Source organism: Plecotus auritus, assembly GCF_963455305.1.
Source record: "Plecotus auritus genome assembly, chromosome: 2".
In the NCBI taxonomy this organism is placed as follows: Eukaryota; Metazoa; Chordata; class Mammalia; order Chiroptera; family Vespertilionidae; genus Plecotus; species Plecotus auritus.
In genome coordinates, this window is record NC_137771.1 from 91,612,719 (window position 1) to 91,756,897 (window position 144,179).

A 144,179-nucleotide genomic window follows, 5' to 3' on the forward strand; every position below is an offset into this window, starting at 1 on the left:
GTCCCACCCCAGACAAAATAAATCAGAATATCCAGGAGTATTGCATGACATCTGCATTTTTAAAACCCACAGGTGATTCATGCATATATCTATTAGCTTTGTGAATGTGGGCAAGTAATTTAATATCCCTGATACACAAAATGAAGTATGGTACATAGCTGCCATGGTCATGGCTGACCATCAACCTTGCAATTGTCCTTATAACTCTTTAAATGTATAGGTTCCACTTTACCCCTCTCTTTCTTTTTTCTTTGCAATTTATTTATTGAAATAGATTATTTGTCCTATAGAGTTTTCTGTGGTCTAGAATTTGTTGATTGGTTCTTCATGGTGTCACTTAATATGTTCCGGGTTCTCACTTTTATGTGTTGTAAATTGGTTCTTAGATCAAAAGGCTTGATCAGATTCAGGTTCAATGGCAAGATTTATTCAACCAGTCTCCTCAGCGGCGGTGTTGTGTACCTCTTTCAGAAGCACATTATGTATATTGGTCTCTACTTTTGTGATGTGAACAATTATTCATAACCATTGCCTAGATCCATTATTTCAGTGAAGGAAGCAAAGAAGTAATATTTTATTGTGTTATCTTCATTTGTCAGCTGGAGCACTTCTATACAGAGAAACCTTATCCTCAGCAGTGTGTGGTTTCCCTGAGATAGAGTATCAATAGGATAATCAAGAAAAAATGTCTCTTTATTTGTTCCCTTTATTTATCACTTTTCAAAATAATGAATTGGATCTCTAGAATCTTCCAAAGGGAACTGATGAAAGTTGTTTTAATATTGTTCTTGTTTTTTAAAAAACTCATAGATTTAAACATGTTTAAAGTGTTTCAATCCATTGCAATTATCATTGACCCTCACATGATTCTATCCTATGCTTTGACACTCCCATTACTCTTTGTTAACGTCTTTGCTTTCTGCAATGACAAGATGATCCAGGCTCATTTTTTGTACGTGTCCTATCCCAGATCTAGAATCAGCCAGTTCTCCAATGAACACTGATTCATGGAGTTGCCCTGGTTTCTAAGACTTTTAATTAAACAGAACTAGATAGGAAATACTTTTTATTTTCTTTAAGATAAAAATTATCAGGAGTTTATATTGATATTTTAATTCAAATTCAGAACTGAGGAGTTTTGATAAATTCATCTATCTTGCATCTGCTTCTCTTTTTCTGCCATACCCAAACCTGGGTTTCTAGCAACACCCTTTGCTTTGAGGCACTGTACACATGCCTTACTGCACAGCCCAAGTTTTCCAGTTTCCTTAGAGCCAGGGAAATAATACCATCACTAACACTGCTAATATGGCAACCAAACCAAAAAAATTTTTTTTCATAAATGTTTGCACTATATGATTTGTCACCAACTTGATGTACATTTTATTTTATTTTACTTTCAGTTCTTTAGGGGTTTCTTTTTTAATTTAATATAATTTTGTAAAAATATATATCTGATTTCAAAGTCAACGCTATATGAAAGGCAGAGTCACAAAAGTCTGGTTTCTGTTTCTCTCCCTTTCATACTGTCTCCTCCCTCACAGGTAATCTTTTTTTTTAAGTTTTTGTTTATAATTCCTTTATTTTTTACATTTAATCTCTAATGCATTTAGAATTTATCAGTGTGTATTTTGGAAACTATTGAACACCATTTATTAAAAAGTTCATCTCTCCCCCACCGTTAATTTGAGTTGCTGCCTTTATTGCATATTAACAACTGCAACTGGGTCTATATCTGAGTTTTCTATTCTGTTCCATTAATGTGTCTATTCATATGTCAATACCACTCTGTTTTGATTATAGGGGATTTATAATAATGTTTTAATATCTTAAAGGGCTCTCCCAACCCACACCTTCCATTGCTCTTTTTTAACCTAAAGAATTTTTATAGCATTTCTTGCTTGTCTGTTCTTCCAAATGAACCTTTTATTGTCTCCAGTCTCCATACACACACACACACACGACTTTTTATTAAAATTTGCTAATTTATAAATTAATTTAGAGAGGATTGACAGCCATATGGCATGCTCAAATATACTTTGCAGCCTTTTGTTTTTATATATTTATTCATGTAACTAACACCTTTTATAATATTTACATCTAGTTTTTTAAATATTTAATATAAATGGGGTCTTCTCTCTAATTATAACTTCTAACCATTTTTAATGTTAATATTATAATCTGCTGCTTTGATAAATTCTCTTATTGCTTTTAGTTTTTCCATTCATTCTTTTGAATTTTCAAGATATGAAATCATATTATCTACAAACAGAGATAACTGATCTCTCATTTCCATTTGCATGCCTCTAATTACTTTCTCTCATCTAAGTGCATTCGAACACAATGTTACAAAGTAGGGGAGATGGTGAGCATTCTTACCTTATTCCTTACTTTAACAGGAAAGCCTCTAATGTTTTCTCATTAAATAAAAAATAAACCACTACCTTTCAGACTTTGGAATTTACATACATATATTTATACTAGAGGATCGGTGAATGAAATCATGCACTGGGGAGGGTGTCCCTCAGCCCAGCCTGCAACCTCTCCAATGTGGGACCCCTTGGGGGATGTCCGACTGCCGGTTTAGGCCCAATTCCGGCAGTCGGACATCCCTCTCACAATCCGGGACTGCTGGCTCCCAACAGCTCGCCTGCCTGCCTGCCTGATTGCCCCTAACCCAGCCGTGGGCAAACTACAGCCCGTGGGCCGGATCCAGCCTGTTCGGCTGTTCTATCCGGCCTGCGGAGCCAAAAGAGCAGAGGGTTCTCTTGCTGTCCCCTCCGCTCCTTTACTTTGAATTTATATTAGTTCACACAAACACTCCATCCATGCTTTTGTTCCGGCCCTCCGGTCCAGTTTAAGAACCCATTGTGGCCCTCAAGTCAAAAAGTTTGCCCACCCCTGCCCTAACCGCATTTGCCTGTCAGCCTGATCACCCCTAATCACTCCCCAGCCAGCCTGATCAATGCCTAACTGCTCCCCTGCTGATTGTCCCCAACTCCCCTTCTCTGCCGGCCTGGTCACCCCTAACTGCCCTCTCCTGCTGGCCTGGTTGCCCCCAACTACTCTCCCCTGCAGGCCTGGTCACGCCTAGCTGTCCTCCCCTGCCAGCCTGGTCACCCCTAACTGCCCTTCCCTGCCAGTCCGGTCATCCCCAACTGCCCTCCCCTGCCAGCCATCTTGTGGTGGCCATCTTGTGAACAGGTCGGGGCGGTCATCTTGTGTGAGAGCATGACAGTCAATTTGCATAATACTTCTTTATTATATAGGACTAGAGGCCCAGTGCACAAAATTCGTGCATGGGGGGGTCCCTTCAGCCCAGCCTGCACCCTCTCCAATCCAGGACCCCTCAGGAGATGTCCAACTGATGGTTTAGGCCCGATCCCAGGGATTGGACCTAAACCAGCAGTTGGACATCTTTCTCACAATACAGGACCGCTGGCTCCTAACTGCTCACCTGCCTACCTGCCTGATCGCCCCTAACTGCCCCTCTGCCAGCCTGGTGGCCCCTCACTGCCCCCCCTCTGCCAGCCTGGTGGCCCCTCACTGCCCCCCCTGCCAGCCTGGTCACCCCTCACTGCTCCCCTCTGCCAGCATGATCACCCCTCACTGCCCCCCACCACCAGCCTGGTTGCCACTAACTGCCCCCCTCTGCCAGCCTGGTCACCCCTCACTGCCCCCTCTGCCAGCCTGGTTGCCCCATGCAGCCTGCTGTTCAATCATTTGGTTGCCCCTCACTGCCCCCCTGCCGGCCTGGTCACCCCTCACTGCCCCCCTCCGCCGGCCTGGTTGCCGCCAATTGTCCCCCCTGCTGGCCTGGTTGCCCCATGCAGCCTGCTGTTCAGTTGTTTGGTCGTCCCTCACTAACCCCCCTGCCGGCCTTGTCACACCACACAGCCTACTGTTTATTCATTACTGTGAGGGCATCCTGACCAATTTGCATATTACCCTTTTATTAGTATAGAAGATTGCTATTATATTGAGTGTTCTATACTGGTATGTGAATGAGTATTAAATAATGCCAAATGACTTTTCTGAGCCTGTGGAGATGATTACATAATTTTTCTCCTTAGCTGTATTAATATGATGGATTTTATAATAGATTTCTGAATGTTGAACCACCCTAGCATTATTGAAATAAATTAACTTACTCATTACCTATCATTTTTAATGTGCTATTGTGTTCTATTTACTAATATTTTATTTATGATTTTTACATTTATATTTATAATTGAGATTGTTCTGTAGTTTCCTTATTTGGAGAAATTGTTGACAGGGTTAAGGATCAATGTTTTACTCTCTGTAAAACAAATTTCCAAGTTTTAAACCTCCCTCCTCCTGCTGGGGTAGTAAAGCAAGCTTCTTCCTGATGAGGTCTGTGAACTAGGAGGAGGAGGAGGAGTGCATGAGAGCTCCCCTTCAGGTCTTCCCAACTCCATTTCAAATGAGGCTTCCTTCATTCGTTTTCACATTAAGTTGCATTTTTTAAAAATGTATCATTATTGTTGAAAGTATTACATATGTCCTGTTTTATTCCTCTTTGACACCCCTCTACGCAGCATCTGAATGCCCCCGTTTCCCCCTCCAGGCCTACTGCACTATTGTCTGTGTCCATGGGTTACAGTCCAGGGGTGGGCAAACTTTTTGACTCGAGGGCCACAATGGGTTCTTAAACTGGACCGGAGGGCCGGAACAAAAGCATGGATGGAGTGTTTGTGTGAACTAATATAAATTCAAAGTAAAGGAGCAGAGGGGAGAGCAAGAGAACCGGATAGAACAGCCGGATCCGGCCCACGGGCCGTAATTTGCCCATGGCTGGGTTACACACATCTATATATATAAAAGGCTAAGTGACCAGCCGACTAGCCAACCGGCTGACCAGCTGGTATGATGCACACTGACCACAAGGGGGCAGACACTCAATGCAGGAGCTGCCAAGCAGCAGCAACTTTACAGAGTGCCCTCTTGCACTCCGGGACCCCTCGAGGGATATCGGACTGCCGGTTTCAGCTGATCCCCACAGGCCAGGCTGAGGGACCCCACCTGCCAGAGGGACCCTGCTACTCTGCAGCCACCCACTCTTCAAGCCCCAGGTGCAGCCAGCTGGGAAGGGACCACAGGAGGTTGACTCCAAGGTATGTCTGGCCCATCTCGCCCAGTACCGCCCCCCCAGCCACCTTCTAATTAATTTCCTTTCAATGTGCATGAATCCCTGCACAGGGCCTCTAGTATACATATAACTCTTTGGCTAATCTCTTTCATTCCTCCTTCCCCGCTTCCCTCTGATATTGTTTCATGCTTCCATGTCTCTAGATCTATTTTGTTCGTCAGTTTATTTTGTTCATTATATTCCACAAATAAGTGAGGTCATGTTATACTTGTGTTGCTCTGAGTAGCTTATTTCACTTAAGAAAAAAAAATCAGAAATTTTTTTCTGGAAAACTTCACTTAAGTTTACACATTTGCAGAATCTTGTAAAATAAAATTCTCTTTGCTGTGGTAGATTTTTTTTCCCTCTTGCAACTTTCAATTTTTGTATTTATGTTTTCTCACTACATACAGTAGCTTGCAGTTTATCTAGCTAATTTTTCAATTTTTGTAATTTGAATGTAAATATAGTTCTACTCTTATTGTTATTGTTTTCTTACACATTGCTTTTATCTTTATTACTTATTTCCTTCTTCTTTCTTTTACTTATTTTTAACTTCTTTATGTAGATTATAGTTTTAAGTTATTTTTCATTTTTGTTAATGCTATAAGAATATCACAGTATGAAAAAAAAGAATATCACAGTATGAATTGTCCTCTGATAACTGTCTCTCAGATTTAAGTTATTCTGCAATTTCAGCCTATGTTTCCTCTTTGACCCAAGAGTTGTTTATGAGACTATTGTTACATTTCTCAAAAAGCCTTTTCAAATTTTTACTTTATTATTAGTTACTGATTTTATTTCATTGTGGTCAAAGAATCATGTTTTAGTTCTTTTTATTCTTTAGAATTTATTTACTTTTAAAATGTATTTTTCTTTGTAACCTAAGCTACAATCTATTTTCATGAAGTCATGTGCACTCAAAACGAAGGTATGGTAGGCTGACAATGGTCCCAAATGCACAGGTGCTAATCCCTAGAATCTGGAAGTATCACTTCATAAGGAAAAGGGTCTTCTCAGATATGATTAAGTTAAGAATTTGTAGATGGGAGATTACTCAGTTGGGCCCTAAATGCAATCACAGTGTCTTTCTAAGAGAGAGGCTGAGGGAGCTTTGGCACACAAAGGAAAAGGCTCTGCAAAGACAGAACAGAGATTTGAAGATGCTGCCCTTGAGCACTGGGAAGATGCAGCTCTGCTGTTCTTTGCTTTTGGCCCAATGAAACTGATTTGGGACTTCTAGCCTCCAGAACATGAGAAAATAAATTTCTGTTGTTTTAAGCCACCAAGATTGTGAGAATTTGTCAAAACAACCTTAGGAAACTAATACAGAAGGTAGAGAAATCTATTTATTAAGTTTCAGACATTCGTATGTAAGAACATGTTCTATACTATTGATTATCCTGTCTAGATTTTCTATATTCCTGTTCGTTTGTTATTTGTTCATTGGCTCTAAGATTGAGTGAGATATATTAAAGGTTCCTATTATTACTGGGTTTCTATTTCTCCTAGCATCTCCCTGTTGTATCTGCTTTAGTGAAAATTTTGTAATGTTATTGACAAATATTAATCACTATCTTATCTTCACCCTATATTGTAGCCTTTAGCATTATAAAAGGCCCTTTGTATTGTTTTGGCTGTGCTCCTGTAAACAACATAATATGAATTTTGCTTTGTGAGCTAATTCAAAATTATTTTATTTTTACAGGTCAGTTAAACCTATATATATATTTATTCATATAATCTGTAAAGTGTATTTCAATTCTTTCATATTGATTCATGCAATCCTATCTAATAAAAGAGTAATATGCAAATTGACCATCACTCCAAGACACAAGATGGCTGCCCCCATGTGGTCAAAGATCCTGCCCCCATGTGGACACAAGATGGCCACCACAAGATGGCCAGCAGGGGAGGGCAGTTGGGAGGGACCAGGCCTGCAGGGAAGGGGAGTTGGGGGGGACCCAGGCCTGCAGGGGAGGGCAGCTGGGGAAACCAGGCCTGCAGGGGAGGGCAATTGGGGGGTCCAAGCCAGAAGGGGAGGGCAGTTATGGGGGACCAGGCCTGCAGGGGAGGGAAGTTGCGGGGGGACCAGGCCTGCATGTGAGGGCAGTTGTGGGTAATCAGGCCAGCAGGGAGGGCAGTTAGGGGTAACTGGGCCAGCAGAGGAGGGCAGTTGGGGGGGACCAGGCCTGCAGGGGAGGACTGTTGGGGAGGACCAGGCCAGCAGGGGAGGGCAGTTGGGGGGGACCAGGCCTGCAGGGGAGGACTGTTGGGGGGGACCAGGACAGCAGGGGAGGGCAGTTGTGGGCGATCAGGCCAGCAGGGAGGGCAGTTAGGGGTGACTGGGTCAGCAGAGGAGGGCAGTTGGGGGAAACCAGGCCAGCAGGGGAGGGCAGTTGTGGGGGGGGACCAGGCCATCAGGAGAGGGCAGTTGGGGGGGAGACCAGGCCAGCAGGAGAGGGCAGTTGGGGAGGGCCAGGCCTGCAGGGAGGGCAGTTAGGGGTGACTGGGTCAGCAGAGGAGGGCAGTTAGGGGTGACCAGGCCTGCAGGGGAGGGGAGTTAAGGGTGACCTGGCCAGCAGGGGAGGGCAGTTAAGGGCAATCAGGCCAGCTGGGGAGCAGTTAGGGTCGATCAGGCTGGCAGGGGAGTGGTTAGGGGGTGATCAGGCTGGCAGACAGAAGTGGTTAGGGGCAATCAGGCAGTGACAGGTGAGCGGTTGGGAGCCAGCAGTCCTGGATTGTGAGCAGGATCCCAGATTGGAGAGGGTGCAGGCTGAGCTGAGGGACAACCCCCCACTGCATGAATTTCATGCACCAGGCCTCTAGTATAAATTATATATACTCATACAGACAAACATATAGTCATCCACTTATGTAGTCTGTTTTGTTTGCAATCTCTCTTTTGATGTTTAGGAAAGTTCATATTTTTGTTCTAAGGTTACCTTTCAAATAATGTTTTATGTAATAACCTTAATCCCCTCTTCTTTTGGTTACTGCCTACCAGTCACGTATTATAAACAATATTGGAATTAGCTAGAATTCTTTTTTTATCCTTCTCTCCTGCTCCTTCAGCATTTAATTTGAAATAATAGCTTTTTTCCTAATTAAAACCATCAGCAAGCTGTTTTCATTTCCATATGCTCACCCTGATATTTGATAGTTATACAAATAATTATAGTTTTTGATAGTTACACATTTTTGTATTGTTTCTACAATGCAGAGCAGACAAGCATTGCATAGTGTGCAGCTCCTTTATTGCAATCATTAGTCATGGTACTAGAGGTAAATACATAATCAAGGTCCTGCAAATATAGAAGTCAAAACTCAATTTCCCAGGTTACCTTACAGCCAGGACACAAACAAGCGACTAAAAGTTTGTCCAATCACACATTTTGATTCAGAGTTGCGCAATGTTGAGAAGCACACTGCATGGAGCTGCTATGTGTACTGGAATAGCTAGTACTCCAGGGCATCCAGCTTCCAAAGGCAACGGTGGGAGAGGAGCAGTTTCCCAATGAGTTAAAGGTCAAGTTCCTGCCCTGGCCGGTGGCTCGGTTTGTTGGAACCTAATTCTGCGCACCAAAAGGTTGTGGGTTCGATTTCAGGTCAGGGAACATACCTAGATTGTGGGTTCCAGCTCTGGTCAGGGATCATGCGGGAAGCAGCCAATCAATGTTTCTCTCTCATATCGCTGTTTCTCTCCCTTTTTTTCTCTCTCTCTTCCTCCCTCCCTGCCGCTATCTGTTTCTCTCCCTTCCTCTCTCTCTAAAAATCAATAAAAACATATCCTCAAATGGGGATTAAAAACATAATAATAAAGATCATGTTTCTGATGCCGAAATGGTATTCGTTGTAGTAGGAGTGGCAGTAAAATCTAATTTCTGGTGTTTGTACTTTGTAGCCATGACATCAGTGGTAGCAGTTTCCTAAGTAAATCAGTTCTCCAGCTTGGTTTGGGAACCTAGCTTTGAGATTGTTTCTCCAGTCTTCCTAACATTATTGTGAACTTACTAAAATTCTTTAATACTGAATATTCCTAATCTACTTAAATTAATCAAAGTAGATATTGTTGTTTGCATCCAAAGCCCTGAATGATACCTGGAGGCCATGCATCTCCCATTACTGCTATGAAGACAGAATGATACAACTTACGCTAAAAAAAATTTTTAATTGAATTTCTTGGGGTGGCATTGCTTAATAAAAGTATATGTTTCAGGTGTACAAATCTATAATACATCATCTATATACTGTATTCTGTGTCCATCACCCAAAGTCAAGTCTCCTTCTGTCTCCAATTACCCTCTTCTAACACACCCCACCCTCCTCTACCTCTTGTATTCACCATACTATTATCTGTATCTATGAGGGTTTTGGGTTTTAGGGTGTGTTTTTTTTCTTTATCCCTTCACTTTTTTCATTTGGCCCCCCAACCCCTCCCCTCTGATAGCTATCAGTTTGTTCTCTGTATCTATGAATATGTTTCTATTTTGTTTATTTTGTTCATTAGATTCCACATGTAAGTGAAATCATATAGTATTTGTCTTTTGCTGACTGGCTTATTTCACTTAGCATAATACTCTCCAGGTCCATCCATGCTGTCACAAAAGGTAAGATTTCCTTCTTACGGCTTAGTAGTATTCAATTGTGTAAATGCACCATAGCTTTTTTTATCCACTCATCTACTGATGGGCACTTAGGATGTTTCCAGATCTTGGCTATTGTAAATAACAGAGCAATGAACATATGGGTAAATATATTCTTTCAAATTGGGGTTTTGAGTTTCTTCAGATATATTCCCAGAAGTGGAATCACTGGATCTTGAGGCAATTCCATTTTTTAATTTTTTGAAGAATCTCTATACTGCTTTCCATAGTGGCTGCACCAATCTGTATTTCCACCAATAGTGCATGAGGGCTCCCTTTTCTGCACATCCTCACCAGCACTTGTTCATTGATTTATTGATGATACCCATTCTGACAGTAGTGAGATGATATATTATTGTGATTTTAATCTGCATTTCTCTGATAATTAGTGATGTTGAGCATCTTTTCATATCTATTGGTCATCTGTATGTACACCATGGAGAAGTGTCTATTCAGGTCTTTTGCCCATTTTTAAATTCGATTGCTTGATTTTTAGTGTTGAGGTTGTATAAGTTCTTTATAAATTTTAGATATTAACCCCTTATCAGATATATCATTGATGAACATGTTCTCCCATTCAGTGAATTGTCTTTTCATTTTGTTGATCATTTCCTTTGCCATGCAAAACCTTTTTATTTTGATGTAGTCCCATTTGTTTGTTGTTTCTTTTGTTTCCTTTGCCTGAGATGATCATATATATATATATATATATATATATATATATATATATATATATATTCTACAAGAAATGTCTGAGATTTTATTGACTATGTTTTCTTCTAGGATTTTTGTGGTTTCAAGTCTAACATTTAAGTCTTTGATCCATTTTGCGTTTATTCTTGTGTATGCTGTAAGAAGGTGGTCTATATTTTTGCAGATATCTGTCCAATTTTCTCAACACCATTTATTGAATAGACTATCTTTACCCCATTGTATGTTCTTGCCTATTTTGTCAAATATTAGCTGACCATGAAGGAGTGGGCTTATTTCTGGGCTCGCTATTCTGTTCCATTGATCTATATGTCTGTTTTTATGCCAATGCCATGTTGTTTTTATTACTGTGGCCTTTTATTATAATTTGATAACAGGTAGCATGATTCCTTGAATATTGTTCTTCTTTCTAAAGATTGCTGAGGCTATTCAGGGTCTTTTATGGTTCCATATAAATTTTTGAATATTTGTTCCAGTTCTATAAAATATGCTATTGGTATCATGATAGGAATTGTGTTAAATCTATAGATTGCCTTGGGTAGTGTGGACATTTTAATTATGTTAATTCTTCCTATCCATAAAGTATATGCTTCCACTGATTTGTATTTTCTTTAATTTCTTTCTTCAGTGTCTTAGTTTTCTATAAGTACAGGTCTTTTAAATCCTAGGTTAAATTTATTCTGAGGGAGTTATTTATGCAATTGTAAATGGGATTGTTTTCTTAGTTTCCTTTTATTATTGGTGTAAAAAAATACAACTGATTTCTGGGTATTTATTTTGTATCCTGCTACTTTATTGAATTCATTTATCAGTTCTAGTAGTTTTTAGGTGGAATCTTTGGGGTTCTCTATATACAGTATCATGTCATCTGCAAATAATGACAGTTTTATTTATTCTTTTCCATTTTGAGTGTCATTTATATCTTCTTCTTGTCTGACTGCCTTATCTAGGACTTCTAGTACTATGTTGAATTAGAGTGATGAAAGTAGGCATCCTGTCTTTTTCCTGATCTTAAAAGAAACACTTTTAGTTATTGTCCATTGAGTATGATGTTGGCAGTGGTTTTGTCATATATGGCCATATGAGGAATATTCTCTCTATCTCACTTTGCTGAGGGTTTTTATTATAAACTGGAGGTCTGGTGCACAAAATTCGTGCACGGGGGGGGGGGGTGTCCCTCAGCCCAGCCTGCACCCTCTCCAATCTGGGACATCCCTCTCACAATCCAGGACTGCTGGCTCCCAACTGCTCACCTGCCTTCCTGCCTGATTGCCCCTAACCGCTTCTGCCTGCCAGTCTGATCACCCCCTAACCCAGCCGTGGGCAAACTACGGCCCGTGGGCCGGATCCGGCTGTTCTATCTGGTTCTCTTGCTCTCCCCTCTGCTCCTTTACTTTGAATTTATATTAGTTCACACAAACACTCCATCCATGCTTTTGTTCCGGCCCTCCGGTCCAGTTTAAGAACCCATTGTGGCCCTCGAGTCAAAAAGTTTGCCCACCCCTGCCCTAACCACTCCCTTGCCAGCCTGATCAACCCTAACTGCTCCCCTGCCAGCCCAATTGCCCTTAACTGCCCTCCCCTGCTGGCCTGGTCACCCCCAACTGTCCTCCCCTGCAGGCCTGATCACCCCCAACTGCCCTCCCTTGCAGGCCTAGTCCCTCCCATCTGCCCTCCCCTGCTGACCTGATTGCCCACAACTGCCCTCCCCTGCCGGCCTTCTTGTGGTGGCCATCTTGTGTGTTGGAGTGGCAGTCAATTTGCATATTACCTCTTTATTATATAGGATTAGTGCTAGATTTTATCAAATGCTTTTTTTGCTTCTATTGATATAATCATGTAATTTTTATCCTTCATTTTGTCTATGTGGTATATCACATTTATTGATTTGTGGATAATATCACCTTGCATCCCTGAAATAAAATCCACTTGATCATGGTGTATGATCTTTTTAATGTATCACTGGATCCTGTTTGCTAGTATTTTGTTGAGGATTTTACCATTTATTTTCATCAGGGAAATTGCCTATACTTTTCTTTCTTTGCAGTGTCCTTATCTGGTTTGGGATTAGGATAATGCTGGCCTCATAAAATGAGCATGGGAGTCTTCCCTCCTCTTGAATTTTTTGGAATAGTTTGAGGATAGATACAGGTTCTTCTTTGAATGTTTGGGAAAATTCACCTGAAAAGCTATCTGGTCCAGGACTTTTGTTTACTGTCAGTTTTCTTATTACTGCTTCAATTTCATTAGTTTTAATTAGTTTATTCAGATTTTCTGATTCTTCCTGATTCAGTTTTGGAAGGTTGTATGTTTCTAGAAATGTATACATTTTGTCCAGATTGTCCAATTTATTGGCATATAGTTATTTGTAATACTTTTTTACAATCCCATGTATTCCTATGGAGTCAGTTGTTACTTCTCTTTTTCCATTTCTGATTTTATTTATTTGGGTCCTCTCCTTCTCTTTTTCCTTGATGAGTTTGGCTAAAAGTTTGTCAATCATGTTTATCTTTTCAAAGAACCAGCCCTTGGTTTCATTGATCTTTTGTATTGTTATTTTACAATCAATTGCATTTATACTCTGATCTTTATGATTCCCTTTCTTCTCAATGAGGTCTAGTGCAAAATGAAAATGCAGGCCCCATTTTAAAAACACTGTTAAGAATTTTAAGATGGCAAAAGCAGAGCATTAAAACAACTATAGGGCCCTTCTCAGCATCTGTACATGAAGCTCTTCTGATCCTCTTTCTCATCTATTGGTATTAGTATAGAGAGTATGACAGACACCTAGACACCTCTCTCTATGGTCATCCATAAATTCTGTTTAAAGCAGGCAAGCCACTATATATATATACACCACAGTTGTCCACAACAAAAGGCCCTTCCAGCCAACTATACAAAACTGAATTAGTAGTACAGTTACATTACAAGATTATAATTACAAAATTACATCAATAGTACAAAAATGTATGTCCACTTGAAGGCAAAAGTATACGAAAATACATGTTCACTTTAAATATTGAAAGACAGAATCTCAACACTAAAAGGAACAAGAGAGAACACCAAATCAAAGCCCACTGGGTTATTTTGGGGAAACTAAGTCCCAATGGGGTTAACTGCCCACCTAGAGTGACAAAATTAGCTACTGTTGAATAATCTCTGGCTCCTGAAATCCATTTTAAATTTACCTCTTTTCATGTGGTATCACCTCCATTCCTTTTCATCTCAAAAGTGTTGGAGTGGTCAACCAATTTTATTTTCCTAGTCATAAACATCCAAAACCAACGTATAAACACCAGAGAAGAAAAGGAAATTCCGGGTTAAAAAAACTTCAGGACTTGAAGGGAAGAAAGAAGCTTGAAAATACATTAAATCAAACAAAATTTCTTTTTAATTACAAAATCTATTTTCAATAACTCAATAAAAAAGCATAAATTAAAAGTGATATTCCACCCATTTACTCAATATTAATCCAAAAATGTTATCACTTTTAGGTAGTTTATCACTAAATGAGAAGTACAGAAGCTTACAGGAGAATATTGTATTGTGTGACATCTTTCCTAACCCAGAATACTGGCAGCAGGAGAAATATAAGGAAAAGAGAATTTCCATTTCTCTCGAACTAATACACATTTTGTTTATTCATTCTGTAATGTAGAATTTTTTTTCAGAAATCTTTTGTAAATATTCAAGCCTTCAACATATACTGCCCATTTTCTATTTTGAAATTAAAAATATAGCTACTTAAGGGAAAACATCATGTGCACTGCTTACTTACATAACAAAAGCTACATAAATCATATCACTATTTTTCTGATATCCTATCTAATAAAAGAGTAATATGCAAATTAACCATCACTCCACTACACCCACAAGCCATGCCCAAAAGCCACGCCCACCAGCCAATCAGGAGCGAATATGCAAATAAACCCAACCAAGATGACTATGGCCACAGAGAGCAGGAGGGAGGCTTGGGTTTCCCCGGCAATGGAGGAAGCCAAGCTTTCCACCTGCCCTTGCCAGCCTAGGCCTCCACTCAAGGCTACAAAGTTTCAATGATAGAAGATACATAAACCCAAACAGAAATGGCGGCAGCCACTGAGCTGGAAAGAGCAGGAGGCTAGGGTTGCCCATGGCGATGGAGGAAGCCCAGCTTTCCACACACCCTGGCCGGCCCAGGCCTCGCTTAAGACTACAAAGTTTCAATTATAGAAGATACATAAATCCCCCCCAAAATGGCTGCCGCCACGGAGCAAGCAGAAGGCTTGGCTCCACTCCAGGCTACAAAGTTTCAATTGTAGAAGATAAATAAACCCCAGATACCAGGGCCTCTGCTTGGGTCGCCAGGGGGTGTGGCCGGCCTGCAAACCACCACAGGCCCCTCGCCCAGGCCACCCCACGCCCCAAGGGAACCCCCACCCTGATCCGGGACACCCTTCAGGGCAAACCAGCTGGCCCCCACCCATGCACCAGGCCTCTATCCTATCTAATAAAAGAGTAATATACAGATTGACCATCACTCCAACACACAAGATGGCTGCCCCCATGTGGTCAAAGATCCTGCCCCCATGTGGACACAAGATGGCCACCACAAGATGGCCAGCAGGGGAGGGCAATTGGGAGGAACCAGGCCTGCAAGGGAGGGCAGTTGTGGGCAATCCAGACCAGCAGGGGAGGGCAGTTGGGAAGGACCAGGCCTGCAAGAGAGGGCAGTTAGGGGTGATCAAGCCTGCAGGGGAGGGCAGTCAGGGGTGACCCGGCCAGCAGGGGAGGGCAGTTAGGGGAAAACAGGCTGGCAGGGGAGCAGTTAGGCATCAATCAGGCTGGCAGGGGAGTGGTTAGGGGGTGATCAGGCTGGCAGGCAGAAGCAGTTAGGGGCAATCAGGAAGGCAGGCACGTGAGCAGTTGGGAGCCAGCAGTCCTGGATTGTGAGAGGGATGTCCGACTGCCCGTTTAGGCCCGATCCCACCAGGATCGGGCCTAAACGGGCAGTCGGACATCCCTCAAGGGGTTCCAGATTGGAGAGGGTGCAGGCTGGGCTGAGGGACACACACCCCCGTGCACTGATTTCGTGCACCGGGCCTCTAGTTGTTAATAAAGACCCTTAAAACTACTAATGGCTAATTTTTTGGGGGGAAGGGCTATAAGAATCACTTGATACTAACTACCCAGTGCTCTATAAATTATCTTTAAATTTATATTCTACTGCTACTATTGAGCTGTAGATTTACATAAGAAAAATTAAAATAATTTAATTTAAACAATTAAAATCCCCATAATTAACGCTTTATGTTGGAAACCCCTAACAGATTGTGAACTCTTTGCTCTTCAACTTGATCGTTTAAATTCAGATTCCTGAGCCAAACTAAGGTAAATTTCGGTTTCAACTATGTATAAAAAGTGTCAGTTAACCAGTTAACTCTGCAGTCAAACAGCCTGCCATTTAGAAGTTGGCAGATGCAGCCTCCTGTGGCAACCAGAGGCCAGCTCTCCCTATGCCCAGGGACACCGCCCCGCTCCACCTGTCTCACAACACGCCCATTTCCCCTCTCTTGGCCCCGCCTCCCGCGCGCAGGCGCGCCTTCCCCGCCCCCTGCGTTCAGCCAATAGCCGGAGTGTTTTGTGCAGCGCCTTCCCTCCCCGCCAACGCCAGAGATCTTGCTGTCCCGCCCCTGCCGGGAGCTCGCTGAAAGATGGCGGCGGCCGCGGAGTTGACGCTGCTGGAGAAGTCCCTGGGGCTGAGTAAAGGGAACAAGTACAGCGCTCAGGGCGAGCGCCAGGTGAGAAGGGGAGGCGGCGTGGAGGGCAAGAGCTGGCCTGGAGCGGGGCCTGCGGAGCCAGGGAGGACAGGCCGGCCGGCAGAGGCGGAGGAGGGAGGATGCGGCCCTCAGCTCCCACGTGTCCGCGTGCGGGCGGCTGGTGCCTGGGGTCTCTTCCTGCAGCCCTAGCTCCCGGAATGGGCGAGGGACCCGCCCCCTGTGGGCTCGGCCCGAACTCTTTCTTCTGGTAGATTGTTGTGACCCGGTTCTGGCAAAGCGAAGAGAATCCCCCGAGTCCGTAGATACACCAGCCTGGAGGCTCAGCGTTTGCGTTCAGTGACAGCAGCTGCTGTAAGCGTAGCTTTCATTCATCGTTAGGCAGCCACTGCGGAGAGCTGACCGCGTGCCGGGCGCTGAGTCCTGTGCGGGACCTGGGGGGTGCAGCGTGATAGGTAAAGCTGACACCCCCTCCCCAGAAAGCTGGCTTTGTTAGCTGAGTGCCAGCGTTGCCGCTGTTTTCATCGCGGTACTGAATAGTGCTACGTTAAAGCGGATACAGTGGGTCTTGGTTCAGTCTGGTTTCTTTCTTTTTTTAGCAGAAGACAGCTATTGAAAGTTTCTATTTATGTGTTTGGGGAAGGGATGAGGGTTGTGATAAGATTCAGTCTGGGGTTTGTTTTTAAGATAATTGACAGTGTAAGCCAACAAGTCGTTCTCTGAAACATAATAATTATCAATAATTAAAAACTGAATTAATAATTGAATACTGAAAACAATTCAGAGATCCAGCTTGGTTTTTAATCTGTAAAATGAGGACAAGATTACATACCTGTTTTGGGAGATGATGATTAGATGACAAGCTAACTGGGATTTTTTTGAGTTAGTATGCTGGGGTTGTGCATAATTTATTTTTACTAATAATTCTCTCTAAAATTGTCATCTGCCCCCCCCCCCCAACACACACTCAACATTTGCAAGTTCTTTGGTTTCTTTCCTTCCCCCCTTCCCCTCCCCCTCCCCTTCTCCTTCCCTCCCCTACTCTCCCCTCCCCTTCCCACCCCTCCTCTTCCCTCCCCTCCCCTCCCCTGCCCAACATACATTCAGAAAAAGTATACAATTCTCAGTGAGTTACCACACAGTGAACATACCCAAGTGACCACATTGTGAAATAATAGAACATTACCAACACCTTCAGAGGATTCCATATTTTCTTTTAATACATTTTTAAGGGAAGTTATGGGTTATCTTAGAGGTAGTAGTTTTATTTGAGTGTGAAGGCAAAAGTGAGAATTCAAGAAATAAGTAGTGAATGGGAAATACAGTTGACCTTTGAACAATATGGAGGTGTAGGGCACCAACCCCTCATGGAGTTGAAAATCCATGTATAACTTTTGATTCCCCAAAAACTTAACTAGTAGTGGGTGAGGAAGTGAAAAGTGGAGAATTACTTCCTTTAACAGGGGTAACCTTTGACTCTAGCTATGAAATGCTAATCTCCCCTTATACTTCACAGAGTCCTATTAACTTAATATAAGTATCAGAGTTCCCTGAAAAGTATAAATCACTAGATGGGTATAAGATACTATTTCATGGCTGAAAAGAGCAGCAGTCTTCCCAAGTATGTATTCATTTTTGGTTTGCATAGGTCTGTGGTCGGCAAACTGCGGCTCGCGAGCCACATGCGGCTCTTTGGCCCCTTGAGTGTGGCTCTTCCACAAAATACCACGGCCTGGGCGAGTCTATTTTGAAGAAGTGGCGTTAGAAGAAGTTTAAGTTTAAAAAATTTGGCTCTCAAAAGAAATTTCAATCGTTGTACTGTTGATATTTGGCTCTGTTGACTAATGAGTTTGCCGACCACCTGTAGGTCATTTAGATTGCATTATTTATAATGGTCTGTCTTCCCCTTGGATGAAATGTTCCATTTTAAGTTTTTTATAATGCTTTACTTAGTTGGGCATCAAGAACATTTAAACTAATTAGCAATTTCTTATGATCTGACCCTTAGTATTGCTGTTACAGGGGGAAAATGAAAAGTAGGATTATTTTCAGATGATTACCTGAAGCTGACTTTATTTTCAGTAGCCCCAATTATATTTTGCAATATTTTTTAAAATATGAAATACGGACCAACACTTAGAGTGACCTCACTTGAAATGACTCCAGAATTGATGAATATGCTGTCCATGAAAACCAAGTCACCATCACCCTCCGCACCTAGTTAATGAGATAGGTAAGTGTATTAGATCACATATCACTAAAACCAGCCTGGATCCCATTTGGTGGTTCTAATTATAGCAACATGAACTCAGTGTTACTATAACTTTCTTGTTTTTGTTATTACAGAAGTCAGGTTTATTTAAGCATTTTCACCTTGCTAAAATAAAATAGGGTATAGGTAAACTTAATTGAAATTAATGCAGTGTTATTAGGATTTTCACTTTCTTTTTTGTATATACACAGTTATAAACATTTTGTACATATATAGTTGTTACCAGTATCATTATCAAACATCTCTTATCAAATGTAAATTACATAACTGCTATTTTCCTGACTTTAATTTACATAATTTAGTACATAGTTTAGTATTTTAAAGTAAAACTTAAAAAAAAAAATTTATTGTTGGCAGTATTACAATTGTCCCCCATTTTCTCCTCCTTTGCCCCCTTCCACCCAGCCCCAACCCCACCCCAGGCCTTCCCCACACTATTGCCTGTGTCCATGGGCTATGCCTAAATGCATATATGTTCTCTGGTTAATCTTCCCATCGCTTCTACCCCTCTCCTCTCTGTGATCTGTCATTGTATTCCACACATCTCAACCTATTTTGTCAGATTATTTTGTGCATTAGATTCCACATATGAGTGAGATCATGTGATACTCGTCTTTCTCTGACTGGCTTATTTCACTTAGCATAATAATCTCCAGGTCCATCCATGCTGTCTCAAAGGGTAAGAGATCCTTCTTTTTTAAAGCTGCATAGTATTCCATTGTGTAAATGTACCACAGCTTTTTAATCCACTCATCTACTGGTGGGCACTTGGACTGTTTCCAGATCTTAATTATTGTAAATTGTGCTGCTATAAACATAGGGATGTATATATTCTTTCTGATTGGTGTTTTGGGATTCTTAAGATATACTCCCAGCTTTAGCCAATTTGGCTCAGTGGATAGAACGACAGCCTGCGGACCAAAGGGTCCCAGGTTCAGTTCTGGTCAAGGGCACACGCCTGGGTTGCGGGCTCAGTCCAACGTTGCAGGAGAAAGCCAATCAATGATTCCCTCTCATCATTGATGTTTCTATCCCTCTCTTCCTCTCTGAAATCAATAAAAAATATATTAAAATAGGATATACTCCCAGAAGTGGGATCACTGGGTCAATTTTTAACTTTTTTTATGAAATCCTATACTGTTTTCCACAGTGGCTGCACCAGTCTGCATTCCCACCAGCAGTGCCCTAGGGTTTCCTTTTCCTCACATCCTTGTCAGCACTTGCTGTTTATTGATTTATTGATGGTAGCCATCCTGGCAGGTGTGAGGTGATACTTTATTGTAGTTTTAATTTGCATTTCTCTGATGACTAGTGCCTTTGAGCATTTTTTCGTGTCTATGGGCCATTTGTATGTCCTCTTTGTAGAAGTGTCTATTCTGCTCCTTTGCACATTTTTTTAATTGGATTGTTTGTCTTCCTTTTGCTGAGTTGTATGAGTTCTTAATGTATTTTGGAAATTAACCCATTATCAAGTGTATAATCAGGTGTATAATTGGCAAATATGTTTTCCCATAGAGTGGGTTCCCTCTGCATTTTGAGGATGGTTTCCTTTGCCATGCAGAAGCTTTTTAGTTTGACATAGTCACATTTGTTTATTTTTTCTTTGTTGAAAATTCTGCTATCTGAAATGTCTGAGATTTTACTGCCTATGTTTTCTTCTAGGATTTTTATGGTTTTGCAACTTACATTTAAGTCTTTTATCTATTTTGAGTTTATTCTTGTGCATGGTATAAGTTGGTAGTCTAATTTCATTTTTTTGCATGTACCTGTCCAATTTTCCCAAACCATTTATTAAATACACTGTCTTTACTCTATTGTATGCGCTTGCCTCCTTTGTCAAATGTTGATTGACCATAAAGGCATGAGTCAGTTTCTGGGGCCTCTTGTTTTGTTCTGTTGATCTGTATGCCTGTTCTTGTGCCAGTATCAGGCTGTTTTGATTACATTGGCTTCATAATATAGTTTGATGTCCAGTATTGTGATTCCTCCAACTTTGTTCTTCTTTTAAGATTGCTGTGGCTGTTTGGGGTTATTTTCGGTTCCATATAAATTTGGTTCCATATAATATTTGTTCTAGATATGTGAAATATGCCATTAGTATTTTAATAAGGATTGTGTTGACACTGTAGATTGCATTTAGGATTTTCTATGTGCAATATCATGTCATCTGCAAATAATGACAGTTTTACTTCCTCCTTTCCAACTTGGATGTCTTTTATTTTTTCTTCTCATCTGATCACTGTGGCTAGGACTTCCAATACAATCCTATCTAATAAAGAGGGAATGTGCTAATTGACCATCACTCCATCACAAAGATGGCTGCACCCACAGCTGAGGCCAAGTTCCCTTAAGGAGCCTTAATGAGCAATCAGCAGGGACCTGAGGCTACTCCCTCCCCCACCCCCGTGGGGCTTGACAGGGGACCTCAGGCCACACCCCCCACCCAGCAGGGCTTGACAGGGGACCTCGGGCTGTGCCCCCCACCCAGCAGGACTTGACAGGGGACCTCAGGCCATGCCCCCCACCCTGGTGTCAGGCTGGGGGACCTCAGGCCACACCTGCCTTGGCACCAGGCTGGGGGACCTCAGGCCATGCCCCCCACCTGGCAGGGCTTGACGGAGACCTCAGGCCACGACCCCAGCGCCAAGCCAGGGGACCTTAGGTCATGCCCCCCACCAGGTGGGGCTTGACAGGGTACTTCAGGCTGCACCCCCCGCCCCCCAACACCGGGCCAGGGGACCTGAGGCTGCGCCCTCCTGCCTGGCGGGGATTGACAGGGGACCTCAGGCCATGCTCCCCACCCAGCGGGGCTTGACGGGGTACCTCAAGGTGCACCCCCAGTACTGGGTCGGGGGAACTCAGGCCGCACCCCCAGCCCAGCAGGACTTGACGGGGGACCTGAGGCTGTGCCCCCCTGCCAGTGGGGCTTGATGGGGGACCTCAGGCCATGCCCCCCACCCAGCAGGGCTTGACAGGGTATCTCAGGCCGTGTCCCCCACCTGGAGGGGCTTGACGAGGGTGGGACTGGCCGGGTCTGGATTTAGCCCAATGGAGGGGAGATGGCCGGGTCTGGGTCTCACAAGATTTTGAGATGCATGTGAGTGGGCGGGGACTTGACTCTGGGTCTGCCTTTTAATGTTCACGAATTTCGTGCACCGGGCCACTAGTGTTGAATAAGAGTGGTGAAAGCGACACCCTTGTCTTATTCCTGATCTTAAGGGAAACACTTTTAATTTTTGTCCATTGAATATGATATTGGCTCTCGGTTTGTCATATATGGCCTTTATTATGTTGTGGTATGATCCCTCTAGCGCCACTTTGCTAAGTTTTTCTCAAAAATGGGTGCTGGATTTTGTTGAATGCTTTTTCTATATCTATTACTATGATCATGTGATTTTTTTTTAACCTTCAATTTGTTTATGTGATACATCACATTTATTGGTTTGCGAATATTGTACCAGCCTTGCATCCCTGAGATAAATCCCACTTGGTAATGGTGTATGATCTTTTTAATGTACTGCTGGATCCAATTTTGTTGAGGATTTTAGCATCTATGTTCATCAAGGACATTGGCCCATAGTGTAATTTTCTTTCCTTGTATCTTTATCTAGTTTGAAATTAGGATAATGGTGACTTTGCAAAAAGGCCTTAAGTTTTTTGGAATAATTTGAGAAGGTAGGTGTTAGTTCTTCTTTGCAAGTTTGGTAGAACTCTCCTGTAAAGCTATCTGGTCCGGGACTTTTGTTTGCTGGGAGTTTTTTTACTGTTTTAATTTCATTATATTTTATTGGTCTATTCAGGTTTTCTGATTCTTCCTGATTGAATTTTGGAAGATTGTATGATTCTAGGAATTTGTCCATTTCTCCTAGGTTTTTCAATTTGTTGACATACAGTTCATAGTATTTTCTTACAATCCCTTTTATTTCTGTGATGTCAGTTGTTACTTCATCATTTTTGTTTCTGATTTTATTTATTTGGGTCCTCTTTGTTTCTTGATGAGTCTGGCTAATCGTTCATCAACCTTATTTATCTTTTCAAAGAACCAGCTCTTGGTTTCATTGATCTTTTGTATTACTATTTTTAGTCTCTATTTCATTATTTCTTCTCTGATCTTTATTATTTCTTTTCTACTTATGTGGGCTTTTCTTCTTGCTCTCTAATTCTTTTACTTGTTGGGTTATATTGTTCATTTCTTGTTTCTCGAGGTATGCCTGTAATGCTGTGAACTTCCCTCTCAGAACTGTTTCCATTATTTCCCATAGATTTTTGGTTGTTGTGTGTTTATTTTTGTTTGTTTCTAGGAAGTTTTTGATTTCTTCCTTTATCTCATTAGTAACCAATTCATTGTTTAATAACATGCTATTTAGCCTGCATGTGTTTGAATAATTTTTTTTTACTGTAGTTGATTTCTAGTTTCATGCCATTGTGATCCAAGAATATGCTTGATGTGATTTAAATCTTCTTGAATTTGTTAAGACTTGTTTCGTGTCCTAACTGGTGGTCTGTCTTTGAGTATTCTCTGTGCACTTGAGAAGAATGTATACTCTGCAGCTTTGGGATGAAATGTCTATCCCATCTAGTGTGTCATTTAAAGTTACTGTTTCCTTGTTGATTTTTTTGCCTGGAAGATCTATCCATTGATGTCAGTGGGGTGTTAAAGTACCCTACTATGACTGCATTGCTATCTATTTTCCCTTGAAGTTTACCAAGAGTGGTGTGTGTGTGTGTGTGTGTGTGTGTGTGTGTGTGTGTATATATATATATATATATATATATATATATATATATATGCTCCTATAGAGGGTGCATATATCTTTACAAGGGTTGTATTTTCTTGTTGGATCAATCCTTTTAATAATTCTTTATCTTTTTATGCCCTTTGTTTTGAAGTTTATTTCGTCAGATACGGGTATTGCTACCCAGCATTTTTTGTTTCCGTTTACATGGAGAATTTTTTTCCATCCCTTCACTTTCATCCTGTGTGAGTCTTTGTTCTGAGGCGGGTCTCTTGTAGACAGCATATATCTGTGTTATGTTTTCTTATCCATTCAGCTTCCTATGTCTTTTGGGGCATTTAATCCATTTACATTTAAGGTTATTGATATGTACTTATTTATTGCCATTGTTTTCTTTATACCAATGTTCCTCTCTCTCTCGGTTTTTTCTTCTTACAGCACTTCCTTTAACATTTCGTGCAATGCTGATTTGGTGGTAATGTACTCCTTTAAGCCCTTTATTTGTCTAGGAAAGTCTTTATTTCGCCTTCAATTTTAAATGATAGGTTTAATGCATAGAGTCTTTGATTCAGTCCTTGCTTCTCATTACTTTGAATACTTCATGCCAATCCCTCTGGCTTGAAATGTTTCTGTTGAGAAATCAGATGACAGTCTAATGGGTACTCCCTTGTAGTTAACTTTTTGTTCATGCTTGCTGTCTTTAAGATTCTCTTTATCTTTAACCTTTGCCATTTTAATTATGTTGTGTCTTAGTGTAGGTTCATATTGATTGGGACTCTGTGCTTCCTGAACTTGTGTGATTTTTTTCCTTCACCCAGTTAGGGAAGTTTTCTGTCATTATTTCTTCCAGCAGATTCTCTGTTCTTTGCTCACATTCTTCTCCTTCTAGGACCTCTGTGATGGTAATTTCATGTTGTCCCAAAGTTCCCTTAAATTATTCTCTCTTTTTTTAAATTATTTTTTATTTTTGCTGCTCTAAATGGGTGTGTTTTTTCTACCTTGTCTTTCTTTTTTTTTAAATTTCTTTATTGATTAAGGTATTACATATGTGTCCTTATCCTCCCTTTATCCCCCCAACCCCCCCACTCATGCCCTCACTCCTCTGTTGTCTGTGTCCATTGGTTAGGCTTATATGCTCTACCTTGTCTTTCAAATCGATGATATAGTCCTCTGCTGCATTCAGTCTACTATTAATTCCTCCCAGTATAGTCTTGATGTCAGATACGGTCTTCAATTCCTGACTGGTTCTCGTTCATGGTTTCTATTTCCTTTTTTGTGCTGTTGTATTTCACACTAAGTTCCTTGTAATTCTCACTTAAGTTCCTTGAGTATCTTTATAACCATTATTTTGAACAGTAGTTCTGATCTTTGCTTACCTCCATTTCATTTAGCACTTTATCTGGAGATGTCTCCTTTTCTTTCATATGCAGCTGTCTTTCATATGGAGACCATTTTAGCTGTCTCTTTGCGTTTGTTTCTATGTATTGGATAGAACTGCCATGACTCCCAGTCTTTGTGGGGTTTCTTTGTGTAGTAAGTGTCCTGTGGGACCCAGCAGTGCAGTTTCTTTGATCTCCTGAGCTGGATGCTCTAGGGATGTCCCTTGTGTGGGTTATGTAGGCTCTCCTGTTGCAATTGGTTCTTGATTATATCTGTCCCATTCATGGGTGGGATCTTCCCTCAGGCTGGCTGACTGTGAGGCTCACCGCCCCCCCACCACCACCACCATATTGTGTGAGCTGTTATGCAGGTGTTGATAGAACAAATGAGATAAAACTAGAAAATAAACAAAACATACAAAGGACCCCCACAACAACAACAAAAGCACCTTCAAAACAAAGGAGAATTAGAAAAGAGAGAAGAGAGCAAGAATAATAAAAGAAAGGGGAAAATTACAAAAGACGAAAAAAGTGGGAAGAAAAGAGAATATGAAAGGAAAGAAGGGAGAGCAATTATAAAAATAAAGAATAGGAAAAGGAAAACAGTATAAGTGAAAGAAGGTAAAAAATTATGAAAAGTGCCCTGGCTGGTTTGGTTCAGTGGATAGAGCATCAGCCTGGGGACTGAAGGGTCCCAGGTTCGATTCCAGTCAAGGGCATGTACCTGGGTTGCGGGCACATCCCCAGTGGGGGGTGTGCAGGAGGCAGCTGATTGATGTTTCTCTCTCATCGATGTTTCTAGCTCTCTCTCCCTCTCCCTTCCTCTCTGTAAAAAATCAATAAAATATATTTAAAAAATTATGAAAAGAAAAAAAGAAGGAAAAAAATAAAGGGGGTAAGAAGAGAAAGAAGGAGAAAGAGAAAATAGAATAAGAAAAGGAAAGAGAAAAGAGATATGGAAGAAAAAAGAGAGTCAAAAATAATTACAATGCAATAAAAAAATGCAAAAAAAACCTGAAGTGGATTTTGTCTCAGCAGAGTTAAATGCATTATGGGAGCTCCCTTTGGATCCTGCTTTATGTTGACTGAAGCTGACTGTTTTGTATGCCTTTTAAGGAGCTCTTGGGAGGTAATTTGGTGCTAATTGCTGTCCAAAGCCAACCATGTTTTGTTCTTCCACAACCTTTTCAAAGCTTCAAGCGATCCACAGTTTATGGCTGCCTCCGCAGAGCATGGCTGTGCTAGGGAGAGGCCAAGCTGTGCTCTAGGGCCGGCTTGTTAGCTTGACAGGGCCATGTCAGCAAATGTCCAAAGGCACCTTGGGCTCTGCCTCTGCTTGCTTCTGCCTGCCGGCCAGCTGTCAGACCTAGTCACTAAAAAGGCTCTTTCTGAAAGGGCTTTTGGCAGAATTGGAAGGATGAGACCTCTGAGTCTCCTGTGAGGGGGAGGTGCTGTTCTGATTTCACGGAAGATGGTGGGTGTGTTCCCCCATCCCAGAGCCACTCATTTGAGTCTATCCGGAATATTCCCCTGATCTCAGCAGAGTGGATCTCCTCATATTTAGTCTGGTGGGGTCTGCTAAAAATTGGTAGTTTTTATCAGTTCTCCTGCAAGGGAGAAGTATCAGTCACGTTATGATGTGGGGCGGGGGGGTGGGGGAGCGGTGGTCGCCCCATCCCAAAGCCAATCACTGACATTCCCTGAGACTACATAACTTGTAGGCTTGGCCTCTGCTTGTAGACTCCTCAGCAGAGGTTGATATGCAAGGTGGGGCAAGCAGGCTTCCTGAAGGTGGGATGAGGTGTATCCTCGGGGGCAGGTTATTTGCCTTTCCCCAGGTTGCTGATGCTGGGAAAGGCTTGTGCCTCTCAGGAAAAATGGCTACTGCCATATGGAGGGACTGGGCTCAGGTCTCCCACCTGCTGTTCCCACTTCTTCCTCCCAATACCTCCCACCCCAGAATCCCCTCAGGCGAATGCAGTTCACTGCCCTCCCTCCACCAAAGCCTCGGGTGAGTGGCTACAAACAAAAATCCTGTACATTGTTTTTTTTTAATGTTATTTTTTTTTTAAGTGGTTTTATCTCTGACAGGCTGCCTCTCTCTTTGGCTTTCACGGGCCACAGTTCTCCGACCTTGGGGAGCCCTGGGCCTTACTCCTCTTAAGGGCCCTCCTATCCCCCAACCCCCTCCCCTGCAGCCTGGTGCCTGACCCAGCTGCTCTCGTGACCCTGCCCTTCCTACAAGTCTCTGGTTTCTGCCCTTCCTTGTTAAAAGTCTCATTGGCTAGTTTTTATTTGGTAATTCAGGGTGAATGTTCCCCAATTTAGTTTTATTTTCAGTTTGGTTTTGGGAGGAGGTGCAAGAAAGATCCACTTACTCTGCTGCCATCTTGAAAAAAAAAACCTTAAAGTGAAATCTTAGAGTATTTGAAAAATAGTTGAGGGATTTAGCAATTACTTAGAATTGCAGTCCTGTTGGTATTTGTTTTAAAAATTTACATGGAGAACTCTTTTTTTTCTTTTTAAGATTCCAGTTCTTCAAACAAACAGTGGTCCGTGTCTAACAGGATTGGCTACTATAGCAGCTCATCTAGTCAAGGAAGCCAACAAAGAATATTTGCTTGGGAGCACTGCAGAAGAAAAAGCAATAGTTCAACAATGGTTAGAATACAGGGTAACTCGAGTAGATGGAAACTCCAATAAAGATGATGTCCGCATTCTGTTGAAGGTATTGTGACTTCTCTTTATAGGCTGAAATGAATGACCTATTAATAGCAAGAATCTTTCTTCCCTGAGTGTCAGTAGCTGAAACTGTGTCCTTATTTCCTTCTGCCTCAGGGTTTGTACCTGGTATTACTTTTACCTGAACTGACTCTGCCAGCCTTCCCTGTTCAGATCTCGGCTTAGATACCCCTTCCGCAGAAACATCTGCGTACTTCTCTCTCAAACAGATGCCATTCCTTGTCCTATATGCTTTTCCTTCATAATACCACACCCTGTACTTTTCCTCCATATCACTTATCATAGTTAGTAATTATAACTTTGTAAGATTTCTTTTTTTAATGTAATGGCTTAATGTTTATTTTTTCACTAGGAAATCATGATTCCTTAATCAGTAAAGTAACTTTTCAAAGACAAAGATAATTAGAATCCTTGGGGATTGTAGTTTTAAAAAAATTGTCAGATTGAAATGAGAAAGCCCATATTTCCCTCCTTTAAGACTTAAATACATTAGGATTTATATTTTCTTTCTGAAGAAGTCACATTAGAATAAAAGTATCTATTGAGATAAAATATTAACTAAATATGGCTTCAGAGTCACCAAGGATGAAAAACATTCCAGCTGAAATTATTTTTCTTAATTATGTTTGTAAAAATAAAGCAAATTGCTCAGCTTATATGTCTCGGCAGTTGAGCATCGACCCATGAATTAGGAGGTCAGGATTCTATTCTCGGTCAGGACACATGCCTGGGTTGTGGGCTCGATCCTCAGTAGGGAGCGTGCAGGAGGCAGCTGATCAATGATTCTCATCGATGTTTCTATCTCTCCCTCTCCCTTCCTCTCTCTGAAATCAATAAAAACATATTTAAGTAAATAAGTAAAAATAAAGCAAATTTTTAAAAAGTTGTGAAAGCTTAAAAGTTAAAGGAACCTAGAGATCATCCAGACCAGCGGTCACCAACCGGTGGTCCGCAGACCACTGGTGGTCCATGAGGTCCGAAAGGTTGGCAACCGCTGATCCAGACAATCATATATCATTGCAGGGACTCCTTCCTAATTTTGTTTCCATTATCATATAAATCGATCATATACTAGTAAGTTGTGCAAGAAGATGTTATGGTACTGAAAGTTTTTCATTTATCATTCTGAGGAAAATGGCTTAAACTATGTTTTTTGTTTGGTTGGTTGGTTGTTTTTTTGTTGTTAATCCTCACCTGAGGATATTTTCCCATTGATTTAGAGAGAGTGGAAGGGTGGGGGAGAGGCAGAGAGAGAAACTTTGATATGAGACAGTCACATTGATTGGTTGCCTGCTGCACATGCCCTGACCAAGGCTGGGGACCGAGCCTGCACAAGGTTTATGCCTTTGACCATGATCAAACCAGCTAGTGCTAAACTAGTTCTTGATAGATACCGTCAATAGAACTGGTAGAAAATAAATTTCAGGCCTTGTTCCTTTGTAGGTCTGTCCTGGTGATCTTTCATTCTTAATATCCACACTGACCCTTTCCTCTGCCCCCTGCCATGCTCGGCAGCATTTCCAGATGGGAGCAAGCCTATCTTCCCTAAGTGAATGTGATATTTCAGGCAAGTAAAAAAATAAAAAATAAATATAACTATCTCTTATAGTTTTCCAGAAAAGGGATAGTAATAAAAGTACTTGATTCTGAAAGATAGGAGCAGGATTTCATTCAATTGGGTTTTTAAGTTCAAAAAAATAGATTTGCTATTAGGAGCATAAAAAGTAATTCCACCAAAATATTGTATCTGAGATATGTAAGTTTCAATTGGGACAATCTGACTGCCATTTTCAAAATATATGAGGACCTGGGTGATTTGGGTTATGGTCCTTGCTCTGCCACAGTGTCTGTACCTACAGCGATATGTCAGATATGGTAATGACCCATCAGACACAGTCCCTGCCCTCATAGAAGTTGGACCAGTGAGGAGACAAATATACAGATAATGGACTGCAGTGTGGTTTTGGCATATGAGCACAGATGAGAAGGGTTATATTCTGTTTTGTTTTGCTTTGCTTTTTGCTATTTTATGATAGTGTTTTTATTTTAAAGGTAATAGATATGTATTATAGAAATTAGGAAATATAAATAAGCAAATAAAAGAAATTTCAAACATTTGTAGTTCCATGAAGAGAGAACTGTTAATAACATTTATGTTCAGTCATCAGATATTTATTGAACCCTTTTTGTGTTCCTTCCAAGCTTTTTCTTTGCATATAGGCGTGTGTTTTATTTTTTTACTGACAGTGTGTTGTAAATGTATTTACATGTTCATAAATATTCACTTAAATTATCTTTTTGATAACCTGTTAGTATTCCATCATATATTTGTACCAGAATTTAAATAGTCTATCCCCGTGGTCGGCAAACTGCGCCTTGCGAGCCACATGCGGCTCTTTGGCCCCTTGCGTGTGGCTCTTCCACAAAATACCACGGCCTGGGCGAGTCTATTTTGAAGAAGTGGCGTTAGAAGAAGTTTAAGTTATAAAAATTTGGCTCTCAAAAGAAATTTCAGTCATTGTACTGTTGATATTTGGCTCTGTTGACTAATGAGTTTGCCAACCACTGGTCTATCCCCATGCAGTTACTAGGTTATTGCTAAATATCTTACCATATTTTCATTAGTTTCCTTAAGCTAATTCTTACAGGGGAAATTGCTGAGCCAAAACTATGTACATTTTTAAGGCCATGTAGCTCATTTGCCTTCCAGAAAAGTGTATTATTGCAGTTTTGGCGGTAAGAGTAACCTCTTCCACAAAACCCTTGCTGACATGGATATTACCGTTTTTTCCTTCATCACCCCAATTTCATTACCAAAACAAGTAAACCAAAAAGTGATTTCTTTGTTTACTTTGTTTTTCTTCTTAAAAGTACTAATGCTATGGCATTTTTTTTTTCATAATGCTTATGAGCATTTTTATTATTTTAAAAAATGTGCTTATATGTATTCTTTGCCCATTTAGACTAGATATTTATCTTTCTGTTATTTCTAAAATTCTTGCTACTAGGGCATTATGAAAGGGTTTGATTCTTACTCTCTAAAGTTGCATTTCATTGCTAAAACCATGATTCTGAGTATAAATGACTCATAATTAAGATAAATATGTAATTTCAAAAAGCAGGCCTTATAGAACACTAACATTTGCTGAATCTAGATAGAGAATATATAGTTGCTTATTATACTGCTTTATCGGTGTTATTAATGGTTAGGAAGAAAAAGAAAAAATGAGGTGGAACTCTGTAGGGCGAAATATTTTTTTAAAGTTTGGCGATAGCATTGGAAAGACGTGTTAAAAAAAGGAAATAACAGCCCTGGCCTGTGTGGCTCAGTTGGTTGAATGTCATCCTGTGCACTGAAAGGTCGCTGGTTGGATTATTGGTCAGGGCACATGCCCAGGTTGCAGGCCTGATCCTTGGTCAGGGTGCTTGTGGGAGGCAACCAGTTGATGTTTCTCTCTCACGTCGATGTTTCTCTCCCTTTCCCTTCCTCTCTCTCTAAAAAAAAGTCAATAAAAACATTTTTAAAAAATCTTTTAAAAAGGAAATAAACATAAGACATTAATGTCACTAATCAGAAAAATATTACCTAATCATAGTTTTTTGTCCTTGGTTATAAGATTATAACCTTAAGAGTTTGTATAACTAAAACATAGATGTAGATTCTATTTTAAGAATATGTACACTATATTAAGGGATGTTAAATTAATGTTTCAGACCTTATTTTAAAATGCTTCTTAAAATTAAATGAAGATACATTTATTTTATTTTAATACTTTATCAACTTTTCATTTGAAGATGTTTGGAGAGAAACTATTTCCATTCAGCAGATTACTATAGAATTTAAGTGGTAGCTCCTAATATATTTTATCCTTCCTATCCAAATTTTACTTTGATTCTTCAGAATTTATTTTCTTATTTATGTCCACATTCCTTTATGCCCTCATCTTTATCACCCTTGGCAGTCCATATTCTTATACCATTTTGAAAATTACTATCTTTAAATGAAGGTGTGGGCAAATTTAAAGAGGTTAAATTTAATTCAGCAAACATTTACTGATTACTGAACTACTTATGTGCCAGGCATTTGGAATGTGATTTAAGAAAACAAAATGTTCTCTTTACAGCTTATGGAAATTTCCCAAAATAAATGCTATTGACTACTGGGCAGTGTTTTATAACTAGTCTTTAAAGGAGCCTGTGAGAATATCTGATAGTATTTCATATAATCTATTTGTAAACCTTTCTCTAAAGTTATATGAATGTTTTGTCTTATTTAATTTAAAGGTAATTTAGTGTAAATTTCTGTGCTGTTAAATTTGAGAAGGACTAAAGGTATTTATATAACTTTTTATCTAAATTGTTTTTCTTTTCTCAGGAAATTGATTTATTCATGCTGGTCTGTCAGACAATATTTCAAATTTAGATTAGGACCTTTTAAGATTTTTAAAAATCATTTTTTTAACATGTACTTAAAATATTTTTTCCTTCAAAAGTACCTATTGGCTATTTAGGGAGCTCAATGCTTATTAGTATTTGGGGGAGAAGAGTAGTGATTTTAAATGAACTATTTTTTTGTTTATACGTAACATAATCTTTTAAAAATTGATGGTAATTGTCTGGAGAACAAATGACAGATAACTTTTTTTGCTTTAAATGGTGTTTAAAACTGTAGTCTTTAAGATGTTAGAAAAACTAGATATCCAATTGCAAAAGAATGAAGTTGGACCCTTTATCTTACATGACATATAAAAATTAACTCAAAATGGAAAGTCCTAAATGTAGATCTAAAACTATAAAACTCTTAGAAGAAAACATCATTTGATTTAACAATGATTTCTGGGGTATGATACCAAAAGCACCGGCAACGAAAGTAAAAAGTTTGTTCATCAACAGACATAACCAACAGAGTACAAAGGCAACCCATGGAATGGGAGAAAGTATTTGCAAATTATATATCTTGTAAAGGGTTAATATCCAGAATATATAAAGAACTCCTATAACCCAACCAAGAAAAAACTAAGAACCCAAATAAAAAATGAAAAAGGACCTGAGAGACATTTCTTTAGAGAAGATACATAAAACTGATAAGCATATGAAAAGATGCTTAACAGTAATAATCTCTAGTGAAATGTAAATCAAAACCACAAGATGATATCCTCTCACCTTCATTAGGTTGGCTACTACCAAAGAAACAGAAAATATCAAGGTTATTGAGTGTGTACAGAAATTAGAAACGTTGTACACTATTAGGAATGTAAAATAGTACAAGAATAGTGATTCCTTAAAAGATTAAAATGGAATTACCCTAGGATCCAGTAATTCCACTTACAGATATATACCCAAACTGGGTCTCAAATATATGTACACCCATGTCATAGCAATATTATTCACAATAGCTGAGCGGTGGAAACAAACCATGTCCATTGATAGATAATAGATAAGCAAAGTGTGACATACATATATGTACACACACACACTGGAATATTCAACCTTTACAAGTAAGGGAATTCTGACGTATGCTACAACCTTGAATACATTATGCCAAATGAGAGAAGCCAGTTGCATATGACAAAAATTATATGAGTCCACGTATATGCAGTATCTAAAGTAGTCAAATTCATAGGAACAGCCTAATGGTAGTTGTCACGGCCTGAAGTGAGAGGGAAATGGGGAGTTGTTTAGTAGAGTTTTAGTTTGGCAAGGTGAAAAAATTCTGAAGATTGGTTGCACAACAGTGTGAATACCCTTAGCACTGAATTATACAGCTAAAAATGGTTAAGATGGCAAATCTTATGTTACATGCATTCTACCACATTTAAAATTTTAAAAATATATAAAAATGCAACACACCAACAAATTATAATTCTCTAAAGAGCTAGAAATTGAAGAGTTTTTTCTATTTTAATGAAAAAAATAAATCTAACATGAGTATGATTTACAAAATGTTCCTTTCCAAATCCACCCCCAACCCCCCCCCCCCCCCCAAAAAAAATGTAGGCATCTGAAATGATCAGTTTGAATATCATTTTTTACTGTTTTCTTATTTCTTTAAAATAAGACTAACAATGTTGGTCCCTTTTAAAAAAAATGAGGTGATTATGATTTGTGATTTTGAATAAATTTGACTCTATTAATGTCAAAGATAATTTATTAAACTAAAATGTCAGTACTGTGCTTTCTAATAGCCTTCTAAATGTTTTAAAATCAAATGATATAGTAGTTAACTTTAGTATTACTGTTTTTTAAACAAACATTTTGTTTTCTTTCTAGGATCTTAATTCATATCTTGAAGATAAAGTCTATCTTACAGGATATAACTTTACCTTAGCAGATATTGTTTTATACTATGGACTCCATCGCTTCATAGTGAGTATTTGAATAGATATTGGCTTTTTTCCTATAATGTTCAGATGATTATATTTATTTGTCTTGAATTGAGTCAAATTTCAATTTTCAGTTTATCAAATAAAAATGAAAGGAATAGCCCTGGCCGGTATTGCTCAGTGGATAGAGCATCAGCCTGTGGACTGAAGGGTCCCAGGTTCGATTCCAGTCAAGGGCACATGCCTAGGTTGCGGGCTTGATCCCCAATAGGGGGCGTGCAGGAGGCAGCCGATCAATGATTCTCTCTCATTGATGTTTCTCTCTCCCTCTTTCTTTCTGAAATCAATAAAAATATTTTTTTTTAAATGAAAGGAATAATTTTTATATAAGGTCCCTTATGCAAATACTCCTTCTGTGTGTCCATCAAACAGTTGTTTCCTGTTTCTGTTTCTTGATCTGCTTGTTTCTTGTACTTGCTTCTGCTCCTCTTTGCAACTACTTTTCTTGCTACCCTTTGGACTTGATCATCATCATCACCTGGACCCCACCTCTCCATCTTAATTCCAGTACCCCATGTTCTGTGCAAACTCCTATACTTGTCTCTTAATCTCTTACTCCCTAAATCCCATCATCAGAAGTCACCCCTTTCCTTTTTCTAACCTATATACTTTCTTCCCCATCCAAACTAGACCGCTTTTTGTGTAACTTCAACTACATCCGTCCTTTTATTATAATATCTTCAGCTTCTTTGTTCCACTGTACACTCACCACCCTTTACCTGTTAATCTCCAACTCTTGGTTAGTCTAAATCAGTGGTTCTCAACCTTTCTAATGCCACAACCCTTTAATACAGTTCCTCATGTTGTGGTGACCCCCAACCATAAAATTATTTTTGTTGCTACTTCATAACTATAATTTTGCTACTGTTAATGAATCGTAATGTAAATATTTAATCATAATGTAAATATTTGCAATTACTCAGATAGAAAATAGAGGCTAGCCTTTGACTACACTCACCTTTCAACCTTTTCTATGTGTACATCCTTATTCATCTTGTCTCCTCTTTCTGGACTAAGAAAGAATCATCTTGCTCTTTTCCTAGGCTAATCCATTCATCTGGCCTCTTACCTCAATTCCCTCTCTACCTTCTGCCCCTTTTCTGGATCTTGTCCCAAATTTTATATCCTTTCTTTCTCATATCTTCAATTTTTTCCTCCATCTGATCAGTCTCTTTACTTTAAATTGTTTCCCATCTTAAATTGTTTCCCATTTACAAACAATTACATATCATTAACTATATAGGGACTGGTTTTTTTTGTTGTTGTTTTTTTAAATATATTTTATTGATATTTCACAGAGAGGAGAGCTAGAAACATCGATGAGAGAGAAACATCGATCAGCTGCCTCCTGCACACCTCCCACTGAGGATGTGCCCGCAACCAAGGTACATGCCCTTGACCGGAATCGAACCCGGGACCTTTCAGTCCGCAGGCCTACGCTCTATCCACTGAACCAAACCGGTTTCGGCTATAGAGACTGTTTTGTATGCTTTATAGATGTTAACTCATTTAATCCATATAACAGCCCTGTGATATAGGTACTATTATCATTCCCATTTTACAGATGAAGTAACTGAGGCATAGAGAGGTCTAGTTTCTTCTTTGAGATCACCCAAGTGAATGGCAAAACCAGATGTGGAAACAAGGCAGTTAGGTTCAGAGTTTGTACTTTCTTACATCTCTCTATCTAAAACCTCCCATTATCTATCTTTCCCTTGTGGAAAAAAGAACTCATATGTTTTTCTGTATTTTTTACCTCATGCATTAAATCAGTGAGGTCTTGTTTCTACCTCACGGATGCCTCTCCCATGTGTCTATTTCTGTAATTCTAGATGACATTGCCCTAGTTCTAGAATTCATTATGTTCTGTCTGAACTATTGAAATGGCCTCCTGCAACCAATCACATCTCTTACAGTCCATCTTTATTGCTACTGGGGCATTTTTTTTTTTTTTTTCACGAATATACCTTTTTCTTCCTTCCTTTTTTGTTTTACATATATTTTTATTGATTTCAGAGAGGAAGGGAGAGGGAGAGAGAGATAGAAACATCAATGATGAGAGAGAATCATTGATCGGCTGCCGCCTGCATGCCCCCTACTGGGGATCAAGCCCACAACCCAGGCATGTGCCCTTGACCAGAATCGAACCTGGGACCTTTCAGTCCGCAGGCTGATGCTCTATCCACTGAGCCAAACCGGCTAGGGCCCTTTTTCTTTCTTTCACTCCCTAGGACAGGAGACCCTTCTTCATGTGGCCCTGCCTTCCTTGCTAACGTCATTGTCATCATTCTCCTCACATGCCTCTCTGAGCCATAATGTACTCCCTGGAGTCTCCTCAGTCTTTGCTCTTTCTGCTCAGTGTCCTTGCACTGCTCCTCTCTTTTGCTACTTGGCCTAGCCTTTATCTTCCTCCCACAATGATTTGTATTTCATCAAGAATCACTCAGTTCTAGCACTAATTTCCTGATGAAGTCTTCTTGGGCTCCTAAAGCATATTCAGGTTCTCTTACTGGGTATTGAGCCCACAACTGGGCTTGTGCCCTAAGAATTGAACCAATGACCTCTTGGTGCATGGGTTGATGCCCAACTACTGAGTCACACCAGCTGGGCAAGACTTTTTTACTTGAAAACAATCCTATCTAATAAAAGAGTAATATGCAAATTAACCATCACTCCACTATGCCCACAAGCCACGCCCACCAGCTAATCGGGAGTGAATATGCAAATAAACCCAACCAAGATGGCTACGGCCACAGAGAGCAGGAGGGAGGCTTGGGTTTCCCTGGCAATGGAGGAAGCCAAGCTTTCCGCCTGCCCTTGCCAGCCTAGGCCTCCACTCAAGGCTACAAAGTTTCAATGATAGAAGATACATAAACCCAAACAGAAATGGCGGCAGCCACGGAGCTGGAAAGAGCAGGAGGCTAGGGTTGCCCCCAGTGATGGAGGAAGCCAAGCTTTTCGCACACCCTGGCCGGCCCAGGCCTCTGCTTAAGGCTACAAAGTTTCAATTATAGAAGATACATAAATCCCAATAGAAATGGCTGCTGCCACCGAGCAAGCAGAAGGCTTGGCTCCGCTCCAGGCTACAAAGTTTCAATTGTAGAAGATAAATAAACCCCAGATACCAGGGCCTCTGCTTGGGTCGCCAGGGGGCATGGCCGGCCTGCAAACCACCACAGGCCCCTCGCCCAGGCCACCCCACGCCCCAAGGGAACCCCCACCCTGATCGGGGACACCCTTCAGGGCAAACCAGCTGGCCCCCACCCATGCACCAGGCCTCTATCCTATCTAATAAAAGAGTAATATGCAGATTGACCACCACTCCAACACACAAGATGGCTGCCCCCATGTGGTCAAAGATCCTGCCCCCATGTGGACATAAGATGGCCGCCACAAGATGGCCAGCAGGGGAGGGCAGTTGGGAGGGACCAGGCCTGCCGGGGAGGGCAGTTAGGGGAAAACAGAAAACAGGCCTGCAGGGGAGGGCAGTTAGGGGTGACCAGGCCTGCAGGGGAGGGCAGTTAGGGGAAAACAGGCTGGCAGGGGAGGGCAGTTAGGGGTGACCAGGCCTGCAGGGGAGCAGTTAGGCATCAATCAGACTGTCAAGGGAGTGGTTAGGGGGTGATCAGGCTGGCAGGCAGAAGCGGTTAGGGGCAATCAGGAAGGCAGGCAGGTGAGCAGTTGGGAGCCAGCAGTCCTGGATTGTGAGAGGGATGTCCCAGATTGGAGAGGGTGCAGGCTGGGCTGAGCGACACCCCCCTCCCCCATGCACAAATTTCGTGCACCGGGCCTCTAGTTAGTGAATAAGAGAAAATGGAATCTAGTGCTAATTTCTGATCAGAATATTAAGTGACCAATTAAAGAGACATTTAGAGAAAAGTAGAATGTAGAATCTTGAAATTATCAGAAAAATATGTTGACTTTGGATAGCTTTGGCTCTCTGAGGAAATATATATTGTTTTAGAAAGCTTACGATAAGTTTGACTAAATATTGCTTGTAAGTAGGATGACCATATGATTTATTATTCAAACCAACACTTTTGTCAGTGACTTTGGGGCTATTAGTAATTATACTGGTACAACAGGAATAAAGTGGATTGAATATTCCCCATACCTAAAAGGAGTAAGATTCATTTTAAAGCAAAATGAGATTGAAGAGAATTGTGTCATATTTCCCTTTGACATCTTCAGCTCTTAGCACAATGCCTTGTGTAGCTAAATGCTAGTTGAGATTAGCAGTATTTAGCAATCTCTTTATATTTCCTGATTTAGGTTGCATAACTTTGTAGTGAAAGTATAAGCTTTAATTGTATACTTCAATATAATTAAATCTAAAGTATTTAAATGTGAAGGCAGTTTAAGTAGAGATAAAATACTGTGATCATACCAGCCCCTTTCTATTCCATTCTGATTCAAAATATGTTAGTAGTTTTGTTTTGTTTTGTTTTTATCTCATTTTGAAGTGTAAAAAGCCTCCAGGTAAAGAGAGCTTGTTATTAAGGTATCTATCTCCTGGTGCAAACCCAGGAGTCTTTCAACCTAGGGAAGTCCAAAACTTGATTTGAATTAGACTGTGCTGCTGTGAGCAAAGCTACTTTATAGAAAGGAATAAGAACGATTTATATAAAACAATAACAACATACTGTCATTTTAAATACATATTTAAATGTGGCATTACTTAATTTTAAAGTTAATATTAGAGAGGTGCCATCTCTAATCCTATGTGATACTTCTCAGCAGGTTAACAAAGGCCTGTCAGGACACTTGTGAGGTCTGGCTTTGTTAGCATCAAGCTTTTGTTAAGGACAGTGTTTCTTAAACCATGTAATTTAAAAAAAAAAAAAAGATAATGAATTATAACTCTTGCAAACCAAGTGTATATTTACATTTTTCTCTCCTCTGGCTTACGCAGGTCATGCAATAGGGAAAGGAATACTCTGAGAAGGAGAGAGCTTGTGTGGAATTTCTTTGCCAGCAGAGTGAACAAGGTCATAATTCCATAATGCAAAATATTCATAGCACCAGCTGTAGAATTATTTATTTATGGATCTAGGTGCCTTCCAGAGCATTTGGTTTTCAAGCAGAGTAGTGTTTCATTCAATGCTGCATGTTAAAACTAGGATTACATTGACAATACTTAATGATCTGGACCTATTTATAGTTCCTATTTGAAATGTATATCCTCTTTATATGTAGTGACTAGCATATTACAATTAAGGATATTATGCTTATCTTTTTAAAAACATAATTGAGTGGAATAATATATAAGTTAACCATCCTTTTGTGTTCATAAAATGAGTTCATAACCAAACCATCTCTCCACCCTGGTCCAAGTACAGACAAAGTACATGGGAGAAATAAATACTTTCTCAAGGAACAGGCCTCGCAGACTAAAACCTGTTCTGTGACAGAATTGCACTGTGGTGTTAACTGACATCCTGTTGAGTTAGGTGTAAATATACCCAGATGAGGAAAAAAATGATTACTAGATATTAAATTCTGGCAGAGTAGATGTAAAATTCAGATTGTCTACCTGCTCAAATTCATCAGACAGTTTCCCGTGCTCTGTTTTAGCAGTATACTTAGTTTTGCCCTCGCTCTTTCATTTGTTTGTTCATGTTATTAAATACTTAAAATATAATCAGTGCTGTGTACAAAACAGCAGTCAGGAAACCTTCAAGTCTTCAAATAATCTTACTGTATTTTGTTTCACTGTGAGCCCAATTTTAGTTGTGGCCGACTTACTCTAATTCTAAGATCCGATCTATCTAAATTCCCTTTGAGGAATAATACGTTGTTCTTCCTTTGTTAAACTGCCAGTTAGTGTGGCTGTTTATTATCACACCAGTGACTCATTGCTTTCTTAAACTGATTTCACTAGTAGATAGCAGTCCCTAGGAGCAGACTGTTTCTCAAGATTATTATAATCCTTTGTAACATTATGTGCTGCTTGAGTATAAGATTATTATCTACTAAAATCCATTTGTTTTGAAGTTCGGAACACCGATGGAGATATGCTGTTCTTTTAGAAAGAAAGGAAAAGTAAATGAAATAGCTGCAGAGCAGTTCAGGACTGCTGGCCATAAAGCATGTCTCAAAGGCAGCAGGGTGCCAGTTGGAAAGGTAGCAAACCAGCATTTCTCCCTGATGTGGAATGGGTTCGTTCAAGTGTTTCTCACATGTCTTCATGGAAAATTAATGACTAAAGAATATTATCTGTTTGGCTTTAAAGTTCAAACTAGTTATAGAGTGCCAATAGAAATAAAAAAGGAATGGCTGAGAAGGGAGAGCCAAGCATCACTGTAGACACACTGGCATGTAGACCAATAAGATGCAGGAAAGTAGTAACTAGAATAATTGCATTGTGTTTCCTGTTGTACAAAGTGCGGTTGGGGACCCAAACTAGTCCACTAGGAAGGGATGAGGGAAAACCAGTGTTATAAGTAAAATAGTTGATGGGGATCCCATCCAAAATGTTCTAAGGAAACAGTTTCATGCAGAGAATCTGTTTATTTACAGTAAGTTCAAAAGTAGATAGTCCACTGAAAAAGTAGCAAAGGTAGCACATTGAGATCAGTCATAATTTTCTCAGACTCAAGGGACAAGCTCCAAAGTTTACACCAAAAGGAGGTTAGTGACTTGATCATTTTAGGAAAACTCTATTTCTAGCAAAGTTTTCTGAGGGAAAATGAACACATTTGCATTCTCTAAAATAGATCATCTGGTTTAAAATCATTAGAATAAAATGTTAGACTAAGTTTAAGGTCTTGGAATAAAAACAATTTTATACTGTGGGTCTGTTATAATCCTTACACTAGAGACTCTAAATATTGAAGTTTTAAGTTGAAGAATATTGATTTTGCTGTGTTATAGCTTTAAATAATGAGCCTGGTAGCAGCATATGCTAGTCCTCTGAGAGCAGACACTGCTGTTCTGAAATGTAAATAGTGAAAATACATTGCCCTCTTTACTGTTTCAAAGTCTGCATGAGCAACTTGAATATAGATCAACAAGCAGTTTTACTTAATTGTTTGGAATTGCTTTTTTCTTAGTGCAGTTTGATTCATTCTGAAAATTAACATCTCACAAAATGGCTGAGTGGAGACTTTTTAAAAGAAAGAGTTTTGGAGAGACTAAATTGCAAGAAAGTGGTCAGATTTGAATGATTATGAAACCAACCCGGAGTAAAATTTGTTTTACTGTTTACTTTAACTATCAGTAAAGAGGTTTGCTGGAGTTGATTTTGAATTTTATTTATTTATTTAAGAGAACTCACCCCTGTTTCCTATTAGATTTGCAGCTATGTTTACGAGTGATTGAGCTTCTAAAAAAAATCTTATATTTTCTTTCTAAATCAGTGGTGAAGTTCACATATGATAAAAAGTTAGAAAAAGAACCAAAAAGTTCTTTTATAAAATGTTTTACCTTTTGAAATATAGATATCCACAATGTGTGTTTAAGCACCTCCTGTGCACAGCACACCAGACAAGAATAACATAATTCCTACATGTGAAACCATGACATTTCGTTTAACAAAAAGTACCTTTAGCATAAAAAAGACATTCTTGACAAATTTTTTTGACAAATGTGTTAATTTTTTTTATCTCTGTGCCATGGATTAACTAAATTGTAGGTGAAACAGTTATAGTAGCATATGTCTGATAACTAGATGCAACCTTACACCCTCTGAAACAAGATGAGTATCCTATATAATAAGAGGCTAATATGCAAATTGACCGAATGGCAGAACGACTGGTCCCTATAACGCACACTGACCACCAGGGGGCAGACGCTCAACGCAGGAGCTGCTCCCTGGTGGTCAGTGCACTCCCACAGTGGGAGTGCCGCTCAGCAAAAAGCCAGGCTCATGGCTGGCAAGTGCAGCAATGGTGGCGGGAAGCCGGCAGTCAGACATCTCCCTAGGGCTTCCGGACTGCGAGAGGGCACAGGCTGGGCTGAGGGACCCACCCAGTGCACGAATTTCATGCATTGGGCCTCTAGTATTTTTATAATTTGCTATAGCTGCTTGTATGTGGGACTTAAACCCAAACTTAAATTCTTATGTAACAGAAGCAGTGAGACTCTCACTGCTAATAATTTAAGTAAACTGGGCCAACAGAGATAGTTGAGACCACCAAAGATAATGTTACTATAGTATCCTGATGTCATAATGGCAAAAAGGAAGGCAGGATAACTTGCATCAATTTTTCTTATTAAATTGCCTTGTAGTAAACATAAATTGGAAATAGGATTTCACTAAAACACTTATTGAGAAAATACTGTGTGTATGTCCTTTTATTGATAATATTACTTTGTATTCTGTATTAATGATTGCATACTAGAGTGATTTATCCTTCAGTTATTTTGACCCAGTAACTTAACAGAATATTTTCCTGTAAGCACAAGTATGTATATGCTAAATTCTGAGCAGACATAGGATGTCCATCTCACTTAAAGTACCTTCCAACAAACAGATTGCTAATGGGGTTGAACCACAGAAGGGTGACTAAGGTGTTTTTCTTTGTTTAAGCATGCATGTCAGTTTTACGGAGTCGTACAATATCTGTTAACCGAATGCTGAATTAACAACAGCAGATGCAACTGCACTACTTTTATATGGGTCATGGCTGTGAGTTATTGCCCTATTGTCTTTCTCTTTACCTGACTGACAACTCTTCATGATTCCAAACTAAGATTTGTCTTAGAGAAAAGTCTGTAAGTCCCCTACTTTGGATTTTGAGCCCAGTGAAATGATTGTCATGAGTCATTATTATTACATCTTTCTCCAGCCAAATCTCTGGGCATGCTTATAGCTTGATAGTAAATTCAGTGAACTGTTGTTTACATCCACTGAAGATAGCGTTCAGCTTTATTGCAAACACAGTTTAGAAGGTCTGTTGTCCATCTGAGGCACTTGCCACTGGAAATAGCTCTTCCTTCTCTGTAGTAAGCAGTGATCACTTAAAATCTTAAAATTAAATGGGTCATTGTCTTCTTTAGTGAATTTTTTCCCCCAGAGTTCAGTAAAAAGAACCAGTAGTCCACATATGTATACACCAACCATCTATAGCCAGCTATCTGTCTATCTATCTATCTATCTAATGAGTTTACTTAGTTCCCTTGTTAAGTTGTTAGATGCCAATAAACCTTTCTTTTTTTTTTTTTTTTGAGGTGCGCTGAAAAATATTAGAGAAAGAACCATATCTTAGTCTCTTGGAAACTATTCTCTTTTTTTCTCCTGTTTTCCTTTCTAATAAAGTAAAAAAAAAAAAAGAAAAAAAACTCTTTGGGCTTCCAGATCCTGAGTTAATGTAAAATTGGCATTTGTTGAAAACTGGAGATCTCTTAGAAAGCATATCTGGTTTTGAATTGAACATAAAAGCATTAAACGAAAGGATAGTTCTAAGTGGCTAAAATTTTTCACTCCTATCTGAACACGTTGGTTTGAGAACTGAGTTCCCCCCCAAGTTTCTATCTCCTACTCAGATGATATTAATAGTTGTGCTTATGTAATGCCTGTGTTGTATGTGTGTTTTTAATCTCTACTTAGGTTGACCTGACAGTTCAAGAAAAGGAGAAATATCTTAATGTGTCTCGCTGGTTTTGTCACATTCAGCATTATCCAGGCATCAGGCAACATCTGTCTAGTGTTGTCTTCATCAAGAACAGACTGTATACAAATTCCCACTAGAAGCTACCCATGTGCTGTGCAGAAGAGATATTAAAAATATTTTAAATGGAAAGTGTATTCTGGACCAGAGGGCTAATGTAAATTGATATGCAGTCATTTTTTATTTGCTGAAGTTGATAAAATTTTTAAAATATAAGCATGTCTGAATGTTTTATTTTTTTCTTTAGTTTAAATTTTGCAATTTTTTAATGTAAAAATTCAACTGCTATCAAAACTTGAGTTAAGATCAAGTTATAAATCAACTTGTTTTTATAGATGAAATTTATTTTAATAAAAGTTGTAAATCAGTGGCTTAATTTTAAAAAACATTAGTCCTTTTAATGATTGACCTATTTGGCTATTTATTGACTTATCATATTTTAAAATGCATTTTCCCCTTATGAATATTTACCGTTGTTTGTTTATTAAGATCTATAATAAATTGTGCCAAGGATAGAGAAAGGGAAGACAGATGTGTTTGTTTTCAAATATTTATGCGAACCAGTAAATGTGGTTGAAAAAGTCTTTTTTTGTTTCTTTCTTTCTTTTCTGTAGTCATTATTCATTGAAGTGAAACTAACTACTGAACTGCCCTGGAGGGAACTAGAATAAGATTCATTCTCTTGAGTTAATGGTTCTTTTGTTGTTGTTGAGCTTAGTGGAATATGCAGTAGATAAAAAGAGATGGGAAATTCCTGCTATCCCACTAATTTGGGGCTAGATAACTACTACACAGAAAGGCTGCTGTTGAAGCAATATGTAAAGAACAAAGAGACACTTTATTTAACAAATCTATACAATGTGTAACTCTTACTGGCTGACTAAATAAGTAATCATTTATTGAGAATTAAAGAACTTATATTTCCAAATAAGAAGAAAAATCGAGTCTTCTAGCACTTGAATGTTTAATGCTAGTTAATATTTTGGTTTTGATGCTGAATCTAAGTACTAGTATATGAATCAAAGGTCAGGTAGAAAGAGCAGGATAGGAAATAGACAGCATTCACATTATGCCTCACTGCTACGAATTATTCCTGTCCTCACACTGCTCTTCCCCCGCTGGACTGCAGGTCAGCAGGACAGACAGGGTAGACAAGAGATGGGCTACCCAGCCTTCCCATCCCAACCATTTCATGTTTTTTTTTCTTCAGTTTAGGTCTGCTGTGAGGAAAGGGTAGAAGGACACCTCATTTCTTTGCCAACTGTCCCTTCTTCCCGCTTCTACCTTGTGAGTCTTAACCCTCTGAATCCTTAATCTGTTAACCGGTTCTTTATTGAAGTGCACAGCATTGTTTCAACAGATATTACCCAGTGTTACTATGGGCCAAGACTTCCCTCTAGCGTAGGGGTGGGCAAACTTTTTGACTCAAGGGCCACAGTGGGTTCTTAAACTGGACCGGAGGGCCGGAACAAAAGCATGGATGGAGTGTTTGTGTGAACTAAATATAAATTCAAAGTAAAGGAGCGGAGGGGAGAGCAAGAGAACCCTCCGCTCTTTCGGCTCCGCGGGCCGGATAGAACAGCCGAACGGGCCTGATCCGGCCCGCGGGCCGTAGTTTGCCCAAGGCTGCGAGCAACTTAGATCTTACTGAATGAGGCGATGGTATAAATATGAAGGCCTGGCTCCTGCAAAGGTTAGATATTGCTCTCAGTGTCTAAATCGAAACAATTCATTTCTCATAGAAATGCTGCTGTGCATCATGGTCATTTCTGTCATGTACCTCTCCGCCTGAAATGCCCTTTGCTTTTCACTTGAAGGCCTCATCAATATTCAGCTTGCTCATGTTTTCCTGAAAGTCAAGTCTATTAAGACCCATCTACCCATCTCTGCCTGCCCTTGTTTCTGGCACCAATGGCATTGTACTCTTTTTTCTTATATGTCTCTTCCACCAAACTGTTAATTCCCTGAAAGCAGAGATTCCTTTTTTCTTTGCATATCCAGCCCTCAAAACAGTGACTACACACAACAGCAGATGCTCAATGCGGGCTTGTTGAAAGAATGTAGTATTCTTTAAAGTCCATTTTGAGCTGACCAAGAAAAGTGAAAGTGTGAATTGAAATTAGAGACAGCTGTGTAGAGCACAAAAACCAGATGACTTTAAAGCAGGTTGTTTTTCTCTCATGTAAGTGAGCATAAGACAGTCCATAGTTGGCATTCCACCCCCAGTTCCCATCTTTCTTCATACTGAACAAGTAGTGTTTTTTCTCAAGTTTAACTTATGGTCCAAGATGGCTATCAGAGCTCCAGACAAGTTCATAATCAAGACCCAGAGAAAGAGGAAGAGAAGAAGGACAAAAAGACTCCTTTCGCAACTAAGTCCTAGAAGTCCTATTCAGCAATATCTATATCTCTGGCATCCTGCTGGGACAGAGTCTAGAAATAGAGTCCTTTACCCCCAACATGGCCATCCAGATCAAGCCTATGCCCTGCCAATAAGGAAGAAGGAAAAAAGGGACACTGAGTAGGCAGCTAGCTGGCTCTGTCCCAGTAAATAGTGTTGGGGAAAATGCCTCTGAATGCCAAATAATCAACTTGTAAAATAATTTTTATTAGCACATTGTTAACATTCCATGGATTATTAATTTGCAAAGAATTAGAATACAATAAAATAAATACTTTTCACTGACTACAATTTTCATGATTCAGAAGTTATTTCAGGATCCCACAATATTCAGTTACCAGGAATATCTGTTAATGTGCACTTTTAATAACAACAATAATAGCTAACTTATTGGCATGTAGTATGTATCAGGCAGCATTTTAAGTGAATTCACTAGTTTTATCCCCTTTTCCAGATAATGAAAATTGCCTAAGGTCACACAACCAGTATCAAGGGGCTGGGATTCAGACAAGTGTCTGGCTCAAACTTAACCTGTAATCCACTTTATTGGTGTACCAGTAAAGTTATGCTTAATCCATTTGTGAAAGTAGTTTTTAACCAACTTTAGAAAAAAGCTGCCTAGACATTGAATAAAATGTGTGTGTGTGTATCTTCAAGAATAAATGAGATGGTTACACAACTCTGTACTAAAACCTACTGACTTGTACACTTTAAATGGGTAAATGTTTATAATATGTGAATTATAGCACAAAAGCAGTGTTTTTAAAAAGGAGTGGAGTCAAATACCTCAACCTCACCAAGTATTATGAGATGTTGGATAAGTCAGTGCACATGAAATTCCTCTTAAGAAAAAGAAATAAAGATGACTGCCAAAACCGGTTTGGCTCAGTGGATAGAGCGTCAGCCTGTGGACTGAAGGGTCCCAGGTTCGATTCCGGTCAAGGGCACGTAACTTGGTTGCGGGCACATCCCCAGTAGGAGGTGTGCAAGAGGCAGCTGATCGATGTTTCTCTCTCATCGATGTTTCTGACTCTCTATCCTTATTCCTTCCTCTCTGTAAAAAATCAATAAAATATATATTTAAAAAAAAAAAAGAAATAAAGATGACTGATTTTATGGTTTTTTAATTTGCAATGGCAGTGTAAGCATTACCTAGCGCAATGCCTAGCACACAGAAAGTGATCAATAAAAGATCGATTTTTTAAGGTTAAATTCTTAAACTAATTCTTTAGTTTTTCCCCCACCTATCTATCATCCCTGAGGCACCTGCTCAGTGTAAGCCTATCTGAGATAAGACAACTTGGCCGAGTATCTTGCCAATTTTGCTAAAGCATTAATTTGTCAATTTGCTTACCAGTTTTAAAGCCTCTGGTCCTCACGTCCTTCAAGCTGTTGAAAATGGATCATACTATTTTTCGTCTTTTCTAAAATATCAATGACACTCCTCTGAAACAAAGTGGGGCCATCTTTGTCCATGTTATTCCTTCTACAAAGTAGATGCCCTTTTCTAAGCATTTTCTTTCTATAATTCCCAAAAGCCTGCGGCACTTGTCATTCAGTAATACCTCAAATATTTATTTAGTACCTACTATGTATCAGACACTGTGCTAGGCCCTGGGAATAACACTATTACATCTTTGCCTTCAGAGAGTTCACAATCCAGTGGTCTGTGAACAGATTTCTGAAATGTGAAGCATTCTTTGCAAGATTATCAGCCACTCAACATTCTTTGAAAGTAAATAAATATAACCAGGTGCCATTTACTGAGTGTTCTATGTTATGGGCTCTATACCAGACACTAGACAACCATCTTATTATCTCATGTTAATTTAGGAAATCGGGTGGAGGGAGGGGGGACTAACCCACATGCTAACTAACATCTCAATTAGGCCATGGCTCGAGTGAATGAGAATCGTGCAATTTCAGAGTTAGAGCTCATAATCTGTCACCATGTTATGCCCTGGAGTTGATTTGACTGCCCTGACTAGACACTTGGCCTTACCTCCCTCTACCACATGCAACTTTCAAGAACAGACAAAAGATCCCAAATAAGAAAAGATCATAATTTTTCTTACTTAAATCCTGGTTGTAAAACAAATAGAAATAATAGAACTGCAGGCAATATCAAAAGGCCATTTGTCTTTAGGCACAGTTATGCCCAAAGCATCTAAGATGTCAGGAAGTATTTTGTGTAATTCTGTGCTTGTAAATCTCAAGTAGCTGCTGCCACAGTGACATAACTTCAAGAATGACATAATCATCCCCACATGACCTGATTTCCCAGTTTAAACTGTTCTATCTCTATGCAGATTCAGCCCTAAGGCCATTGCACTGAGATTTTTAACAGTCATGTAACATTCTCACTTTTACTTCCTGTTAAATATAGGTCCTCCATTGGCTCCACCCAGTCATACCTGAAGCTAGTAAAGAGGCATGTTAGGTCTCCTGCAGGGAAGTAGTAACGGAGTAAGTTGGAAGAACACCATGGCTAGCACATCATCGAGAGCCCTGCTGAAAAATCCTTCCAGAATAGCTTCAAGGTGTGTTGTTAGGAAAGAATAAAACTCTTATAGTCAGGTACATATGTACATGTACATCACACCAAAGGTTAATTACACAGGTAATTTCTTTATTGACAAGTAGTCAATTTAGAATTGTAAATTGTGTTAAAATTGTATAAGTCAGGGGTGGGCAAACTTTTTGACTTGAGGGCCACAATGGGTTCTTAAACTGGACCGGAGGGCCGGAACAAAAGCATGGATGGAGTGTTTGTGTGAACTAATATAAATTCAAAGTAAAGAAGCGGAGGGGAGAGCAAGAGAACCCTCCGCTCTTTCGGCTCCGCGGGCCAGATAGAACAGCCGAACGGGCCAGATCCGGCCCGCGGGCCGTAGTTTGCCCACGGCTGGTATAAGTGGTAAGTAGCCAAATTAGAGTTATTGTTAAGTACAGCTTTTTCATTTATGTATTTTTGCTAACATTTTACTTTATTTCTTTGAAAAAAATTAGATGTTACATGAACTTTAATATTAATCTAGCTTTGGCAGAGATGTGGTGGTTTAATGGATTAAAGCATTTAGCTTTTTACCCCAGAGAGCAGTATTTCTTCTTTCTCTCCCTAATTAGATAATCTGCTCCATTACCAGGCCACTAAATTTCAAATTCTCCATACACCTGAGCAGGCTGCTACATATCTGGCCATCTTAATTTTAGTCTTGATTTATGGGAGCTGAATTACATTCCCAACTCTTCCTGGAGCTCTAGGTGAATTTTATTGCAAAAGCAATGGGGAGAAAGTTGCCATCATATATCTCTTGCCTGGGCAGAGCTTTTAGATACACGAGGGGCTCTATATCCCACTGCTCCATGCCTTGTATGCTGGATTTATAACACTGTGAAGGCCAGCTCTAGGATTACATACGGGCATATCAGAGATGAGATGGGGAATTTGATTTTGCAATAATGATTACTTGTTGCTGGAGTCCACATTCCTGCAGGCTCTGCCTTTATTCCCCATACTGCTGGTGAATAAAACTCATTCCAACTGCTACCTAATCTAGTGAAACTCATCTTTCACTTCTGAGGCAAAAAAAAAAAAAAAAAAAAAAAAAGGTAGACAGGAAGTCAGGAGATTTTGAGATGTTGGCAATTTTTGCTATTGTGTCTCAAGGATATCTGTCCCTATTAGCACAATTCTTTTAGGAATGTTTTAATCTTTTAAACTTTCATTTCTTTGTGGGGAGAATAAAAGCTTTGCATCTTTTCCAGCTTGGTGAGTTGATTTGATGGCTTATTCATGCTGTTGCTTCCGCTTCAAAGAGGCTAGGCCCCTAGGGCTAGCCAATTGTATTATGGATTCTGCAGATTTGGCTTTCCATTCCTGCTGGGTGTCATCTGTCCTCGAAGTCTTGCAGTGGATAATTTTTGTCCTCTCTAACATCATATGAGAAATTTGTGCCTGGCAGGCCTGTCTGTCCAAGTTAAGCTTGAAATAAAGTAGCCACACAACTAATTGGACAAGACATAGCTTTAAACAATAAGGCCACGGGCTTGCTTTGACCAATACCACAAACTTCCAGCCATTTGATTACAAATTCCAAAGTTTCTTTGGTGCAGTCCATGAACTAGCGTCTTCGGGTAATATGAGTTATCCTTCCTCCACTGCCCCATTTTCCTGACCTGCAAAATATACACAAACACACACACCTTCATCCTTATTTTAATGGGCCTTAGAGGTTTTTAACCCTCTGGTTGGCTTCACCAGCCTTGCAGTTCGTGCCTGTTTTCAGCATTTGACACATGCCCTGTTGCTTGGATGAAAGAACTCTGGAGTTAACTATCATTGTCAGAAGTTTGGGGAATAGGTAACAGGCATTGCACTAACGAATGCAGCACTTCTCAGACATTAGCATGCACGGTAATCATGCACGGAGATTCTCAGAACACAGGTTGCTGGGCCCAGTTTGAGTTTCTGATTCTAGAGATATGATGCAGAGACCACACCATGAGAACTGCTGTACTACATCTGTCTGAATCTTAGGTGCCATTCATCAAAGAACTCATGTTTTTGTTGTTTTGCACAGTAGAGTCAAATTTTCTGAAGGAATGACCAGTGTGGTGGAGCACTCTGCATTCTGTTGGTTGGCCCTGTCACGGAGCAGTTTGTCTCCACGGTAGCTCTCTCAGTAAAACACCACCTGTTCTCCAAGTGATGTAGCTGCACCTGAAGCATCTCTAGGAGGACCAGCAGAATTCAGTGCAGGAAGGTTTTGCACAGGACTTTAAAGTTGCTTTGGCCTAGAAAATCACTGATGAGATGCACAGCCTCCACTGCACACCAAACAACCTCTCAGGCCTAGAGTGCCAGGTGCATTTCCAAAACTTCATGGGATTAATATGCAGTAATATTGACTGTTTTACCCCCAGAGACCTTCTAATCTTCCCCCTCCTTTCGCTTTCATCAGTTTCTTCCATTTATAATTTTTAACCCACTTCAAAAATATGTTACAAAAAAGGATAAACAGTAATACAGAAAATGTTCTAGGAAAAAATCTCATGAAATTCATTTAATAAAATAAATAAATTTAGGAGTCCCCTCCCTCAATTATACTTATCCTTGATGGGCTTATACTATAATGAATTCAAATTTAGTTCTTAATATGCATGTAATTGAATACTCATTTTTATTTTCTAATTTTCATAAGATTCAATAGAGAATTAGCAAATAATTTAACCCTGAAATCAGAACTTCTACTAAATTCACATTATCTCCATGACTTAGGTGTCTTAATTCTCACAAGTATAATAATTTTAAAATATCCCTTTACAATTTCATGGTTTAAAGGATCTGGTATTGAGAATCTCTATAAAATGATGTTGTATAGAGTGCTATGAAGATGAGTACAGCGAATCTTAAAACCATACAAGTATTTAGTGTGTGATTACACTTATGTAATATCTTTGAAATGACAAAATTTTGGAAATGGAGGATACAATATAGGTTGCCAGAGGTTGGGAGGGGGCAGAGAGGAAGGTAGGTGTAGTTACAAAAAGGCACTATGGGGGATCCTTGAAACTGTTAAATATCTTGACTGTGATGATGAACACATAAACCTACATGTGTGATTACATTGTTCGGCACTAAATACACACACAAATGAACACAAGTAAAACCGAAAATCTGAATAAGATTGGCAGATTGTATCAGTATCAATATCCTGGTTGTCATATTGACATTTTCAAAATGTTACAATTGGAGGGAAACTAGGCAAAATGTATAAGAAATCTCTCTGTATACAAATGTGTGATCTCAAAGTTTTATTTAAAAAATGCAAAAAAGTCTCATCAATCCAGAAACAATAAAAGATGACATACAAGACCTTTTTATCCCCGGAAGCCAAGGACACACTCAGAGCTGCCCCCACCCTAAGGTGCAAGCAGAACAGTGCTGCCAAAGTGGCCCTTCTCTGACTCTCCTCGCTATCTGAGCTACAGTTGAAAGATTTCTGGGAAGGGAGGGAACGAAATAGAGGCATATACTGGACCTGATCACCCCAGAAAACAACACAACCCAGTAGTGTACAGAGCAATGCAAACGGCTAAAACATGTATCTAAAGGCTATCAGCAACAGAATTGCAGAAAAGTAATTGTGTAGTGAGTGATTTCATATTATCCCCTCCAGTGGACTGTACAGTCCACCAGGAAGTAGAGGCATGAGCAGTCAAGCTCACTGTTATATCTCAGCTTCTAGCACTGCATTTGACACATAGAAAATGCTCAATACATGTTCACTGTGTTTGGATGAAAAAATTGAAAAGCCCATATGGCCTGTTATATAGTAATAGAGGCCCGGTGCATGAAATTTGTGCACGGGGCGGGGGGGGTGTCCCTCAGCCCGGTCTGCACCCTCTCCAATCTGGGACTCCTCAGGGGATGTCCAAAATTGGCAGTCGGACATCCCTCTCACAATCCGGGACCACTGGCTCCTAACAACTCGCCTGCCTGCCTGCCTGATCGCCGCCTAACTGCCCTCCCCTGCCAACCTGATCGCCCCCAACTGCCCTCCCCTGCTGGCCTGATCGCCCCCTAACTTCTTGCTCCCCCGTGCCAGCCTGATCTCACCCCTAACTGCTTGCTCCCCGATGCTGGCCTGATCACCCCTAACTGCTTGCTCCCATGCTGGCCTGATCACCCCTAACCGCCTCAGCCTTCGCCACTGTGGCTTTGTCCGGAAGGAATTCGGACATCTGGAAGATGTCCGGTCACTCCAGTCTAATTAGCATATTACCCTTTTATTAGTATAGATGGTTTTTCCTTCCCTACATATCTCCTTCATTTTCTCCTCACCCACCATCTACACTTAAACACATACACAGGGATCGAGGCTGGGCAGTCCTTTAACCTTTCTGTGCCTCTGCCCTGCTCACCTGTGAGACAAGGATAACAATAGTACCTGCTTCAGAGGACTGCCATAAGAATTTAAAAAATTAATGTGTGCCAGCACTTACAACAGTATTTGGCAGATTGTAAGTTCCATATTGGTGTTTGTTCAACTGCCACATAATTCTGACACAGATTAGGAGTTAACTCAGACCTGGCAGGTGAAGGGCACCATCCTCCTCCACAAGCTCTGGGGTTCCCAGGCCACCTGTGCTACCGACATACTGTCTACAAATTTGGGGGGTTCCCACTTCCCCTTGGATTCAGTTGGTCACTAGGTTGACTCATTGAACTTGGGAAAGTGATGTACTTAGGATTACAGATTTATTGTAAAGGATACAAATCAGAACCAGATAAATGACTAGATGCACAGGGTGAGGTCTGGGAGGGCCCCAAACACGAAGCTTTTTTGTCCTCAGTACTCCTTACCTGGCAGCATATCAATATATGAGTACCAACCAAGAAGCTTACTGCAGCTTCAGTGTCCAGGAGGTTTTTATCAGGGTTTCAGTACACAGACATGGATGATTGAATCATTGGCTTCAGCCTCCCTCTCTTTCCTACTTGGGAAATTTTAAGGATTTAGAGGTTATCTCCCAGGAGCCAGGGACAAAGATCAGCCAAATTCTTTATTATACAACCTACGGAAATTTTAGTAAATTGAGTAGGCAGAAGGGGGGACAAAAAAAGCATTTCAGGAAGCGGGGGGCGCCAAAAATAGAGAGGCAGAAATAAGTGTGGTATAGTCATGGTATAGTAGAAAAACCTCTTAGCTGATCAGCTTTGCTATATTGGAATGTGCCAGCCTTAAAGTTGAAAGACCAGGGCTTTGTCCATGGGTCTGCTATTTGATAACTATGGTGCCATCTTGTGGGAGTATAGGGATCATTGTAAGCCAACTTAAATCCTTTCTTTGAGAGGGGGACATAATTTAAATAGGTACACACACAACTTAGTAGATTAAAACAACAAATATATTCTCTCACAATACTGTGCATTGATTGGGCAGTTTTCTGGCTTCATTGCAATTCATGTGTCTGCATCAGCTGGCTGATGGCTGGACTGAAACTCCAAGAAGGCCTCCTTCACACATGCGGTGTCTTGGTGCTAACAGCTAGGGTGCCTACAGAATGTCTCTCTACAGGCAGTGTCTCAACTTCTAGTGCTTCTCTACATGATGGCCTCGCTACAGCAGGACAGTCTGGACTTCCTGACAAGAGAGCAAAAGCAGAAACTGCCAGTTGTGTTAAGGCACACCACTTTTTCCACCATGTTCTTTTGGTCATAGCAAGTCACAAGACCAGTCCAAATTCAAGGGGAGGGGGAACAAATTCCATATTCTGATGGGAGGAGCAGCATGTTGCATGTGTGTACAGTGAGGGAAGGAATCATCACAGCTGTCTTCAGAGACTCTACCATATTCTCTGATTCTCAGCTTACTCATCAGAAAATGTGTATTTTATTAACTACTTCAACTAGACTAATGAGATTTAAGATACATGATATATAAGTGACAGCATTTTATAAATTGTAAAGTGCTAAATAAGTACAATATTTTACAGTGGTGGGTGATGAAGGCAGATTGGAAGAACGAGAGCAGATTATAAAAGGAGATAGATTGTAATAACATTTATTGAGCATATACTATATGCCAGGCATTGTACTGTCTTACAAGTATCTTCTTTAAATCACCACAGCAAACCTTAAAAGATGGATATGTCATTTTATTTTACAGGAAAGGAATTGCAAGTGAGTGGCAGAGCCAGAATTGGAACCCAATTCTGTTTGGTTCCAAAGTCTTAACTACTGTACCCAGAGTTCTTTGATCACTTTTATCTAATCAACCTGCAATTGGGTAAGGGGAGGTAGCAGCTACCCAGAACTACTGAAACAAATTTTTTGGAGGCAGAACCCATAATCTGCATTTTTAACAGCTAGTTAATGTGGGAGAAACATTCAACCTCACTGTATATAGTAAGCTTTCTAAGGTTTTTCACTAGTTCGAAGATACTAAGAAGACCAGTTTAGAGGAAATGTATGATTGCAGGTGCAGAAGAAAATGAATAAGAAAGTGCCTAGCTATTAGGAGAATAATTATTTTTTCTAGAGGTTGATGCTAAAGCTGGGAAATGAAAGTAAGACTAGAAAAGTTAAAAGTGAGACCCAACAACTTGCAAATAACCAAATTTACATTTATTTATTAACTCATCAATTTTTTTTTGCCTTTGGGCTTATTATTTCCTGTGCTAGAAAACCCCAAGTTCCTTTACCCCACCCAACTTGGCTAACATCTATTCATTTTGGGTCTGATGACAGATGTGTGCCTTCTCTGGGAAGTTCTTTCTGGCCATCTTCCACCCCCAGACGTTCCACATGTGTGCTGTGCCTTCCTCCATCCTATCATTTAGGCCCTAAATGTTGGTTTGTATGCCTTCTTCAGCATTAAATGGGAGAATCTTGTGTAGAAAGAGAGGGGGGAGAAAAGGAGAGATTACTAGGTGTACCGGTTAATAATGCAGATTTTGTAATCAAAGAAAACACGATAATTTCAAGAGAAACATCAAAAGTGCTTTATTCAAAGTAATGTCCATCGCTAGCTACACATTTCCCCCATATTTCAGGTAATTAATTTGTGGATACCATCCCAACAGAACTTTTCTTGTTTTGAGGCAAACCATTCAGAGACCCAATTTTCCACTTCTTCGTACGTTTTGAAGTGCTGCTCAGAAAGTGCACATGCCATCGATCAGAACAAGTGGTAATCTGAAGGAGCAAGGTCTGGTGAATATGGCAGGTGGTTTAATACTTCCCAGGCAATATCTTTTAACGTGTCTTTAACTGGTTTTGAAGTGTGTGATGGTGCGTTATCATGAAGCAAAATTACTTTGCCGTATCTTCTGGCACATTCTGGTCATTTCACGATCAAAGTGTGATTATTTGTTGTCAGTACCAATCAGTAGTAATGATTTCACCTGGTTTTAGAAGCTCATAATACACCACACCTTCCTGATCCCACCAGATGCAGAGCATTGTCTTTCTGAAGTGATTTGGCCTTGCATTCGATGTTGATGATTGACCTGGATCAACCCATGATTCTGTGCATTTGTGATTCTCAAAATAAATCCACTTTTCATCGACTGTCACAATTCGATGCAAAAAAAGACTTTCTTTCGTGCCATTGAAGCAACATTTTACTGATGACTTTTTGGTTTTTTATTTGTCTTTCATTCAGTTGATGTGGCATCCATTTACCTTCCTTTAAAATCTTTCCCATTGCTTGTAAAGGATCGGAAATTGTTTGCTGAGCAACGTTTAATCTTTCTGCAAGTTGTTTTTGAGGTTGACATGAATCTTCATCCAATAATGCTTGTAATTGTTGGTTTTCAAACTTTTTCGGTTGACCTGGACGTTCTTTGTCTTTCACATCAAAATCATCACTTTTAAAGCATTTAAACCAGGGTTCACAAGTATCTTGAGATGGAGCATGTTTGCCATAAGCTTCCCGAAATATACGATAACTTTCAGCAGCACTTTCCTTCAAAATGAACAAAATGAACTAAAACTTCCCACAAATGCTCTTTTTTGGGGGCACAAAATTCGACATTTTAAGTGTAAAAACAACTATGATGTTAACACCTTCAGCAAATTTGACATACGAAGTTTTGAAGTTCGCTGTCAATACAACAAAATAGCATACATATCAAATCGCATATATATCAACACATGTGTAACTTCATCTAGTGAAAAAAATCCGCATTATTAACTGGTACACCTGGTAATAGATGGGTCTTATAAAGAACCACTGGATGAATAGGAGGTGAAAAAGCCACCACAAAGTTACACAGTGTTTGTACTTTAACAGGTGTGAAGACTTGCTGAGACCAGAAGATGAACGTTTTGGAGTTTACCAAATGGCAGCAGTTACAGGGCAGCCCCACTGATGTCTCTTCATAACTAGGACAATTAAAAGCAGCCTAGAAAACCCGTCCCTTCAATAATTACATGCATTTTAACTTAGCCCATATAACAGCTGGTTGAAATTTTGTAAATACAAGACAAGAAAAAAAAATTTTTTTTTTCCTTCACGTGGGCACGAATGAGCCTGATAAGTGATTTGAGCAAATTAAGGCCTTCCTATTCGGGCAGCACTGCCCCAATCTAGCATGGCGGCATCGGCTTCTTCCAGGGCACATCCCTAGTCACACTGCTGGGCCTTAATGGAGCTAGGGCTGGTAGACTCCGCTGCCCGCGCGCTTTGATGACGGCACACCCGCGCCTGGGAAGCGGGCAGAGCAAGTTTGCGCAGGCGCAGCGCGTCCGCAGTGGGCGGAGCTGGCGGGATGAGTGGCGGCGGCCCGGAGGCCGCTGTGGGTTGTGAGGCTCCCGCGGCGGGCGGCAACAAAAAGAAGGACTCACTGGGAACCGCGGGCTCGCCAGCGCACCTCATTATCAAGGGTACGGAATGAAAGGGATATCGCCCTGGTGGATGCCAGGGCAGCCTCACCTCCCAGGCGGCGCCCTCTGACCCGGGTGGTGGAGAGGCGAACAGGGTCGTGGCCGCGCCCTCTAGTTCTCTGCTCTCGGCGCCTCCTAGTAACGACCAGCCCAATCTCTCTTACTTCCTCAAGGGAAAAAGCCTAGATGTGAGCCTCCTCTCCCCTCCCCAAGCCCGGGACCCCTGTGCCCAGGGCCTCCGTGGACGCGGCCGCGCGGCCCACCTGTGATGAAGGGAACTCGGAGCCGGAGTGGGCAGGGCTGCGGAGCGGTGGTGTGACGAGGTTGTTGGCTTTACCCACTCTAGCTCTGTCTGCTCCTGGTCAGGCAGGAGGTAATGAGATCACTATTGAAAGCGTCTTGAAACAGGAAACTCCAGACACGTGTACAGAGGTCCATTCGGTCCCGTGTGCTTCGAGCTGGGAGCTTACAACCTAGTAACAACCTGGATTCTCACAGAACCTGAATTTAGTTAGAGTCCAAAGCGCACAACCCTGTTTCCTGCAACAAGATCTCTGCCAGTTTCTCATCGCCAATCTTTCTTCACCCCATCCCTACCCTGTCAGCCCCACCACATTGCAATGCTGAAGAAGCCCTCATAGGATTCCCGAGCACTTCAGCACCACCAAGGGCGGGCACCCCTCGGATGCCGCCTATTTCATTTTAACCGTAGCTGTTATGATTGTAGAGTGCAGCAGTGGGGCATAGGTGTTAGGGCTACATTATAATTGTTTATATGTGTAATCTTAGTGAACTACCACTTAATTTTTTTTCGTTGTAGTAAAATACATCGTAACAAGTTTTCTTAACCATTTTTTTTCTCTTTTATTTTTATTTATTTTTTTAAATAAATCTTTAGTGTTCAGATTATTACAGGTGTTCCTCTTTTTTTCCCCCATAGCTCCCCTCCACCTGATTCCCCACCCCACCCATGCCCTTACCCCCGCCACTGTCTTCATCAATAGGTGTAAGATTTTTGTCCAATCTCTTCCCGCACCCCTCACACCCTCTTCCCCCTGAGAATTATCAGTCCACTCCCTTTCTATGTCCCTGATTCTATTATATTCACCAGTCCATTCTGTTCTTCAGATTTTTTATTCACTTGATTTTTAGATTCACTTGTTGGTAGGTATGTATTTGATGTCATTTTGTTGTTCATAATTTTTATCTTTACCTTTTTCTTCTTCCTCTTCTTAAAGAATACCTTCAGCATTTCATGTAATCCTGGTTTGGTGGTGATGAACTCCTTTAGCTTTTTCTTATCTGTGAAGCTCTTTATCTGAACTTCAATTCTGAATGATAGCTTTGCTGGGTAGAGTAATCTTGGTTGTAGGTTCTTGCTGTTCATCACTTTGAATATTTCTTGCCACTCCCTTCTGGCCTGCATAGTTTCTGTTGAGAAATCAGCTGACAGTCGTATGGGTGCTCCCTTGTAGGTAACTAACTGTTTTTCTCTTGCTGCTTTTAATATTCTCTCTTTGTCTTTTGCCCTTGGCATTTTAATTATGATGTGTCTTGGTGTGGTCCTCTTTGGATTCCTCTTGTATGGGGTTCTGTGTGCTTCCTGGACTTGTAAGTCTATTTCTTTCACCAGGTAGGGAAAGTTTTCTGTCATTATTTCTTCTAATAGGTTTTCAATATTTTGCTCTCTGTCTTCTTCTGGCACCCCAAAAATTCGGATGTTGGTACGCTTAAAGTTGTCCCAGAGGCTCCTTACACTATCTTCATATTTTTGGGTTCTTTTTTCTTTTTTCTTTTCCGGTTGGGTGTTTTTTGCTTCTTCGTATTTCAAATCTTTGACTTGATTCTTGGGATCCTCCAGTCTGTGTTGGATCTCTGTATATTATTCTTTATTTCAGTCAGTGTATGCTTAATTTCTAATTGGTCCTTTTTCATATCCTTGAGGGTCTCACCATATTTGTCGGAGGTTTCTAGAAGATTCTTGAGTAACCTTATAACCGTGGTTTTGAACTCTATATCCAGTAGTTTGCTTTTCTCCATTTCTTTCATTTGTGACATGTTTCTTTGTCTCCACATTTTGGCTGCTTCCCTGTGTTGATAGAGTGGCCCTAGGTGTCCTATAGGGCCCAGTGGCTCAGCCTCCCTAATTACCTGAGGTGGACACTCTTGGTGCACCCCTTTGTGGGCTGTGTGCACAGTCTTGTAGTTAAGCCTTGATTGCCGTTGGTATCACTGGGAGGAATTGCCCTCTAGGCCAATTGGCTGTGAGGACCAGTTGTGTCTACAATGGGAGAACTTCTGTGCTGGAGATACCCTTATGGGGCAAGACTTGCTTCAGTGGGGCTTTGGCGCTCACTGAGTCTGCCCCCTGAGTGTGTCTCTTATGGATGTGAAGAGTTGTAATCTGGATGGTGTTACTCTGACCACTGGGTACACTGGCTCTTGGATCTCCAGAGAGGTGCAAAGTCAGCCACTGCCTGAAGCCACCCAGCAGGAGCTACAGAGAGATCTGCAGATTCCTCCTCTTTGTTTGGGGTTTGGAGGTGCCCAGATGAGGCCCAGCTGCGAAGCAATGCAAGCTTCTGTGGAGCCTTGGGACTTCTTTTGGCGGCTCTGGGATTTTCTGACCCAGCTGCAGTTTGTTAGGTTTATATTGTAAAAGGCCAGGCCATTCATATGCAAAAGCCTCTGCGCACAGCTTCGGTGGGGTTGTAAATTGGGTGGGGCGGGGTCTCAGGGAATCACAGCAATGGCTGCCCATCAGTCCTGCCACGAAGAGGTTCCCAGGTCTCTGTGTCTTGCAGCACTGTGCAGGAACAATGATTGCTGCTAGCACCTCTGAGAGAAAGCCGCTGTCGTGTTTGGCCCAAAGCCAGACAGTCCAGTTTCTCCCCGTATGAGTCTGGGTCCCAGAGTCTCGCCCGGAACTGGAGTTCAGAGCAGTCGGGAGCTTGTATCTCCCTCCCGATTGAAAAAGACAGCATGCTCAGTTGCCAGCCCCTTTCGAGTGCGCCACTGTACCTCCACACTTCACTTCCACACCTCCTACCTGACTCAGTGTGCTTTTCTTTTTCCTTCTAGTTGTAGAATTTCCCCTCAGCCAGCCTTCCCATGGTTCTGGATGATATTCGTTTTGTCTTTTAGTTGTAGTTTTGATATGGTTGTGGTCGGCAGCAAGTTCAGGTGCTCACTTATGCCGCCATCTTGGTTGTCCTGTCCAGAATTTCCTTTTTAAAACTAAGTAATATTCTATTTTATGTATGTATGTATGTATACACACCACATTTTGTGTATCCATTTATCTGTGGGTGAACACTCCTGTTGCTTCCACCTTTTGGTTATTGTGAATATGGGTATGCACATTATGTTTGAGTCCCTGCTTTCACATTTTTTGAGTATATACCCCAAACTGGAATTGCTGGGTCAAAGATAGTTCTGTTTTTTAATTTTTTTAGCAATCACCATATTGTTTTCCATAGTGGTTGTATGATATTACAGTCTCACTAACTGCACAAGCATTCCAGTTTCTTCACATCCTCACCCAGACTTGTCATTTTCTGTTTCCTTGCTAGTCCCTCCTAATGGTTATGAGGTAGTATCTTGTAGTTCTGGTTTTCATTTCCCTAATATATAGTGATGTTCATTATCTTTCTATATGCTTAGTGGCTATTTGTATAGCTTCTTTGGAGAAATGTCCATTTGAGTCCTTTGCCCATTTTTAAATCAAATAACGTGGGTTTTTTTAGTTGTAGGAGTTCTTTATTCTGGATATTAACCCCTTTTCAGATACATGATTTGCTTATATTTTCTCCTATTCCAGGGGTTGCCTTTTCACTCTGTTGATTGCATCCTTTGAAGTACAGAACTTTTTAATTTTAATTTACTTAAAAAAAAAGATAATTCAAGGGAAGTTTTTCAAGTTAATCCAAAATTGAGTTGCAATTGAAAATATGTCGAATAGCCTTGGCTTTTTCAATGGAATCATTCATTCTTTTCATTCTAAAAAATCTATTTTTAGTTCATCTTATTTGAAGACTGTCAATTGTGAGCAGATATTTAATTTTGTTGCTAGAGTCTAGTGAAAGGGAAGCATATAAATAAATGATTTCAATACTTATGCCCTGGGTCTTTGAGGGCTTCTGGCCCATGGGTGGGTGTTAGGGGTAGGGACTGGGAGACAGGAGCATCTTTCTGGAGGATGGAGTGTCTGATCTGAGTCTTGAGGAATAAAGTATTGGCAGTTAACAAAAGAGGGCAAGGTATTTTGGACTTTCGAACACCATGAGCAAAGGCATGCGGCCTACAGCAGCAGGAGTGTCTGGGAAATGAGGTGGAGTTCCATGGAAATCAGACCATAGAAGACTTTTTCTTCAATGGCAGAAAACTGTCCAATAATAAGTATGGGAATCGTGATTAGATTTGTATTTTAAGAAAAGCACTTGGGCAGATAGTCGTTGGTCCTTATCTTACGGATTGCATATTTATGAGTTTGCCTGTTTGCTAAGGTAAATTCATAACTCCAAAATCAATGTTGGTGGTGCTTTCATAGTCATTCCCACATAGGCAGAGTAGAGAAAAAAATTTAGTTGCCCTACGTGCACATTCATAGCTATGTTTGAACAACACGCCACTGCTTTTTGTTTCAGCTCTCATACAATAAACAAGTGTCCTTTTTGCTCTCTATTTAGTGCCATGTTCACTTTTATGTAACTTTTGTTGTTGGTTTTGCTGTTTAAAGTGGTTTCCAGGTATAGTGCAGAAGTGGCCCTAAACACAAGAAGGCTGTGATGTGCCTTAGAGAGACAATACATGCATCTATTGGAGAAGTTTCTTTCAGGTATGAGCTGCAGTGCTGTTTGCTGTGAGTTCTATGTTAATCAGCCATCTAGACAAAAAGAAGAAAATTCATCAATCTGTATGTGAGGCCACTTCAGAAAGTGCCAAGGTAACATTTATGGTGGTGTGATGAAGCAATGGAAAAAGCAGCTAAATTTGTGGATTTATGAGATGATGAACCATAGAGAAAGTGTAGTGGACAGCACTGTGTAAAGTTGAAAGCCAAAGAAATCTATAGTTCAGTTACCAAGGGCCAGGGAAATGTTAAACCCTTCTGGGCTAGTGCTGGCTGGCATTCTCAGAGGTGGTACAGTGTGAAAAAATGTTAGACTTGCCGATGAAGCAGGTTCTGCAGATCAGGAGGCTGTAGAACTTTAAAAATACCTGCTAAGTGTTATACAGGAAAAAATGTTATTGGAAGAGCTAAATTTGTGGATTTATGAGATCTTCAACACTGAGGCTGGTGTGTTTTACAAGGATCTTGGTAAACAAACCTATATGACACAGATAGCATTTTTGTTAACAAAAATATGAAGGGAGGTTTGCAGGAACCTAACCTCATGTTTCTTTTTTAAGAGCAATAGTTCAGTATTCTATAGTTCAGTGTTCATGGCAACTTTACAAACATAACTCTGCAAATCATGAGAATTGACTCTGTATGGAGTAGGTTATAGAGAGGTGCGACCAACTGTTGATGTAGTCCAAGTAGACAAGGAGGGATGGAAAAGGGGATGATTTGATTAGTTGTGAGGAAGAATAACATCCAAATGTTGACACCAAAGGTATAAACAGGAAAAATGGCAATGCAGTAAATTGTTCCTTAGGATATACAAGGCTTCACATATTACATTGAAGGCCTCCAAATTTAAGGCCAGAGTAAAAAACTTACTTAATGAGAGATCTGCAATTTACTATATTCCTCCTTGTTCCATAATCCCATAGCTTATTGATCTTCCATTAAAGTGATAATTCTATTTTTTTGTGTGAAGGGATATTTGTCTAACTCCCACAGTGGAGTATGAACTTTTGGAGAACAGAAGATGGTATCTTTTATCTTGTACTAGAGGCCTGGTGCACAAAATTCGTGCATGGGTGGGGTCCCTAGGCCTGGCCAGTGATCAGGGCAAGATTGGGGCCAGGCCGATCGGGGTCCAAAGGCCCTGGCAGGGTTGGGAGAGGAGGCAGTGGTAGCTGGGCTGGGCGCAGAAGGAATTGATGCTGGATGCTGATGCTGCCATTGTTAGTGCCCCGCCACCCTGTGGTTCCCCGCCTCCCCCCTTCCTCCTTCCCTCGCAGCTGTGCCGCCACTGCGGCAGGTGGGTGGCGGGCCGATCGGGGTCTGTCGGCCAGGGGGAGGGAGGGCATGGGAGGTTGGCCGCCAGCCCCAAGGAGGGAGCCAGCCCTTGGCCCCCTTGGGAAAGGGGCCCTGTCTGCCACCACCCATCCCCCGTTCCCTGACCTAGCCTGGGGCCTGGCCCCAATCGGGTGATGGGAGGGTGGGGGGAGGGGCCGCAGGAGGTTGGCCGGCTGTGGGGGAGGAACCATGGGAGGTTGGCCAGCCAGGGGAGGTTGGCTGTGGGAGCGCACTGACCACCAGAGGGCAGCTCTTGCATTGAGCGTCTGCCCCCTGGTGGTCAGTGCGCATTATAGTGACCTGTCATTGCAGTTGTTCGGTCATAACGGTAGCTTAGGCTTTTATATATATAGATATCAAGCAACAAAAGGATGCTTCCCATGTAGCTGTGTGAAAATATGTAGCTTAAATTTGTTTACATTATTTTTAGAGACTACGTATTTGTAATCCTTGGGACTCCAACAAACTCTGAATTATTATAATGTGCTTGTTTTATTATCCTATCCTATATAATAAAAGCCTAATATGCTAAGTGTCCATTCATCCTTTCAATCAATCAAAATGTAATATGCTAATGATATGCTAAGGTCGCTCAACTGCTCGCTATGACATACACTTGACCACCAGGGGCAGGCAGTCGACCAGTCGCTATGACATACACTTGACCATCAGGGGGCAGGCAGTCGACCAGTCACTATGACATGCACTGACCACCAGGGGCAGACAGTACAACTGGTAGGTTAGCTTGCTGCTGGGGTCTGGCCGATCGGGACTGAGCGAGACCGGCCAGACACACCCTGGAGCCCTCCCGTGGTCCCTTCCCTGCTGGCCAAACTCCCACATCCCTCCCTGGCCCCGATCGTGCACTGGTGGGGTCCCTCGGTCTGGCCTGCACCCTCTCGCAATCTGGGGGCCCTCAGGAGATGTCGGAGAGCCAGTTTGGGCCATATCCCGCTCAATGCAGGAGCTGCCCCTGGTGGTCAGTGTGCTCTCACAGGGGGAGCGCTGCTCAGCCAGAAGCTGGGCTCACAGCTGGCAAGCACAGAAGCAGTGGCAGGAGCCTCTCCCACCTCCATTGCAGTGCTAAGGATGTCTGACTGCCAGCTTAGGCCCGTTCCTTGTGGGGAGCAGGCCTAAGCTGTCAGTCGGACATCCCCCGAGGGCTCCCGGATTGCGAGAGGGCTCAGGCCGGGCTGAGGGACTACCCCCCCTCTCCCAGGTGGCACCGGGCCTCTAGTAATGTTATAACAAAACTAGTTAGTGGCTTAATTTCTACAGTAATGTGTGTTTCAGAATCTTCTCCCTCTGCCTGTCCCCTAAATCTGTACTATCTTAAATTCATGGTTTTAGAAGTGATCATTAGCTACTTCCAAACAATTTAATTATCTCACCAAAAGGTTAAGTAAATTCCCATTATATCAGGCCACAGAAATAGACCTCTCAAAATCAACAAAGCTTAATGACTTCTAAGTCACATAGAAAAATACATGTTAATTCATTTATGCACTCTGGACATGTAAATAATTTGGTCTCAAAGATGCTTGCTGGAGGAGAGAGATAATTTTAGTAAGTGATATGATGGAAATATATGCACTGGTTGCTTTGGGAACATACAATAGGGACATTCCTTGAAACCTAAAGGAAGCTAGATAGAATTAGTGAAAATTTTAAAGAAGTTTGATGTCTGAGCAGTTTTGAAGGAAGAGCACAGGGATTAGGGAATTGGGGAATGGTTCCAGGTGATGACAATAGTATGAACTGTGACAAGGATGCATGAGGCAGCATGGCGAGTTTGGAAAACTGCAGGTAGTTCAGAATTGCTGACAGGTGAGGTGATGAGGCTGGAACCAGACCATGGAGGCCCTTATGTGGCTTCTAAGGAGCTTGGAATCTAGTCTCACCCAGACACTGGTGGTTTATTGAGATGTGAATAAGTTCAATTGTCAAATAAGGTCCATAAATTCCTGCGTAGCATAGTCCTCACTTGGGCATTCACAATTCATGTCTGTATGATATAGACTCCCAGAAGATTGAAGGTAAAGGAATCTGTCTAACTTGATTTTCTCTGCTTCCCAAACTTAACTAAGTAGAATTTTTAAAAAAATTAATTCCTAGTATCTTCCCAGAGAACTGTTTTAGGTAATGAACCATTGAATGATTTAAGCAAAAGTAGTACTTTTATTTATATATTTTTACTTAGCATACTTCCTACAATGTATCCCAATAAAACTCATTAAAATAGAGAATTGAAATTTACCCTGTTGCATGTCTGCAAAAATAAGAAACTTGAGGAACAGATTATACCAGTGAGTGAATATGAATGGTACATGTTCTTATTTGGATATTTAACTCCTCCAGGAATTTTGAGGTTTACCCCTTAAACTATGTAGTTGTTACTAAGTAGAATGAATAGAATGACTCACCCAAAACAGTTAAAATTCAGAACTTTTTTTTTTTTAATTATGTCTTTTTCAGACCTATTAAAAAGTTCAGAGACTTATAATGAACACTGACCCACCATCTTACTAAGTAAACATTAAAAGACCACTGTGTGGGATGAATAGAGCACAGAGGTTTTTTAGAGCATGAAACTATTCTATATACTACAGTGTTGAATACATGACATTATACATTTTTCAACACCGAGAGTGAATCCTAATGTAAACTATTTACTTTGAGTGATAATAATGTGTCAATGTAGGTTAATTGATTGTAACAAATGTACCACTGTGGTGCAGGTATGTTGATAGAGGGGGGATTGTGGGTATGTGGGGACAAGAGGTATAATGGAACTCTGTGATTTCTGCTTAATTTTGCTACAAGCCCAAAGCTGCTATAAAAAAAAAAAAAATAAGTTTATTGATTAAATTTTTAAAAAGGGGAGCCAGTGTGTATCTTACTCAAATTGCATTCTTCTCCCTCCTCTAAAGGTAACCACTGCCTTGAATTTGGTATTTATTGTTTTCATACATTTCTTTGTAGTTTTATTTCTTCTGTATGTATCCCAAAAGGAAGTATCATTTTGCATATTTTTAAAGTTTATATAAATAGCTTTATCCTACTGACCTTTTTTGTGTACAACATAATATTTGTAGAATTTATCCATGTTCATAAATGTAACTCTAGTGTATTCATTTTACTTGCTGATGTATAGTATTTTGTCATGAATATGTTTAGGTTGTTCCCGTTTTTCTTTTGACATCACACTCATTTATAAGAGTCTTTTTCATTTGGGTAAGAGTTTTTCTAGAGCACATAGGTAGGCATGAAATTGCTAAGTATACTTGTCTTCAGCTTTATTAGATACTGCAAAATTGCTCTCAAAAGTACTTGTATCAATTTACTGGCAGTGGATACGATTTCCTCTTAATCCATTGTCTAAACTAGATTTTAACCTTCATATATTTATGGGAAATAGAAAGGTAAAGACAAGCTAGAGATTGTGCCACTTAACATGGATTAACCATGAATTTTATTTTGTCTTTATAGATCTTGGAGAAATTCATTCAAGGCTGTTAGATCACAGACCAGTTATTCAGGGTGAAACCCGTTATTTTGTGAAAGAATTTGAAGTGAGTATTTAAAATTTATTTTGTAAAAATACTGCCATAATTATTAGTGATTTTCATATATGGAAGGGACATTCTCTAGTTTTAAAATTTCTGATTTCTGCCAAAACCGGTTTGGCTCAGTGGATAGAGCGTCGGCCTGCGGACTGAAGGGTCCCAGGTTTGATTCCGGTCAAGGGCAAGTACCTTGCTTGCGGGCACATCCCCAGTAGGGGGTGTGCAGGAGGCGGCTGATTGATGTTTCTCTCTCATCAATGTTTCTAACTCTCTATCCCTCTCCCTTCCTCTCTGTAAAATATCAATAAAATATATTTAAAAAAATTTTTTTTCTGATTTCTGTTCATGGTTCATAAAACCTACAAAGCTTTAATAGTAATAGTAACAACTCTTAAGGAGCACAAGACTAGGTGGTAGGTGACTTGGGCTCAAGTTCTGTGACCTACTCTGGCATATTTAATGTCTGTTGACCTCAGTTTTTTTCATCTATGCCGTGACATATAGTGAAAAAAAGGTGTATTTTTTTGTTGTTGTTGTTTTAATATATTTTATTGATTTTTTACAGAGAGGAAGGGAGAGAGAGAGAGAGAGAGAGTTAGAAACATCGGTGAGAGAGAAACATCGATCAGCTGCCTCCTGCACACTCCCTACTGGGTATGTGCCCGCAACCAAGGTACATGCCCTTGACCGGAATCAAACCTGGGACCCTTCAGTTCGCAGGCCGACGCTCTATCCACTGAGCCAAACCAGTTAGGGCAAAAAAAAAAAGGTTTTAAATACTGATTGGTCTAGGTTTTCCAGACCCATTTTTTATATTTTTTTCTCAGTTGGGGCATCAGCATCCACCCAAAGCACTCAAGTTAAAACATGAGAATTATCCTTATCTATTCTCTCACCTCTAGGGCCCGTATTTAGTGACCACGTCTTCTGGATGCTACCTCATAAATCTCTAACCCTTTGACTTGTGTGCCTGCTTTATCAACCCAGTAAAATCCAATCTTTACCCCCTTGCCAGAGTGCTCTGACTTACCCTTTTATAATGTTTGTCTCCTATAGGATAAAGTCCAAGCATCATTCTGTGACCTGTTCCCTACTTTTCTGGTTTAACCAACTGCCACTCCACCTTGTGTGCTATGTTCCAGCAATACTGATACACCAACCCGCCATCCTATTTCATATTACTGTTGGTTTGTACATATATAATTGGTTCATTGTGCATTAAACTAACATCTCAAGCTACTTTTGGATAGATGGTAAATGATGTTACAAAAACAATTTTGTGATTCTGGGTAAGTTGGGGTTTATTTTCAAATGAGACTCCAAACAAGCAGGAAGTCTAAACCTGCCAAAGGAGAAAACCTTTTATCACTACAAAAAAGCCTGTGGTACAGAGCAATAACAATTGAGAGACAGCGGCAGCATTAGATACCATTTCTGAGTTCAACAGACTCTGTTACTCAAAATCTGCATATATCTACCTCAAAGAGTTGTTGTGAAGATTAAAGGGGTGTGTATGTGCAAGCATGCACATGTCTGTATGTGCGTGTTTTGGAATACTGTCTGGTACCTAGGAATAGCTGTTAGCTATCTTCATCATTATTATTGTTGTGGGATAACAATAATGTGGAAAATTCAGAAAATTACCCAGAGACTATTCCCTTGTCATACTATATAAAGATTATTACCAATTCTTTAGTGAGATTAAAGTAGAATAAAGTAGTGAGAGTAAAGCCTGGCTGTGTTCCCTGCCCAGTCTCTCAAAGCTGTGATCAAGGTGTTGTCCAGACTTTGTTCTTATTTGGGGCTCTGGGTTCTCTTCCTAATTCACATGATTGTGGCAGGACTCACTTCTCTGCTATGGTGGAATAAGGTTTCTCTGCTTGCTATCAGCCAGGGGCCCCTCTGAGCTACTAGAAGCCATTCACATTCCTTGCCACATGGCCCCCTCCATCTTCAAAGCTGTCAGTGGAGTCTTCGTCACATGGAATCCCTGTCGTGCTTGCCAAGAGGAGTCCAGTCCCTATTAAAGACTTGCCTGATTTAAGTCAGGCCCATTGAGGATAACTTCCCTTTTTTAAAGTCAACTGATTTGGGACCTAAAATATATCTGCAGAGTATCTTCAGAGCGGCACCTAGACTAGGGTTTGATTGCATAACTGAGAGAAGGTGTGTATACACTAGGGGTGGGGTCTCAGGGGCCATCTTAGAATTCTGCCTACCATAAGCTCTCATAAATACCTGATAGTTTTCTTGTTATCTACTTGCTTATTACCTGACTTCCTTCATTAGAATATAGGCACCATGAGAATAAGGACCTATTGTTTTTATTTTCTGTTGTATTCAAAATGCCTAAAATAATGCCTGCTGCATTGTAGATGCTTACTATGATTCAAAAGAATAAGTAGCAGAACTTGGACTAAAACTTGGGTTTTTGACATTCAGTGATATCATAAATCATCTTTTTCATAAGTCATCCTTTTTTGCCACTATGGTTAAATAGTAAATAGTTATTATTTTAAAAAATTTAGATATCCCTTTAAAGATCTACTTTATATGTATATTTTTAATATTAGTTGTTGATTTTAGAGAGAGGAAGGGAGAGAGAAATATCTGTTTGTTGTTCCACTTATTTATGCATTCATTGGTTGCTTCTTGTATGTTCCCTGACTGGTCGAACCTGACACCTTAGTGTATCAGTAACTGACTGAGCTATCCAGCCAGGGAGATCTACTTTATACTAAAAGAAGCATAGAGTTTTGGCATAATGGTGAATTCTCTAATTCAATTCCCTCACTGGCTGAATTATCCCTAGAATATAGGTGTCATACTTCAAATAATGTAGATGTTTTCTATGAAATGAGTCTTGAATGGAGAAGAAAGAAGTGTTACATTTATGCTGCTGAGTATGCTCTATTCAAGAGCTCAGTTCCTGTTGAAGCCAATACCTCTTTTAATTAGGATGGAACATAGTTGCCAGGAGCATGTCTGAAAGGAGAGGAATTATAGTCAGTCCTCTGTATCCGTGGGTTCTGCATCTGCACATTGAAAATATTCAGGAAAAAAGTTAAAGTTGTTGGTGTGTATTATATAGTTAGGCCTATGATGGTTGTGTCTATATTGAACATGTACAGACTTTTTTTCTTGTCATTATTCCCTAAACCAGTGGTCAGCAAACTGCAGCTCGCAAGCCACATGCAGCTCATGAGCCACGGTTTGCCACTCTGTTGACTAATGAGTTTGCCGACCACTGGGATAGGGGCTTCATCACAAGGAACAACAACAGCCTGTAATTATTGGAATCGAGAGTTTAGGTCAGTGGTCAGCAAACTCATTAGTCAACAGAGCGGCAAACAGCGGCTCGCGAGCCGCATGTGGCTTGCGAGCCGCAGTTTGACGACCACTGCCCTAAACAATGCAGTATAACAACTATTTATAAAGCACTTACATTGTGTTATGTATTTATTATAAGTAATCTAGAGATGGTATACAGTTTACAGGAGGATGTGCTTAGGTTATTAGGTTATATGCAAATACTATGCCATTTCATGGAAGGGACTTGAATGTTTTTGAATTTTGGTATCTGCAGGGGTTCCTGGAACCAGTCCTTCACTATACCAAGGAATAGTTGTATCTACACTCTACATTGTTAAGCCCTCTAAGATCTTTTTAGAGAAGAAGCTGTGTTAAAGAGTAGAAAAAACATGGGCCTTGGAGCTTGACATAGCTAAGGTGTGGAAACAGCCCAAGTGCTCATCAGTAGATGAGTAGATAAAAAAGCTGTGGTACATGTACACCATGGACTACTTTGTAGCTATTAAAAAGATGGATCTCTTACACTTTGAAACAGCATAGAGAGACCTGGAGAATATTATGCCAAGCAAGATAATCCAGTCAGAGAAAGAAAATATCACATGATTTCTCACTCATGTGGAATCTAATGGACAAAACAAACTGATCAACAAACAGATCCAGAGACAGAAGCGTAGAACAGACTATGAGTCTCAGGGAAGGTGGGTTGGGAGAGATAAACCAAGGGACTTTTATGTATATATGCATAACCCATGGACATAGACAATAGTGTGGTTAAGTCTGGGGAGGAGGGTGTAGGTGTGAGGTGGAGGAGTCAGTGGGGAATGAAAAGGGGACATATGTAATACTTCAACAATAAAGATAAAAAATTTTTTTAAAGAGTAGAAAAAACATGGGCCTTCAAACTTGACATATCTGAGTCCAAGTCCTGGCACTCTTCTTGCTAGTTATGATTACTTGCTTTACTGAGGCTTAGTTTCCTTATTTAAATAAATGGGAATAATGTATACTACAGAAGTTTTGTGAGGATTAAATAGAACATCATTTTTTAAAAATCCCTGGTATATAGGTATTAGACAAATCTTGGTAACTTATTAAGAGAAAATGGTAGCAAGTACAATCAAATAAATATGTATTAATTCAGAATTTACAATAATTTTTATGAATTTGGGTTCAATGTTTGATGTCTTAGGGAAAATAGGGATTTGCTAAGCAAGTGATATAAGCATTATCTAAGGAATATGTTTACTAAAAAATAAAATTTCACCCTGGGTATGATAGATACAAGGCTATAGAAATGTTTTAAAGCCCTTATTTTGTGTGAGACAGAATGTCAGAAACTAATACTATATTGGTAAATGAGACAGACACAGACCCATTCTTCATGAAGCAAGGCATTCTTTTTTTCTTTTTAAAATATTTTTGTTGAATTTTAGAGAGAGAGGAAGGGAGAAGGAGAAGGAGAAAGAGAAACATGGACATGAGAGCAAAATATCAGTCAGCTGCCTCCTGCATGCACCCTACACCAGGGATTGAGCCTGCAACCCAGGCATGTGCCCTGACCGAGGAATCAAACCAGCAACCTTTCAGTGCATCGGTTGACAACCAACCAACTGAGCCACACTGGCTAGGGAGCAAGGCATTCATATATTGTCCTTGAAGAATGGTCTCTGGAGGGCTCAAAAATATTTTGTCAGCTAAGTTTGAGCTATTATCTTCAACTAAATATATTTTCTTGAAATGTACCTGGTCCAATCTTTTCACGCAGTGACCTCCCCAGTTGGTCTTCCTGAGGTGTAGTGTATGAAAACTTTACATATTAGGCTCTGCTACCTTTTATGTATATTATATTCCTAGTATTTTCCTCAAATTAGAAAAGAAAAGCTAAAAACACTGTAAAGACTTTAGAGTTAAAAGGATATCTGCATTGTTTACAGTTCTCTTCTATCTTGGTTCAAACAATAACATCCTCTAATTAGTCCATGTGGTCTTCACCCAGATTGCATGGCTGAACAGAGGAATGGTGAAGCAGAGCTAGCTGTCAGTACTTCCTAGAAGTTTCATCTGCTTTTATACCATTTAAATGTAGTTCACTTTAAGAAAAACTGCCTAGTATTTAAAACTGAAGTTGTTTATAGTTTATATATTTAAAAAAGTTAATGCACATGGCAATAATCACCTTTTTCTTTATAAAATTTTATTTCTAAAAGAAGGGAATAAGTGCCACATGGTGGCAGCATTACTTAAATTATTGAAGTTCTATTATAATATTTTATGCTTTCTTTTTGTTTTTGCTAGTATTTTTGGGCAATTGACTCTCTTTCTCCCAACTTTATACAAATCTTTTCTTCCCTTGATTCCAGTGAGCATTTTGAACAGTGAGCATCAGTTTGATAGTGTCTGTGGGTAGAGACATTATCTTCTGCACCTTTGTCTTTCTAGCCACAAGGAGATGTCATGGCCTCTCTCACATAGAACAGAGGAGAGAAGCATGTTAGTCAATACTTATGAAGTGCTTGCTATGGGGTGTGTAGTCCTGTACAAGTTTCTTATTTTTAGCAAACTTCATTCTTTGAATGCTTTATTGAATAGTTATTGAATATCTAGGTATATCGGTAAGGGATGTATTTAGTTACCGGTAACAGACACCTGAAAAATAGTAGCTTTAACAAGTGCTTATTTTTCTCTCACACTACCCAGAACGTAGGGCTGTTATGGTGGCTCTATGATGTCAGCTCTCTTTCTGATTTTTTTCCTTCTATCTCCCTGAGGTGTTGCTCTTATGCTTATGTTTACAAGGTGGCTGTGGAGCTCCAACCTTGACATCTGCATTTCATGTAGCAAAAAGGAAGGCAGGTGTAAAACATCTAGCAATGACACATTTGCCACTCCAAATAATATTCGATGTTGCTAGAAAGAAAGGAGAGGAGAATGGACCCAGGACTATCTGTCACACTGGATATGTAAAAATAAGAAACAGTCTCTACCTGCAGAAGTTTACAGTCTAGGGACAAGAAAGACATATAAACAAAGAGATTTAATGGTGGAAGTATGATGATAAAATAGGCACAAAGTACTTGGGATCACCAAGGAGGAAACAACTCCCAAGAGAGCTGGGAGGAAACTTTTCATAAAGGGGGTGATGTTTGAGCTGAGAAAGAAAAACATATTATCCTGATAGGAAAAAAGTGGGAGGAAACTTTTCATAAAGGGGATGATGTTCGAGCTGAGAATGAAAAACAGATACTATCCTGATAGAAAAAAAATGGATGATTAAAATTAGAGGCAAAAAAAAATTTCAAATAAGTATAGTTATTATGGATTTGGGAGGGATTGTGTTGATGAGTTTGAATATAGATTGAATTGATCAAGAGAAAGTCCCTTAAAAGGCAGCACAGGCTAGAATTTCACTTGACATCCTAAGTTCTCATTTTTAGTTAGATTATTAGAGTAACTGTCATATTATGAAATATCAGTATGCAGTCTGTCCCATATACCATGTAATAAGTATATGTGTACACAATATGGTTTTGAATCTTAAAGACTAACCGATTTTGTAATTGAAAGAAAATTTTAAATTATTGGTTTCTCATTTCCTCTCTAATATTATCAAATTAAATTGTTAATATATATATTATAGTAACTGTACTAATCATATCTAATAAAGAGGGAATATGCTAATTGACCCTCCCGCCGTTGCAAAGATGGAGGCACCCACAGCCAATAAGGAGGGAATATGCTAATTGACTGCCCTGCCCTCAAAGATGGTGGCGCCCACAGCCAATAAGGAGGGAATATGCTAATTGACTGCCACGCCCTCAAAGATGGTGGCACCCATAGCCACAAGATGACGGTGCCCATTCCCCTCAGCCCCACTACACACCTGCCTCCAGAGTCCCCCAGTCCTCTCAGCCCCCCAGCCGCCCAGGGCCGGCTCAAGGCACAGGCAAGCCTCGGATGGCGGCTGCCCAGCCGCCCAGGGCCACTGAGGCTCAGGTAACCAGGGCCAGCCGAGGCTTGCACTGCCGGCAGTGGCAGCAGCAGAGGTGTGATGGGGCGTCACCTTCCCCTGATTGCTGGGTCGCTTCCCACCCCTGAGGGCTCCTGGACTGTGAGAGGGGGCAGGCTGGACTCAGGGACCACCCCCCCCCTCCAGTGCATGAATTTTCATGCACCGGGCCTCTAGTCTATATGTGTGTGTGTGTGTGTGTGTGTGTATATATATATATATAATATATATATATATATATATATATATTATATATATATATATATATATATATATATATATATATATATATATATACACACACACACACACACACACACCTAAGTGACCGAATGACCCAACAGTCACTATGACATGCACTGACCACCAGGGGGCAGTCAACTTGGATGGATGAAAAGAGAAATAGGCGATTGAGTCTCTGAAAGATTGCAAGCAGGTGGGGCTGAGCTGCAGTTCACATTGGGAGGCTGGGCCATTGCTCCAAATTCCGCTGCTCTCGAGGCACCACTCTAGAGGTGTGGCACCCCCGACCCCTGTCAACCCCTCCGGCTGGCCGTGTCCTCCCAGGGCAGCTGCGACTGTGGGACGGAGGGAGGGAAAAAAGAGACCACAAACTCCTTCCCTAGCGCACGCCTCCTCCTATCAGACCAGAGCCACCCCAGGACTTGCAGGAGTGTGTGTGAAGTGGGCGGCCTTGCCATGCAGCTATGGTGACTCCCCAGCCTGCCCTGGGTGCCCCTCAGGCACTCACTCCACTTCTCCGAGCCTCAGCCTGAACCCCTAGCAAGGCCGCGGGAGCTCTGCCCTAGGACCCACTTCTCCATAGCTGGGTGCGGCAGACCAGGGAATGCTAAGGGCGGTGGTGGAAAACGGGGGCAGATGCTTAGCTGACTGGGATGAGTGGGGCCAGGATGAGTGGGAGCGGCCACCTGTCGCTTCTTGCACTACTATATCCCTCGGGATGTTGGATGCCCGTTTCAGCTCGATCCCCGCAGGCCACACCAAGGGACCCCACCGGTGCACGAATCCGTGTGCCAGGCCTCTAGTATTATTAATAATTGTAAACATTTTAAAGTGCTTAGTTGCCAGGCACTGTTTGAAGCACATTACATGAGCACTTACTATTACTTTCAACCTAAGAAAAATTAACTGTACAGTAGGTCCTCGGGTTATGTTGGAGATCCATTCCTACGGTGCGATGTAACGCGATTTTCACCATAAGTTGGAACCCATCTACATAAACACCTACGTCACTCACATGGAGCACATACACAACAGTAATGAAGAGAAACAGTAAAAAAAATTTAAAAGAAAGATAATTCCTGACCTTCACTTGTGGTAAATAAATAATAAAAAACATAAAGCACATATGTACATACGTCAAAAATGATGGAACTTTATTTATAAACTAGAGGCCCGGTGCATGAAATTCATGCACTGGGGCAGGGCTGAGTGTCCCTCAGCCCAGCCTGCGCCCTCTCGCAGTCCAGGAGCCCTCGCTTCTTACCACCCACCTGCTCGCTGTACCTTACTGCTCGGCTCACTGCTCCTTAGTGCTGCTGTGGAGGCAGGAAAGGCTCCCACCACCGCCGCTGTGCTCGCCAGCTGTGAGTTTGGCTTCTGGCTGAGCTGGGCTCCCCCTGTGGGAGTGCACTGACCACCAGGGGGCAGTTCCTGCGTTGAGCGTCTGTCCCCTGGTGGTCAGTGCGCATCATAGCAACCTGTCATTCTGGTTGTTCCGCCATAATGGTTGCTTAGGCTTTTATTATATAGATACTGTAAATGGGAGATGGCGACGTAACCACGAAATGACGTACGTTGAGTCCGACCTAACCCGAGGACTTGCCTGTATATGAAAATTTTCAGGTACTTTATATTGGAAACCAGGTGCTGAGCTTTGTTTTGAGAATTTTCGCCCCAGAAATAAAATGAATATATAAATAAAATGATGTTATAGTTTTCCTTTTGTAATAGGTGTCAGTAGTATCAATATTAAAAAGCACATACCAGATGGTAAGTTTAAGGGCAGAGACTATTTCTGACACCCTGTTTCATGTAACATTATCATTGGGTCTATTTGTTGTATAATTTAATTATTGTCATTAATAGGCTATTAGAGAGGTGAGACTACAAATTCACTTGCTACAATGTGTGACTGCCAAGTTGCCTGCTACCAGAAATAACTCTTTCAATAACTCTTTAAATAAAGTGGTTCTTAACTTTAGGAGGTCATGACTCCTTGGAGAATTTTCCCTCCCAGAAAAATACAAAGAGGACATATACATTCAAGTTGAGTGCAGTTTCAAGGGGGTTCTAGAACCCCAATCCCAACCGTGGACCCCAGGATAAGACTTATACTCTGAATGGAGCTGAAGAGTTCCCCTGTCTGTTCATTGTTGCCTTTCTGTTTGAATTGAGATACCATTCTTTTGTATAAACAAAATCATGAGAACAAAAATGCCAGCTTTTCTAAACACTAAAACAAATAGACCACATAAAGTTTATATATATTATGTGTGTGTTTATGAATGACTCAAAGTGAGATGAGAAAATTCCGTTATTCATTGTTTAGGAAGGAAAGAATTAAAAGTATACATATGTACACATATATATGTTTATATACATTTTATATATGCATGTGTGTATATACACACGTATACAGTATATGTTGATGGATGTGTGTGGATGTATATCCTTATACTTAAAACAATGGTGGAATAAAAAAATTTAAAGAATTACCTAAAGAGAGAGTGATAGAGGGAATAGAATGTAAAGGATAGGGATAGAAGCTAGACTTTTTTGAAGAGAGAATTTTGGAGCCATGTAAATATTTTACATAATTAAAAGAAAGTTAAATTTTAATGAGCAGTTCTCTCCAAATCAAGTGAAAAATTTAAAAAAGCAAACCTATGTTTGTAGATGTTGGTATTGCCATGCAGAGAGAAATTATCCCAAGTAACTTTAAAACACAGTAATGTGACTACATTTCTAGAGGAATATCCCCTTCAGAACAACAACAAAAATAACCTTAAAACGAAAAAATAGTTTTCAGTAATCATTTTGTTGATGCTAGTATTGGTATTATTTGTTTAAATTGGTAATAAAGTAAATGAGTTTTTGTATTGGTGGTTTGAGAACTGGAAAGAGATGTAGCAGAGAAGGGTAATTAAAAACCCTGTAGTCCTGAATTTAAGTTTGACTAATGAGTGAGAACTTAAAAAGTATCCTTTCTTTTTAAAAATAGTTATCTCCTAGCCTTGTCCACTGAAAGTTCTAGAAATAATGACCAAGCCAGTAGAGTGAACACCCCTAGTGCTCAGTCTCCAAATATTATTTGTAAATACTAGTGGTATTTAGAGACTTACTGATTCCAAGTCTGAGTCAGGAAATGTACAGATGAGCCTGGAGCATCAGGCCATACCAGAAGTAAAGAAACTACTAAAGAACATTTGAGTTTTGTCTAAAGCAGGGGTGGGGCCCGTCCAGCCCATGAGCTGTGTAAGACCCGTGAAATCATTTGGTCCAGCCCTGCCAAGGCATTAGGTGTGAGTTAATTAAATGCTTGATCAAATATAGCAAGATAATTTTTAAGTTGATAATTTTGTATGGCCCGTGAATGATGTTATAAATATACAAATAGCCCTTGGCAGAAAAAAGGTTCCCCACCCCTGGTCTAAAGCATTCCAGAACCAACTTGAATAGGCTCCCACTGGACAAAGGACAATTTAACCACCAAGAAGGAGAAATACTATAATGGATGAAAAACTGCAAACATTTTTTAATTTTTGAGTTACAGGAATATGTAAAAAAAAAAAAAAAACAAACAAAAACCTTTAGAGAATACTAGGGAACCAAATAATTGTTTTAGGGAAATGATCAGGTGTTTTATTTTGCCTTTCATATAATGAGCAATCTTCAGAGTAGCCAAATAGTCGATGAGGGGAAATTTTTCATTTTGGAGGTATTCCTGCTGATAAATGAAGACAGAATGCTAGCAACGTCCTTTCGAAAGTACACAACCAACCTTTGAAATGTTCTTTATAAACAAAATATAAAACCCTGAATCTGATCAAGCCTCTAGTTTTAACTACTAATTTACAGGAAAGAGAAGAGACAAAGGAACATGTTCAATTACACCATGGGGATTCATTCAGCAGAAAAACAGACTGTGGGAAACTGCAGAATAAATGACTCACTTTTTTTTCCCAACAAATTGCAAAGGGAAAAAATATGATGAAGGACAAATCTATAGATTAAAAAAGATTTAAGAAACATATTAACCAATTGCAATGTAAGAATCTTACTTCAATTTTGTTTTAAACAAACTGGAGGATAAAAACATTTGTGGGTTATTTGAGGGAAAGCTACCTTGATTTGTGTGGTTTTTTAAAAATATATTTTTATTGATTTCAGAGAGGGAAGAAGGGAGAGAGAGAAACATCAGTGGTGAGAGAGAATCATTGATCAGCTGCCTCCTGCACACCCCCTACTGGGGATTGAGCCCCCAACCCTGGGCATATACCCTGACCGAGAATCGAACCGTGACCTCCTGATTCATAGGTCGATGCTCAACCACTGAGCCATGCCGGTTGGGCACTACCTTGATTTTCAATAATATTAAAGATTTGTTGAGTGTGAGAGAGGTGGTTTTATTACATGTTTTTTAAGAGGAGTTTTTGTCTTTTAAAGGTAGATGTTGAAATATTTATAGTTGAAATGATACATAGTCTGGGATCTGCTTCAAAAGAATACAGGATTGTGTAGGGAGATGTATGGAGTGCTATAGAAGGAACAAACTCAGCCATGAGTTGAGAATTTTTGAAGCTTGTTGATAGGAATATGAAGATTCATTGTGTTATTTTCCCAACTTTTGTATAAGTTTTAAATTTTTTACTGTGGGAAAATTAAGAAGAATAAATATCTGACCACAGCTGCTCCATAATAATGACTCAAGACAAAACAAAAACCTGGGATAACATAACTTTTTATTTCCTTATGATCAAGTTTACCACCTTTCTTTTTTAAAATAAATGTTTATTTTGTATTGATTTTAGATTTAGAGTAAAATTGTTAAGATAGTACAGAGAGTTCTTGTTTACTTTTTCCCCATTTTCTCTCTATTAATGTCTTATATCAACATTAGTAAAACCTAAAAAACCAACATTGGTACGTTACTGTTAACTAAGCACCAGATAGATTTCACCAGTTTTTCCATTACAGTCCTTTTTCTATCCAGGATCTAATCCAGGGTACCACATTAGCATTTAATTGCTGTGTCTCTCTAGTCTTCTTTGGTTTGTGACAGTTACTTAGTCTTTCCTTGTTTTTCATAATCTTGATAGTCTTGAGTACTGGCCAGTATCCTGTAAAATGTCCCCCAATCTGGTTTTTTTCTGATTCTTTTTTTTTCTTAAGATTAGACTAAGTGCCATGGTCGGCAAACTGCGGTTCGCGAGCCACATGCGGCTCTTTGGCCCCTTGAGTGTGGCTCTTCCACAAAATACCACGGCCTGGGCGAGTCTATTTTGAAGAAGTGGCGTTAGAAGAAGTTTAAGTTTAAAAAATTTGGCTCTCAAAAGAAATTTCAATCGTACTGTTGATATTTGACTCTGTTGACTAATGAGTTTGCCGACCACTGGACTAGGGTTATGAATTTTGGGAGGAGTACCACAGAAGTAAATAGCTCTTGTCATCACATCAGGGGATGCTATCACCATGACATCAATGATGATATCAACTGTCATTGTTTCCACTGTCAAATTACTATTTTTTGCTTTCCCTGCTCTATTCTTTAGAAACAAGTCACTAAGTCTAGCCCACCCTCAAGTTCTATGTACTAGAACTCAAGGACATAGCATATGGTTATTCTGGTGGCTCAGTGTTATTATGGCAAAGGAATACAGAGCAAAGTCATCAAAGTGAACAAGTGCACGGGGAGGAGTCTGGGTGAAACTAGGCAGAAGCTTCCAAGAGTCCTCTTCTAGTGGTCACACGGTATGTTCTTCATTCCTTAGCAGTGAGCTGTGACAACACGTGTGGAATGTTATCCATCAGGAAAACTTGCTTTAGCCTAGGAGTCCAGGGTTTTTATTGGGGACTGGTCAGGTAGGCAATCTCTGCCTAGCATGTATCCAAATTCCAGATTCCTGGAACGAAAGTGATGTCTTATCATTTATAGAAAGTTTTATACCAGTGAAAGGAACTATTTACTGGTCAAGTTCCCAGCCCACAGTCAAAGGCCAATCTTGCAAGCAGGCCTTTCTAAGGATAGTAATCTTTGGCCTTCAGATTTAGCTCTTTTCTGCACAGGGAAGTATCCTCATATTACCTTTACTTCATACCTTTTACTCGAGAAAAATGGAATCAGGTAAAAAATATAGAGTATAAATAAGATGGTAAGAATGAAAAAAATTTTAATCAAATCAAGGGCATCTAATATCTTCTTTTGCTGTACAGGATGAAATATGTCATAATTTAGGCCTCTTGTTTTGTTCTTTAAGTATTTCTCATGCCCATTTAAAAAAATATATGTCTTTATTGATTTCAGAGAGGGAGAAGAAGATAGAAACTTCAGTGATGAGAGAGAATCATTGATTGGCTGCCTCCTGAACATCCTACACTGGGGATCAAGCCCACAACTCAGGCATATGCCCTGATCTAGAATCAAACCGTGACCTCCTAGTTCATAGGTCGATGCTCAACCACTGAGCTACGCCAGCTAGGCTCTCATGTCCATTTTAAAAAATTGTTATAAAAATTATTGCTCATATTGTAACTTTTCAACTTTTGAAGCATTTCATAATAATTAAAAAAAAAGTCTCCAGATTGTGTTTCATCTCATTTATTGCCAATAATTAGAAGAAGGCCTTGTACCTGGGTGGAAATCCCAGAAAGTAATTACTAAGATTTAAGACACAATATGTACTAGTAACTTATTTTCTTTTAATAGGAAAAACGTGGTCTTCGAGAAATGCGAGTTCTTGAGAATTTGAAGAATATGATCCATGAAACAAATGAACATGCTCTTCCCAAATGTCGAGAAACAATGCACGACAACTTAAACCAAGTTCTCCAGAGATGTAAGCCAGCTATTTTTTTTTTATATTGCTTTATTTCACATGAGTTCTATGCCAAAATGTATCTTGAGTATTTGGTGGGAGTAAGAGAGGATAGAGATGGATGCCCTGTCTCAGAGGAAGTGCTTATCTAGTGATTAATGTGTATTGCCATTGATGTTTGAGAGCCTTAATATCCAAAGTGAGATGGGTGCATCTGCAGTGCACAAGATTATTTATCCTTTTAGGATCTGAGAAAATAGAAACCTTTTTTACATTAGAAAAAGTTTGATAACCAAAATTCAGGATCTGAAATAAAATGTTTTCAGATAGATAGGATATGAGAGTGTTTTTTTAACTTAAAAAAAAATAATCCTGTTATAATATTAGTATTTTATTACTTACTAGAGGCATGGTGCACGAAATTCGTGTGTGGGGGGGGGAGGGTGTCCCAGCCTGCACCCTCTCCAATCTGGGACCCCTCGAGGGATGTCCTTCGGGCCTAAATGGGCAGTCGGACATCCCTCTCACAATCCAGGACTGCTGGCTCCCAACTGCTCACGTGCCTGCCTTCCTGATTGCCCCTAACTGCTTCTGCCTGCCAGCCTGATCACCCCCTAACCACTCCCCTGCCAGCCTGATTGATGCCTAACTGCTCCCCTGCCAGCCTGATCACCCCTAACTGCCTTCCCCTGCAGTCCTGGTCCCCCCAAGTGCTCTCCCCTGCAGGCCTGGGTCCCCCCCAACTGCCCTTCCCTGCAGGCCCAATCGCCCCCAACTTCCCTCCTTTGCAGGCCTGGTCCCTCCCAACTGCCCTACCCTACTGGCCATCTTGTGTCCACATGGGGGCAGGATCTTTGACCACATGGGGGCAGCCATCTTGTGTGTTGGAGTGATGGTCAATCTGCATATTACTCTTTTATTAGATAGGATAGAGGCCTGGTGCACGGGTGGGGACCAGCTGGTTTGTCCTGAAAGGTGTCCCGGATCAGGGTGGGGGTCCACTTGGGGCGTGAGGCGGCCTGGGCGAGGGGCCTGTGGTGGTTTGCAGGCCGGCCACGACCCCTGGCGACCCAAGCGGAGGCCCTGGTATCTGGGATTTATTTATCTTCTATAATTGAAACTTTGTAGCCTTGAGTGGAGCCAAGCCTCCTGCTTGCTCTGTGGCTGCAGACATTTCTGTTGGGATTTATTTATCTTCTATAATTGAAACTTTGTAGCCTTGAGTGGAGGCCTGGGCCCGCCAGGGTGTGTGGAAAGCTTGGCTTCCTCCATTGCTGGGGAAACCCAAGCCTCCAGCTCACTCCGTAGCCGCAGCCATCTTGGTTGGGGTTAATTTGCATACTCGCTCCTGATTGGCTCATGGGCGTGGCTTGTGGGTGTGACAGACTGGTGGTTAATTTGCATATTATTCTTTTATTAGATAGGATTTTCATTAAGCAAAATATTTTACTTTGAAGACATAGTTAATCAAAAAGAATATTAAACATGTTAAATCATAGGAGTTTTATTAATAATTGATTTTAAAATTAGAAGTATATCAGAAATACAAGGCTGCTCCTTGTATCTGTATTGACACTATTCAGCTTGTCCAAGGATAATGCTGGTAAGTAATGATGGATTACTGAAGTGCAAAATAAAAATATGTCTTTCAGGCAGGGAGGAGGGAGAGAAAACTGGCCAGTGAAGGAAAGCAGCTGAGAGACCTTGGCTAGTAATTGAGTTAAGTCTTTATGTGCAAGTCCAAGTTAGTCTTGTGTACTCTGATGTTAAAAGTAGATTGGAGAGGAAAAATACCCTAAGGTCACGTTTGGTTTCTTTGAGTGGAGCAACAAGAAGTCTAAAATTAACCTCAGGCTTTTGCATTTTACTACAAACTTGCCCTTGTTTGTTCACACTGTCACTTCCTTAACCTTGACAAACATTCTAGACATTATGCTAAAAATAAAACTAAAATTATCTATACTAATAAAAAAGAAATATGTAAATTGACCGTCATTTTGCGACGCCCACCAGCCAATCAGGAGTGAGTATACAAATTAGCAGGACAAAGATGGCGGTAGCCATGGAGCCAGTCAGAGCGGTGGGAGGCTTGGGTTGCCCCAGCGATGGAGGAAGCCAAGCTTCCCACCCACCTGGGCCAGCCGCCGAAGGTGGATCCTGTGGGTAGTGGCCATGGAGCAGGCCTGAGCATGGAAGGCTTGGGTCGCCCGGGCCGACTGCCGAGGGAGGGGCCTTCAAACGGCCCTCACCCCTCACCCAGCCTGGCCACGCCACAATCGGTGTGAGGGTCCCCGCTGGGGGTCATGGCCAGCCTGAAAACTGCCCTCAGCCCCTTAACCCAGGCTGGCCACGTCCCCATGGGGTGAGGGTGCCTGCTGGGGGGCGTGGCCAGTCTGCAAACAGCCATCAGCCCCTCACCCAGGCTGGCCAGGCACCCCAGCAGGACCCCCACTCTGAAGGGGGTTTGGCCATCCTGAAAACGGCCCTCATCCCCTCACCCAGACTGGCCACACCCCCCAAGTGGGGACCCTCACCCCATGTGGGCCTGGCTGGCCTGCATACTGCCCCAGCCCTTCAGCCAGGCTGTCACCATCCCCAGTGGGGACCCCCACCCCAATGGGGGTGTGGCCAGCTTGCAAACCACCACAGGCCCCTCACCCAGGCAGCCCCGCCCCCCAAGCAAACCCCCACCCTGATCTGGGACACCCTTGAGGGCAAACCAGCTGGCCTCCACCCGTACACCACACCTCTGTCTATGCTAATAAAAGGGTAATATTCTAATTAGATTGGGAGACGTTCCAGGAGACCTTCCAGATGTTCTTCTGGACAAAGCCATGGTGGCGGGGCCATGGTAGAGGTGGTTAGGGGACAAGAGGAGAGGGCAGTTGTGGGTGATTAGGCCTGGATGGGACAGCAGTTGTGGGTGATCAGGCTGTCAGGGGGGCAGTTGGAGGCGAGCAGGCCAGCAGGGAGGGCAAGTGGGGGCGAGCAGGCCGGCAGGGTGAGCAGGCCGGCAGGCAGAGTGGTTAGGGGCAATCAGGTAGACAGGATAAGGACCCAGCAGTCCTGGATTGCGAGAGGGATTCCATATTGGAGAGGGTTCAGGCCAGGCTGAGTGACACTCCCACCCCCCCACCCCCGTACACGTATTGTGAGCACCGGGCCACTAGTCCTATCTAATAAAAGAGTAATATGCAAATTGACCATCACTCCAACACACAAGATGGCTGCCCCATGTGGTCAAAGATGACTGACCCCATGTGGACACAAGATGGCCGCCACAAGATGGCCAGCAGTGGAGGGACCAGGTCTGCAAGGGAGGTCAGTTGTGGGCGATCAGGCCAGCAGGGGAGGGCAATTGGGAGGGAACAGGCCTGCAAGGGAGGGCAGTTGTGGGCGATCAGGCCAGCAGGGGAGGGCAATTGGGAGGGAACAGGCCTGCAAGGGAGGGCAGTTGGGGGCGATCAAGCCTGCAGGGGAGGGCAGTTAGGAGTGACCAGGCCGGCAGAGGAGGGAAGTTGGGGGCAACCGGGCCTGCAGGGAAGGGCAATTGGGGGAGACCCAGGCCTGCAGGGGAGGGCAGTTAGGGGCAATCAGGATGGCAGGGGAGCAGTTAGGCATCAATCAGGCTGGCAGGGGAGTGGTTAGGGGGTGATCAGGCTGGCAGGCAGAAGCGGTTAGGGGCAATCAGGAAGGCAGGCAGGTGAGCAGTTGGGAGCCACCTACCTGGATTGGGCCTAAACGGGCAGTCGGACATCCCTCGAGGGGTCCCAGATTGGAGAGGGTGCAGGCTGGGCTGAGGGACACCCCCCGCCCCATGCACAAATTTCGTGCAACGGGCCTCTAGTCCTATCTAATAAAAGAGTAATATGCAAATTAACCATCACTCCGCTATACCCACAAGCCACGCCCACCAACCAATCAGGCGTGTATATGCAAATAAACCAACCAAGATGGCTACAGCCACAGTGAGCAGGAGGGAGGCTTGGGTTTCCCTGGCAATGGAGGAAGCCAAGCTTTCTGCCTGCCCTTGCCGGCCTAGGCCTCCACTCAAGGCTACAAAGTTTTAATGATAGAAGATACATAAATCCAAACAGAAATGGCGGTAGCCACGGAGCTGGAAAGAGCAGGAAGCTAGGGTTGCCCACGGCGATGGAGGAAGCCAAGCTTTCCGCACAACCTGGCCGGCCCAGTACTCCGCTTAAGGCTACAAAGTTTCAATTATAGAAGATACATAAATCCCAACAGAAATGGCTGCCGCAACAGAGCAAGCAGTAGGCTTGGCTCCGCTCCAGGCTACAAAGTTTCAATTGTAGAAGATAAATAAACCCCAGATACTAGGGCCTCCGCTTGTGTCACCAGGGTAGTGGCCGGCCTACAAACCACCACAGGCCCCTCGCCTGGCCGCCCCACACCCCAAGGGAACCCCCACCCTGATCCGGGACACCCTTCAGGGCAAACCAGCTGGCCCCCACCCATGCACCAGGCCTCTATCCTATCTAATAAAAGAGTAATATGCAGATTGACCATCACTCCAACACACAAGATGGCTGCCCCCATGTGGTCAAAGATCCTGCCCCCATGTGGACACAAGATGGCCACCACAAAATGGCCAGCAACGGAGGGCAGTTGGGAGGGACCAGGCCTCCAAGGGAGGGCAGTTGGGGGCGATCAAGCCTGCAGGGGAGGGCAGTTAGGGGTGACCAAGCTGGCAGAGGAGGGAAGTTGGGGGCGACCAGGCCTGCAGGGGAGTGTAGTTAGGGGTGACCAGGCCTGCAGGGGAGGGCAGTTAGGGGAAAATAGGCTGGCAGGGGAGCAGTTAGGCATCAATCAGGCTGGCAGGGGAGTGGTTAGGGGTGATCAGGCTGGCAGGCAGAAGCAGTTAGGGGCAATCAGGAAGGCAGGCACGTGAGCAGTTGGGAGTCAGCAGTCCTGGATTGTGAGAGGGATGTCCGACTGCCCGTTTAGGCCTGATCCCACCAGGATCGGGCTTAAACAGGCAGTCGGACATCCCTTGAGGGGTCCCAGATTGGAGACGGTGCAGGCTGGGCTGAGGGACACCCCCCCCCCCCATGCATCGGGCCTCTAGTTATTAATAAGAATGCTTATGCATGCATTTGAACTCTGCCTGTAACTTGCCTTTTCCACATTTTGAGTATATAAAAATAAATTGGATAAAACTTGGTAAAAATCTATAAACAGTTATTTTGACTTGCCTCATTCTTGGGCTAAAGTTATTTCTGATGTGAGGACTGGCCTCTTAAAAGTAGAGTCTTCAGCCCAGTTGCTGTGGCTCAGTGGTTGAGCATTGACCTATGAACCAGGAGGTCACGGTTCAATTCCCAGTTAGGGAACTTGCCTGGGTTGCAAGCTCGATCCCCAGTAGGGGGCCTGCTGGAGGCAGCCGATCAATGATTCTCATCATGGATGTTTCTCTCTCTCTCTCCCTCTCCCTTCCTCTCTGAAATCAATAAATATATATATACTAGGAGCCTACCGTGCGAAATCGCGTGCCCCCCCCCCCATCCACCTGCCACCCTGCCTTGACACCGAACCTCTCCATGCAGAGCCCCAGCATGCCTGGCTCAGCCCCCGACCCCTCTGGCCTTCTCTGGCTACTTCAAGCCCCACCCTCAGTCCCTCAAGTTGCCTCAGGATGGTCCCACCTTCTCTGGGCACCTCCCCACTTCCGCCCCATCTCTGGAGCAACTCGGTCCGCCCCATCATGGCACCGGAGGAGAGCGTGGAAGCCTCCCACCTGCTGCGCTATGCTCCTTCCCCTGGCAGGTGGGTGGTAGGGTGCTCTGAGTACAAGTGGTGGGTGGTGAAGGACTGGTGAGGGGAACGCTATGGGCTCTCACTCCTGCCTTCCCCGCCATGGGATGGTCTTGTCTCCTCCAGGCGCCTCCCTGCTTACACCCCGTCTGTGGAGCAACGTCCCGCTGCTCACACGCAGGTAGCCTCCTGCAATCAGTTGTGATGTTACCATGTAACAAACAATTTAAATATTCCTTTATTATTATAGGATATTTTTAAAAAGTAGAGTCTTCACAATGCATTAAAAAAGTTTTATCTGAAATTTAAATGTATTCTCCTGAAAGGAAGAATTAAAACACACAAAATGCAAAGTTAATAATTAAGGTTTTGACATATATAGACTGCTTTGGGTCTCATTGTTAGCTTTAGAAACTAATCAATGACTTTTGGAGCTCAGTAGGCTCCAATATAAGTATTTTCAATTAGTAATTATCCTGAACAGCACAGGTATAATGGAGATAATTACCTGTTTTTTAAGCTGATGTAGTTTAAAAATTCACCTGCGCCCAGCTGTTGTTCTTGGGGAATTACGTGTTTAAAGACTTGACATTTTAAGTCATAGTGCTGGCTTGTTTATTATCACTACTAACTGATCAGGGAGTTGTGCAAGATCATGCAAGTGAATTTATATATGGAATATATTCTGATCTAAGTTATACTTTACAAGACTAGTGATGAGTTGAATTTTGTTGTGTGCCTGTTAGAATGCCACATTGTTCTCTTCTATGCATAAGAGCTGTGCTGGCAGTGCCATCAGCTGCATCTCAGAACTCTACTGTTGTGGATCGTGGTCTAACATGGTGCACAAAACTAAATAACTGTGCAACAGTAAAGTGGGGACATCTCAAATTATTTGAATGAGACCTATTACAGAATCTGCCGCTCAGAATTGTTTCTGCTTTTTGGCTGTGTAGTGCCACCTATCTTGCAAAGTGTCTTTGTGTGAGCAGAGCCTTTAGAATTAACACTGTCCTGTGGATCCTTAATACCACAAAAAGTAAACAAGAGCACTAGGACAGCAATTTTCAATCTTTTTCATCTTATGGCACACATAAACCAATTGCTAAAATTCTGTGGCACACCAAAAAATATATTTGACAAAAGAAATAGGTATAATTTTGATTCATTCACACCAGACGGCTGTGAATAATTTGGCAATCTAAGGGAAAAGAGGTTGGCACCCCTGACTAACTAGTCAGGTATTGCATGTTTTAAAAATTCTTGCAGCACTCCAGTTGAAAATTGCTGCTCTAAGAAGATACATAAAAGCAACCCATAAAGTAACTTGTCATCAAGATGCAGCCTTTACTTTTTTCTCATCCTGAACATACCAGTAGTGTCTGTGTTCGACTCATTATTTAATACACTTCACCAAGTTTGTTATCTAGAGTTCTTGTCCTTGATTTTAGAGAGTAAGGACAGAAAGTCTCTAGGTTATTCCTGATTCAACTTTACTAATACAGCCATAGTAAAATAAATTTTCTCTCTCTTCCTGCCTTTCTCTTTTTAAGAGCAGTGACTATTTTTGTATTATTTAAGCAAAAGATAAATGTAAAGTACAAAGAAAAAGAAGTTAAGAAATTAGGATGAAAAAGGAGAAAGCAATAAATCACCTTAATAATTACATAAAAGATAACCATTGCTTTTTAACTTTGGAGAACATCATTCCAGACATCTTTGTATATATCCAAATGGAAGGATGGATAGTGGGATGACTGCTGAATGAACAAATGGGCAAGTATGAGGTGGGGAGAGAACTTCTGGTAAGAATGCGATCATATAATCCTATCTAATAAAAGAGTAATATGCAAATTGACTTTCACACCAAGACACAAGATGGCCACCCCCATGTGGTCAAAGATGGCTGCCCCCATATGGACACAAGATGGCCGCCACAAGATGACTATAGGGGAGGGCAGTTGTGGGAAGTTAGGGGTGCCCAGGCCAGCAGGGGAGGGCAGTTGGGGGAGACCAGGCCAGCAAGGGAGGGCAGTTAGGGGGACCCAGGCCTGCAGAGGAGGGCAGTTGTGGGCGATCAGGCCAGCAGAGGAGGGCAGTTGGGGGAGACCAGGTCAGCAGGGGAGGGCAGTTGGGGGGGACCAGGCCTGCAGGGGAGGGCAGTTGGGGGGGACCAGGCCTGCAGGGGAGGGCAGTTGGGGTTGATCAGGCAAGCAGGGAGGGCAGTTAGGGGTGACTGGGCCTCCAGAGGCGGGCAGTTGGGGGAGACCAGGTCAGCAGGGGATGGCAGTTGGGGGGGGGCAGGCCTGCAGGGGAGAGCAGTTAGGGGCAATTGGGCCTGCTGGAGAGCTGTTAGGCATCGATCGGGCTGGCAGTGGAGTGGTTAGGGGGTGATCAGGCTGGCAGGCAGAAGCAGTTAGGGTCAATCAGGCAGAGGCAGGCGAGCAGTTGGGAGCCAGCAGTCCTGGATTGTGAGAGGGATGTCCCAATGGGTGGTCAGACATTCCTCAAGGGGTCCCAGATTGGAGAGGGTACCGGCTGGGTTGAGGGACAACCCCCACCCCTGCACGAATTTCATGCACCGGGCCTCTAGTCCTATATAATAAAAGGGTAATATGCAAATAGACCGAGTGGCAGAACACTCAAACAACCAATCAAAGCGTAATATGCCAATGATATGCTAAGGCTGTTCACTATGACATGCACTGACCACCAGGGGGCAGATGCTCCAACCAGTATGTTAGCTTGCTGCTGGGGTCTGGCTGATCCTGTCCCTCTCCGCCCTAGTCATGCACTGGTGGGGTCCCTCAGCCTGGCCTGCACCCTCTTGCAGTGCAGGACCCCTTGGGGGATGTTGGAGAGCTTGTTTCAGCCTGATCCCACGGGCCACTCCCCTTGGGAGGGTTCCAGATGCAGGGCTCATGGCTGGCGAGCGCTGCTGTGGCAGTGCGAGCCTCTCCCAATAGGGACTGATTGGGCACAAGCCTGCAGCAGGCACAGTGGGGCCAGGATGAGTGAGAGCAGGATGAGTGGGAGCGGCAGGTAGGAGCTGCAGGCTGCGTTGGACTGTGGGTTTCGGCCTGATCCCTGCAGGCCACCCAGAGGAACCCCACCTGTGCACGAATTCATGCACCGGGCCTCTAGTTTTTTAATATAAATTTTTTATTGTTTACATAGTGCAGATGTCCCTCATTTTCACCCCCCTTGCCCGCCTCCATCCAGTCCCACCTGCCACCATCACCACCCCCGTCTTCACCACACTATTTTTAAATTAAAGTCTTTTTAAATTAAAGATTTAATTTTATTTGAATTTAACAGAACAAAAAAAGCTGAAATACCTTAAAATATGTGTTTCTTTACTATAAAAGGTAGTAGTTACTAAAAGATCATTCAAAGAAAAGTAATAAAAGACATTCTGAAGTTAGCATCATTATTTCTGCGTTAGTTAATGCCTTGAGAAGTGGAGGGGTTACGACTTTTAACCTTTTCTCTTGCATCTCTTCCCCAGCCTCTCACTTGTGAATTTTAGCTTTGGTAGGGTTTATAGTATTTGTTTCTGTTCTGCAGTTATAATGCTGCCAGTTGCTTATTTAGTTGTACACTATTCAACTTCTTTCTGTTTCTGGTTTGTTTATTAGATCTGTACTGATGTTGTTATAGTTCTCAGTTTGTTTCCTTAGCTTTACAGTCACATTTTCATTTCATGCTGTATGTTTGATCGCTTTTAATAGATTCATTTGAGGTGGGTTTTATTTGTTTTGTATTACAAAGTACCAGTGGAGAATTTTATTAGGTTTTCTTTCAGAATGGATACTTTGTCTGTCTTATCTGCCTCTCACATATTATGTTCCTTCTCCCTCCCCCCCCCCATATCTTTTTCTCTATAAATGATAAATGAAAGCATATCAGAGTTCTCAGAGTTTTGTCTCTTCATTTTCTTTCTCTGACTTTTGGGGGAGGAATAGTTACGGTGAGGTTAGGAGTCTCAATTCTTTATTAGAATCTGTGTTCCTATTCTTGGCCACCACTTTTCAAAGTTTATAGTATGCAATTATAATATTTCCTTTTTCAGTAAAGAATGGAGGTTTCTCCCCCCCCCCCTTACTCTTTTATAGTTTTTATGTATTTTATGAGATATTTAAGGGGCTAACTTTGTTTTTGCTACGCTCTGCCTCTTTACCTAGAAATCATTAAGAACTCATGATTTAAAATACTATTTTTATAGCACTTTATTAGTTAGAATTTTTACCTGTATTTTCTTCATTAACTGTCATAACTCTGTAAAATAAATATTTATTATCCTCCCCACTTTATAGAAACTGAAATTTATAGTGGTTTAACATCCATGGTTCTCCAATAATAATCAGAGGAATTACCATGCAAACCTAGTTTTGCTCCAAAGCTCAAGTTCTTTGAACTTCAGAATATTGCTTCTGTGCATCTTTGAGAAGGTAATAAGCAAAATCCACCTTTTCTTTTGAGACATCACTTTCTCTTGGATTTTCTCGTACAACACAGATGCCTCCTTCCATTCTACTTAGTTAGTTCACACCTTTTCTTCACTTTTAACATCGGAGTGTCCTAAGGCTTGGGTCTGGGATATCTTTTCTGTCTATACTACCTTGCTTGATGGTCTCATGTAGAATCACAGTTTTAAATATTATCTGTGTGCCATTCATCAATTCTACATTCATGTTTTAACCCTAGGCTCCTCTCTAGATTTCTAGACTTTTTATATCCAACTGCTTAGTCTGCTTAGATGTCTAATAAGCATCTCAGTATAACATATCCAGAACCAGACTTGAATTCTTTCCTCAGTTCAGCTTTTACCTCATTTTATACCACTTCATGAATGACATTACCATTCCCTAGATGCTCATGCTGAAAAATCTGAACTCCTGTCTTTCTCTCCCTTCTTCATCTCTTTCTCTGGAGTGCTCTCTCTTCCCCACTTCATCTCCTCCTCTTCCCTCCTCTCTCCTTCCCTCCTTACTGGTCCCTTCTCTCTTCCCCTTCTCCTCCCTCTCCTCTTTTCCTCTTCGTCTCCACTCCTTCTCTCCCTCTATTCTTTTCTCTTCCCCTTTTTCTTTCTTTCCTTCTTTCTCCCCTCCTGTGTATTTTATTCACAAATCCTTCTGCCTCAGTGACTTTTATTTTCTACCACCACCCCCACCCAACCCTCCCCCACCCCCGCTGCTTCTTTGTTCTAGCTACTCTGGCTACCTTATTCTTCCTCTAATGTGCAAAGCACACTCTCAGCTCAGGGCCTTTGCACTTGCTACTCCCTCTGGAATACTCTTTTCTCAGCTTTCTGTACATTCTCATTTCCTGTTTGTCTCTGCTCAGATGTCAACAGTGAGACCTAATTCAGCCACTCTAACATTCATCTCCCCTCACTTTGGCATTCTCTGGCCTCCCTACCTTGCTTTGTTTTTCTCCATCACTTCCTGATATGCTAAATATTTATCTATATGCTCTGTCTCCCCAACTAAAATAAGTTTCATGAACTCAGGGACTCTGTTTTCTGCAGTATCCCTGGCACCTAGAACAGCAGTGGCTGGCACATTATAGCCACTAATTATTTGTTTATTGAAATGAATGAATGAATGAATGAATGAGAATTCAGCCAACATCTGCTCCTTATACCAAACCAGAATTATTTTCTTATGTATGTATTTGAGGTTTACACATACCTACCATGACGGGATGAATTTGTTTCTTTTATGTGAAGACAGTTGGGACATTGTTAACTACTATATGCAGCACAATTTTGCATATAGTGCAAAATACTAATTTCCTTGAATAATCTTTCAGTTGAGAGAAAATAATTTGATAAATTCTTGACGTTTTAAAGTCAGTATAGTCTCCTAAAACACTGAGACAACAGGAGCAACTGCTTCCTATTGACCAGTAAGTCCTGTGGAAGTGATAGGAGGGTTTTCCTCTTTGAGCCTCTAATTGTGAAGAAAGGGAATGTTTGCTGTAGTCAGGTGATTTTCCTAGACTTTAGAAAAGCAAATTTTATTATACTCAGAAAGTAAACCTTTTTTTATTGTGTGGCTAAAGAATTGAAAAGTAAATTACTTCAAAGGAATTTTCTAGAAATGTATATTTTGTCTAAGCACCAAGACATTCTAGTAAGAAACAAAAGTATGACTTTGTCGATCTGTTCTAATTAAATTTTAAAGGATGTAACAAATGACAAAATAAATGTCATGTTCTATAACTCTTGTCAGATTAAACCAAGAAAGACCTGAAAATAATGAAACAAAGACGACAAAATGGATATTTTAAAGTTATGTTTATAGCCTTCCTTCCATCACCCCCCTCCAAAAAAAAAAAAAAGAAAAGAAAAGAAAAGAAAAAGAAAACCAACCAGGAAATGATAAAAACCACTGCTCAGGAAAGATTATGTAATATTAATATACCACAGAAAGAAGGCAGATTTAATCAGCTCCTATTTTGGTTTTGTTTTCATCTTTTCTATTAGAACAAACAATGATAGGGAACCTAATTTTCAGTACTAAAATACTACCTTAGATATGACTAAAGCAAATGGTTACTAATGAAAACCTGACTTTTAAAAGCAGAATCCTCCTCTTAACCATATTTTCACAGGGTGGGTCCTAAAATTCTTCTGAAAGAGAATCACAGTCCCTGCCCTGTTGTGGAACTTGTGACCTAGTTGGGGCTAGATTGAGGTGATATAGGAAGGCATAATTGTAAAATAGCTAGGTAAACCTCTGTTTAAGCAAATGCAAACTAAAATGGTAGGGTGTTACATATCAAATAAGGGGAAATTCTTATAGGGAAAGGATTAATCTGGGGAGATTTTATGAAGGCAGTAAACCTTGAACTGAGCTTTTGAAACAAGTAAAACATTTTAATTGTAGGAAAGGAATAAGGAAAGCACTTTTAGTAGGGATAGTACTGTAAATAGAATAATCCTAATATATAAAAACCCAAGGGTCGTCACGTCCTAAATGACCGGAACTGATGACCAAACAGGAGGCTGCGTGGGGCAACAAGGCCGGCAGCAGGGGCAGTGAGGGACAACCAAATGACTGGGCGTTGGCCGGGGCCGGTGGCCGAAGGGAGCTCTGGGCCCTGGCCGGGACGCAGCGGAACTGTGATGGGGGTGTGGCCGGCCTTCAAACCCGGGGCCCGGAGCTCCCTGTCGCCATCCCCAGCCGGGGCTCAGAATTCCCTCCCACCAGGGTGCAGCAGCAGAAGGGAAGTCTGGGCCCTGACAGGGACCAGCGGAACTCTGGGTCTCCCGAGATGGGGGGCGTGGCCAGACTTCATACCTGGGGTCCAGAGCTCCCTCTCGGCCGCCTCCAGCCGAGGCCCAACGGCCGAAGGGAGGTCTGGGCCCCAGCCGGGACGTAGTGGAACTCTGGGTCTCCCACGATGGGGGGCGTGGCCGGCCTTCAAACCCAGGGCCCAGAGCTCTCTGTTGCCGCCCCCAGCTGGGGCTCAGAATTCCCTTCCGCCGGGGTGCGGCGGCCGAAGGGAGCTCTGGGCCCTGGCCTGGACAGGGCAGAACTGTGATTGGGGCATGGCCGGCCTTCAAACCCGGGGCCCAGAGCTCCCTGTTGCCACCACCCCCAGTCGGGGCTCAGAGTTTCCTCCTGCCAGGGCCCAGCGGCTGAAGTGAGCTCTGGGCCCTGGCTGGGACTCTGTGGAACTGAGCAGGGCGTGGCCAGTCTTCAGACCCGGGGCCCAGAACTCCCTGTCGCCTCCTACCCCAGCCCGGACTAGGAATTCCTTTTGGCTGGTGCACGGTGGCCAAAGGGAGGTCTGGGCCCCGCGGAACTCTGGGTCTCCTGCGATCGGGGCATGGTCAGCCTTCAAACCTGGGGCACAGAGCTCCCTGCAGAAAGTGCTTCTGTTTGTTTAGTCCATTGGTTTTAAATCAGATTACACTCCCACAAACAGGGTAAGAGAAAATCGTTCAATGCACCTGTGACAAATCGCAAACTCTTGCTGAACTTGAGCGTCCCCTTCCCTGCATAGCTGTCTTTGCCCTTTTCAGGGCACGTTTGAAGGAATGAAAGGAATCCGGTTCCCCTATGGCTCTCCGGGGACAGAGCTGGAAAAGCACAGTTTCCCAAGGAGGTGGAAGTGCAGTGGGGACCCTCCCAGCTGGGGGAGGGGTGCGCCCAGATGCCCCCTGCGCTCCAGGGCTGGGGCAGGGCACATGAAGTGGGACATTAAGTGGTAAAGGTCCAGCAGACGCCGGCCTGCAGGCCGCCTGAGGAGGGGTGTCAGATGCATGAATGAAAGGCTTAGCATCTCTGTCATCGCTTAGGTTTTCAGAATTCCCTGCTCCCCATCTGTCGGCTCCCTCCCTCTGAGGGGCGCTGTCATCACATGGGTGCAACTGGAATATTGTATCTCGAGAGGATTGCCCCAATGTACATATCCTTTTATCCGATGGTGAAAAAAATCCCAAAGAACAAAAATGGAGACAGACTACTGTACTTTAGGCTTAAAAAAAAAAAAACACACCCAGAAGTGTCCTGCAAAGAGGTGAGACTTGGTTCTGTCCAAGCACCTCAGAGAGATTGGATGAGGAAATGCCCCGGCTTGGCCCTGACTTTACCCACTTATGTTACTCTTGAAGGTGTCTTTGCCACAATGTGAATAAACTGCCACCTTTTGGAATAGGGCCTCATATGAAAGTCTGCATTCCCAACTTTTGGGGGAGGCCTGGCAAGGGTGACAGGTGTCACAGATGGAAGGATGGAGAATGGATAGGCAGACACCCTGCTCGGTCCCTCCCTGGGGTGGGGTCAGGCAGATGAAGGCCGGCCAGCCTGCCCCACAGTTGGGTGAGATAGCATCCTCTGTGTCCACCTCTCACCCGGTGGGCCTGGTCACTCCTCTCAGCTCCAGGCAGTCCTCTGCGTTCCATGACAGTGCACTCTGCCCTCACATGCTGCTCGCCCTAAGTGAGAAGGAAGAGAGCAGTTGGCCCACAGACAACTGCACAGAAAGATAGGGCTCACAGCTGGTGAGCACAGTGGCGGTGGCGGGAGCCTCTCCTGCCTCTGTAGCAGTGCTAAGGTTCAGCGAGCTGAGTGGTAAGGAGCAGTGAGCAGGTGGGTGGTAAGAAGCGAGGGGTCCGGACTGGGAGAGGGATTTCCAACTGTCGGCTTAGGCCCGTTCCCCGGGGGGAACGGGCCTAAGCCGACAGTTGGACATCCCCTGAGGGGTCCTGGACTGAAAGAGGGTGCAAGTAGGCTGAGGGAACCCCCCCACCCCAGTGCACGAATTTTGTGCACTGGGCCTCTAGTAGTTCTAATAATAGAACAGTAACATATCTTGACTGCTTACATCTATCAGTATTACACATGCCATTAATTCTACACATGCCTTATAGAGACAAGTGAAAAAGTATTTACTTTGGTAAGAAGTAAATAACAGCAGTCAGAAGTAATTTTAAATAGAATATTATGTACTGATTTATTACTCTGCTTACTACGTGTGAAGAACTGCACTAAATGACTTATATTAGTATTTAAATATGTGCTATCTTAATTCTTGTGTCAACTCTGAAGTCCTCTTATTAGTAGTTTGTTTTACAAATGGGGAACTAAGATGCTACAAAATTAGCAACAGTAGCAATAACAGCACCTGGCAATAAATATTTGGCAAATGAATGAAAGGATAAGTAAACAAACATGCTCAAGATCAGTGAGACAACTAATAAGTGCTCAGCTCTAGATTTAACAAAGTCTGACTCTTAGCCTGCACACTAAACAGTGAAGTAAGTGATGACATTTATTTACGTAAATACAGTGGATCCAGTAAATGAAGAGGTTTAAATAACTGATGGATTAAAATCATTGATGAAATTGTAAGAGGAATGGAGTGTTGAGGATAAGAGTTAAGTCTTTAGAGTCAGAGATCTGATTTTAATCCTACTTTTTGTACTTATTAGTCATATTACCTCCTTGAGTGACATTTACCTCTTTACCCCTGTTTTTTACAGATGCCAATACCCTGTAAAGTGTGACAGTGATCCTTTTCTAAATAGAAAAGTGGGATTAAAAGGAGTAATACATGGAAAGTACTTAGTACAGGTCTTGGCACATAATAATAATAAATAACTATAGCAATTATTACTAACAGTTTTGGTCCATTAGAAAGGAAAACAACTCAATGAAAACAAACTGGAGAAATCTGAATCTGGCAGTGGCAGCCAGGATGAATTTGAAGACAAGAGCAGAGGCAAGAAGAATAGTAGAAAGTTGTTGAAGCATTCCAGTAATGCCTGCAAGAGAGCAATAGTGTGCATGAGACAAAGGGAAAGGGGGGCCTAGTGAATGGGAAAGACACTGTAAAGGCACAATCAAAATGTAATGCTAAGTTTATATCTTTTTAGAGAATTCTAAGGTTATTGTTGACAATTTGTCATTGAAATTAGTACTTAAATGCCTTTGGCTTGCAACTCAAAGCTCAAGAATGATGGTAGTTCTGATTATGACATACTGAATATATTGGCAGAACTTCTCTCTCTCTTTTTTTTTTTTTTTTTTTGCTATCCCACCACAACCAAAATAATATCAGATTTTTTTGCATAGTTTTTTGAGATCTAAAACAATACAAGTATTTGTTTCCCCAGGTCATTCTTTCATTGATCAAGGGCTGCTAATTGAAAACCCATTCTCTTTTATTTCAGTGCAAGCAGCTACTGACTCAGTCTGTAGACTCCAACAGAGGGAGCAGGAACGAAAAAAGGTAAAAGTAGATCATTTGGGTACTGGAGCCTCTAACTTCAGGGCTTTTATTATAATCATATTATTAGCTTTTGATTGAAAGAAATTATCTGAATTTGTTTTTTTTATGCAATGATTTTAAAAGATTTTAAAATGGCTAATTCATTCACGATGTTTTGACGAGGTATGGGTACATGATTGCACCATCCATATGTTTATAATTTAAATTACAGACCTTGACCTTTTTTCCCCCACCTTTTCAACATTTCCATCTTTTCCTTGAAAGTGGTATTTGTCTTATGGAGGAGAGAGAATAGGACTTTTACATGGAACAAAAAATACCCTCCAGATTGGAAATATAAATCTTCCTTCGCGCCTGAAGCATTGAGTATAGTATGTATATTTCTTCTAGAAAAGGAAGCATTCATGCCTGTGGATGGGTTATTTAATGAATAGTCGTAAGTGCGTGTGAATCACTTGCCGGGTAGTGCTTTGCTTATTTTAATTATATCTTTAAATAAATTCAGATGTGGAAAAATAGTTTAAGGATTTAAGTTCCTGTTATAATTTGGTGTTTTCACTAAGTATTTATATAGCTTATTTATTGCTTTAAACTAATTAAGAGACACTTAAATGTTGAAAATACTAAGTCATTCTGAAATACACACCTTTTTGCATGTGCGTGTATCAACGAGTGTTACTATCTCCATTTCTCTGGAAGGTGTTGTGCTTAATCTGCAATAATCGTTCAGATTTGGCATTGTATAAAAATATAATGGAATGAACCTCGCCCCAGTTTGAATTTCTTCACTCTCTGGTCAACTTTAAATATTGATATAAAGTTTAAACATTGAACAGTTTGATGAATCAAGCCTACTGAAAGAACTTGACATTTAAACCAGGTGGGAAGGCTGCCCAAGAAGAGTAGGATTGTTTCTAGCAGGCCAGGTCAGGAAACAGGGCCATTGCGGAGCACCTTGATAAAAGGGCAAGGCAAAGCCATAGGCAGGAAAGTCTGGGTTGGGTGGAGTATTTGCACTGTGTCTAGAGAGCACTGTATAGGCAGGAACGGGGGCTTCAATGGGCTTTTCCTGGCTGGACAGATTTTTTTTTAATCCTCTACTTTGATAGGTGAAAAATTTTAGTTTGTTAAGTTTGAAGCGGTTTGTATACTCAGGAGGTAAAAGTCTAGGGGTCCCAAACCACTAGTCTATAATAATAAAAGGATAACATGCTAATTATCCGGATGAAGCCGGGGCCGAAGGGAAGCCTGGGTCATGGGTGCCAGAGGGAAGCCGGTGCCAGCAGCCAGGGAAAGGAAGGCCTACTCTTGCATGAATTTTGTGCATCGAGCCTGTAGTCCTATATAATAAAAATGTAATATGCAAATTGACCATCACTCCAACACACAAGATGGCCGCCCCCATGTAGACACAAGATGGCTGCCACAAGATGGCCAGCAGGGGAGGGCAGTTGTGGGGTGACCAGGCCGGCAGGGGAGGGCAGTTAGGGGCAATCGGGCCGGCAGGGGAGCAGTTAGGTGTCGATCAGGCTGGCAGGGGAGTGGTTAGGGGGTGATCAGGCTGGCAGGCAGAAGCCGTTAGGGGCAATCAGGCAGAGGCAGTCGAGCGGTTGGGAGCCAACAGTCCTGGATTGTGAGAGGGATGTCCCAGATTGAAGAGGGTGCAGTCTGGGCTGAGGGACACCCTCCCCCCTGTGCACGAATTTCATGCACCGGGCCTCTAGTACTAATATAATATAGGATCAAGTAAAAGCTGTGGTCCAGTCACAAGGAACTTTGTAGGAACTGGCAAAAGAGTAATTTATTAGGAGGATGCTAGCATTCGTGCCAACCTTGCTCAATGAGTTGGTATTCAATTGACAGGAGATGGGAAGAAAAATATGATAGGGTGACGGATATCGTGTGAGAAAAGACAAAAGATGTTAGAATGCAGTAGTCTGTGGAGCTGGGATGTGGACTATCTAAAGTGTGGTGGGGAACTTTTTTCTGCCAAGTGCCATTTATAACATAACTTGTGGGCCATACAAAGTTATCAACTTAAAAATTAGCCTGCTTGCCCTAGCTGGTTTGGCTCAGTGGATAGAGCATTGGCCTGCAGACTGAAAGGTCCCCAGTTCAATTCCTGTCAAGGACACATGCCCAGGTTGCAGGCTCGATCCCCAATTGGGGGCGTGCTGGAGGCAGCAGATCAATGGTTCTCTCTCTGCATTGATGTTTCTCTCCCTCTCCCTTTCTCTCTGAAATCAATACAAATATATATATATATATATATATATATATATATATATATATATATATATATATTTTTTTTTTTTAATTAGCCTACTATATTTGGCCAAACGTTGAATTAACTCACCCCTAATGCCCTGGCAGGGCCAGACCAAATGAGTTCGCAGGTCTCATATGGCCTGTGGACCCGACATTCCCCACCCCGATCTAAAGGGTTATATCTGAGGATGATTGTGGAGAACCTTGATTGCTATATCCATAAGTTGTTACTGAAGGCACCAGGAGCATTTCTGTGTTTGAGAAGCAAAAAGACTTTTTTTGTAAGAACACTGGCTATTCCTGGCTGTAACATGTGCAGTTCTCTTGGCTTTCACAATGAAAATTAAAAAAGGGTGTCCTATGCATGTTGAACATGTTGCTGCGTGATTTAAGCAGATTCATGTGAAAATGCTCTCACACGTTATTGGTCTTTCTAAGACTTCGTCAGAGTAGTTATGATTCTGATAAAATGGCGATTCTTTTCATCTTTGAGCAGAACTAACCTAAAATTAAATTGTAATTGGAATGGTTCTTGTTGGCACTTTGAACTTTTTTCACATTTGGTGTATTAACTATATGTAAGTAAGGAAATGACCAGATTTGGTTAAAAAAAAAAAAATACGGTGTCTTCTATTTCTAGCTGTTTTCTTTATTAGCTAGCTGTATGTTCTTGGACAATGCCTTGAGCTTCAAACGCTTCATCTGCAAAATAAATACCTACTTTACTTAATCTGATGGATATTTTACTTACCTGATAGATTGTATTATGTGGTTTATGTGAAATGGTTTTGCAAATTGTATATCACTGTTCATATGTAAGGTGGCACATTTTCCCTGCCAGTTCAATCATTTAAGATGCAGGCAATCACTTTGTGCATAAGAGCCCTGTTGTGGTTTATTAGAGTTGGCAAAGCCCTTGAAAATCCTGCCCATTCATGATTTTCTGAATTAAAAAATACTGTCTCATGGTTGTTTTTTCTTAAAGTAGCCTGAAGAAATAATAAAGCCCTTAGAATATTTTAGTCTTAAATATATTTCTGTAGGTATTATGTTAGAGAACGTTACTGAACTATCTATAGAGTACACATTAAAGTTACTATTTTAGAATGTACTGAAATGTTGTCTTTCACTAAGGACTGATATGAAGTCTGTGAAACCTACTTGCATAATCAGCCACCCTGAGTATTTTCTTTTCTCAGGATAACGTAATAAAATTAACCAGCTATAAGTCACACAAAGATGTGCTTTTCCTAGAAGAATAAAAATTCTTTATACTCTTCCAAGGCAATGAACCTTTAGTCTTTATTTCTTTTTCAGTGTTTATGTAGTTAGCAAAACATTTGAAATATGTATCTTTAAGAATTTTTTTTTTCTGTCATCTGGCTTTTGCCAAAACTTTGACATGACAGAGGTTTCAACACTACAAATATATAAAAGACATAGAGGTAAAGTTTAATTTCTCATTTAGCAAATATGTACAAAGCAAAATTGACGTCTAGCTGCATTTTGCAGTCTAACATTAATTGTTGCCCTTAGTTATACTGTTGGCTACATTTTGTGTATTTGAATGGCTCTCAGAACAAAGAAAGATGGGAATAGTAATGGAATAAAATAGGCTCTTGCCATTAATCATTAATTCTTTTATGTCAAGACAATTTGTGGAATTCTGTGGGAAGTAAATTATGATAAACGTCATTCATCCAAATCACATTTCCCACAATTGATATCTAAAAGTACATTCGTAAGAACAATAAATGTCTTGAAAACGACTCACTAATACAAAGTTGCATTTTGTATGCTAGCAATAAGAGTAGTGCAATGAAAATACAAGTAGCCTATAAAATTCACTGGCTCTTAAAAATATGCCATCAAGGGAAGTGAGCTTGTTAATATGTGTGAATAGTTTAAACTTGGTTTCCATAGTTTAAACAACTTTTGAAGCCACAGTATCAACTTTTGAAGCCACATTCAACCAAACTAGAGATAGTAATGAAGTAAACATGAATCGTTTGTTTCATCTTGTCCACAAATATTTATTAGATTTAGTTATATCCCAGTATGATTTTTATGAGATCAGTGAGATAGCATAAGTTATACATTGTTCTTGATAGAGTGTGAAAATGCAGAGTTAATTGATCAATAGGTAATATTCTATTTAAAATAATCACTGACAGTTGTTATTCTGACACTTCTTACCAAAGTAAATACTTTTTCATTTGTCTGTGTCGCGCATATGTAAAATTAATGACAGGTGTTCCATAGGGCCTTTTAGACTAAGTTTTCTCTGAGACCAGGGTTTCTCAACCTCTGCACTATTGACATTTTGGACCAGATAATTCTTTGTTGTGGGGGGCGGGGGGGGCGGGGGTGGGGAGGCTGGCCTGTGCTTTGTGGGATGTTTGCAGCATCCTTGGCCTTTACCCATTATATGCCAGGAACACCTTCCCCTAACCCATGCTATGATAACCAGATATCTGGGATACAGAAGCATCAAAATCCATTCCCAGTTGAGAACCACTGACTTAGACTAAAGCATGCAGAAATGTATTATTATGTGTCCCAGAGTTCATTTCTAGACCTGGTCCTAGAATTGTTTGGCTTCTCTTTAAATTTATGTCTAATGAAATATATATGTAAGACAGTTTATTATTACTATTTTTTACTTTGTTGTAGAAAGAGACAAAACCATTAAAACTAATTACTCCTAGTACACAGTTGTAGCTCATGAACAAACTTTCTCTTCATTTTCTTTTTGGCATTTTCTAAATGTATCTTCAGAAAATCAGTTGCATCCACTTTATAAAGAATGTAGTTGGTTTCATTTATGAAGAATCCTCTAAAACCTGATTTGAATTTTTTTTATTGTGATAAAATATACTAAACATAAAATTTACCAGTTTAAGCATGCAGTTCTTTAGCATAAAATACATTCACGTTGTTCTGCAACCATCACCACCATCCATCTCCAGAACTTTTTCATCTTTCCCAGCTGAGACTCTGTACCCATTAAATACTAATGCCCCATTCTCCCCTCCTTACCCCTGGTAACCGCCATTCCACTTTCTGTCTCCAAAATTTGACTACTCAAGGTTTCCTTCTAAATGGAATCATATAGCATTTATCTTTTTGTGATTGGCTTCTGTTATATAGTGTCTTCATGGTTCATCTGTGTTGTGTCATGTATCAGAATTTCATTCCTTTTTAAAGATGAATATATTTTGTGTATCCATTCATCTATCCATAGATACTGGGTTGCTTCTACCCTTTGACTATTGTGAATAATACTGCTATTAATTTGGGTAAACAGATATTTGTTCAAATTCCTCCTTTTCTTTCTTTTGGATATATAACCAGAAGTGGACTTACTGTATCATATGCTAATTCTATTTTTAATTTTCTGAGGAACCACAGAAGTTGCACCATTTTATCTCCCGACCAGCACAGTATGCAAGGGTTCCATTTTCTCCACATCCTTGTTATTTTGTGGTGTGTTTTTTCATAGTAGCCATTCTCATTGTGGTTTTGATTTGCATTTCTCTAATGATTAGTGATGCTGAACATTTTTTCTTATGATTTTTGGATATTTGTATATCTTCTTTGTAGAAATGTCCATTGGGATTTTGATGAGAATTGTATTAAATCTTTATATGCCAAGACCATTTAATAGTGAAAGGACAACCTTTTCAACAAGTAGTGCTGGGAAAACTATATCCACATGCAAAAAAATGATACTGGACCCTTACCTTGTATCATATACAAAAATTATTTCAAAATGGAACGAAGACCTAAATGTAAGGCCTAAAACTATAAAATTCTTAGAAGAAAACAGGGAAACCTCATGACATTGGATTTGGCAATGATTCCTTGGCTGTGACACCAAAAGCACAGGCAACAAAAGTAAAAATAAATTTTTGTTTTTACTTCATCAAAATTAAAAACGTTTGTGCATCAAACGACATTATAAACAGAGTGAAAAGGCAACCCCCAGAAAATGAGAAATATTTGCAAATCATATATCTAGTAAGGAGTTAATATTCAAAATATATTTTAAAAACTCCTATATAGCTCAATAACAACAATAAAACAATTTGATAAAAAAATGGACAAAGGGCTTTTCCATTGGTCTAAAGGTCTATCTTTATGCTAGTACCACACTGATTACAGTAGCTTTGCAGTATGTTTTGAAATTAAGAAATGTGTTTTTTAATGTAGGTTTTATTATTTAGATTTGGTGAAGTCAACAGATTGGAGATGATTGCCATCTCCAATAAAGATAATTTGTTACTCATAGTTCTCAAAAGGAGGGGGCATGCTGTGCACACAGGACCATGTAGCAAAGCACTAGGGTTTGTCAGGCAGAGTGAAAGGGGGGAAAACATGGGCAAGAGCTTTTATTGTGGTTTCCAAAGGAAGTTACATGTGAAACAGGGTAATCAGGCTTAGGATTGTCTAGTTTGAATAATTTTATCAAGCTCTGGGGCATAAGAGCATAGTTGTCTGGTACCTGGCCTAGGGTAGGTAGATAGTGGCCTAGAATGTGCAAGTCCAATAAAGAATGTAGTTAGGGTATGGGCTTTGTATTGGTTGTCTTGCATATAAAAGGTATGCTCACAGGGTGGTTGTTTACTATCTATAGGAATAAGTTAGTTCTGGAAGGGACAGTCTCTCCAGGGTCAGCAAGACCCCAGATGTAAAAACATCATGAACGCATGGTTAACACAGTATGAGACATCAATTTTGTTTTTCTTTTTCAAGAATTGTTTTTGTTTTGACTATTTGGTGTCACTTCATATACATTTTAGAATGGATTTTTCTGTTTCTGTGAAAAACATCATTGGGATTTTAATAATAATAAGGATTTTATCAAATCTATAGATCACTTTGGATAGTATTGACATCTTAACAAAATAAAATCTTCCAGTCCATGAGCATGAGTTGCCTTTCCATTGATTTGTGTCTTTAATTTCTTTCAACAATGTTTTGTAGTTTTTAGCATACAAGTCTTTTGCCTCCTTGATTAAATTTATTCTAAGTATTTTATTCTTTTTCAATGCTATTGTAAATGGAATTGTTTTCTTAATTTTTTTTTGGATTGTTCTTTGTTAGGGTATAGAAATGCAACTAACTTTGCATGTTGATTTTGTATCCTGTAAATTTGCTCAATTTGTTTAGTATTTCTAGCAGTATTTTGTGGAATCTTACAATTTTTGACATATAAATCATGTTGTTTGTGAATACAGATAATTTTATCTCTTCCTTTCCATTTTGGATGCCTTTTATTTTCTTGCCCAATAGTTCTGGTTAGGACTTCAAATACTGTGTTGAATAGAAGTTGAAAAAACAGAATACTTGTCTTGTTCCTGATATTGGAGGGAAAGCTTTCAGTTTTTCACCATCAGATATGATGTTAGCTGTGAGTTTTTCACATATTGCCTTTATTATGTTGAAATAGTTTCCTACTATTACTAGTTTGTGGGTTGTTTTTATCATGTCAGGGTATTGAATTTTGTCAAATGTGTTTTCAGTATCAATTGAGATGATTATGTTTTTTCTTCATTCTGTTGATGTAGTGTATTTTATCAGTTGATTCTTGTGTGTTGAACCATCCTTGCATTCCAGGAATAAATCCTACTTGATTATAGCATCTGATCCTTTTGATATACTGTTGAGTTTAGTTTGCTAATTTTTTGTTGAGGTATATGTTGTATCAGTTAGTATTAGCACAGTGCTGGCCTCATAGAATGAGTTAAATCTTCTATCCTTTTTAATTTATTTGGGAATCATTTGAAAATGATTTGTGTTAATTCTTGAAATGTTTGGTAGAATTCACTAATAAAGTCATCTGCTCCTTGTGTGATTTGATTTTTAATACCACATGATTTTATATGATCACCTGCTAGAAGAAACAAAGAAAAACGAGACCAAAGTTAGTTGCACTTTCATTTTTAAAGTCCCACATATACATCTCTCTTAAGTGTTTCACATTGTGTTTTTTTAAATCTCTTAATTATTTTGATATGGGAATGTGAAATACATATTTGTTTTTGCCATTTTAAAAAACATAGCCAATCCTCAAGACTCATAATGTTTGGTTTGAACAGCATTATATAGCAAAAAAGAGCAGAAAACTAGATTTTTACTATTGATTCTACCCCTTTCTCACTGTGTGACCTTGGAAAGATGTCCATAGGAGCAGTGTATCTATCATATTTGACACTAGAATAGATCATCTTTAAGCCCCTCCCTGACAAATTATATGTAATAATAATCCTGATGTTAAAGAATAATAAGAAAATAATGCAGATAGTATTTTTTAACTTAATGTACATAATTATACCATTACAAATCTAAACAATTTAAAAAGTGCTATAACAGCAAAAGGAAAAAGTAAGAGAGTAATCATTTTAAGTACATTAATATAAGTTTTGAAAAAAGGAGGAAAAAACATATCTACCTACATATTGGTCTGTTACAGTAATGATAATAATGTTATAGTTTGCTTTTGATTCTTATGCAGATTTATTAATGACTTCATCAAATTTGATCTTTGCATATTCAATTTAAAATAGTGTATCAGATTTATCAATCTGTCTTGACTCATAGTTGATTGAAAATACTTTTATTATAAATTTCAAAAAGTTTTTCATGTGAAGTCTAGAAGAGATTCATAAAAATCACATTTTACAATAAATCCAGAAATTGCAATACTGTCTTTGTTTCTTTGGAAACTATTCTAATGGCTCCTGATATCTTTGCATTATAAAAATTGTAAATACAAATAAAAACATATACAAATTTAAGTACAAAAAATGGTATGATAATGTAGGATGATAGATTTGAACTAAATTCGGGTTTTATTTCAGCAGTTGCTCTGCCATCATGGGTTAAATGCAGGAATATTTAATTGCCCAGAGGTTGGAGGAGCTGAACATCCAGAGAAAACTGAAATGACTCTTAGCTACTGGGAATTTACATTTGAAATGAACATGTATAGCTGATTTCACCTTTGTCCAGGACTGGCTATTTAAACTGGGAGTCCTCTAAATTAACTCCAGTGTAGAATACAACGTTTATTAAAGATTAAACTATAAAAATGTGTTAATTTGTAACATATACTATTGTTAAAATTCAACAACCTCAGCAATTGTTTAGGACTTAGACCAAAGAAAGATTTTGGGTTTAGGAGTGGTATTTCATTACTGACATTATCCAGTATTGCCAGTGCCTGATGGTAATAAAAGACAGTCTTTCAGCTCTTTGTGTAATTGATTTAAATTCTGTACAGACATTGCACCCCCTGATTGCTTACACCCAGGGCAGAGCTCACCCACCCTCCTGCGTTGTTGGTCTGCCACCAGTACCGATTATATCATTACTGGAAAAAAAAGGAAGCTGCAGACCGCCATATGTAATGTGACTTCATTTTGTTGTTTAAAAAAATATGGTTGTATAAATACAGGAAAAAATCTTTTGAATACCCATCAAACTATTAATAATACTAGGAAAAAAAGATAATATTTGGAAAAGATTTGGTGTGTATGTGTTAGGGGAGGGAGAACTATCACTTTCTATAAGACTTAATGTGAATTTGTTTGACTATAACTATGGCAACATAGCAAAATAGTACATAGTAGAATCATCAAAGGGGATTGAAGTGAACATGGGAATGAAAGAGGAAACTTACTTTTATTTGAGTTACTTCTATTGTTCGAATTATTACAAGTAAGTATTACTAAAATTAAATTACTACAGTTAAAGAGCAAAAAAAAAAACTTAAATTGGAGAGGTTAAAAAGTAGTGTGACATGCCTTCCAGATTCTTTGCTTGTGATTTTTTTTAAAATGTATTGAGTATTTAGAGAGAGAGGGGCAGGGAGAGGGAGAGAGAAAGAGAAACATTGATATGAGAATGGAACATCTATTGGGCTGCCTCCTGCACACCCCCTACTGGGGATTGAGCCTGCAACCCAGGCATGTGCCCTGACCTGGAATCAAACCACCAACCTTTCGGTGCATGGGACAACATCCATCCAACTGAATCACACCAGCCAGGGTGCTTGTGATTTTGTATAATAATAATATTGACCTTTTATTAAGCACCACAGGCACTGAGCTAGGAACTTGACATGTATTACCTCTGATTTTTACAAATATTATTTATGAATTTAAAGTGTTGTTTTCCTCATTTTAAAGTTAAAGAAACTTTTTAACTTGCTCAGCATCATACAACTGGTAATAAGTGAACCAGAATTTGAAGCAAGGATTATTGCCTCCCAAATCTTCATCTTTCTCCGTTGAGCTGCCTGGTGGGAAGTGGAACCAGGTCCAAATCACAGGGTCAGATGAGCCAATTATGGTATTTCGATTAAAAATAAAATAATAAACTGTTAAATAACATCTGAGCTTGGATGTTAATGTTCTCTATATTTATTAAAAATTAATTTACAGCTAAATCAAGATAGCATTTTGAGGAAGTTTATTTGCGTTTGTCTTTTCTTTTTAGTCTAATGGCTTTTCTCATTTAATAGTTTGTACAAAAGTTCTATGAAAATAATTTATTTTATACATCTTTTGGACAATTACAATCCATGAGGCTAAAAAGTTAAAAAGTAAAGTTTTGAATTTTGTTTAACCTGCTTCCCAACTTTATTGGGTCTGTAAAACCCTCCTTAACCTTCTCTCCTCACCACTGTAATACCTATTTAAATTCCAAAAGTCTATGGAACATATTTTAGGCTAATGTTTTACTATAACTCAAACTTCAGGCCCTCACCCTCTTTTTACTTGAGAAGCCTCTGTGCTGAGGAACTTCAGTTAGGATTGGCAGAAAAAGCTCTTGCAATAGCCTTTTTCATTTGGTCTAGTGAAAGAGACTTTTAGCTACCTATGTAGAATTTCCTCTGGAAAGATCTGATTTGCATTTTGTGATAGAAAAGGCATAGGTGTTAGAAAGATTTAAGTTAGACTCTCCAACTTCATAGCTGAGTGACCATGGAGAAGTAAATTTAGTGTCCTTAAGCCTTTATTTCTTCGTCTGTAAAATGAGAATAATGTAACCTTGTAAGAGAGGTTTATAGAAGTAGATAAGATACACAAAACAGCTAACAGAAATATGCATTTCATAAGTACTTAGAGCGTGGTGGCTTATCCAGCTCTTCCTCCTGCTTCTCATCATGTCCCAGATAAGAGAGAAAGTAAGGCAGCAAGGACTTTATTGGCCACATGAAAACCTGGTTTTATCTTTTCCCATGATCTCTTCCAGCAACTGAGCTACCACTACGTAAGTACACCAGGTGTCTACATTAGCGTGCTGGAATTAGTAATGGCTTTAGGTGTTTTGTAGATTTCTATGGTTTGCATCACATTTTGCTTGTTTGTTGAATAGGACTTAGCTTGTCTCAAAACTTCACTGCTAATGATGTGTGTAGAATATTTGAGGCAGAGATATAGTTATTTTTCATGCTCTCTTTTTCTCTTTAGCTCATTGTTGTACATATTCAAAGATAATAATTGAAATTATACTAAATTTATGCCTTTTTTACTTACACATTGTTTTATCTCTATTGTTGTGGTACTCAAAAGCAAAAATTTTGTTCTCATATAGAAATATTAAGGAGCATCTCCAGATATTTGACAACAGATGCTTTTGGAGTTTGTTTGCTTTAAGGAATGGAACTGAACCATAAGAGATTTCTTGAGTGGCTAACAATGCATAATTATTTTTAATGCATCTAAAAAAATATTTTGTGTAAGACATACATTTTAATTTCTTATAATGATCATTTTTGGCATATATTCTTTAAGCTTGATTTAAAAGTTATATGCAGTTAAATGGGATTTGAGGAGAAATAGAGGTATGAAAATTTACTTGAATTGTATTTGATTTTGTCATTTAACAATACTAGATATTTTTGAAATTTCGGCAATGTGAATACCCATGTTCAGTCATAGTAAGTTTCTAATATGTCATGTTCTTGTTGGACATTAAAACTATAATGCAGTTTTATCATTGTGATTTTCAAGCTGTGGTTGCTATAGTAACCAAATATCAAGAGTTAAAGTTATGTTTGTCTCTTTTGCATAGTAAAATAATTGTCTGGAAAATGTCACATGACTTTCAAATTTTCTTTTCTCAGATTTATAATGACCATTTAATAGCTAGTGAAAACCGGCATATAATCCAGTGGGAAGATTTCATGAAAGAACAACACAACAAACAGGCTGAAGTGGATGAAGAGCACAGAAAAGCTGTGGAGAGGCTTAAAGAACAATATGCTGAGATGGAGAAGGACCTAGGAAAATTTTCAACCTTTTAAGAACTTGAACCACAACAGTGTGAAAGCATTGACTTCCCCCAAAGAACTAACTACTCTCATCAAACCATTTAGCCTCTGCTTCAAGCTTAGCAATATATTTAGTGGCACTCATATCAGGAGAAAGAAACTTCTATTGGAGTACTAATTAAATGTTTAGTGGAAGAAGAGTGCTATATCTTTCCTGTTTAAGTGCCTGTATATGATTATTTGGGCAAGAGTAGGAAGAAAAATTGGATAAATTTACTTTTTGTTAATCAGAATTGGTCTTTTTTATTGATTATCTCAGAGAACTGTAAGTATAGACCTCTTAGAAAAAATAATTCATTCTTATACGAGGTTAATATTAGTTTATTATTGTGGCTTAGAAAGCAGATATAATAGTTGCCTGCTTTAGCCTCCTTGGCTATTAGAAGAATGTGTAGAGTGTTATTCCATGAGTAATGTAGACAAAAACAATGGTCCTTGGAACAGAGATCACCTTTAAAAGAGATGAGAGTAAAACACTCTCTACTGTAGCAAAGGTGGTCATGTTGGTCATTAAACTGCTGAAAGGTTACAGGGTCTGCAGTGCAGCAAAATGCCATGTGTTTTACTGATGATAAGACACACTTATTAAGTTTTGTGGCCTTCCAGCACTTCATACTTTCAGCTTTTAAAACATGCTTAGAAGGAAAAGCTTACCAAAAATATAGTTTGACTTTTAGCCTTTTCAAGAACCATAATCTTGCCCATAGTATTTACCTCATTTTTGTGTCTCTTTTGCTGTGGGTGAGCTTTGTAAGACAAATAATCTCTAAATATGTTTCAACTGTATAATGAGTAATCAGCAAAATCTGCAAGGAGTTCCTCTGGAACCATACAATTATTCTGGCTCTGAATATGCCAGAAGTATTTGCCCACATGGCAAATAATCCATGTTAAATGTAAATCCTTTTTAGTGTTTAGCGTTTGTTCTCATAAGCAGGTGTACTGTGATGAAATATGTACCAACTCAGTCATCACTGTGAGCTTTAAAAATCTGCATTTAACAGTGTAATTGAGGAACTAAGTTATTTTTTATTTGTCATAAACAAAGCAAATTAAATAAAGTATTTCAAGAGGTTTATAGCAAATGAATTTGAGGTATGGATAAATCTTTCAAATGTTTTTTATTGCCCTTCAATAAAGACAGGCACAGAAAGAACATATCCAACTCTCTCATGTATCTCAGTCTTACCAGTGCAGAAAGTGACAATGCTGGCTTGTGTAAATTTATGGCGTACTGTCAAAGCTGCATTCTTGGCTGCATGTTGAAAATGTGATTAAAGTTAATAGAGGAGATGAAATAAGTATTTGAGATTTCTTTCAATAACACTGAACTTCTGCCAACTTTCTCTGTCCGCTACTGTAGGCTTGACAGGTTCATCAATCATCCTCTGGTACCTGGACTCAAAAGGGCTCTTGCTGACACAGAGGCATGTTGGAATTTTCTTAATTCTCTTTCAGTGGATGGAAAAAAACACATACTTTTCAAAAATATCCCACACATGAAAAGCGAGGGGAGCCTTAAATGAAAATTCCCTTTGTACTGTAGGCAGTTTTTGGAATGCTATTAATTGCCAGTGCACCATTGAACAGACGCTCTAACCAAGAGATCAGGACTGTGTGTGAGCAGGAATGTACTCTTAACTGTGGTTACTCAACTGGTGCAATAAGGATTTCTGATAGTATTTGTCCATCTCACAGGAATAATAAATACTTTACCATATGAGTTTGTATATATTATATAAGGGTCTAAGGGACTTCTTAAACCAAAATGAAATAATTGGCTTTTTGACCTTTAAACATTTAAGATACTAACTTCTTTCTTTAGCTATTCAGTATAACTTCTAAAAGAGATGGTTAGTTTGCCTCACTTTTAATACTCTGGTAGTGAGCACTTTCATTTATATTTCTTGATCTCCAAATCACTTTTTATATGTATTATACATGTATATTAACTTTTATATGGTAATTACATAATTTACAACATTTTTGCTGTCTGTGCCGTTGAGCAGAGATAAGAGAGGTTCTGTGTAGCTCACACGATGATTTTCTTTTGATTAATGCTTAAGTGCTATAGAAATATTTACTTTTTTAAGTTCTAAGTGTTTTCTATTTTTCATAATGATTCTTTTTTTACTTACATATGTGTTACTTTTGTTTCATTTCCTAACTTACAGATTTTTAAATTCTATTCTCATTATTGATATCTGCTTTAATTGGTTTGTCGTCAGAGATGGGTCCATGTAAAGTTGATATGGCAAAATTTGTTATTTTCCTTATGACCTAAATCTGGTTAGTTTTTGTAAATGTTTTCTTAGTGCTTGAAAGTCTGCATATTTTCCAGTTGTTGGGTGTCTGTTAGACCAAACTTGTTAATTGTGTTGTTCAAATTGTCTTCATTTCACTGTTGTTTTTCCTCCTACTTGATCACTCAGATTGTAAGATGTGTTGAAATTTTTTTATTTCTCCCTGTAATTTTGTCAGTTTTTGTTTTGTATATTTTGAAGCTTAGTTATTAAGTACATATAAATTTAGAATTATCTTCCAAGTTTAGAATCGAGTCTTATATTTATAGCGATGACCTCTATTCCTAATAATGTTTTTATTTCATTCTACATTGCTTTAAAAATCTGTGCTTTAACAAATATATAGGCCACACCAGCTGGTTAGTATTTGTATGGTATATATTTCTTTACCCTTCTGTTGGACCTTCCTATTATGTTTTAGATGTGCCTCTTAAAAACTGTAATTTTTCTTTCTTTTTATCTGTTTATCTTTTACCTGGAGAGTTTGATCAATCTATATTTATTGAACTTACTACTATATTAGGGTTTACTTATATCATCTTATTATAATTTTTGTAACACTTTTTCTGTTACCTTACTGTCCTTGTGGGTGTTTTGGGTTTTTTTGCCTTCTTTCAGATTAAGTTGTGTTTTGTTTTTCCATTTACTTTTTCTCTACTATTTTAGAAGGTAAAGCTCAATTTTTATCTTTTAGTGCTTACCAATTTAATTTGCATAGTTAGCATAAAATATTTTCTTTCTGAACATAAGAGACTTTTGAACAAAGTCTGATTCCCCTGTCAACTTATAAATTAGTGTCTAAAATTTATTTTATCTCAGTTTAACTCCAAAAATAATTATGCAGTCAATATTTATTTAGACTTACCTACAAGTTTATCATTTCATTATCCCTGAAAGTTAGCTGGGTTGACAGTCATTTTTTCTCAGTATTTAAAATTATCCTGTTCAGATTCATGGAGCTTCTTGAATCTACAAATTTGTATCTTTCATAAATTCTAAAAATTCTCAACTTTTATCTCTTTGAATATTGTACTTCATTCTGTCTATTCTCTCCTTTCGGGTATCAAATTAGACTTATGTTTTACTGTCTCACTCTGTTCTCTGTATCTCTGATTCATATTTTCTATCTCTGTCTCTGTGTGGAATTTGACCATGCATGTAAATTCTAGATAGTTTCTTTAACTCTGTTGCTCACTTCACTCATTCTGTCTTCTCACTGTTTCTAACCTACTTAACTTATTATTTTTTAAATTATGGTTGTGTGTTTTTTCTTTCATTTCCAGAGTGTTGTTTGGTTCTTCCTCACACTTTCCTGGTCATTTGGGATAGTTCCATTATTCCCTCTTTTTCTTTTCCTTAAACATATTAAATGTACTTTTTTTGTGGAACTGACTCTACAATTTGTCGTTTGCTGTTTTTTCCACAAGTTTATGGTGATTTGTTTTCTAATGTGATCAGTGATTTGGACTGTGAGTTCATATTTCTCTTTACTTGATTTTAGAGAATCTTTTGTTTAAAGTATGTTTCTACAGAGAAGATTTCTCTTTCTAGAACTACTGGTTTGTTTCTTGTGACACTGCTAACCCTGGGCCGCTTCAAAGTCAATGTTCACCTTGGGCTCCCGCCTCCCCCTCCCCTGTTCTTTAGCACATGCACATGCACTCTCACACACACTTAGAAGTAGTGTGAATTTCATCCTTAAACATCGTGTTGGGCCGGGAATGGCATTCCTAGAGGAGACTGTTTCCCCCTTCAAAGCTCTACTTCAAGGAAAGAAGAGAAACTTTAGGTGGTTTCCTAGTTCACTCACTGAAAGTGGTTCCCTATGGAGATTCCCCAATCCTGTTGCTCATCCACCTCAGTCCCTGTTATGAACTGAATTCTGTCCCTCAAAATGTATATGTCAAAGCCCTAACCCCAAGGTGACGACTACATTTGGAGATAGGGCCTTTAAGGAGGTAATTAAGGTTAAATGAGGTAATAAGGGTGGGGCCCTAATCTGTTAGCACTGGTGTCCTTATGAGAGGAAGAGACAACAGAGCACACTCTACACACACGAAGGGGAAAGGTTACATGACACAGCAAAAAGGTGGCCATCTGCAAACCAGGAAGAGAGGCCTCACCAGAAATGGGATTTTCTGACAGCTTGATTGTTGGACTTCTTTCCTTCAGAACTAGAGAAAATAAATATTTGTTTATGCTATGCCATCTGTGATATTTTACTGTGGCAGCCAGAGCAGACTAATACAGCCCCAGACCATGATTCTTGTCTCCCATACAGGCATAGCTCCTTAAGACTGGGGTCCTTCTGGCTGCAGGGAGGCAGAGATACCTTTAGGACAATTACAAGTTCCGGAGCCAAATTACCCTATAGAATTTCACTTTTTCCTTATCTTTATTTGGTTTTAAATTTTATTCTAGTTTTTTTTTGGTATTCAGCAGCTAGTGAGATTTCTCTGTATAGAAATGGCATGTTAGAAAAGTATATGTTGATTTTATTATATTAATATTTCTCCCAAGAATATGACCATATTCTAGTATAAAAGATGATACCTTTTCTTTCAAATATTGTGCTAGATATTTTCTATTTGGTTGTTTCTTATTATTACCTGTGAACTAATTTGATTGTTTCTATATCTTCTATGGATACTTTTTACTACTTGTGAGCTAATGAAAGCAAATAAGATTGCCCAAGCCCTAGCCATTTTGACTCAGTGGTTGAAGTGTCAGCCCATGGACTGAAGGATCCTGGGTCCAATTCTGGTCAAGGGCACATACCTTGGTTGCAGGCTCAGATCCCCGCCCTGGTCGGGGCGTGTGCAGGAGGCAACCAATGGATGTGTTACCTTGATGTTTCTCACTCTCTGTCTCTCCCCCTCCTTTCCACTCTGTCTAAAAAAATCAATGGAAAAAGTATCTTCGGGTGAGGATTAACAACAACAAAAACCGTTGTGGCTGGTGTGGCTCAGTAGTTGAGTGTTGACCTATGAACCAGGAGGTCACAGTTCAATTCCTGGTCAGGGCACGTGCCTGGTTTGCGATCTCAATCCCCAGTAGGGGTTGTACAAGAGGCAGCTGATTAATGATTCTCATCATTAATGTTTCTGTCCCTCTTCCCTTCCTCTCTCTGAAATCAATTAAAACATATGTTTTTAAAAGAAAGAAAGCAAATAAGATTACTATAGTTTTCTAAACCTGCATAACTCTTATCCGAATACTTCATTTTGGTTTCCTTTTGTTTTTTTCTTTTTAGAGCATTATTGTGGTTTATGAAAATGCCCAGATATTTATTATGGATGTGTACGTAGAAGTACTAGGTATTAAACCCAAAGCACATGAAAATACAGAGGAGTCACAAATACCTCCCAGCCACATCGGGAATTTTCTACTTTGCTCCTTTAACACATAAACTACCTAAACACTTACATTTACTTTTAAACAGTTTTCTAATATACAGGGTGGAGCAAAATTAGGTTTAGAGTTGTAAGTAATCATAACATGGAGTTTATTTTTGTATTAATCCTATCTAATAAAAGAGTAATATGCAAATTAACCATCACCTGCTACACCCACAAGCCATGCCCATCAGCCAATCAGGAGCAAATATGCAAATAAACCCAACCAAGATGGCTACGGCCACAGAGAGCAGGAGGGAGGCTTGGGTTTCCCTGGCAATGGAGGAAGCCAAGCTTTCTGCCTGCCCTTGCCGGCCTAGGCGTCCACTCATGGCTACAAAGTTTCAATGATAGAAGATACATAAATCCAAACAGAAATGGCAGCAGCCATGGAGCTGGAAAGGGCAGGAGGCTAGGGATGCCCCTGGCGATGGAGGAAGCCAAGCTTTCCGCACACCCTGGCCGGCCCAGGCCTCAGCTTAAGGCTACAAAGTTTCAATTATAGAAGATACATAAATCCCAACAGAAATGGCTGCCGCCACGGAGCACGCAGAAGGCTTGGCTCCGCTCCAAGCTACAAAGTTTCAATTGTAGAAGATAAATAAACCCCAGATACCAGGGCCTCCGCTTGGGTCGCCAAGGGGCATGGCCGGCCTACAAACCACCACAGGCCCCTCGCCTGGCCGCCCCACACCCCAAGGAAACCCCCACCCTGATCTGGGACACCCTTCAGGGCAAACCAGCTGGCCCCCACCCATGCACCAGGCCTCTATCCTATCTAATAAAAGAGTAATATGCAGATTGACCATCACTCCAACACACAAGATGGCTGCCCCCATGTGGTCAAAGATCCTGCCCCCATGTGGACACAAGATGGCCACCACAAGATGGCCAGCAAGGGAGGGCAGTTGGGAGGGACCAGGTCTGCAAGTGAGGGCAGTTGGGGGCGACCAAGCCTCCTGGGGAGGACAGTTAGGGGTGACCAGGCCTGCAGGGGAGGGCAGTTAGGGGAAAACAGGCTGGCAGGGGAGTGGTTAGGGGGTGATCAGGCTGGCAGGCAGAAGCGGTTAGGGGCAATCAGGAAGGCAGGCAGGCAAGCAGTTGGGAGCCAGCAGTCCTGGATTGTGAGAGGGATGTCTGATCCCAGTGGGATCGGGCCTAAACGGGCAGTCGGACATCCCTTGAGGGGTCCCAGATTGGAGAGGGTGCAGGCTGGGCTGAGGGAACCCCCCAGTGCATGAATTTCATGTACCGGGCCTCTAGTTGTCTTAATAATCTATATGAATAATTGTAAGTCTACTTTTGCCACACCCTATATATGTGTTTTAATACATTGGACTCTGGATGGCATTGCAAATTAAAAAGCAGAGGGCTTTATAGCTTTGGAATTTAGCATAATGACTGCTTTTCCTTAAATTGTACCCTAGGGGCTCTCTTTTTTGCCATGTGGTGAACTGTAAGTCTTTATCTCAGGAAAAAAAAAAAAAAAAAGAAAAAGATTTTAAACATTAATTCAGCCAAAATATTTGAAGTTACCAATACAGAAAATATATTTTATAATAGATTATTCTTAATATTCCCAAAAGGTTTTATAATTATTTCATTCATTTTTAAGTCCAATAAATGTGAATCTTAATATTATATTGACTAATGGTCATAAAATGAAAAGAGGATCAAAATTAGTTATCTCACTTGCAACCTGATCTTGTTGTTTTCATTTTTTAATTTAATTGCAGAAAATAGTACCTTTTTGTGCCTTGATTGCGAATATTAGCAAAGCAATATTTTCTCTGATATATTTATATTTTGTTCTATAAACAAGAAAAAAGTAATGTAGATTTTCAAATATGATACACTCCACAGAGCAATCCTATATAATAAAAGCCTAATATGCAAATTGTCCCCTGGGGCAGTTGTTCGACCAGGATTTCTACCAGTAGACTGGGAGTTTGACCAGGAGTTTGACCGCTTGCTATGACATGTGCTGACCACCAGTGGGCGGTTTGGAACATAGAGGGCATCAGCGACGTGGTGCTGGCAGTGGAGGCGCTGCCGGCCCCAATGGGACCTAACAAGAGTGGGACCATGGTGGGATGGTGGAGCAGGTGAGCAGGCAACGCCAGGCCAAGGCAGATGCGATTGGGGGCCTGATTACCCCACAGACGGCGACCAGTGGTGGCGGCAGGGGGTGGGGCTGCCATCTGGCTTGATCCATCACTCCACAGGCGGGATGGTGGAGCAGGTGAGGGGGTGGCACCAGGCCAGCGCAGGGCTGCAAGGCTGGGGGTGCAAGCTGGAGCCCGATCTCCGCAGGCCACCCTGAGGTACCCCACCCGTGCACAAGTTTGTGCACCGGGCCTCTAGTAAATAAATACACTAACATTTGATCCTCACAAAAATTCAAGATTCAAATAATCTCTGAAGAAATAGTCAAAATCAATTTAAGGCAAGTAAACACAATGCTTCTATTTGCGTAACACAGCTTACCGCTTGCAGTTTATAGTATACTTGTAAGAGCTTTATATGTAACTAGAGGCCCGGTGCACGAAATTCGTCCACTTGGGGGGGGGGGTGTTCCCCAGCCTGGCCTGTGCCCTCTCACAGTGCAGGAGCCCTGCGATTGATCTCCCCAAAGAGGTAGGCCCCGCCCACCCATCTGAGGCTCCTCAATGGATTGTCCCAAAGAGGTAGGCCAGGGTTGGGGGTCCTGCTCCCGGGATCGCCGTGCAGAGCCGCAGGACCCCCCTCCGTGCTGCGCACACAGCATCAAGTCCCTGCCCACCCACGCGTGCCTGCTGCGCACACAGCCCCCTGGTGATGGATTGTTACGGCATGAGGGCTTCATGGCGTGAGGGCATGGCAACCACATAGGTTTTTATTAATATAGATTTAATCTTACTTTATCCTTAAAACCAAGATGTGCTCACTTTATTCTTTTAGAGAAAGAGTACAATGGTAGAAATACATGGATTTTAGTGTTCTGCTTACTTAATGTTGGTCAGCAACAACACATTAGATAAATAGGATAAATGATACTTTTATGTTTTTAAAAAAATCCATCAATGATATCATGAAAATCTATGGTATAGATGTATCCCCAATTTTTTCTTTAAAATTATATAGTATTTTTATATAAAGAATGTTTCATGTACTACAAACATTAGTAAGTCAATATGTGAAATTTCAGTCTTATTAAATATTCTGAATTATTAAAGGTATCTATTATTGTTTCACAATTTAGTAGGTGGTCAGGCTGTGCCACAGGATAGAGACCAGTGCGGTTCAAGGTCACTGAGATCAACACGCACCATGTTCAAGTTGTCCAGCATTTTTGAATTTTTAAAGCAAGGTGGAGAGCATGAAGGAAGATCCAGCCCCTTCCAATGCATCAGGCCTCTATTATATATGAATCCACTCCATAGACAACCCAGGCAGTACTAGACTTTTTAAAAATTGAATTGGATGCAGAATTCCATCATTCTTTGGGGTAATTGTTTTTCCCCATTAAAATTAAAAAAGAAAATAAAGTTTGGTTGAGACCAGGTGGGCATAGAAAACTTAGCCTCTATAGAAATATTATCACTATTTATGAGTGAAAAATTTAATTGTAAGAGAGGTTAATGTCATCTGCAAATAAAGACAGTTTTCTATTATATTATGTATAGAAAACCCTAAAGACTTTACCCAAAGGACTGTTGGAGCTAATAAACTTAGTAAAGTTGCAAATGCAAAATCAACATACAAAAATCAGTGATGTGTTAATACACTATAACAATAAGAGAACAATTCAACTTACAATTACATCACAAAGAATAAAATACTAGGAATAAATTTAACCAAAGAGATGAAAAACTTGTACACTGAGAACTACAAGACATTAGTGGAAGAAATTGAAGAAAAAACAAATAAATAGAAGATAATTCATGCTCATGGATTAGAAGAATTAATTTTGTTAAAATGTCCATACTATCTGAAGCAATTTAAGATTCAATGCAATTCCTATCAGGATTTCATTGTTTTTTTGGAACAGTCCTAAAATTTGTACAGAACCACAAAAGACCCTGAATAGCTAAAACATTCCTGTGAGAAAGAAGAACAAAGCTAGAAGCATCACACTTCCTGATTTCAAACAATATTACAAAGCTATAGTAATCAAAATACTGTGGTATTGGCCTAGAAACACATATAGACCAATTGAACAGAGTCCAGAAATAAATCCACTCATATATGATTAATTAATATACAACAAAGGAACCAAGAACATACAATGGAGAAAGGACAGTTTCTTCAATAAATTGTATTGGCAAAACTGGACCCCTATCTTACACCATACACAAAAGCAACTCAAAATGGATTAAAGACTTGAGTGTGAGACTTGAAACCATAAACCACCCAGAGGAAAACTTAGGGGGAAAGCTCTTTGTCATTGTTCTTGACAATGATTTTTTGTTGTTGCCAAGGCAACAAGAGCAAAAAACAAGTGGCACTACATCAAACTAAAAAGCTGTGCAGCAAAGGAAACCAACAAAATTGAAAAGGCAATTTATGGAATGAGAGAAAATATTTGCAAATCATATATCTAAGAAGGTATTAGAATAAAAAATATATAAAGAATCATATAACTCAATAAGAAAAAACAATGTGATTAAAAAATGGGCAAAGGAACTGAATAGACATTTTTCCAAAGAAGGCATACAAAATGGGCAAAAGGTACTGAATATGCTATATAATAAAGAGCTAATATGCTAATTAGACTGGATGGCAGAATGACTTTCCAGACGACCTTATGGAATGACCTTCTGGAACGACCTGGGGGCAGGGCCACAAGGTAGCCAGGGCCATGAGGGCCGAGGCAGCCAGGGCTTTGAGGACTGAGCCCCTTGCACGAATTTTGTACATCAGGCCTCTTACTAATAATCAGGGAAATGCAAATCAACACCACAGTGTGATATCTCTTTATACCTATAAGAATGGCTATTATCAAAAAAGAGATAAATGTTGGCAAGGATGTGAAGAAAAGGGAACCCTTGTGCACTGTTGGTGGGAATGCAAATTTGTATAACCACTATGGAAAATATGGAGATTTCTCAAAAAATTGAAGTATAACTACCATATAATCCAGCAATTTTATTTCTGGTTATATATCCAAAAGGAACAAAATCACTATCTGGAGGAGTTAACTATACCACGTTCATTGCAGTATTATTTACAATAGCCAAGACATGCAAATAACTAAGTAACCATGGATAGATGAATGGATAAAGAAAACATGGAATGTAGTATGTAGGAATAAATTTAACAAAAGATATAAAGGTCCTATACACTGAAAACTGCAAGACATACTTAAAAGAAATTGAAGAAGACACAAATAAATGGAAAGATACTGTGTTCATCAATTTGAAGAATCATCTACTTAAAATGGCCATATTAGCTAAAGCCATATAAAGATTAAATACAATTCTCATCAAAATCCCAATGGCATTGTTCAAAGAAATAAAAAAAAAGATCATCAAATTTTTATAGAATCACAAAAGACATGGAATAGCCAAAGCAATCCTGAGAAAAAAACAAAACCAGAGGTTATCACATTCTCTGACTTCAAATTATACTACAAAGCTACAATAATCAAAACAGTATGCTTTGGGCAGAAAAACAGACACACAGACTAAAGGAACAGGAGAGTGAGAGCCCAGAAATAAACCCCATGTATATGGGCAACTAATTTTTTATAAAGGAGCCAAAAACATACAATGGAGAAAAGAAAGCCTCTTCAATAAATGGTGCTGGGAAAATTGGAAACCCACATGCAGAAGAATGAAACTAGACTACTATTTGACACCATATACAAAAATTAACTCAAAATGGATTAAATATCTTACCTAATAATAGAGAAACATGTAAATTGACCTCTATGTCCACAGCCAGAGTAAGTATGCAAATTAACCCAACAAAGATGGCGGTTAATTTGCATATATACCTGAGTCTCGGGAACCTCCTTGGCACCCAGGTCATTCCCAGCTGGCCATCGGAGGGGCGGGGGGGACCCCCTTCCCAAGCCTAAAGCCTCGGGTGGAGGCTTTAGGCTTGGGAAGGGGCCGAGCCTGTGATTGGAGGGGCAGGGAAAAAATCAATGGAAACATATCCTCAGGTGAGGATAAAAAGAAAAATGAAGCCAAAACCAGTTTGGCTCAGTGGATAGAGTGTCAGCCTGCGGACTGAAGGGTCCCAGGTTCGATTCCAGTCAAGGGCATGTACCTTGGTTGCGGGCACATACCCGGTAGGGGGTGTGCAGGAGGCAGCTGATCAATGTTTCTCTCTCATTGATGTTTCTAACTCTCTATCCCTCTCCCTTCCTCTCTGTAAAAAATCAATAAAATACATTTAAAAATTTTTTTTGAAAAAAAAAAAAAAGAAAGAAAAATGAAGAAGGAAATGTCATATCCTATGAAAGACACACCTTGAAAATGCCTAAAGAAAGTTGTCATTTTTTCATGGTGAAGGGACTGAAGTCCGTGTTGATGAAAATACCTTGGTGGCTGCGGTGACTGGCAGTGGCTGCAGCAGCGGGGTGATGGGGCTGGCGCCTTCCCCTGATCAGCCCGGTCACCTCCCACAAAGGGAGGCCAGACTGCAGCTTAGGTCTGCTCCCAACGGGGAGCAGGCCTAAACCGTCAGTAGGACATCCCCTGAGGGCTCCCAGTATGTGAGAGGGGGCAGGCTGGGCTGAGGGACCCTCTCCTCAATGCACAAATTTTGTGCACCGGGCCCCTAGTTAAAATATAAGACCTGAAATAATAAAATACATAGAAGAAAATACTAAACTTATGGACCTTGGTTTCAGAGGATTTTCTGAACTTGAACCTTGGGGAAGTCAAAGCAAAAATAAATGAATGGGACTACACCAAACTAAAAAGCTGCATAGCAAAAGAAACCATCAACAAAAAGACAACCAACCAAATGGAAGAAGATGTTTGCAAACAATACATGTGATAAGGGGCTAATATCCAAAAACTATAAAGAACTCATAAAAAACAATAAAACCATCAAATTAAAAAAAGCACAGGGCCTTTCCAAGAATATATACAAATGCCCAATAGATGTATGAAAAGATGCTCAACTTAACTAGCCATAAAGGAAAAGAAAATCAAAACCACAATAAGATACTATCTCACACCTGTTGGAATGGCCATCCTATATAATAAAGCCCAGTGACCATAACAGCAGAATGACCACTTGACCAGTCACTATGAGGTGCATTGACCACCTCTCGGTCCCTGCCCCCAAGCCGGCAGGCTCCGATCGCCGGATGGCAAATGGGGAACCAGGGTGGGTGGTGGCAGGGCGGGACTGGGGACTGGCGAGCAGGCAGAAGATGGCCCTGATTGCAGGCTAGGCCTAGGGATCCTACCCGCGCACGATTTCATGTGCTGGGCCTCTAGTTGTTAATAAGACTAGAAGCCCGGTGCATGAAATTTGTGCACTCTGTGGGGGTTCCCTCAACCGGCCTACACCCTCTTGCAGTCCAGGAGCCCTCGGGGGATGTCCAACTGACAGCTCAGGGGAGCAGGCCTAAGCCAGCAGTTGGGCATCCTTCGCGCTGCCGAGGAGGCAGAAGAAGCTCTGCCACTGTTGCTGCACTGGCCAGCCATGAGCAGGCTTCTGGCTGAGTGGCGCTCCCCCTGTGGAAGCGCACTGACCATCAGGGGTCAGCTTATGCATTGAGTGTCTGCCCCCTGGTGGTCTGTGCGCGTCATAGCGACCAGCATTCTGCTGTTAGGGTCAATTTGCATATTACCCTTTCATTATATAGGATATAGACTCCTGTTTTCATTGCAGCATTATACATGCTGCCAAAACAACCTTGGTGTCCTTTGATGGATGATTGGATCAAGAACATGTGATAGATGTATACAGTGGAATACTACTTAACCATAAGAAAGGATAAAATAGAGAAAGAAATATTGCACAATCTCAAATGTAGAATCTTAAAACAACAACAAAAATAACAAACTCATAGAAACAGCAAACAGATTGATGATTGCCAGAGATAGGGGGTGGACGAAATGAGTGAAGGGGGTCAAAAGATACAAACTTCCAGACTTAAAGATTAATAAGTTCTGGAGATGTAGTGACCATCGTGGAGATTATCTATAATAATAAAAGGGTAATATACTAATTAGACCGGACATTTTTCTGGACGTCCTTCCTTTCGGACTAAGCTGCAGCAGGCAGGGGCCAAGGCAAAGGTGGCAGAGGCCCCCAGCCATGGCAGCGGCAGGCAGGGGCTGGGGCTAAGGCCCTTGCACGAATTTTGTGCATCGGGCCTCTAGTAGTTAATACTGTATTGTATATATGAATGTTGTTAAGACAGTAGATCTTAAAAGTCCTTATTACAGGAAAAATATTATAACTGTGAGGTGATTGATGCTAACTTAGTGTGTGATCATTTCACTATATACATATATCAAACCATCATACTGTACACTGAAACTGATACAATATTTATGTCAATTATATCTCAATAAAATGGGGAGAAAAAATTCAATGTATGAGGTCAGCTAGATTATGTTTAAAAGTTTCTCTATTACTACATATCTTATTCTTGACTTATGTGGAATTACCCATATTGCTAAAATTACAATTCTTTTTGAAAATGTTTTTTAAAATTTAATACAGTGCATTCCCTTAAAATAGAATTTGTAAAGAATTTTTAAAGAAAACCACAAGATAAACCAATTAAAAAAAATTCATGTACAGCTTTTTTGGAAATTATTTTTTTTTAGAAAAAAATCATAAAATTACATTGAGGTCATTGTCACAAAAATATTTTATGTGGTCAGTTGTGTATTAAATTTGTTTTAAAAATAATTATACATCAAATAAATGATTTATTAAAATATTTTAAAAATATTAAAGCATAAATATTGAATTTTACTAAGAAAAACTTTGACACTAAATCTGTTTTTCACTTGGAATCTAAAATGTATAGTTAAAAACCAGCAGGTGTCACTGTGATAACAGATTTTTTTTTCCCCCTCTAAGCAGTTCTGTATAGATGGCTACATAACATCTATAAATGAAGATGTATTAAGAGACAATGAACTTAAGTTGTATCACTGAACAAAAATACCAAAATGAAGGAAAGCACATATAGTATGCCTAGAGGGTTAGAAGTACTTAAGAGAATTGTATTTTTTCTTAAATTTCTTCACATCTCAAAGTTTTATTAACAGTAAAAGTACAGTAAAATCCCCCTGCTGATGTTTTGGAATTTATATTGAAGTAGAGAATAGTGTACAATTCACTGGGTTACAACTGTATAGCCAAAATTAAATTAAGAAACAGCATTTTCAGTAAATTTTAAAATGGATTTTTAAAAATGTTTGATCCTTTCCTCCAAATTAATGTAGAGTTATAATTTCTAAATTAATCTTTAGAGACAAAAATATGGTAATGTAAAAAAATAATAGGAATTAAAGAGCTAGTTGTCAGAATATTTTTCCCCGCCTGATATAGAAGCCAAAGTAAAACGTAATAAAATGTTCATTCATCGGAACATTGTGCTATCTCTAGATTCTATTCTGAGAGAAACAATAACACTCCACCTTAAAGAAATTTATAGTTGAGTTATGCACATATAATAATAAAATAGAAAAACCAAGATTATGATATTAAATAAGATATTAAAAGCCATGATATACAAAGCAATCAGATTATGATTAAGTGAATTCTAGTAGGAACTATCTTTGAATTATAATCAAAGAATTATCTATATAATAAAAGCCTAAGTGACCATAAAAGCCCAAGTGACCATAGTTCCAGTAGGAACTATCTTTGAATTATAATCAAAGAATTATCTATATAATAAAAGCCTAAGCGGAACGACCAGAATGACCAGTCGCTATGATGCACACTGACCACCAGGGGGCATACGCTCAACACAGGAGCTGCCCCTTGGTGGTCAGTGAGCTCCCACAGGGGGAGTGCCGCTCAACCAGAAGCCGGGCTCACAGCTGGCGAGCACAGTGGTGGTGGCAGGAGCCTCTCCCACCTCCACAGCAGCGCTAAGGAGCAGTGAGCCGAGCAGTAAGGAGCAGCGAGCAGGCTGGCAGTAAGGAGAGAGGGGTCCTGGACTACAAGAGGGCGCAGGCTGGGCTGAGGGAACCCCCCCTCCCCCGTGCACAAATTTTGTGCACCGGGCCTATAGTAATAAAAATAAAACTTTAATTGAGTAGGATTTAGAGAATGAAAAAGGATGGCAAAATGCCTGATTTAGTTTAGTTAAATACGCATTTTAAAAAATTGATTGATTGATTTTAGGGAGAGAGAAACATCAATATTTATTATTCCACCCATCCATGCACTCATTGGTTGATATTTGTATGTGCCCTGACGGGATTGAACCTACAACATCAGTGTATTGGTATGATATTCTAACCAACTGAACTACCCAGCCAGGGGTTCAGTTTAGTTCAATAAGCATTTATGGGGCAACTGTGTTCCCACTTTATATGCCTGGACAGATAGTAGGGATCCTAACAAACACAGATGGAAATACTGGGAAAATCAAATAATAATAGACTTCTTTGATGTTGAAAATAGAGGTAGATAAGACTGGAAATTGTAACTTGCATTGGTTTGAGAGTCAGAAGTCCTGGGTTTTAATCATGCTTCTGTCGCTAAGTTTTTTTTCCCCTTGTGTGGATTATGTGTGCCCACCTGTTGTAGTTCAGCCTTGATTTCTCTTGGCATGTTCATGGGTGGGGTTAACCTTCAGCCTGGTTGACTATGAAGATCTCCCCCACCACGGTTTAACAGCTGATCTCAGGTACCTGCTGAGATCTCCCTTTGTGTTGTGTCACCTGTGGAGCTAATTGGGTGGTACTCTGGTGGTCTGAAGACAGCCCCTGGCTGTGATGGTTCTATGACTTTGAGGAGGGAATCTGGTGCAGGTCAATGTCAGATGCTGCCTATGACTGGCCTTAGGCTACCTGTTAGAAGCCACAAAGGGATGCACAGTTAGTAGCTGCCTCTGCTGGGCATCGGTGTATAAGGGAGGGGTCAAGTTCTGAACTGTGGCCAGCTGCCACCAGTACTGAGTCTGAAGCAGGTCAGCAAAAGGTCCAAGGTATGCTGAGATCTGCTGCTGCCAGAGCAGACCCTCTTCCTTCCTCAGGTTAAACCAGAGCTGTTCTGAAACACACCTACTATTGCTCGTATACAAGAAGTTGTGCAGATATTTCATTAGCAAAGGTTTTTTTTTCTTGGGGGTGGAGGGCATTGCAGTCTGCTAATTGCAGTTATGGTGGGTCACACAGGAGTCCTGAGAGCAAAAAGAAGGAAGTTCCAGCTCTGGCCGGGTAGCTCACTTATTTGGAGCATCGTCCCGATATGTCAAGGTTGCAAGTTTGATCCCTAGTCAACAAATCTCTCTCCCTCTCTTTCCCTTTCTGTCTCTCTCTAAAATTAATCCTAATATGTATATATATAAAAACCCAGGGTCTGTAATGACCGAAGGCTCGAATGAACACCGGAAGTCAGTCCTGCAGTCAGTGCTGGGTTGCCGTGGTGACCCAGCACTGACTGCTGCCGCTGCAGGCGCAGCAACCCAACACTGACTGCCAACGGGGCTGCAGATCAGGCCTGGAGAGAGGCCCGGAGAGAGAGGCAGGGTCTGATCCACAGCCTCCGTGGCAGCTGTTGATCAGCCCTTGCCTCTCTCTTTCTATCCGGGCTTCGCCAGCAGCTGAGCCTCTCTTTCTCTCTGGGCCTCCAAGGGGGTTGCTGATCAGCCCCGCCTCTCTGATCAGGCCCCGTTGATAGGCCCAGAGACACTGACTGGCATAGAAACTGACCAATCAGAACCAACTCTGGGTGAACTGCAAGGACCCAATGGCTGCCTAGGAGGCGGAGTTTTTGACGCTGACCGGCATAAAAAACCAACCAATCAGGACCAAATCTGGGTGAACTGCGAGGAGTCAATGGCTGCCTAGGAGGCGGAGCTTCTGACGCTGACTGGCATAGAAACTGACCAATCAGAACTTAATCTGGGTGAACTATGAAGGCAGAACCTAAGGTGGGGGCTGAGGAGAGGTTTTAAGGGCAACAGCTGTTTGGTGTAAGGTGTAAGAAAGCACTTCATTTTTTTTTAATCTTTATTGTTCAGATTATTATAATTGTTCCTCTTTTTTCCCCCATAGCTCCCCTCCACCCGGTACCCACCCCACCCTCTGCCATTACCTCCCCACCCACTGTCCTCATCCATAGGTGTACCATTTTTGTCCAGTCTCTTCCCACACCCCCCATACCCCTTTCACCCTGAGAATTGTCAGTCCACTCCCTATCTATGCCTCTGATTCTATTATATTCGCCAGTTTATTCTGTTCATCAGATTTTTTTATTCACTTAATTTTTAGATTCACTTGTTGATAGGTATGTATTTGTTGTTCATAATTTTTATCTTTACCTTTTTCTTCTTCTTCCTCTTCTTAGAGAATACCTTTCAGCATTTCATATAATACTGGTTTGGCGGTGATGAACTCCTTTAGCTTTTTCTTATCTGTGAAGCTCTTTATCTGCCCTTCAATTCTGAATGATAGCTTTGCTGGGAAGAGTAATCTTGGTTGTAGGTTCTTGCTATTCATCACTTTGAATATTTCTTGCCACTCCCGTCTGGCCTGCATAGTTTCTGTTGAGAAATCAGCTGACAGTCGTATGGGTACTCCCTTGAAGGTAACTAACTGTTTTTCTCTTGCTGCTTTTAATATTCTCTCTTTGTCTTTTGCTCTTGGCATTTTAATTATGATGTGTCTTGGTGTGGTCCTCTTTGGATTCCTTTTGTTTGGGGTTCTGTGCGCTTCCTGGACTTGTAAGTCTATTTCTTTCACCAGGTGGGGGAAGTTTTCTGTCATTATTTCTTCAAATAGGTTTTCAGTATCTTGCTCTCTCTCTTCTTCTGGCACCCCCATAATTCAGATGTTGGTACGCTTGAGGTTGTCCAAGAGGCTCCTTACACTATCTTCAAATTTTTGGATTCTTTTTTCTTTTTGCTTTTATGGTTGGGTGTTTTTTGCTTCTTTGTATTTCAAATCTTTGACTTGATTCTTGCGATACTCTAGTCTGCTGTTAGATCTCTGTATAATATTTTTTATTTCAGACAGTGTATGCTTAATTTCTAGTTGGTCCTTTTTCATATCCTCGAGGGTCTCGATAAATTTATTGGCCTTTTCTAGAAAATTCTTGAAAAACCTTATAACCATGGTTTTGAACTCTATATCCAGTTGTTTGCTTTCCTCCATTTCTGTCATTTGTGACCTGTTTCTTTGTCTCCGCATTTTCATTGCTTCCTGAGTTGATAGAGTGGCTTTGTGTGCTAGGTGTTCTATAGGGCCAAGTGGCTCAGCCTCCCCCAGTTACCTGAGGTGGACACTCTTGGTGCACCCGTTTGTGGGCTGTGTGCACAGTCTTGTTGTAGTTAAGTCTTGATTGTTGTTGGTATCACTGGGAGGAATTGACCTCCAGGCCAATTGGCTGTGAGAATCAGCTGTGTCTACGCTGGGAGAACTTCTGTGCTGGAGACACCCTTATGAGACAAGACCTGCAAAAGCCTCTGTGCTCAGCTTGGATGGGGTGGAGTCTCAGGGTGGAGCAGACAGCACTGGTTTCCTGTCAGCCCTGCCCTAATAGGCCCTGTATCTCAGTGTCCCGCAGTAATTGCTGCAAGCACCTCTGAGAGGAAGCTGCCCTCGAGTTCCGTCCACTGCCAGACAGTCCACTTTCTCTCCGAATGAGTCTGGGTCCCCAGAAACTCTCCTGGAACTGGAGTTCAGTGCAGTCAGGAGCTTTAGTCTCCCTCCCGCTTGAGAGAGCCAGCCGCGTACTCAGTTGCCTGCCCTCTCTGCACACGCGTGCCTGGTTACCTCTGCCTTCTGCAGTTCCTCTGAGTCTCAGAGTCTCAGTGTGCTTTTCTCTTTCCTGACAGTGGTTTCACCCCATATGAGTCTGGGTCCCCTGAGTCTCACCCGGAACTGGAGTTCAGTGCAGTCGGGAGCTTTTGTCTCCCTCCTGCTTGAGAAAGCCAGCTGCGCACTCAGTTGCCAGTCCTCTACATGCATGCGCGTCTCAGTACCTCTGCCTCCTGTAGCTCCTCTGAGTCTCAGTGTGCTTTTCTCTTTCCTTCTAGTTGTAGAATTTCCACTCAGCCAGCCTTCCTGTGGTTCTAGATGATGTCTGTTTGTCTTTTAGTTGTAGTTTTGAAATTGTTGTGTGAGGCAGCAATTTAGGTGTTTACCTATGCTGCCATCTTGGTTTCTCCGCGGTTCAATTTTTTAATGACGAGTTTGGCAGTATAGTGCATATGGCTGGCTATCAGTCCAGATATAGGGATTATGTATTTTTGTCTGCCAAGAGCATCTCCTCCTGCTGAAAAAGGCTTTCCCCCCATTTAAGCAATCCTATCCTATATAATCTCTCTATACTAATAAAAGGGTAATATGCTAATTAGACTGGGTTGACCAGCCATCTTCTGGACGTCGAACTTCCTTCCAAACAAAGCCATAGTGGTGGGGGCCGAGGCAGAGGCAGTCTGGGGCAATCAGTCCAGCAGGGGAGGACAGTTTGGGGTGAGATCAGGCCAGCAGGGGAGGTCAGTTGGGGGCAAGATCAGGCCAGCAGGGGAGGGCAGTTGGGGGCAGGATCAGGCCAGCAGGGGAGAGCAGTTAGGGGTGATCAGGAAGGCTGAGGCAGATAGGGGCGAGATCAGGCCAGCAGGGGAGGGCAGTTAGGGGCAATCAGGCAGGCAGGCAGAGGTAGTTAAGGGTGATCAGGCAGGTGGGCAGAGAATTTAGGGGCGATCAGGCAGGCAGGCAGGCAGGTAGGTGAGTGGTTAGGAGCCAGCAGTTCCAGATTGCGAGAGGGATGTCTCATCCCCCAAGTGGTCCCCGATTGGAGAGGGTGCAGGCTGGGCTGAGGGAACGTCTCTTCCCACATCCCCACCCCCTGCATGAATTTCGTGCACTGAGCCACTAGTAAATAAATAATTGTATAAAAGGAAAAAAAGAAGCAAGTTCCTTTTCAGATGGGAAAAGGAAGTGTATGGGAGGGGCTGTTATAACCATAGAGCTTTTTCTTTTTTTTTAATTTAATAAATTTTTATTGTTCAGATTATTACAATTGTTCCACTTCCCCCCCCCCCATATCTCCCCTCCACCTGGTTCCCACCCCACCTTCTGACCTTACCTCCCCTGCACTGTCCTCATCCATAGGTGTACCATTTTTGTCCAGTCTCTTCCCACACCCCCCACACCCCTTTCCCCCCGAGAATTGTCAGTCCACTCCCTTTCTATGCCTCTGATTCTATTATATTCGCCAGTTTATTCTGTTCATCAGATTTTTTATTCACTTGATTTTTAGATTCACTTGTTGATAGACATGTATTTGTTGTTCATAATTTTTATCTTTAACTTTTTCTTCTTCTTCCTCTTCTTAAAGAATACCGTTCAGCATTTCATATAATGCTGGTTTGGCAGTGATGAACTCCTTTAGCTTTTTCTTATCTGTGAAGCTCTTTATCTGCCCTTCAATTCTGAATGATAGCTTTGCTGGGAAGAGTAATCTTGGTTGTAGGTTCTTGCTATTCATCACTTTGAAAATTTCTTGCCACTCCCGTCTGGCCTGCATAGTTTCTGTTGAGAAATCAGCTGACAATCGTATGGGTGCTCCCTTGTAGGTAACTAACTGTTTTTCTCTTGCTGCTTTTAATATTCTCTCTTTGTCTTTTGCCCTTGGCATTTTAATTATGATGTGTCTTGGTGTGGTCCTCTTTGGATTCCTTTTGTTTGGGGTTCTGTGCGCTTCCTGGACTTGTAAGTCTATTTCTTTCACCAGGTGGGGGAAGTTTTCTGTCATTATTTCTTCAAATAGGTTTTCAGTATCTTGCTCTCTCTCTTCTTCTGGCACCCCCATAATTCAGATGTTGGTACGCTTGAGGTTGTCCAAGAGGCTCCTTACACTATCTTCAAATTTTTGGATTCTTTTTTCTTTTTGCTTTTCCGGTTGGGTGTTTTTTGCTTCTTTGTATTTCAAATATTTGACTTGATTCTTGCGATACTCTAGTCTGCTGTTAGATCTCTGTATAATAGTTTTTATTTCAGACAGCATATGTTTAATTTCTAGTTGGTCCTTTTTCATATCCTTGAGGGTCTTGCTAAATTTATCGGCCTTTTCTAGGAAATTCTTGAAAAACCTTATAACCGAGGTTTTGAACTCTATATCCAGTTGTTTGCTTTTCTCCATTTCTTTTATTTGTGATCTGTTTCTTTGTTTCCTCATTTTCACTGCTTCCCTGAGTTGGTAGAGTGGCTTTGTGGGCTAGGTGTTCTATAGGGCCAAGTGGCTCAGCCTCCCCCAGTTACCTGAGGTGGACACTCTAGGTGCACCCGTTTGTGGGCTGTGTGCACAGTCTTGTTGTAATTAAGTCTTGATTGTTGTTGGTATCACTGGGAGGAATTGACCTCCAGGCCAACTGGCTGTAAGGATCAGCTGTGTCTACGCAGCTGAGAGAACTTTTGTGCTGGAGACACCCTTATGAGACAAGACTTGCAAAATTGCAAAAGCCTCTGTGCTCAGCTTGGATGGGGCGGAGTCTCAGGGCGGAGCAGACAGCCTTGGCTTCCCGTCAGCCCTGCCCTATGAGGCCCCTGGGTCTCAGTGTCCCGTGGTAATCACTGCAAGCACCTCTGAGAGAAAGCCGCCCTCGAGTTTCACCCGCTGCCAGACAGTCCAGTTTCTCCCCGAATTAGTCTGGGTTCCCAGAAACTCTCCTGGAACTGGAGTTCAGCGCCGTCTGGAGCTTCCGTCTCCCTCCCGCTTTAGAAAGCCAGCCACGCACTCAGCTGCCTGTGAACTCAGCCGCCCTTACTCTCTGCGCGCTCACGTGTCTCCGTACCTCTGCCTTTTACAGCTCCTCTGATTCTCAATGTGGTTTCCTCTTTCCTTCTAGTTGTAGAATTTCCACTCATCCAGCTTTCCTGTGGTTCTGGATGGTATCTGTTTTGTCTTTTAGTTGTAGTTTTGTTATTGTTGTGCGAGGCAGCAGTTTAGGTGTTTACCTATGCTGCCATCTTGGTTCCTCTTCAAATATCACCATAGAGCTGTTTTAAACAGAGTTATTTCTATAGGGCTTTCTCATGACATACCACATGAGAGCTCCTCCCATGGCCCTCCTGATACTTGTCTTGGTTAAAGTCTCTATCATACCTGTTGACAGTACTAAATCTTCTTGCTTCATTTAAGATTCTCATTTCAAATGCAAGTAATTATATTTATCATACATATACTTTGACCTGGTTGACAGTTATTCACTGTTTCAAAGACTTCACACATATTGTCTCATTACATCTTCACAACCGTTCTATGAAGTTCATATCATTATCATCCCCATTTTGCAGTGAGAAACCTGTGGCACACAGAGGCTGAACCAAAATCTCCAAAATCACAGAGAATGTAGTAGAGCAGAATAGTCCAGCAGAACTTGAATCCAAAGCCAAACTTCTAACCAGCCCCATGTACTGGTCTAGTTTCCATCTGGTATGAAAACAGATCTGGAGAGGTAGAGCAAGGGCCCAGCTGGTGTGCCTCCATGGTTGAGCATAGACCTATGAACCAGGAAGTCACGGTTTGATTCCCGGTCAGGGCACATGTCCGAGTTGTGGGCTCAATCCCCAGTAGGGCCGTGCAGGAGGCAGCCAATTGATGATTCTCTCTCATCATTGATGTTTCCATGGAGGTAGAGGAAGGAGTTTTGGCTTTTCTTTGAGAACCTTGGGGCCAGTGCGTCTGAGTGCCCAGCAGCTACAGTTGCAGTTACCACTGTGTGCTGTAACAGACTGCTGTTCCTGTCAATGTATATAGGAACTTAAACACTTCACTTAGACAATTTTCTCAGCATTTTCAGCTTTAATAAGTTGTCATTTTTCTGTAGGTAAAAGACTATTAGAGTAAGTGGCATGATGGAAATGTTACAGGAAAGTTACTCTATAGATTCAGATGTGTGATTGATAGAGGAAATCACTACCCTACACATGGCTTTTTTAGAATGTGGCTGAAAATAGCAATTCCTAGTCTAGACAGAGTAGGGATAGAGGTGAAGCTCTTGCTTTGGAATTTAAGATAGTGGGAATTTTTAACATCCATATATAGATATGTCTATGTACTGTTTACATTATGACAAATACTAGCACTGCTGCAGATTTATGTAATTGGCTCTATTGCCTTTGTTTATATATATGATATACATAAATATTCATAACTGTTATCCCAAGTGCCTGAATTTTTTTCTTTTGAGAACACTAAGCACTATAAATTAGGAAAATAAAAAGATGTTAAGATATCAAAAATGTATCTTTGTCTAGATGTTTTGTTTTTATATAATTCGAAAATACTGTGGGGTTTTATTAAGCAGCTACCCCTATATAAGGATTTCCCATTTCCTTTCCCAGAAGACTAAATTGTTCAAGAACAAAGAATGTGTTTTATATCCCATGCTTCAAACATGTGCTATGTACCTAAAAAGGAAAGTTCTCTCCCTGTTGTAAGGCTGGTCCTGAGTTTGACTGAGGAAGATTTGAATTGTCCTTGCTGTTTACAGTTGTTTTATAGTGACTGAGTATGAAGGTAAATACTAGATGAAGGTGTTTAATTATTTTTGGTCTAAAAGCATTAGGTTCATCTATCACCAGCTAATTTATGATATTTGCTTGTTGTCTCAGGAAAGCTTTTAAGGTAAACTATATATGGTGAAAGTAGAAACTTAAAATCTTATCTCTTTGGGGAAAAAAACCCCAGTTATTCCCAATTAACACACTTTTTTTTGTTGTTCTTACAAATTTAGGTTATCTGGTTAGAACTTGCCATGAATTTCCGGATAAAAGCAGTGTTGTATGCAGTGATCAGGCTCTTAGCCTGCAAAGATGGTTGTGTCTCATGATGGTGTGACAGCAGTGTGTAATGCTCTAAGCTAGTAATCAGCCACTATATTTAATGATCTTTTCTGAGGTGTGTTTTAACTTGTGGCACCTGGACTGTACCCTTCTTGATGAAGCTCCGGCAGTCCTGTGGCTGGGTAGGAACAGGGGTCACAGAGTCGCTTAGTTCTGAAGGGAGGAGGCTTCAACAGTTTAGGCTGACTCCTCTGTCCCCAGGCTACTTCCTTCCTGTTGTTACATCTACTGTCTCAAAGTGAACTTCTCCGTCTCACTTCCAAATGAAGTCTCAGCTCTTCTCTTCTCTGGTGCTGAAGAGATTTTCAAGTTTTTAATAGGATTTGTTGAGAATAAGAAGTAGGTGAGAGAAGCAGCCTTCCCTACCACCACCACACAGACCTGTTTTTAAAATGTACTTAGGTGACAGTGATAGTTTTTTAAACCCATCACTGGATAGAGGTGCCCCAATTCGCAGAATTGGTGAGCTTCCATGCATTTGTCCTTGGTTCTCTAAGTGTGGGATATTCTGTGAGGTGACTAAGGTGCTGTAAGCTTGCTGCCAACAAGCTTACACAGGGGCTGGAGAAATGACAAGTGAGGGTGGAAAGCAGCCTCCAAGGGTTTATTTTCCATTTCTTTCCCCCTTCTTTCTTGCTTAGGCTCATCCTGCATCACAGCCCTGGGTTACCATGAAGTGAGGCAGGGTGGTGTGGAGATCCCAGGTTCCAGTGGTGTCTGCAAGGGTAAGAGTATAGCAACTAACCTTCCTCTCACGAATTTGCTCTGTGTGTGTCTCTGTACTGATCTTGAGTTTATTGTCATAATCTCGTGTAGATATTTCATTAAAGACACAGAGCAGACCATACGTGAGTCCTAGAATGTGTGGACATTATATTAATCACCTGGAAAGTGGGGATTCTGAGAGAGGACCAGGTGGGTGTGATGTGAGAGCCTCTCTCCCTTCTCCCCTCCCCTTTCTCATCAGGACTTTCTGAAGTCTACGAGCACTTGATAGCATTCCCAGTGGGCAGGGTCACAGAAAACCTCTGCCACATGGAGGGAGTCAGGGAGGAGTGCCTGCACCAGAGATGAGTGAGTTATGTGTTCTAAACCAGACCATCTAGTTATATTTTATTTTGTGGCTATTTCTATGATGTAACCCCCAAATCTTCAGTGAAACCTTGTTCAAATGCTCCAACTGGATCTCAGCTGTGGGGCAGGAATAAGGAAGGAGCTGTTCATGTATTTCCATTTTTGCACAAGGATGAAAAGATAAAAATGTAGAGATTATGCAAGACCATTAACTTATTCTACAAATGTGTTAGAACTGCCATCAAAACCCAAGATGCCCACCCAGGCTCCACATTTACCCTTTAGCTTCTGCTCCGTTTACCTGCTCACATGTGTAGCCCAATGCCTGGAAGAGCTACAGATATCTGCTGCTGTCTCCACTCACTTTCCCTTGCATCTCCCTTGAGCCCTTTCCTCCACTCACACCCCTCTGGTCAAAGTCACCAGCAGCCTCCACGGAGCCGAATCCATGATTGATCCTGAGTTCATGTTAATCTGTCTCAGCAGTTGACACAATTGATTACTCCCTCCTTCTAGAAGTAGTTTCTTCCTATGACTTTCTGATTGGATATTCCTGGTTTGCCCTCTACCTCTCTGGGTCTTCCTCTTCTTTCCAGCCTCTCATTTTGATGTGCTTCAGGGTCAGGCCTCCAGCCTAGTCTCTTCCCTGCAGCCAGTCCCTGACCTTAACTGTCAACTCCCCAGTCTGTACCTTCAGCCCTGACTTTTTTCCATACTTTCAACTGCTTGATTAGCATCTCACTTAGATAGGTCTAAAAAGGTAACTTCAGTGTCGAAGCAGAACTCTTGATGCCCCACCCAAACCTGCCCCTGCCTCCGGCTTCCCCACCTCAGTATACAGCACTACTACTTCTCCAGCTGCTTGGGTCACATTCTAGGCATCCTACTCAATCTTCCATCACACCCACATCCAGCCCAGCAGTTAGGCAAGTGGGCGCTGCCTTCGTAATATATCCTGAATCTAATCACTGCTTCAACTTGTCTAATTACTGCTTCTTAACCAGTCTCCTTTCTTTCATTCTTGACATGCCCCTGATCCACTTTCCAAGCAGCAGCCATGTCTCTTTCAGAAAACATGAATCAGAGCATGTCATTTACCTGCTTAGAGCCCTCTAATGACAACCTCTCCCACTCAGTAAAATCCGTACTCCATGGCATGGCCTGTGAGGTCCTGTCTATGTCACATTTTACCTCCCACCCCTGTGGACCTTGCTTAGTTTCATTTAGCTGATCTTCAAACATATCCAGGCCCATTTCTACCCAGAGCCTCTGCCTGACATGCTCCTCCCCCAGCTCTTACAAGGACTCCTCCATCACTTTCTTTAGCTCTCAGTTCAAATGTCCCCTTGGAGAGTCCTTCCTTGACCTCTCAATCTAAAGAGCACCCTTGCATTGGTATCTAATGGCCCCCCAACTAGAATGTAAACTCCGTGAGAGAAGGAACCTTGTCTGTCTTATCCATTCTGTATTCCTAATGCCTAGTATGTGAGAGTTATTGATTGACTGGATGGATGGAAGGACAAATGGATGAATGGATAGATGGGTGGATGTGCTACAGTCTAGCACTCTTTTCATCTGAATTTTGTCACATCTAATTTTCTAAAATTGTAATATGAAAAACTGAGGTATTTCTAAATAGCTATATTCTACATTTTGTAGTGGATTTTTTTAAAGCATTTAAACCCTGGCCAGTATTACTCAATGGTTAGAGTGGTAGCCCACATACAAAAGGGTTGCAGTTCGATTCCCAGGCAAGGGCATGTACCTGGGTTATAGGTTTGATCACACTCTGACATCAGTGTATCTCTCTCTCTCTCTCTCCCCCCACCTTTCTCCCTTCCTTCCATTCTCTCTAAAAATCAATGGAAAAAATATCATCTTGTGAGGATTAACAAAAAAATAAAAATAAAATAAAAAGCATTTAAAGATAATACATCCTTAAATTTTTGAACGACAATGCTAGGTATAGATATTCTATGGAAATTGTTTCCTCTTTATTAAAGTACTAGAGGCCCAGTGCATGACATTCTTGCACCTGCAGGGGGGCGGGTCCCTCAGTCCGGCCTGCGCCCTCTCATAATCCGGAAGCCGTCAGTCGGACATCCTTAGTACCGTCGTGGAGGCGGAAGAGGCTCCTGCCATCACTGCTGCGCTCGCCAGCCGTAAGCCTGGCTCAGGGCTTTTTGCTGAGCAGCACTCCCCCTGTGGGAGCACACTGACCACCAGGGGGCAGCTCCTACATTGAGTGTCTGCCCCCTAGTGGTCAGTGTGTGTCATAGTGACCGGTCGTTCTGCCATTCGGTCGATTTGCATATTTCCCTCTTTTTTTTAAAATAAATCTTTATTGTTCAGATTATTACAGGTGTTCCTCTTTTTTATTTTTCCCCCATAGCTCCCCTCCATCTGATTCCCCACCCCACCCCATGCCCTTACCCCCCACCACTGTCTTCATCCATAAGTGTAAGATTTTTGTCCAATCTCTTCCCACACCCCTCACATCCCCTTCCCCCTGAGAATTGTCAGTCCACTGCCTTTCTATGTCCCTGATTCTATTATATTCATCAGTCCACTCTGTTCATTAGATTTTTTATTCACTTGATTTTTAGATTCACTTGTTGGTAGGTATGTATTTGTTGTCATTTTGTTGTTCATAATTTTTATCTTTGCCTTTTTCTTCTTCTTCCTCTTCTTAAAGAATACCTTCAGCATTTCATATAATCCTGGTTTGGTGGTGATGAACTCCTTTAGCTTTTTCTTATCTGTGAAGCTCTTTGTCTGACCTTCAACTCTGAATGATAGCTTTGCTGGGTAGAGTAATCTTGGTTGTAGGTTCTTGCTGTTCATCACTTTGAATATTTCTTGCCACTCCCTTCTGGCCTGCATAGTTTCTGTTGAGAAATCAACTGACAGTTGTATGGGTACTCCCTTGTAGGTAACTAACTGTTTTTCTCTTGCTGCTTTCAAGATTCTCTCTTTGTCTTTTGCCCTTGGCATTTTAATTATGATGTGTCTTGGTGTGGTCCTCTTTGGATTCCTCTTGTTTGGGGTTCTCTGCACTTCCTGACTTGTAAGTCTATTTCTTTCACCAGGTAGGGAAAGTTTTCTGTCATTATTTCTTCTAATAGGTTTTCAATATCTTGCTCTCTCTCTTCTTCTGGCACCCCAATAATTCGGATATTAGTATGCTTAAAGTTGTCCCAGAGGCTCCTTACACTATCTTCATATTTTTGGATTCTTTTTTCTTTTTGTTTTTCTGGTTGGGTGTTTTTTGTTTCTTCATATTTCAGATCTTTGGTTTGATTCTTGGGGTCCTTTGATCTACTGTTGAATTTCTGTATATCCTTTATTTCAGATAGTGTATGCTTAATTTCTGACTGGTCCTTTTCCATTTTTTTTGGCATTCTAATTAAGATCCTTAAAGGTCTCACTAAGTTCCTCAGAGGTTTTTAGAAGATTCTTGAGTAACCTTATAAATGTGGTTCTGAACTCTATGTCATCCCATAGTTTGCTTTCCTCCATTTCTTTCATTCGTAACATGTTTCTTTGTCTCCGCATTTTGCTGCTTCCCTGTGTTGATGGAGTGGTTTTCTGTGGTAGGTGACCAGTGGTTCAGCCTATCACCTGAGGTGGACACTCTTGGTGCACCCCTTTGTGCGCTGAGTGCAAAGTCTTGGTGTAGTTAAGCCTTGATTGCTGTTGGTACACTGGGAGGAATTGACCTCCAGGCCAATTGGCTGTGAGGACCCGCTGTGTCTATAATGGAAGAACTGCTGCACTGGAGACACACTTATGGGACAGGACTTGCTTCAGTGGGGCTTTGGTGCTCACTGAGTCTGCCTCTTGAATGTGTCACTTATGGATGTGAGGAGTTGAAATCTGATGTCGTCTCACACTGACCACTAGATACACTGGCTTCTGGATCTCCAATGGGGTGCAGGTCAGCTACTGTCTGAGGCCACCCAGCAGGAGCTACAGCGAGAACTACAGTTTTCTCCTCTTTGCTTGGGGTTTGGAGGTTTTGGAGCTGTCTTACCAGAGCTGCAATTTGTTAGGTTAAGCTGCGATAGGGCAGATCATTTATATGCAAAAGCCGCTGCGTGGAGCTTGGGTGGGTTTGTAGATTGTGTGGGGCAGAGTCTCAGGATGTAACTAGGCTAGGGCGTGGCAAACAGCGATGGCTGCCAGTCAGCCATCTCTGCGTCTCCACATTTCCAAGTCCCCGCGTCCCGCGCCCCAGCGCAGTAAACAATGATTGCTGCGCATACCTCTGCAAGAAAGCCACCCTCACTTTCTGACCCCACGGCAGACAGTCCAGCTTCTCCCCGTAGGAGTTTGGGTCCCCAGCGTCTCCCCAGAGAGTGGAGTTCAGAGTAATCGGGAGCTTGTCTCCCTTCGGGTTGAAAATAGCAGCGCACTTAGTCGCCCGCCGCCAGCCCAATTCGCACACCTCCGTACCTCAGCTTTTCAGTGATTGTGCACGTCTCAATACTCTTTTCTCTTTCCTTCTAGTTGTAGAACTTCCACTCAGCCAGCTTTCCCATGGTTCTGGGTGATAAGATGTTTTGTCTTTTAGTTGTAGTTTTGAAATTGTTGTGCAAGGCAGCAGTTTAGGTGTTTACCTATGCCGGCATCTTGGTTCCTCCGCATATTACCCTTTTATTATACAGGATCATATAGTAATAGCATACTAGTACTCTTCAGGGAAAAATAAAACCTCCCTAAAGCAACTATAGGAAATTAATTTTAAATCATGATAGAGACTCTATCATGATTTAAAAATTTTTTGAACATTTCATTTTATAGATAATAGTCTATATATATAAAAGCTCAGCAACCGTTATGATGGAGCAACTGGAACGACTGGTCGCTATGATGCTCACTGACCACCAGGGGGTAGACCCTCAACGCAGGAACTGCCCTCTGGTGGTCAGTGCGCTCCCACAGTGGGAGCGCCGCTGAGCCAGAAGCCACGCTCATGGCTGGCGAGTGCAATGGTGGTGGTGGTGGTGGGAGCCTCTCCCACCTCTGCAGCAGCGCTAAGGAGCGGTGAGCCAAGCGGTAAGGAGCAAGCAGGCGGGGAGTTAGGAGCGAGCAGGCAGGTGGTTAGAAGCGAGCGGTCCCAGATTGCAAGAGGGTGCAGGCCGGGCTGAGGGACACCCCATCCTCCAGTGCACAAATCTTGTGCACCAGGCCTCTAGTCTCTAATAAGAAGAGATGTGACCACTGTGTCCTCACTGAGTCAGAAGTATCTAAGGACCATGAAAAATGGGGTAGCTAAGGGGGCAAGAGTGTCCATGAGGAGTTCAAATTCCACCTCTTCTGCCAGTAAACTAGGTGACTGTGGGCAAGTTACTTAACCTCTCTGTGCCTCAGCGTCCTCATCTGTAAAATAAAGGTGGTAAAAGCAACAAAACAAACCTTATAAGTTTGTTTTGAGGATTAAATGAGTTAACTTATGTAATATTTTAAAACACAGCCTGATATATGTGCTATGTTTAATGTTTGCTTTTATGAGAATTTTATCACCATCATCATTGATTCTAGGTGCCCAATTGGGAATTCACTCTTTATAAGCCATCCGTAAAAAGGTTGACAGGTCATGACCATAAGTAGTTTAAACTTCTTGAAATGAAGTCCAAAGTGGTTCCCCTTGGAGCACGTAGCTGGATTAGACTGCTTTCTCTGATCCTAAAATACACATTAAAGCCAAAGAAACACTAGTTTTGTAAATCCTTAGCTGGCACACCCATCCAGCTGGTACCACAAATGACGTCACATTTCAGGAAGATCAGCTAACATATTCCATGGAGCCAAAGGCACTTCTCAGGATAGAATGTGTCTTACTTCTAGTTCCCAGGCTGGCCTTTGATTCAGACCCAAATTGGAGGAAAATCTAGCCTCTCAAATAGGTCTCTGCTGAACCCAACTTGATAATTTACCAAAGTTATTTATTACCACATTTAGTAATTTGGGTGAAATTTCTCAAAACATGTTTTCCTTACACCCTTTTGAAAGAATGTTATTGGTATGTGGGTTGGATGTCTGGAGCCAGCCTCTTATCTAGAGACCAGATGCAAAAAGTCTGAGTTCAGCGAAGTGGCTTAGACTGCGTGCTTCTGTTTTGTTTTGTTTTGTTTTGTTTAATAAGCATGCACGGGTCTCGTTAAAACCAGTGCTACCCCCATCCAGGAACAATGCCGCACATATCATTTCCTGAAATAATGGAGTTGGAAGGCAATTATCTACTCACAAAACAGGCTGAAACAACAGTTCCTGATATTCTTCTCAAATACTTTAACTTCCCAAGGAATCCGGAAAAAATAATTCCATGAGACAGTGTTGTGAATGAAGGTATGACATTTCAGTTTCCTTCGCTGGAATCCAGGAACCAGCATTCATGAATTAATTACTGCCCACTCGCGTTCCTGAGAGGCTCTGGCTGGGGAGTTGTTTGTCTCTGCTTCGGGAACACCGTCCTGCCTTCTAGCCTCTTGTGACATGAGGCCTGGAGTTCCTTTGTGTGCACTTCTGGGAACCATTCCAGAGATTACCTGCCGCTTCTGGAACTGTGCTTGTTTGTGGCCTTGTTTTCCATTTACTCCTAAAGAGAACTTGGGACTTCGCTTCAGACTTTGCAGATATGAAATGTACATTCTTTCTAGAAAAAAACGAATACCTATTTCATCAAAACATGTTTTCAAGTAGGAAAGAGAGAGTGAGCTGTTTTGTGGGTTGGGAGGGATTCCTAATAAGAGCTGTCTGCTCTGTGATCCTGAACAATCTGGACATTGCCAAGGTGGCTTACTGATGTTCGTGGCAAGAAATAGCAATTAGGAAGATTTCTAATAGATTAGACCTTGCCTTCTGGAAGTCTCATCCGGAGGAAAACTGGCACAAAAGATTCTTGTATCAGGGATGCATACACAGGTTTTCTTTTTCATGCACTGAGAAAAAATTGGGGACAGTCATCTGGATGTTGAGTCCATACAATGCCAATTATAAAGCTATATAGAAACTTCCAGAAGACTGCCTGTCTCGAATTTCATCTTATTACTTGACTTTGTGTTGACATGTCATCTCTATGAAGTAGAAGGTATAATACATGGTGTTTAAGTGTCTGTCACAGGAGTGACATTTAGCAGAATGAGGAGAAACTTGAGGCACTGTAACATTTCTTAGGGAGGTTGGTTAAGCTGTCTGCAGAATTTTTTCACAGAAAGACACTTTTCTGTCCGGCTTGGTTGGGTATTCAAAAATCTTTCCCCTGTCTGAAAGCTTTAGGGTCTTTTCATTCTGCAACATCACAATCAAATTGCTTGGCATTTTCTCTAATGAAATATATGACTTTTAGAAGTCTAGTTGAAATTTGCATTTAAAATTGTCTATTTCTGATTGTTAGAAATTGACCGATTCTTTGGAAATAGTGGGAATAGCTATATTGAACTTTTCTTCCCTCAAGTCGTCTTTCCATTTAGCCTGACCCTTACTTAGCTGAGCAGTGTGGTTGGCACCCTTCATCTGGTTCCTAATGACCACATGTCCACCTCAAAGAATTTCTTACCACGAGGCACTGTCTCCTTTTGACTCCCACTGACATTTTAAGTCTATACATTGAGAATGTATAGATGGGAATGATCAATTTGTTTCATTAAAAAGAGATCGCTTCTCAGACTTTTGGCTAAGATCATGTGTGAAAAGATAACAGGTAAAATTAAGAACATTTAAGAAGAGTCCCTGCCAAAAGATATAAGTAAAAGTATGCCCCTGCAAGTAATGGACAGGAAGTAGGCCAGCCGGTTCTGGGGTGAGGTCTTTCGGGATGGAAGAGGGCCACACCTAAGGCCCTGGCGCTTTATTCCTCCTGGGGAGTCTGCTGGCCAGGGCTCAGTGGTCTTAGGGCTACTTTAAAACTTAGAGAGAATGAACTGGAGCCTTACATCAGCTGTCATTACGTGTTGGCTCTAG

General features: G+C 40.9%; 2 protein-coding genes across 3 annotated transcripts; both read left to right on the forward strand.

Annotated features, from left to right (window-relative positions):
• The first annotated feature begins 16,157 nt into the window (after positions 1–16,157).
• Positions 16,158–46,867, forward strand: EEF1E1 (eukaryotic translation elongation factor 1 epsilon 1). Its single transcript, XM_080655274.1, has 4 exons — positions 16,158–16,286; positions 27,177–27,377; positions 33,662–33,757; positions 43,325–46,867. The coding sequence occupies exons 1-4, from the start codon at positions 16,200–16,202 to the stop codon at positions 43,463–43,465; spliced, it is 525 nt and encodes a 174-aa protein (XP_080511400.1). The 5' UTR covers positions 16,158–16,199; the 3' UTR covers positions 43,466–46,867.
• A 10,180-nt stretch (positions 46,868–57,047) lies between these two features.
• BLOC1S5 (biogenesis of lysosomal organelles complex 1 subunit 5) lies at positions 57,048–114,145 on the forward strand. Of its 2 annotated transcripts, XM_080655280.1 has the most exons (6): positions 57,050–57,181; positions 66,861–66,943; positions 81,205–81,334; positions 97,776–97,834; positions 109,284–109,381; positions 110,238–114,137. In XM_080655280.1, exons 1-5 carry the CDS (start codon positions 57,067–57,069, stop codon positions 109,368–109,370), a joined length of 474 nt encoding a protein of 157 aa, XP_080511406.1. In that variant the 5' UTR covers positions 57,050–57,066; the 3' UTR covers positions 109,371–109,381; positions 110,238–114,137. The 2 variants fall into 2 exon arrangements, with proteins under 2 accessions (XP_080511405.1, XP_080511406.1); XM_080655279.1 differs by lacking the exon at positions 109,284–109,381 and having other exon boundaries at positions 57,048–57,181; positions 110,238–114,145.
• Positions 114,146–144,179: the final 30,034 nt, after the last annotated feature.

Bases quoted from the DNA above. Each gene is read 5' to 3' on its own strand.
- EEF1E1 (XM_080655274.1), top strand. From the start codon at position 16,200: ATGGCGGCGGCCGCGGAGTTGACGCTGCTGGAGAAGTCCCTGGGGCTG. The intron at 16,287-27,176 runs GTGAGAAGGGGA...TTTCTTTTTAAG, and splicing joins GCGCTCAGGGCGAGCGCCAG to ATTCCAGTTCTTCAAACAAA. The intron at 27,378-33,661 runs GTATTGTGACTT...TTTTCTTTCTAG, and splicing joins ATGTCCGCATTCTGTTGAAG to GATCTTAATTCATATCTTGA.
- BLOC1S5 (XM_080655279.1), top strand. From the start codon at position 57,067: ATGAGTGGCGGCGGCCCGGAGGCCGCTGTGGGTTGTGAGGCTCCCGCG. The intron at 57,182-66,860 runs GTACGGAATGAA...TTGTCTTTATAG, and splicing joins AGCGCACCTCATTATCAAGG to ATCTTGGAGAAATTCATTCA. The intron at 66,944-81,204 runs GTGAGTATTTAA...TTCTTTTAATAG, and splicing joins ATTTTGTGAAAGAATTTGAA to GAAAAACGTGGTCTTCGAGA.